General features: G+C 50.1%; 6 protein-coding genes and 3 non-coding genes across 11 annotated transcripts; 6 read left to right on the forward strand and 3 right to left on the reverse strand.

The window, feature by feature from the left end:
• Positions 1-20,315: 20,315 nt before the first annotated feature.
• SHFL (shiftless antiviral inhibitor of ribosomal frameshifting) lies at positions 20,316-24,822 on the forward strand. Its single transcript, XM_065932592.1, has 8 exons — positions 20,316-20,684; positions 21,147-21,270; positions 21,462-21,511; positions 22,884-22,922; positions 23,064-23,213; positions 23,655-23,758; positions 23,909-24,063; positions 24,596-24,822. Exons 1-8 carry the CDS (start codon positions 20,664-20,666, stop codon positions 24,820-24,822), a joined length of 870 nt encoding a protein of 289 aa, XP_065788664.1. The 5' UTR covers positions 20,316-20,663.
• A 17-nt stretch (positions 24,823-24,839) lies between these two features.
• On the reverse strand, positions 24,840-33,098 carry ANGPTL6 (angiopoietin like 6). Its single transcript, XM_065932579.1, has 6 exons — positions 33,021-33,098; positions 28,075-28,657; positions 26,882-27,059; positions 26,153-26,340; positions 25,809-26,079; positions 24,840-25,307 (listed from the first exon to the last, which is right to left on the reverse strand). The coding sequence occupies exons 2-6, from the start codon at positions 28,648-28,650 to the stop codon at positions 25,117-25,119; spliced, it is 1,404 nt and encodes a 467-aa protein (XP_065788651.1). The 5' UTR covers positions 28,651-28,657; positions 33,021-33,098; the 3' UTR covers positions 24,840-25,116.
• Positions 33,099-34,211: 1,113 nt separating this feature from the next.
• On the forward strand, positions 34,212-38,209 carry PPAN (peter pan homolog). 2 transcript variants are annotated; one of them, XM_065932604.1, is made up of 12 exons: positions 34,212-34,306; positions 34,395-34,565; positions 35,082-35,183; positions 35,388-35,438; positions 35,740-35,910; positions 36,490-36,566; positions 36,770-36,877; positions 36,990-37,113; positions 37,200-37,278; positions 37,382-37,511; positions 37,585-37,751; positions 37,841-38,209. In XM_065932604.1, exons 1-12 carry the CDS (start codon positions 34,289-34,291, stop codon positions 38,050-38,052), a joined length of 1,410 nt encoding a protein of 469 aa, XP_065788676.1. In that variant the 5' UTR covers positions 34,212-34,288; the 3' UTR covers positions 38,053-38,209. The 2 variants fall into 2 exon arrangements, with proteins under 2 accessions (XP_065788676.1, XP_065788683.1); XM_065932611.1 differs by lacking the exons at positions 34,212-34,306; positions 34,395-34,565; positions 35,082-35,183 and adding an exon at positions 35,228-35,284.
• LOC136156472 (small nucleolar RNA SNORD105) lies at positions 35,228-35,311 on the forward strand. Its single transcript, XR_010661020.1, has one exon. It is a non-coding gene; the product is annotated as a small nucleolar RNA SNORD105 (small nucleolar RNA).
• LOC136156490 (small nucleolar RNA U105B) lies at positions 36,614-36,693 on the forward strand. The gene has a single exon (XR_010661032.1). It is a non-coding gene; the product is annotated as a small nucleolar RNA U105B (small nucleolar RNA).
• Positions 38,210-38,497: 288 nt separating the features above from the next.
• P2RY11 (purinergic receptor P2Y11) lies at positions 38,498-40,902 on the forward strand. The gene is made up of 2 exons (XM_065932624.1): positions 38,498-38,604; positions 39,812-40,902. The coding sequence occupies exons 1-2, from the start codon at positions 38,577-38,579 to the stop codon at positions 40,900-40,902; spliced, it is 1,119 nt and encodes a 372-aa protein (XP_065788696.1). The 5' UTR covers positions 38,498-38,576.
• A 300-nt stretch (positions 40,903-41,202) lies between these two features.
• On the reverse strand, positions 41,203-46,082 carry EIF3G (eukaryotic translation initiation factor 3 subunit G). The gene is made up of 11 exons (XM_065932636.1): positions 45,983-46,082; positions 45,797-45,843; positions 45,142-45,225; positions 44,945-45,033; positions 44,748-44,807; positions 43,248-43,352; positions 42,956-43,145; positions 42,087-42,194; positions 41,833-41,969; positions 41,639-41,745; positions 41,203-41,326 (listed from the first exon to the last, which is right to left on the reverse strand). Exons 1-11 carry the CDS (start codon positions 46,000-46,002, stop codon positions 41,311-41,313), a joined length of 963 nt encoding a protein of 320 aa, XP_065788708.1. The 5' UTR covers positions 46,003-46,082; the 3' UTR covers positions 41,203-41,310.
• A 10,715-nt stretch (positions 46,083-56,797) lies between these two features.
• DNMT1 (DNA methyltransferase 1) lies at positions 56,798-99,688 on the reverse strand. Of its 2 annotated transcripts, none has more exons than XM_065917738.1 (40): positions 99,536-99,688; positions 91,486-91,522; positions 90,689-90,796; positions 90,275-90,494; positions 89,401-89,476; positions 88,038-88,113; positions 85,082-85,116; positions 84,605-84,686; positions 83,080-83,114; positions 82,050-82,137; positions 80,330-80,364; positions 79,792-79,873; positions 77,795-77,829; positions 77,449-77,494; positions 77,274-77,354; positions 77,091-77,200; positions 73,940-74,058; positions 73,517-73,609; positions 72,899-73,050; positions 72,425-72,612; positions 72,134-72,317; positions 70,682-70,779; positions 70,191-70,338; positions 69,126-69,241; positions 68,512-68,716; positions 68,299-68,432; positions 67,177-67,350; positions 65,296-65,517; positions 64,242-64,434; positions 63,256-63,340; positions 62,932-63,060; positions 62,511-62,793; positions 62,048-62,189; positions 60,555-60,721; positions 59,994-60,171; positions 59,103-59,298; positions 58,645-58,808; positions 58,406-58,522; positions 57,558-57,648; positions 56,798-57,156 (listed from the first exon to the last, which is right to left on the reverse strand). In XM_065917738.1, the coding sequence occupies exons 1-40, from the start codon at positions 99,613-99,615 to the stop codon at positions 57,125-57,127; spliced, it is 4,836 nt and encodes a 1,611-aa protein (XP_065773810.1). In that variant the 5' UTR covers positions 99,616-99,688; the 3' UTR covers positions 56,798-57,124. The 2 variants fall into 2 exon arrangements, with proteins under 2 accessions (XP_065773810.1, XP_065773811.1); XM_065917739.1 differs by lacking the exon at positions 99,536-99,688 and adding an exon at positions 98,978-99,090.
• Positions 71,601-71,707, forward strand: LOC136156673 (U6 spliceosomal RNA). The gene has a single exon (XR_010661162.1). It is a non-coding gene; the product is annotated as a U6 spliceosomal RNA (small nuclear RNA).
• Positions 99,689-116,526: the final 16,838 nt, after the last annotated feature.

Raw genomic sequence — 116,526 nt, forward strand, 5'->3', positions numbered from 1 at the left:
TATGAGGCACCTGTGGTCCCTGCTCTCAAGGAACTTACAGTCTAGAAAGAAACTAAGACAATAAATTTAATTCTACATACTGTTTGAAGCTTTCTGAACAGAGGGGAAGGAAATAAGTGTATAAAGGAAAAAATAACCTGGGCATGGTGGAAAAGGTAATCTCCATGACCTTACCTCATGGAGGAGGTGATACTTATCTTCAGTCACTCAGTTATAATTACTGGGCACTTACTGTGTGCCAGGCACTGTTCCAGGTTCTGGGAATATGGCCATAAATGAGACAGGACAAAAAATCCTTGTCCCTGTAGAATTTTATATTTTAGTGAGAACAGACAATAAGGAGATGTGAATAAGTAAGATATGTAATGTGTTAAATGATGACAAGTGCTACGGGAAAGAATGAAACAGGGAGAGAGGTAGGAACATCAAGCGGTTGTCATTTTAAGTAGATTGGGCAGGGAAGGTCTCACCAAGAAGGTTACACTTGAGCAAAGATCTTAAAGAAAGGAAGGTGTGATCCTTCTGGAGATCTAGGCAGAATAAACAGCAAGTGCAAAGGCCCTGAGGCCAGAGTGTTGTAAGAATAGCAGTGGAATTTAAGCAAGGGTGATGTGATTGGATGTGAATGTGTAAGATTTTGCTCAGGCCAATGAGGGAAGAATGTATGAGGGGAACAAGAATGGGTGCAGAGAAGCCAAAGAAAAGAGTCTTGGGTGGGGGGGCTTCACACATGGGAAACTTCAGAAACACTGCAAAGTTGATGGTGCAGACAGATCTACATTAGGACTGAGTCAGCAGTTGTAGTTGATCTGTGACAGTGTAGACACCACAAATGCTCAATCAAGAAGGAAAAGTCAAGCCATCTTCATGGAGAGGGACAGGAGAGTCACTAGGCCCCAAGTTAGGGAAATAATTGAGTCCCCAGTGCCCATGGACGCTTCCCTCTTCATCCTCATTGCATGTGAGCCATGTTTTGCTACTTCCTCTGCCCTCAAATCCTCCCTTTTCATTTCAGTTTTCTGCTGAGGAAGACCTACAGATCAAAGCCAGCGGCACTGGAAGAGGCACCATCTCGGTAGGTCTTGTGTTCCTTAGCTAGAGCCCAGGGCTCTCCCTGTTCATGGGAAGAAAGCCTAGCTATCATTTAGAGCACAAATATGGGAATCAAACTAAGGACATCTCAAAAAAACCCTGAGAAGTAGGTAAAAATATGGGCTCCATTTGACAGGTGAAGAAATAAGGTTTTCACTTGCAGTAAGTCAAGAGTTGGGGTAAAGGCCAGAGATACTCGGGGTTTTGGTTTGTTTTGTTTAGGCCACTCCATGCAGCATGTATGATCTTAGTTCCCCCACCAGGGATGGAACCCACATCCCCTGCAGTGGAAGCACAGAGTCCTAACCACTGGACCCCCAGTGCAGTCTCAAGGCCAAAGATTTTTGGATGACTTCTGCCCTTCCTATGTTGAGTCCTGAAAAGATATCTCTTTTCTTGCCCCCTAAAGGAAGATTCTCCCTCCTGGGTGCCTCCCAAGGCCCAGAGAATAACCATCCTTCCCCCAATATCTGGGGGCTCCATTATATCATCTGGCCCTATGCCCTGTGATCCAGGAGGACAGCCCTCTTGGTCACTGAATTCAAGGTAGCCCCCTATCATGTGTTAGGTACTGGAGTCACAGTTGAATCCCTGCCTTTATTGCGTGACCTCATGCAAATCACACTCTGCCTTCAATTTCAGTCAATTTTAAAGTAAATAAAATAAAAAATTCAGTTCCTCAGTGGAACTGGCCACATTTCAAGTGCTCGGTTAGCCACATGTGTGGACTTCTCTGGCAATGCAGTGGGTTAAGACTCTGCACTTCCACTGCAAAGGGCATGGGTTCAATCCCTGGTCAGGGAACTAAGATCCTATATGTCACAACTAAAAATAGCCACATGCGTCCAGTGGCTGCCACATGGAAAGCACAGATAGAGGCTATTTTGCCATCAATGCAGGAAGTTCTATTGCACAGACGTGGCGTAGACTCCATAGGCTGTTCTGGCCACTGAACCTACTAGATTGAGGAGGGAAGACCTCGCTGTGAATTCCCCATGGAGCAGAGAGCTGAGCAGGCAAGAATTGAAGCAAGGAGGAAAGGAGTAGGTGTGAATGAGCTCTGACCTCTCTCCTGCCCGACAGATCCTGACCATGTACCACAGGTCCCCAGAGTTCCTGGAGGACACCTGCAAGCAGTATCACCTGAGTGTGACTCTAAACGACAACGAGGAAGGTGAGCCTGGACCCAGAGATGCTCTTCTTTTTTTTAATATAATTGTATTTATGCATTTACTTTTGGTTGTGCTGGGTCTTCATTGCTGTGCTACAGGCTTGCTCTATTTGCAGCAAGCAGGTTGCGGTGCCCGGGCTGCTCATTGCAGTGGCTTCTCTTGTTGCAGAGCACAGGTTCTACAGCTCAGACTTCAGTAGTTGCAGGTCATGGGTTTAGTTGCTCTGCAACATGTGGAATCTTCCCAGACCAGCAATCGAACTTGTGTCCCCTGCATTGGCAGGCAAATTATTACCACTGTCATCACCAGGGAAGCCCCTAACTCTTCTTTTTTATTATTTTATTTTAGCTGCCATTCAGTAATCACATCTATTGCTTTATTCAGCCATTCAAACAAAGAATATGTGAGCATTTACCGTGTGTTTCACTCAGTTTCTTGGTCCTGGGAACATAGGCATGAACAAGAAAAATAGCCCTTCTCCTCTGGGAAATCACACTTTAGTAGAGGGACACAAGCAATATGATAAAAACAGTATGGCATATGTTTATTGTTATTTATTTATAACATAAGTGAATCTGCATTGTAAAATGTAATACGTAGCATAGTAGCAGGTGATGACTAAGTACCACATAAAATAAAGTAGAAAGAGGTGCTACAGAATTGAAGGATGTCCAGGGGAAGCTCTCCCCAGCCTGCTTTCTACTGAGATATGGAAGAAGTAAGAGAGTGAGCTGTGGAGGATCTGCGGGAAGAGCACTCCAGGCAGGCAAAACAGCAGGTGCAAAGGCCCTGAGGCAAGAATGAGGTCACCTGGCTTGAGTAACAGCAGGGAGGCCAGTGTGGCTGCAGAGGAGCAAAGGTGAAAGTTGCTCAGTTGTGTCTGACTCATTGCGACTCCACGGACTGTAGCCCGCCAGGCTCCTCTGTCCATGGGATTCTCCAGGCAAGAACACTGGAGTGGGTAGCTGTCCCCTTCTCCAGGGGATCTTCCTGACCCAGGAATCAACTCCAGCTCTCTTGCATTACAGGCAGATTCTTAACTGTCTGAACCACCAGAGAAGCCCCCAGAGAAGGAAGGGGTAGTTTTAGGAGGAAGAGCTGGAGAGATGATGAGGCGGGGACTTGCGGACCATGGTGAGGACTTTGGGTTTGGCTTGGAGGGAAGTAGGAACCAGAGAAGGTTCTGGACAGAGGAGGGACATGATATAGCACAGGCTTGCACAGGCTCCCTCTGGGGGAAACAGACTATAGAGGGCACAGGTGGGAGCTGGGAGGACAAGGAGGCAGCAACTGCGCTGTTCCTGCAGGAGATGATGGACTGGACCAGGGAAGGGGTGTTGGAGATGATCAGAAATGAACTTACCTGGTGGTCCAGTGGTTAAGACTCTGCACTTTCTTTTTTTTTTTTTTTTTTTTTTGACTCTGCACTTTCAATGCAGAGGATGTGGGTTCAATCCCTGGTCAGGGAACTAAGATCCCACATGTCACATGTCAAATTTTTTAAAAAGGAAGAAATGGACTCTAGAATTTCCAGTCCTGAGTACCAAGAAGGAAAAGCCAAGACTCTACCACTGGGAACTCACTGTCAGAGTAGTGGGGAAACAAGCCTCACCAGTCCCAAGACTTTTGGGGACTAAAAGTGACCAACAGGGGACTTCCCTGGTGGTCCAGTGGTTAAGATTCCATGCCCAAATGCACAGAACACTTGTTCAATCCCTGGTCAGGGGACTAAGATCCCACACACTGAGGAGTCAACAAATAAATACATGAAAATAAAAGTGACCAGGACTTTGGTTGGGGTCACATTTCTTAATAGTACTTTCTAACTGACCGTTAGAAAGCCCTGATCCAGCATTATATTAAATGCTTCACTTGTATTTACTCACTTAAAATTAACCAACTTGGTTGGGAATATCATGATCCCCTTTTCTAGATTAAGAAACCAAGGCACAGAGAGGTTAAACAACTTGCTCAAAGCCACACAGCAGAGCCAGGATTCGAACCCAGGAAACCAGCTCCAGAGACTGTGTTACCCAGCCTCTAAATCCCTGCTTTCTTTCTGCAGAGAATAAAAAGGGGGAAGCAACCTTTCGGCTCCGGATGGAAACAAGGTCAGGGCACAGGATCTTCACCTAGGCAGGAGGAAGGATGCACCTCCTGGGGTCCAGAGGCCCTTAGCAGCTCTCCCTGTGTACTGAGTGGAGGCTGGAAACCAGCCAAACCCACCGCTCCATACCTGCTCCATCATCGCTACCTCTCATCCTGCCCTCCCTGCTCGTCTACCATCCCATTGCCCCAGTCCTGTCCTCCATCCTGCCATGTCCCAGAAGGGCAGGCTCCTGAATGGTGGACACGCACCGTGACCCAGATGCTCAGAGCCTGCGGCAAGCCTGGTGGCTCTCCCCTGTCTTCATCTTCTCCAGACATTCCAGCTCCCACTCCAGTCTGGCTCTGTCTCCCACATACCCTTGCCCCGGTCTAGATAGCAAAACATGTAGTGAGTGCCTCCTGGGTGTCAGGCTCTGTTCTAGGAGCTACAGAGACAGTTGTGAGCAAGACAGCTCCTCCTTGCCTGGTGAAGCCCACAGCCTCTCAGGAGAGACAAACAATAACTGAATAATCACCCAGAATCAATGCAAAATGACCACTGTGATTCAATGTGGTGAAGGAGAGGTCCACAGAGCCACAGGAAGGCAAATTAGAGAATGATCGATTGTGAGGGTGGAGGAAGGCTTCTGGGTGGGGGGAGGCGGCTGGTGAAGGGAGGCATCAGGTGAGGCTGCAAAGATGAAAGGGTTTTTCAGGGCAAAGAGGGAGGAAGCAGAATTCTAGGCTGAGAGAGCAGCATGTGCCAAGGTCCAGTGGCAGGAGAGAGACCAACACTTCAGAGCAATCAATTGGAGGCTGGAGTGGGAGGAAGTGAACTGGAAGGATGAGACCAGGCGTTTTGTAAAGACAGGAGGGTAAACCAGGAGGCAATGTATCAGATTTCTGTTTGCTAAAGCTGTATTTGGCGGCAGGGAGTCACAGAAGGAGGCTACGGCCCTTGTCCAGGCTAGAGGTGACAGCAGTGGGAGTGCGGGGGAGGGGCGAGAGGACAGTGGGGACAGACTCGCGCTGTGAAATCCCCAGGTTCCAGGGTCGTCGAGACGCCACAATGACCATCATGGAGGTTTCCCTGCTCACTGGCTTCTACCCCAACCAGGATGACCTCAAACAGGTAATGAGCAGGGCGGGTATGCCCTGGAAACCTCCCACACTCCCCAAGTGAGTTCAGAGCGCCTGTCTGTGGGTCAAGTCCCCCAGGTTAATGCCCGTACAGTCCGTGCCCCAAGGTCAGTGGCCATGGCCAACTTTAGCTAAACCTTTGCCCTGATCGTGCCTCAGTTTCCCCAACACTGGAGCTGACTGGACAAAGGTTGGGAGCTCTAAGAGTGGAGCTCTCAGGGCTGGGTGCCTCTGTGGATCTCTGCCAACTGGCAGGTCTCACCTTCTGCCCCAGCTCACGAGCGAGGTGGAGAGGTATGCCTTTCAGTACGAGACCAAGATGAACTCCAGCGACAGCACTGTTGTCCTCTACCTGGAGAAGGTAAGGCAAGCCAGGCGTCCTCTGCCAGGGGTGTGCGGGCAGCAGGGCAGGCCGAGAAACCACGGTCAGCACCCTGGTCAGTGACACTGGAGAGTCACGTCCTCCAAGGTTGGTTCTTCAGTACTCAAGACCACGTGGTCAGTGGTCACGACCAAGGCCCTGTGGTCGGTAGCCCCGTGCTCAGTGGCCCTGCGCCTCAGACAGCACGCCCCTCCTCCAGCTCTCCCACAAAGAAGACACGGTGCTCGGCTTCCGGGTCCACAGGATGCTGAAGGCCGAGTTCCTGCAGGCTGCCCAGGTCACAGTCTACGACTACTACGAGCCTTGTGAGCAGAGGCCTGGGAATGGAGGGGATCCTCAGGGCGTACAAGGCCTGAGGAGGATGGAGCCAGAAAACAAAACAGAGGGGAGAGGCGCGCGGAGCCAAAAAGCGAAATGGGGCGTGGCAGAGAGGGTCTTCTTTGGCTCCGTGGGAGGGGTGGCCAGAAGGGTGCGGGAAGGGACTTAAGGGGCGTGGTGCCGAGGGGCATGTCCTTCCTTGGTAGTTAAAGTGGCGGGGAGGGAGGTGGGGCGGTAGGTTGCCCGGAAGTGTGGCCGAGCTGAGAAGGAACTGGGCGTGGCCTAGGGTCAGGGTGGGCAAAAAGCAGGCGGGGTCTTCAAAGAGCAGAGACTTGTTAGGGGGCTGGCTGGGCACCCAGGTGGCCGCTCGTGGTAAAGAGCCCTCCTGCCGCTCCAGGAGACGTTAAGAGACGCGGGTTCGACCCCTGGGTCGGGAAGATTCCCAACCCACCCCCGTATTGTCACCTGGAGAATCCCATGGACAGAGGAGACTTGTGGGCTGCAGTCCAAGGGGTCGCAAAAAGTCGGACACGGCTGAAGCGTGAAGAATGTTCAAAAGTTGGGCAGGGCCGGTGGGGAGGGGCCTTCTGGGGGCGGGGCCAGGCCGGCGCCCAGCCCTCCAGGAGCGGAGGCCCAAGCCAAGCCGGGTTACTCGCCCCGTCTCGCAGCCCGAAGGTGCACCTCCTTCTACAACCTGCCCACGGAGCACGCTTCCCTGCGGAAGATCTGCGACAAAGACGTGTGCAGATGCGCGGAGGGTGAGGCCATGGAGACGGAGGGCTGGGGTTGCCAGGCTAGGGATTCAAGAGCTTTTCATCACCTCCTGGGTGCCTTCTGGGTTGAGCTTAGACAGCGAGAGGGAGAGAGAGAGAGAAAGACAGAGAGACAGAGGAGGACAGAGCACGCTACAGACCAGAAAGGCCAGACCCGCCCCGCCCCCGGGGGTCGCGCCTGGGGCCGGACGGGGGTCAGAGTGGAGGGAGGCCCCACCCCGCACGCAGTCAGCGCATCCGCCCCTTCCCCCAACCTTCCAGAGCAGTGCCCATCCCCCAAGAAGGACAGTAGCTACCTGAGTCAGGAAGAGCTCCAGACAGCAGCCTGTGAGGCTGGAGTGGACTTCGGTGAGTGTGGGGCTTGGCGGGGGCGGGGGGGGGGGGGGGGCGGTTAGGGGGCAGGACACCTGCAGGCGACGCCAACACGACACACCCCTGGCCCCCTCCCCCAGTGTACAAGACCAGCCTGGAGTCCGTGGAGACCTCCGACTCCAACCCCTACATCTACTACAACATGAAGCTCCAAGCCATCATCAAGAGTGGTATGTCCGAGGTGGCAGAGGAGACGGTGTGGGCGCCGACCCCGGGGGCCCCCAAATGGAGGCAGGCCAGGCCCATGCAACTGAGCACACACCGGGTCTCCTCTCCTCCAGGCACGGACTCTGCCAGACCCCTCACCGTGAAGAAATTCGTCACTCACACCACCTGCCAAGACTCGCTGGGGCTGCAGGAACAGGAGACGTACCTCATAATGGGCCAGATTTCAGACCTGTGGAGAGTCAAATCTGAGTGCGTAGCTGGGGGCCTCCTGCTACCCTGGGGACTCAGGCCTGGGCCCCTTTCCCTACCCCAGGCCAGTCCTTGGTGTCAAAACTTCTACTGCACCTGTCAACAGCAGTCTTGGGTTTCAGGGCTGCCCTGAATGAAGGTGTAGGCTGTGTGCTGTGAACAGTGGGGACAGTGTTCATTAGGGGATGCAGTAGATATCGATGGTGGTTTTTCAACAGGGGGCAGAAAGGAAAAAGGGAGACTTTTTTAAGCCCCAGTAGTATGGGGCGGGTGGCGAGACGGCCTTGTGGAGGGCATTATAGGTTGTGGTTCTGGGGCTCCATCGAGCCAGGCAGAGGGGCAAGTCAGAAAGGTCTCCACACTTTCAAAGCAGCAGGCTCTCCTCACTGTCGTTACCACCTCTCATCCACAGATACATCCATGTCCTGGGCAAGGAGACGTTTCTCATGCACTGGCCAGCGAATGGGACAGTGGGCAAGAAGGAATTGCTGGACCAACTGGCAGGGTTTTCAGACTATATGCACACCCATGGCTGCGAGTCCTGAGACCCTAAGGGTTTCTGCTGCTCGCAGGAGGGTGTCTCCAAGAGCGCCTGAGCCCAGGGGCTTAACCTCAAATAAAGAGCAGAGAATACTATACCCAAACTCCAGACATGTTCCTAACCTGGAGAATTAAGCAGGGACGCTGCAGAACCCGCTCTGACATGGACCTGCCTCCTCTTTGTCATTCCTATTCCATTCCAGTCACACTGGCCTTCTTTGTGCCTTTCCAACACCCAAGTTGATTCCCACCACAGGGCCTTTGCACAGGGCCCTGTCCCCTCTGTCAGGGACACCCTTCCTCCAGATTTCCTTATGGGTTGAACACTTACCTTATTTGCAATCTGGGGGAGGAAGTTGTTCGCTTTGGTTGTTTAATTAGTTAAGTTATGGCCGTGCTGGGTCTTGGTTGCTTCATCCAGGCTTTCTCTAGTTGTAGACAGCAGGGGCTACTCATCGCTGTGGCTTCTCTTGTTGCAGAGCATGGGCTTGTGGGCTTCAATAGTTGTGACGCATGGGCTTAGTTGCTCTGCAGCATATGGGATCTTTCCGGACCAGGGAGTGAACCTGTGTCCCCTGCATTGACAGGCAGATTCTTAACCACTGGACCACCAGGAAAATCTCTGGACTCTTTTAATATCACTTCCTCAAAGATATATGCTTTAATAACATATCTAAAATAGACCTCCTCTCTTGAGACTTCCCTGGTGGTCCAATGGTTAAGAATCTGCCTTCCAATGCAGGAGATATAAGTTCAATCCCTGGTCAGGGAACTAAGATCCCACATGAGAGAGAGTGAGAGTGTTAGTCTCTAAGCTGTGTCTGACTCTTTGTGACCCCATGGACTGTAGCCCGCCAGGCTCCTTTGTGCATGAAATTCTCTAGGCAAGGATACTGCAGTGGGTTGCCATTTCCTCCTCCAGGGGATCTTCCTGACCCAGGGATCGAACTTAGGTCTCTTGCATTGCAGGCAGATTTCTTACTATCTGGGCCACCAGTGATCCCACATGCTGCAGAGCAACTAAGCCCACAAGCCACAAGAGACCCCCTGTGCCGTAACTAAGACCTGATGCAGCCAAAAATAAACAAATAAATATATTTTTAATAAGTAAAATAGGCCTCCTCCCATCACTCTCAATAACACTTAAAATACATAGTATGTGACATTTATTGATTTGATGGGTAGCTTATCAGGTATTTCTCTTGCCCCACAATATCAGCTCATTGAGACCATATGTCTGTCTGGTTCATTGTGGAATTCCCAGTTCCAGTAGCAGGGGCTGGTATACAGAAGGTGCTCAGGAAATGACTGTTGAATGAATGAATGAATTTAGTATACACTCTGCACCTGGTCTTGATGGAAGCTTTGACCAGGAATCCTAGGAAACTGGAGAACTGAGAAAAGGTGCAGGGTAGGATGACTGAGTTTCATCATTGTGGGCTGGAATGGGCTACAAGCCAAGGCAGTAGCCCATGGGGTCAAGGGACCCCACCCCCACCCCCAAGGAGTTCTGGAGGGATTGCAAGTCATCCAGGATGGGTTGAACTCAGAGTGCCAAGAAGGAGCTGAAAGTGAGGGAGAAAAAGAAAGATGGAGTTCTGAACACCACGCTAAAGGGCGTGGTCATTATGAAGGGCGGTGGGGAGCCATGGAAGGTGTTTGAGCAGGAAGAGGACTTGACCAGCTCTGAGGTGGAATGGCCCAGTTGACGGATGGGCAGAAACTGAGTTGATGGCAAGAAAGCTGAAGAGGAGGCTGGGGTTGTGGGCCCGCAGGATAGCATGGCTGCAGCCACCAGAATTCTGTCTAACTGCCTCACCTCTTCATGGCTGTGTGCGGCCTTAATCCAGTTATTCACCTCTTTGTGCCTTGGTTTCCTCATCTCTAACCTTATTCCCATCAGAGAGTTACTGTGAGTGTCCAATGTTCTAAGTATTCAATAAACCTTTATCGGCCTTATTATCAGTGAGCCAGATAAGAGGCCTTGGGAAGGGAGTAAAACTGCTGGAATTCACACAGTCAAAGAAAATCAGATCACAGCAATCCCTGCCCAACACCACCCCCCCAGGTGAGACTTCCCTGATGGTCCAATGGCTAAGACTCCACGCTCCCAATTCGGAGGGCCCAGGTTTGATCCCTGGTCAGGGAATTAGATACCAAATGCTGCAACTAAAAACTGGCACAGCCAAATAAGTAATTATTTTTTTTAATTTAATGGGACTTATCCTGGGACCAGGGCAATGAGGAGTTATTGCAAGAAGGAGTTACCCCTTCTTATATTCTTCTTCTTCTTCTTCCTCTTGTTATTTTTAATCATACATGAAGAACTTCTAGCAAAAAAATATTCCCCAAAAGGCAGATATAAAGGGAAAAAAAATGTGAGGCTCCCCTGTTCCCTCCACAAAGGAACCAGAACTGTCCATGGTTTGCCTGCATGCCCTGTCTTCTCTTTCCTGCTGTTTATGGACACTCTGATGACCACAGGTAAAACTGTAACTTAAGGTTTTGATTTCCTATGCATATAAAGACCTCCTCTTCCTAAATCAAACATTTCTTAATGTTTATCTGTTTTTTCTTTTTAAGAACAAACACATAATTCTTGCAATAAGGGGGAAAAAAAGGGGGCAGAGTCTTGTTTTTCTCAAGGGGGATTTCTACAGATTTGAAATTTCGAACTGTGACATAGAAAGAGATGAAGTCATCTGGCCACCCGAGCTCCCAGAGCTGAGTTACCTCACGCACTTTCCTGAAACTTTTCCTGTGAGCTTTCCGGAATGTGGGATCAATGATTAACTGTGAATGCTTCAGCTGCCAGGAGCAGACACAAGGCTACCAGGCCCAGGGCTGGAGCACGGAACTGTTTTCCCACAGTTCACACCGTCAGGAAAAGCGACAGAAGCCAAGGTGCTTGCATACTCAGTTGCTCAGTTCTGTCCTACTCTGCGACCCCATGGACTGTAGCCCGCCAGGCTCCTCTGTCCATGGGATTCTCCAGGCAAGAATGCTGGAGTGGGTTGCCATTTCCTCCTCTAGTGGATCTTCCTGACCCAGGGATCAAAGCTGTGCCTCCTGCATTGGCAGGTGCATTCTTTAACCGCTGAACCACCTGGGAAGCCCATAAACCAAGGTAGTATGATCATAAAAACAGCTACGTGGTCCTTGAAGGATTACTATGCTTTGTAGCCTCTAAATCAACACAATCGCATAAGAATATAAGGAAAGTCACACTTAATTCTTTGTAAGATTTTTAAAATTTTTTGGCTGCACTGGGTCTTCATTGCTGTTCACAGGCTTTCTCTAATTTTGGCGAGAGGGGGGCTACTCTTCGTTGCATTGCACAGGCTTCTCATTGGAGTGGCTTTTCTTATCACAGAGTACGGGCTCTAGGCTGTGGGCTTCAGTAGTTGTGGCACGCAGGCTTAGTTGCCCCTCCGCATGTGGGATCTTCCCTGGGCAGGGATCGAATCTGTGTCCCCTGCATTGGCAGGCAGATTCTTAACCGCTGGACCACCAGAGAAGTCCCCATACATATAATTTTAAATATTCTAGTCATCACATTAAAAAGACAAAACAAAACTAGTGAAATTAATTATAACAATTGTATTTAGCCCAATATATCTAAAATATTATCATTTCAAAATGTAATCAGTACAAAAAGTTTAAAATGTGTTATTTCACATAAATCTTCAAAATCCAACGTGCATTTGACACTGACAACACGTCTGAATAAGGAGCTACCATATTTCGAGGGCTCAAGTGCTACCTGTGACCAGCGGCTACCCTATCAGACAGCCCAGTCCTTAATGGTTTATCTATATTAACTCATGGAATCTTTACAAGAACTCTATTCCCATTTCATAGATGTGGAAATTTAGGCTCCGAAGTTTAGCAGAAGAAACTGCTCAGAGAGCCAGCAATGGACTCAAACCCAGACTGTCTGGTTCCAAGGTGTACCCCCTCGGCCTCTACACTCATCCTCAATTCCATCTGGAAATGAGCAATGCGCTCAGCTGTCCTGGGTTCAAGTCCTGACTGTGCCACTTACAAGCCAGGTCACTGCATGATTTGCTTAATTCCTCTGATATTTCATATTCTTCATCTGAAAAGGGAGCAGTCATACCTAAGCCAGAAGGTTGAGGGGTCACTTGCTAGCCTAAAGCCTGGAGGACACACCACAGAGAGTCTGGCACCCCGCTGACCCCTGGGTACACTCAGGCTATTTCTGCCACTGTGATTTCTCCATTCACTGAATTCATTTGGGCCACCCAACTTTGCGCATAACACATTCTTGAAAATGTGTTTGTAACCGATTCTGCACAACTCGAACAATAGATTGCTGTGCTGTCAAGGGCACTCCATTTACAAAGGACTACACAAATTATGAAATTCCAAATTACTTCTCACCTCTTAGGTGTCATTGTCAAAGACAGATTCCCAGGGTCTCGTACATGTTATTTTAAAAAGTAATTGGATTTGTCTTATTGTGTATTTTCTTGATTCTCATTACAAAAGTGATGGATGCTTGTTGTGAATAAAAAAAAATTTGATACTCTGAGAAATATGTCATGTTGAGAGTAAAGGTGGTGTGGGGGATCCACATGCAGAAATGCACACAGATGGGGTGTGTGTGCCAAGGGAGTGTTAGCGAGGCCCCAGCTGTCAAAGCATCAGAATACAGAGGTTGAAAGAGACAATTAAAATAACACACAATATTCTGAAATTTCATACATACATACACACACACACATAATGAACTATGTGGATGAAATCTTTTTCTGAGCCATAAATAATAAAAAACAAATACTGATCAACCATGCTAGGGAAAAAATAAATTATCTTTGTAGTCAATCTGAAGAAAATAATACAAATCATTGTCATATGAAGAGTCGGTTAAAGAGTTTGCTATTGTTTAGCCACTAAGTCATGACCGATTCTTTGTGACCCCATGGACTATAGCCTGCCAGGCTCCTCTGTCCATGAGATTTCCCAGGTAAGAATGCTAGCATGGGTAGCCATTTCATTCTCCAGGGGATCTTCCTGGCCCAGGGATCGAACCTGAGTTCCCTGAATTGCAGGCAGATTCTTTACCACTATGCCACCTGGGAAGCCTTGGTTAAAGAGTATATAGCCATAAAATGTGGGGGGAATGTTTGGAGAGGCATGCTTGACAGTTAATTAATAAAAACACTTTGTTATTAAAAAAAAAAAAATCATGCTTTAGTAGGTGTTGCAGAGTTGCTCTCTCCAACAGTTCTACCAAGGGACACCCTTTCCGACCAACAATATGGAGATTTTCCATACCCCAACATCTCCAGTTCTGGGCATTCCCAAATTTCTTCATTTGGTTAAACTGAGGGAGGGATTCAACCAGTGGTCCAGTAGTTAAGACTCTGCTTCCACTGCAGGGGGTACAGGTTCAACTCCTGGTCAGGGAACTAAGATGCTCCATGCTGCTCATCGTGGTCTAATTAATTAAGCTGAGGGAGAAATTGACTAGGTTGTGAAAAGCACACACATCTTCCAATCATGTCCATTTCCTCCCCAACTAAACATACTTTCACCCAGCATATGCCTCTGAAGGTCCAGCTGAAGGTCAAGATTTGGGCATGAGCTTCCCCTCCGTTCACTCTCCACCCTGCTCACTAAACCCCAGTCAAGGTGGCCTATAGAGTCCTGCAATATACCCAGCCCCCTCCCACCTCAGGACTTTTGCACATGCTGCTCTCTCTACCTGCACCTCGTCATCTTGTTGTTATTCAGTTGCTCAGTCGTGTCTGACTCCTTGTGACCCCATGGACAGCAGCACCCCAGGCCTCCCTGTTCTTCACCATCTCCCACAGTTTGCTCAAACTCCTGTCCATTGAGTCGGTGATGCCATCCAACCATCTCATCTCCTGTTGCCCCCTTCTCCTCCTGCCCTCAATCTTCCCCAACATCAGGGTCATTTCCAGTGAGTTGGCTTTTCACATCAGGTGGCCAAAGTATTGAAGCTTCAGCTTCAGCATCAGTCCTTCCAACGAGTATCCAGGGTTGATTTCCTTTAGGGTTGACTGGTTTGATCTCCTTGTTGCCTGAGGGACTCTCAAGAGTCTTCTCCAGCACTACAGTTTGAAAGCATCAATTCTTTAGCACTCAGCTTTCTTTATTGTCCAGCTCTCACATCCATACATGACTACTGGAAAAACCATAGCTTTGACTGGACAGACCTTTGTCGGCAAAGTGATATCTCTGCTTTCTCACAGCTTTTCTTCCAAAGAGCAAGTGTCTTTTAATTTCAAGGCTGCAGTCACCATCTGCAGTGATTTTGGAGCCCAAGAAATAAAGTTTGTCATTGTTTCCATTTATTCCCTGCTGCTGCTGCTGCTAAGTCGCTTCAATCATGTCCGACTCTGTGAGACCCCATAGACGGCAGCCCAACAGGCTCCCTCGTCCCTGGGATTCTCCAGGCAAGAACACTGGAGTGGGTTGCCATTTCCTTCTCCAATGCAGGAAAGTGAAAAGTGAAAGTGAAGTCGCTCAGTTGTGTCGCTCTTTGCGACCTCATGGACTGCAACCTACCAGGCTCCTACGTCCATGGGATTTTCCAGGCAAGAGTACTGGAGTGGGTTGCCATTGCCTTCTCCTCAGTTCAGTTCAGTTCACTCGCTCATTTGTGTCTGACTCTTTGCGACCCCATGAATCGCAGCACACCAGGCCTCCCTGTCCATCACCAACTCCCGGAGTTTACCCAAACTCATGCCCATCGAGTCAGTGATGCCATCTAGCCATCTCATCCTCTGTCGTCCCCTTCTCCTCCTGCCCCCAATCCCTCCCAGCATCAGGGTCTTTTCCAATGAGTCAACTCTTCGCATGAGGTGGCCAAAGTATTGGAGTTTCAGCTTCAGCATCAGTCCTTCCAATGAACACCCAGGACTGATCTCCCTTAGGATGGACTGGTTGGATCTCCTTGCAGTCCAAGGGACTCTCAAGAGTCTTCTCCAACACCACAGTTCAAAAGCATCAATTTTTCGGTGCTCAGCTTTCTTCACAGTCCAACTGTCACATCCATACATGACCACTGGAAAAACCACAGCTTTGACCAGACGGACCTTTGTTGGCAAAGTAATGTCTCTGTTTGTTAATATGCTATCTAGGTTGGTCATAACTTTCCTTCCAAGGAGTAAGTGTCTTTTAATTTCATGGTTGCAGTCACCATCTGCAGTGATTTTGAAGCTCCCCCCCCCCCAAAAAAAGTCTGACACTGTTTCCACTGTCTCCCCATCTATTTCCCATGAGGTGATGGGACCAGATGCCATGATCTTAGTTTTCTGAATGTTAAACTTTAAGCCAACTTTTTCACTCTCCTCTTTCAGTTTCAAGGGGCTTTTTAGTTCCTCTTCACTTTCTGCCATAAGGGTAGTGTCATCTGCATATCTGAGGTTATCGATATTTCTCCCGGCAATCTTGATTCCAGCTTGTGCTTCATCCAGCCCAGCATTTCTCATGATGTCCTCTGCATATAAGTTAAATAAGCAAGGTGACAATATACAGCCTTGACATGCTCCTTTTCCCCTTCTCCTAGGTAGTTTCTATTCATCCTTTGGAGAGACCCCCATCCTTGGGAGGTTCTTGTTTTCCCCTTTGTAGTAATATTACCCCCTTTATATGATTTCTACCTGGATCAAATGAGATATATAGTTCAAAACACTTAACACAGTGTTTCACAAAGTGTCAAGACTTCAGTTCAATGGGGCTTCCCTGGCCTCCAGTGGTTAGGACTCATAGCTTTCACTGTCATGGCCCCAGGTTCCATCCCTGTAAAGGAACTAAGATCCCGCAAGCCATAAAATGCGGCAAAAAAAATAAAAACTTCAGTTCGAGAGACACCTCATCCATGAAGCCCTCCCTGACTGCCCTACCCACGTCTGGTTCCCATCTGTTATCCTTTCTCATGGATCTCTCAATTTCTCTTTTTGGCACATACCATAAATATAATTAACTAATTACTTGTGCTATCATCTGCTTCTTGTTTCTCTTTCAGATTAAGACCATGACTCCAGAAGGGCAGAAATGGTGCCCAGCACCATGCCTGCCAGATAGGAGGTGTTTGATCCATGTCTGTCCAATTAATGAATGGATGGGTCAAATGGGCTCCATCTTTGATTCAATTACTAAAATGTCAGAGGTTACACTTCTTATCACTGTTATCACCACATCCATTTTCTCCCTTTTCACACCTTTCCATAAAGGCGAAGAATAAAATGCATTCATGTTCACATCATGGGACAACAAAGCTATCTATATCTGTCCAGACAGACGAAGATGGTTACAAAGTTCAAACTAAACTTTGAGGTAGGCAGCGCCTCCATGTGATCTCTAGGAATCTTTGTTTTTCTGTTCATCATGTTTAGTCGCTAAGTCGTATCAGAGACTTTTGCGACCCGATGGACAGTGGCCCGCTAGGCTCCTCTGTCCATGGGATTTCCCAGGCATGAATATTGGAGTAGGGTGCCATTTCCTTCTCCAGGGCATCTTCTCAGCTCAGGGATCAAACTGCACCTCCTGCATTGGCAGGCGGAAACTGCCAAGCCACCAGGGAAGCCCTCTGTTCATCTACAAGTACCAAAATTCAATAGTCACAGGCTGTATCTCTGTCCTTCCAGACTGACTCTCACCCTCTCCTCCTGCTCTGCGCCCTGACAGGCTGACTGCCTGACCAGCTCCCTTCCCTTCCTTGCCTTCTGGCGCTGCAAGCGAGAGACTCCAGTAGGAGATGGGGAGGGAGGAGGGCAGAGAGGGCAGCGTCTTTATCCTCCTCTTCCTAAACACCGGCTGGATCTGGCAACTCAATTTTATCACACTGGATGTGGCGGCTGAAGTGATGCTCTGGGACTTTCAATGCTAGGTCATGAAATGATACAAATGCCGCCTGGCTTTCCTTCTCTTGGGTTGCCTGCCCTGGAGAGGCCAGCTGCCGGGTTGTGCGTATCAAGCTCAAGTCAACCTAGGTAGGGAGGAACTGAGGCATCCGGCCAACAACCAGCACTCACCTGCGGGTCATGTGTGAGTGAGCCTCCTCGGAAGCGAGATCCTTCAGCCCCAGTCAAACCTTCAGAGGAATGCAGCCCCAGTCAACATGTCGACTACAACCTTATGGAGACCCTGAGCCAGAAAGCCTACTAAAGCTGTCCCTGGATTCCTGACCCACAAACATTGTGTGAGCTAATAAGTGTTTCTTGTTTTAAGTCACTACGTGTGTGCGTGTAAACTCACTTCAGTTGTGTCCAACTCTGTCACCCCGTGGACTGTAGCCCGCTAGGCTCCTCTGTCCATGAGGATTCTCCAGACAAGAATACTGGAGTGGGTTGCCATGCCCTCTTCTAGGTGATCTTCCTAACCCCTGGGATCAAACCCGCGTCTCCTGCATTGGCAGGCGGGTTCTTTTACCACTAGCGCCACCTGGGAAGCCCTTAAGCCATTACATTTGGGGAGATAATTTGTTTCATAGCAACACAGAACTACCACACCTGGTAACAGGAGTCCCCAGTTCCCATTCTTCCTGGAACCCTCTTCCTCTATATCCTTCAGGTCTCCGCTCAGATGTGACTTCGCACAGCCTTCCCTAAACTCTCTTTACCCATCCCCCTGTGGCAGTTTATTTTTCATCTTGGCATGTATTATCTCCTGAAAGTAGTAAGAGTGTTAGTCACTCAGTTGTGTCCGACTGCAACTCCATGGAGTGTAGCCCACCAGGCTCCTCTGTCCATGGGATTCTCCAGGCAAGAATACTGGTGTGGGTAGCCATTCCCTTCTCCAGGGGATCTTCCTGACCCAGGGATGGAACCCAGGTCTCTCGAACTGTGGGCAGATTCTTTACTGTCTGAACCACCAGGAAGCTGCATACCCATCACATATTTGTTTCTTCTATCTCCCCCACTAGAATGCCAGTTCTGCAGGGCAGGGATCTTTGTTTTCTGCGATGCTGTGTCCATGGTGGATGGAACAGTGCCTGGCACAGCGCATGCTCTCACTATGGTGATCATTAGGATGAGAATCGAACAGACTTGAGTTGGGGCTGGATCAGATTCCCACCTGTTTCCTGCCTGTTCTGTGCTCACCATGACCAGGGATGGGACATAGCTGTGACCTCCCCTTCCACTGGGTAAGCAGTAGTTGGGAACTGTAACAAGAGAGCCCCTCCATGCCTCCCCACTTCCCTGGGATAAAATCCCAGGTCCTCTCAGCAGTCCTCAGCCTCTTCTGCACCAGAGATCATTTTCCTGGAAGACAATTTTTCCACAGATGGGGTGGAGGGTGTGGGGATGGTTTTCGGGATGATTCAAGTGCATTACATTTAGTGTGCAATTTATTTCTATTATTATTGCATCAGCTCCACCTCAAATCATCAGGCATCAGATCCCAGAGATTGGGGACCACTGCTCTGTGACACCTACAGTCCCCCATTCCTACCTGAAACCCCACCACTCAGCCACAAAGAACCATGAACTGTTTACCTTTGCTAAAAGAGTAGGCTCCAGGGAGAAGTGCCTAGACCCCACAAACAAAACTTTGGAGTTCGAGCAGAAAACATTAGAACATTTATATTTTTAATCATTGGGGATCTTCCCCAGCCAGGAATTGAACCCGCATCTCTGGAGTCTCCTGCATTGGCAGGCAGATTCTTTACTACTAGCATGGATTCTTTGCCACTAGCGCCACCTGGGAAGGCCAAGGAATATCATGTAATAAATACATTATTATAAAATGATCTACAGAATCTGATCATTCTCTAGTAGCTCAGTTGGGCTTCCCTTGTAGCTCAGTTGGGAAAGACTCTGCCTGCAATGCAGGAGACCCAGGTTCGATTCCTGGGTCGGAAAGGTCCCATGGAGAAGAAAATGGCAACCCATTCCAGTATTCTTGCCTGGAAAATCTCATGGACAGAGGAACCTGGCAGTCCATGGGGTCGCAAGAGTCGGACACAGCGACTACACCACCACCACAGAATCTGAGTATAACTGTATTTGTATATAATTCATAAACAAACACTCTTCGGGGAATTGAGCTTCCACATTTTTACTGATGGAGGTGCACGTTAAATAATTTGAGGGGTGTCATTTATCCTAACAATTTTGCCACCCCCAGAGAACATTTGGCAACGTCTGGAGACATTTTCAGTTACCACGACTGGGGCAAGGGTGTCACGGGCATCTAGTGGGTTGAAGCCAGGGCTGCTGCTAAATATTCTACAATGCACAGGGCAGGCCCCCAGGATCACCCAGCCCTAAGTGCCAACAGTGTTGAGGTTGAGAAGCCCTGGCTTAAAGCGCTGGTCACTTTTTCTGGGGTTTCTGCACCCAAAGCTGTTCCATCCCGCACTCCGATCTTCTGACTGCTGAGACCTCGCTCTTCCAGACTCCTCCAAGAAGCCATTTCTTTTTTTTTTTTTTTTAAGAAACTATTTCTGATGCCGCTAGGCAGGGTTCATCCAGCCCCCTCGCCCAGCCCCCATGCTGGGTTAAAATTGTCCTGATCCCTCGGGGTTCTCAATCTTCCGTTTTCAGCGCAAATTCCCTGGAACCCCTAGACAGACCGATTCTGCAAGACTGCGAAGGACCAGGAATCCGTATTTTTAACAAGCACCTTCTCCCCACCACAACTGCGTGCTTCTTAATATCTTGCACTGGTAGCCCAGTGACTAGTTGGACGTCTACAGCATGCCAGGCGCTACGAAATATTCGACCTGGGGATCCCGAATCCTGGCACGTGCGCGCGCGCGCGCACACACACATATAAGCGCACGCGCGTACACAAACCCGCCCCCAGGACGTAGCCACTATCATCATCCCCATTTTACAGAGAAGTAAACTGAGGTTCAGAGAGGAGACATAGCCGGGTAAGACACTCAAAGCGAGACAGGGGTCCAGATCCTCATTAGCGCCTGATTCCCGGGGGAGGGAGGGGACCGAGCGGTGAACAGGGGAGCGCGAACAGGCGGGGGCACGGAGACTCGCCGCGGCCTTCAGATGCGGCCCCGCCCCCACGAGGGACGTGAAGACGCGGACCCCGCGCAGCGTGGGGACATGTGACCGACTGCAGAGGCCGCGCCGCTTCCCCCGCCCGAACTCTGCGCGCTCCGCCGCAGGGTGCAGATCCGGGGCGCCCGCCTGGGTTTGGGGCGCAAGAGCAGAGGCGGAGCCAGGGCGGAGCTAGCGCTCCCCTTCCACCCCCCCGTTCCCAAACGAAAGCGAAACGGAGCGCAGGAAAGGAAGGGCGGAGCCGGCCTGGAGGCCCCGCCCCCTGCCCTGCGCGGCCGGACCGACGGGCGCGCCCAGGTAGGGGGCCGCTGAGCGCGCAGTGCGGACCCTCGCGGGGACCTACGCCGCCACCATGTCTCAAGAAGGTGTGGAGGTAGGAGATGGCTACAACTGGGCCGGGGGCCCGCGAGAGATGCTGAGGAGGAGCTAGGGGTACGGAGCGGGCTTCGCAGTTGCTGGGGACTCCATCCAAGCCCAGACCTTCCCCCCAAGGCTGGCACTCGTCCACCTCGGAAAGGAGAGTGACCGCCACATGCCCCGAAGCAAAATGCGGCCTCCTCGAGGAAAAGCGGGGGCTGCTGGGTCAAGGGTCAGAGGCCAGGGGTCATCTGGCCGGCCTCATCCCTTAGCCTGGGACGCTCGCCCTAGTCCGCTCCCTCCCCCAGTGCCCTATGGGGACTTTGGCTTTTTCCAGGAAATGCAGTAGAGGGATGGGGGGGGGGGGGCGGGGTACGGAGGCCAAAACCCAGGGTCAAGTTCAGGCCGTGAAAAAAGGAAACCTAGGGATGGAGGAAGGGCAACTGCGCTCTCCTTCTCCCATCTGTCCCCACCCCAGCTGGAGAAAAGCGTCCGGCGCCTCCGGGAGAAGTTTCATGGAAAGGTATCCTCCAAGAAGGCGGGGACTCTGATGAGGAAATTTGGCAGCGACCACACTGGAGTGGGGCGCTCCATCGTGTATGGTGAGCAGGTGGGGGTCCTGCCTGGTGAGAGTTAAGCTGGGGAGCAGGGAGGGGGTGTGGTCTGTGCTGGGGGCTGGAAGAGGCGATGAGATCATCTCTTTGGGGGGCGGTCTGGATCGGGGTTCTGGGGGCCCTGAAATGACCACAAAACCTTTCAAGGGGCCTTCACTTACACTTACTCTCCCCACCAGGGGTAAAGCAGAAGGATGGACAGGAACTGAGTAATGATCTGGATACCCAGGTAAACTGCCCCCCTCCCCTCAAAACACGTGGTAAGGGGAGGAAGAATGGAAGGGTCAGGCTCATCCATGGCAGAGCTCCTTCTATGCACTGTCCATCCACAACTCATGGTCTAGCCTCATTCACTTACTCACCTCAGTCGTGGATCTGACCACGAAGGCTGCAAACTGTAGGTGCTCATTACATGCTGATTGTATGAAATGGAAGAGAGAGACAAGAAACTAGGCAGTGAAAAGAATCAGGATTATCATCATTACAGAGGAGCCAAAAAGGTCAGGGAAGGCTTCCTGGAGGAGGTGGTACCACATTCTTCAAGCCTAGGGAGGAGTGATCCCTGGGAAGGGGAGGGGTTGGAGATCTTCCTGGAAGAGAGGGTGACCTGAGCAGAGGAACTTGCAGACAGGCTGGGACAAGCGGGAGATGGGGGAGGAAAGAGGGGCAGGGAAGCCCAAGTGAATGAATGAATAAAACAATGAATGGATGAAAGGCTTTCTACGGCCACTTTGCCCCTTAGATGGCCTTGGTAGCTGGTGCACGGGTTTGCCTGTCTGAAAGGGCCCAGCACAGAGTTGTTAAAGAGTATAATAAAGTATGTTTTATACTTTAACATTTATATATTTACAGTTATACATATAATGAGTATAATAAAACTAGCAAAGAGTATCATTGATTGAGCACTTTCCCTGCAGTAGGACTCCAGGAATTCTACCTGTTGACTTATTGCCACAGGTCCTGTAAGACAAGTCCTATTATTTATCATATCCACTTGACAGATGAGGAAACTCAGACACAAGGTGATGAAGTCACTCACCAGGTTCATGCTGAATGCAGGTGGTAACTGGGATTTGAACCCAGGTCACCTAGAGTAAGAACCTGGACTCCTAGATGTCCTTCATTAGGGAGAGTGGCTTGGCCATGATCCTACAGCTGGAAGTGATGAGGCCAGGATTCCAACCTGTGGCTCTCTGAATCCAGAGCTCAAGCACTTAGCCTAAAGCAGCATAGCCTCAAAGAGGCGACCTGTCACAATGCCAGCAAGTGTGTGCCAGCATGAAGGGAGCACAGGGCCCAGGCCTGTTGCCCCACACTCACTCAGGTAATCTCAGGCAAGCCCTCTCAGGGCTCTGGGCCTCAGTTTCCCCATCTGAGCAATGGGGATCACAGGTGTGCCCACCTCTCAGGGTTGCTATGAGGACAACTGAGATCACACACCCTTGCCCTCAGGAAGTGGAGGCTGCTCAATTAACTCCTCTTGAATTGGGGACACCTTACTCATATGGGGCCAGAACCCTGCCTCCCCCTCCAGAAGCCCTGCCCCCAGAAAAGAGGCATGAGCCACCTCCCCAGTTTCTGCCCCTGGTGTTTCCGCCCAGGACCCCCCAGAGGACATGAAGCAGGACCGAGACATCCAGGTGAGTCCAGGGTGTGGGACAGGGAGGTAGAGCGGTGAGCACACCCCTGGGGGTGTCCATACGTGAGGAGGACGGACACTTTAGGGGCTGGAAGAGAAGAGGACTGACCACCCTCTTGGCCCCACCCACCCCATTCTGCAGGCGGTGGCGACATCCCTCCTGCCACTGACAGAAGACAACCTACGCATGTTCCAGCGTGCCCAGGAAGACCTCATCCCTGCCGTGGACCGGCAGTTTGCCTGCTCCTCCTGTGACCATGTCTGGTGGCGTCGCGTGCCTCAGCGGAAGGAGGTGATGACCCAACCCCTGCCCTTGGTTCTGTCCTGGCTCTGCTCCCAACCCCCACTCCCAGTGTCCAAACCAACTGACCCAAGAACATCGGCCTCTGAGAACCCAACCCCGGACACCTGCAGCCTCAGAGATCAACCCCAATCTCAGCCCCAACGCTGACCCAGAGCTGGACTTCCAACTTAACATTCAACTGGAGAAGCTCAACTTACCCCTGAACTCTGACTACGCAGTTTGACCGCTACCACAGAAATCAAACCTGAGCCCCAAATCTGGCTTCTGAACCCCCTGACCAGTGGCGTGCTTCTGGTAAATGCCTAATAACCAGCCCTTGTAGGAAGTGCCACCAGACTTACAGTGTTTGCCAGTTTCGATGCTGTAAACCCCACCGTGACCATCATCAGGCTATCAGCGCCCACCTGCTCCGCTCTTCTCTACCCCTAGGTGTCCAGATGCAGGAAATGCCGGAAGCGCTATGATCCGGTGCCCAGTGACAAGATGTGGGGCGTGGCTGAATTCCACTGCCCGAAATGTCGGCACAACTTCCGGTGAGGGCACAACTTCCCCGAGAGGGAGCTGACCCCACCCCCTCACCCTCGGCCCCGCCCCCGCCCCGCCCCGCCCCTCCCTACCCTGGCCCCGTCCTGGCGTCCTGGCCCGGCTGGCCCTTGGACCCTCACGGCCCTGCCCGCCCCCAGGGGCTGGGCACAGATGGGGTCCCGGTCCCCCTGCTACGGGTGCGGCTTCCCTGTGTATCCGACACGGATCCTCCCTCCGCGCTGGGATCGCGACCCGGATCGCCGCAGCACCCACACCCACTCCTGCTCCGCTGAGGACTGCTACAATCGGAGAGGTGAGCGCCTGGCGTGTCCCCGTGGCTTCCCCCTATTCCGGGCCGTCTATGTGGCCTGGACTCCTGGGACTTCCATCTCTGGGGCTTTAAGCACCAAGGTGTCTGCCTGCTTCTTCCACCTAACTCCTAAAGTCCTAGTTCTGGAGGCCATTTCACCTCTTACCCCATGGGCCCCTCCTTCCACATCTTCCACCGTCCTCCACCTCCTTGCCTGGAGGGGGTCCCTCCTCACACTCACCTCCCATGGCATCAGCCACTCTCCATGTTTTCACCCATAAGGCTTTGTGGTTTCACCCTGATGACCCACATCCCGGTGTCCTGTGGACTCAGCCCCTGTAGTCTCTCTGTGTTCTTGGCTCCTGTTTTGTCCTCTGTAGTCTCAGGTGATGCCCATGACCCTGGGTCTCCTGTGGCTTCAACGTCTGTGACTTCCACCTCTGCCCTAGAGCCTGTGGCCTCAGCCCCTCCCCTCCCCCAGAGCACCCCGTGGCCTCCAGCCCCAGGAGGGGGCTCAGAACCTCTCCCTCCCCAGAGCCCCACGTGCCTGGGACATCCTGTGCACACCCCAAGAGCCGAAAGCAGAACCACCTGCCCAAAGTCCTGCACCCCAGCAACCTCCACATCAGTAGTGGCTCCACGGTGGCCACCTGCCTGAGCCAGGGGGGCCTCCTGGAAGACCTGGACAACCTCATTCTGGAGGACCTGAAGGAGGAGGAGGAGGAAGAGGAGGAGGGGGAGGAGGGCGGGCACGGGGAGTGACCCCTGCCAGATGCAGATGCAAACCAGACACGGTCTGTGGATATTTTGTGTTGTTATAAAATATGAGCTCAGACTGAGATCTCAATGCCCTTGGGGAGCCGTCTGGGTCCAAGATATTGGCAGGGGGATTCCTGGGCACTGTCTGCAGAGCCCTGGGGAAGCCCTGCAGATCCACAACGGGAAAAGGTCTGCGGGGCGTGGTCTGCGTGGAGCCACGAAGGAGGGGTGACCAGGACAACTTGGGCTCCTGCTGACACACATCCCCTGGGACCTGAGGGACAGATGGACAGAGGGTCACAGCCTCAGGGGCCTGATCAGCATGGCAGCCTTCTTGAGAGAGTAAGCCCCACCACGAAACTCGGCCCAGTAGACCCCGTCCTGGTAGCGGCTACGGTAGTGGCCACCACGATGCCACACCCCATTGAGGTTGGAATGGGCACAGGCATGGTACCACCAGCCTCCCCGCTGGTACAGGGCACAGTTACCTGAGGGGAAAGGAAAAAAAAAAAGCCTTATTTTATTCTTCGCACCAGCATAAAAGCCTCTACCAGCAACTCACTAGCACAAGGCTTTTGCCAGGCATCCTCTGTCCCCCTACTTCAAAGTAATAGCCTTAGTTTCTTCCTTATCCCCTTACCAAAGTACAAGTCACATTTTTCTCCATCCTTTCTGCAAACTAGGAGCTTCACCTCTCATTCCTTTATCAGAAAAAACAACATTCTCTACTTTCTTTCTAAAATAATTAATAATTCCTAGCTCTCACAGCTCCCCCTTTCCCCCACCACCTTTCATAAAGGCAGGGATCGTGACTTATTGACTCATTAAAGAATGAATCTAGACTCCCTCACCAGAATAAGAGTCCTGTCCTCCATGCTCTTGTTTGCCCTGATCCCTACCAGAGGAAAGTCTTACCCCACCCTCTTTCATTTCCTCACCAAGAGTCTTCTATCCTGCCCCCACACACCACCAAAATAAGAGCCCTTTACCAGAATAGGAGTCTCGGTCTCTATCCACGGTGCTGAAAGGCTTGTCATTGTGCCAGGAAAGAGAGTCTCCAGCATCCCCATGGTACTGGCCAAGCCGCAGGCGGTAGTGGTCACTCTCAGGCTCCAGGGAAAAACCATCATAGTGGGCGCGTGCCCCACGGCCTCCCCAGTCTTCAAGGAGCACCAGTAGCTCATGGTCCCCACGGCTGGTGAGCTGATGCACAGGTTCAAGGCCCAGCCAGTATTCCCCATCAGGCTGCCCAAAGCCCACCTGGCAGGAAAGTCAGAAAGTCAGGAGCTGGTCCCCTTCCCCTGCCCAGCCCCGCCCACCCACCTGTGCCCACCTTGTAATGCTGCCAGGTAGTGAAGAAGTTGACCGAGCCATCTTGCCGCCTCTGAATCACCGTCCAGCCTCCTCCCTCCAGTTGTTGCTCACACCATGCTGACACCACATGCCGGCCCACTCGTAACTCATACACTCCACTCTGTCCATGGCCTGCCTGGCGGGCCTCTGCACAATCCCGCCATGGGCCTATGGGCACAGGGATATGGGAGAGGCACAAGTTGGACCAGTCAACCCCTTACTGGAGTAAGAATCTTGATTCTCACTGGTCCCCTCTCCAGAATAGCAGCACTGCTTCTCTTATTCCCTCTCCAGAATAAAAGCCCCAATACTCATTTTCTTACCTAAATAAGACTCTAAGTCACTCTTCTCTCAGTAGAACCAATGTGGAGCCTGGGATTCTTAAATCCTTCTATGGTTTCACCAGAAGAGAGGTCCTGAACATGGCCCTCTGAACTGCCTCCAATGCTCACCAAAGTAGCATTCTTAAATCTGCTGCCCACTCATCAAAATAAGAGTACCTCTCCTAGTTTCACACCATAGTAAGAATTTTGTTCCTTATCAGAGTCAGAGCCATATCTTGCTGTTCCATCAACAGAATAAAATGCGTCATTTCCCCCCAGCCCCCTCACCGTAAGAGGAATCTCGCATTAAGGTCCTGCCTCCTATTTCCCTCTGTTCACGCTGCACTGGGAACCTCACACCTACAACAGCCACGCCCTTGACTCACCTGCAGGCTTAGCAGGAACAGCAGGGTGCCCCGAGGGCAGAGGAGAGGCCAGGGGTCCTGGCTGTCTCAGGGTCTGATCTCTCTGAGGTTCTGTGGCTGAGTCTAGCCTCCTGCCGGTGTCGCCGGTGCCACCCACCAAGCTGACGGGGACCACAGGTACCAGCGGTGGGGGCAGGACCTGGGGTAACCAAGAAAGTCAGATACCTTAGCCCTGGAAGCTCTGGGCTCCTACATCTTCCAGCACCCAGATGGGAAGGCGATCAAGCAGGAGCGTGGCTTGATCCTCCCAAGCCTAACTCCAGCAGTCAAGAGACAAAGCCAGACTTCCCGGTGGTCCAGCAGTTGGGACTCTGCTTCTACTCCTAGGGGAGGGGTTCGGTCCCTGGTCGGGGAACTAAGATTCCCCCATGCCTCAAGGTGTGTCCACAGCTTAACCAATCTGTGCCTTTACTTTTCTGTAAAGCAGGGATAATATGAGGCAATCCAACACTGAGTATTAACTTACTGAAGCCTCCCAAAGCTGTAAGGTGGCTACTATCAGAGCAACAATCTCTTACTCAAAACCCAAGGCCAGACATAGTCTAGAACTCTGAATAATACAGCAAGAGTTAGAAACAGTAACTGCAGAAGGAAATGGCAACCCACTCTATGGGGTTGCAGCGAGTCAGACAGGACTTAGACTAAAGGACAACAAGAAACAGTAACACAGGGTCTACATATATTCCCTAGCATCCCCAATGAGGTCTTTGGTCTTCATGCACATATTAGTAATATACCTGATTACAGGAACCTGCCTGCAATGCAGGAGAGCTGGGTTCAATTCCTGGGTCGGAAAGAACCCCTGAAGAAGGAAATGGCAACCCACTCCAGTATTCTTGCCTGGAGAATCCCATGGACAGAGGAGCCTGGCAGGCTACAGTCCATGGGGTCGCAAGAGTTGGACACGACTTAGCGACTCAACCACCACCACTATGAGTATTCATATCAGGTAGATAAGTAAAGACTTTAAGTAGCTACCAGTAGCGTTTTGCCCCAAATGAGTTGTTGGAGGAGAGAGAGGGATCCGGTTTATGGGGCTTTTTGTACTTCAGAACCGCGGATAAGAGATCGTGGGGTTTCAGGAGGCCCCACCTTACTGACAGTGCCCACAAGAAGTGGCTGCGATTTGGGGAGGGTGATAGTTTCGGAGTTACCTGCTGCTGCCCGCCCGCACTCCCCGGGCACAAGCGCTCCAGGCGGGCGATGAGGCCACTCTGCTGGCTGACTAGCTGTGCCAGCTCGCGGAACTTGACGTCCAGCTGGTGGAAGCGGGCGGCAGCGCGCTGCGCCTCCGCCGAGGCGTTCAGCACGCGATCCCCGAGCAGCGCTAGCGCCGAGGCGGGCTCCGCCCCCGGGCTAGGCCCCGCCCCCGGGCCCGCCTCGTGCTGCAGCTGCGCGCGCAGCTGGCCCAGGCGCGCGCTCAAACCTCGGCTCTCCTTGCGCAGCGCACGCACTTCGCCGGCTACGGCGCCGTCCGCCGTTGCCAGCCGCTGAAGTTCGCGCAGCAATTCCTCGTGGCGGCTCACGCGCACGCGCAGCGCCGCCACCTCGCTGGCGTTCACGGCCTCCGGCGTCGGGCGCGCGGCCGCCGGCCCGCTCCAGCACACGGCGCCCGTGAACTTTTGCGGGGGCAGCACGAAGGTGTAGGTGCAACGCGGGGCGGCCGCGCGCGCCCACCACGCGCCCAGCAGGAGCAGCAGCTGCAACGTGAGCAGCCGGGGTGCCGACATGGCGGACCTGCGGGCAGAGAATGAACGGGAAGTAGGGGGGCTGGACCCCCGACTATGAAGTCGGACCAAACCCTGTCCGCTCCCACACGGGAACGCACATGTCTACACCTGCGTGTATCAGGGGCCGCACACAGCGGATACATCCCCTTCCCAGCCCCGAGGTTGGAGATGCTGCAGTAGATCCCGTCCCTGGCCTCACCACTGAGTTCCAGGCGCCCTACAGATCAATATGCTTCGTGCATTCACTCTGCAAGGCTTCACTGAGAGCTGACTGTTTGCTGGCCTCAGTTCTAGGCGCTTGGGAATACAGTCGGGGTAACACACACAAAAAATCCCTGCCCCGGTGAGCAAGGAACAAAATTAAGTTAGAATTAATAGAGTATTAGACGGCCCTAGTTTGTACTAAGGATAACAGTAAAAGACAGGAGAATACCCTGGCCGTCAGTAGTTTAACTGTGTGCTTTCGCTGCTCGGGACTTGGATTCCGTCCCTGGTCGGTCCAGGAGCTGAGATCCCGCAAGAGGCAAAAAAAAAAAAAAAAAAAAAAAAAACACCAGTAAAAAGACAGAGATACGGGGATTTGAGAGGAGGGAAGACCTGGAGGAGGTGACATTTTTATACAAAAACCTGAGGGAGGAAACCATGGGGGTTTCTAGGGGAGAAGAGGTTCCTGGCAGGGGGAACTGAAATTTTAAAAGCCCTGAGGGTGGATCATGCCTGATATATTAAAGTACCTGGAGGAGGCTGAAGCAGAAACCATGGGAAAATGGGGAGAGAGGGGATGAGGGAAAAGTCCCCCTAATTCAGTCTAGTAGCAGACACCACATTTCCTATATACCCAGACCCAAATCCCAGGGTTGTCCCTGTCTCTTTCTCCATGGCAGATGGAACCCATCAGCCAGGCCTGTCAGCTCTGGTGTTTAGACGCTGAATTCCTCCACATTCACCCGCCGCCACCACCATGCTAACCCTCTCCCATGATCCAAGCTCAAGACACCATCTGGCTTTCCTTAGAGTCCCTACCTCCCAGGTCTCCAGGCTTCTGTCCTCAGGCTCTGCTCTGTTTTTCCAACAGCAGCCAGAGAATGCCTGTGAACACCCAAGTCAGGTCATGTCCCCTCACTTAGAGGTAAAGCCCGAATCCTCCTGCAGTGCAGAAAGTTCTACAAGCTCTGTCCAGTCCCGTCCCTTCCTCACCTCCTCCTGTTCACTCCACTCACTCTGCTCCAGCCACCCTGGCCTCCTGGCTGTTCCTCAAACACACAAGGCATCCTTCAGCCTCAAGGCATTTGCACTTGCTGTTTTCTCAGTCTGGAATATTCTTCCCTCAATTTATCATGCCTCCCTCTCCTTATTCAGGTCTCAGCTGTCTCCTTAGAAGCCCTCCTTGACTACCCCATTTAGAATCGCCCCTCCTGGGCACACCCTATATGGATTTTTCTTTCTTTTTTTAAAAATATTTATTTATTTGGCTGCACCGGTCTTAGTTGCGGCATGTGGGTCTAGTTTCCTGACCAGGGATTTAACCCAGGCCCCCTGCATTGAGAGCGTAGAGTCAGCCAGTACACCACCTTCGAAGTCCCCATGGTCTTTGTCATTTTAGCATTTGTCATTCTGCATTTGCCTCATTGATTTGCCACTGTTTATGCTCTGAATTCCTCCACCAAAATATCAGCTCCCAGAGGCTGAGTCTGGGTTTTGTTCACTGCTCTGTCCCCACTCCTAAAACAGCGTTTGGTGCCACACACGCCCTGCAGCACCCACGTGCTCCCCCCAAGGTGTTCCCTGACTCCCATAGGTGTCTTCGCTCAAGGATGTATATTTGTGGCCACTAACCCCCCTGCAGGATCCACACCCAGGCCCCCACTGTCTTCATTCCTGGGGTTCACACACTTGCAGCCTCTCAGATGGGGAAACACATTCCTCCCATGTGCATTTGCCCACATTCAGAAAATGGTCCACATGTCAGCCCTGTCGGCACCAACATCCACTTTGTCCAAACCCACACATAACTGGTGGTCACACACATTACCTCGTTCACACACTCAACAAACATTCCTTGAGCACCTATTGTGTGCCAGGAGATGGGGACACAGCTGTGACCAACACAGACAAAACCCCTGCCCTCACAGAGCAGATTGGAAAAAAACACAGTAGATAGGTCTTAGAGTGATAAGTCTTAGGAGAAAAAATATGGAAGGATGTGAGAGACCTGGGCTAGGGGCACTTTAAATAAAGGAGTCAGAATTCGCTTTCATTGCCAGGGGCCTGGGTTCTATTCCCTGGTCAGGGAACTAAGATCCCACAAGCATGTGGCGAGGCAAAAAAAAAAATAAATGAATAAATAAGTAGAGGAGTCAGACCTCACTGAGAAAATGACACTTGAGTACAGACCTGAAGGAAGAGAGATAAAGGGAAGAGAGAAATGTGGAACCTAACTTGATATGCCCAGGGAATAGCAGGGAGGCCTGTGAGGCTGGAACGGAATGAAAGGGGGAGAGCCGGAGGCAGCGAGGACAAGGAGGTGATGGAGGCACAGTGTGCAGGGACCAGAGGAGGATCTGGAGTTTTACTCCAACTTCCGTGGGAGCAGTGGGAGGGTTCTGAGCTGCAGAAAGGCATATTCACAACGGTATTCAAACACCAAGCACTAACTCTCCAGAGCAGAGCAGGGTCCTCTCCTAGCCCCCAACCCTGGAAGACATCAGGCCCTACATAATAGGGATGGACCAAACCCCTTGGAGGCTTTCCCAGGTAAAGAATCTGACTGCTAACGCAGGAGACGCGGGTTCTATCCCAGGTCTGCAAGATCCCCTGGGGTAGGAAATGGCAACCCACGCCAGTATTCTTGCCTGGGAAATCCCACGGACAGAGGAGCCTGGCGGGCTACAGTCCATGGGGTCGCAAAATAGTTGGACAGCACTGAACATGCACACACACAAACCCCTTGGAACTAGAGTGTGTGTAACATCTGCTGCCTTTTGGGATCTCAGCCTGTGGTAAAGGGGAGGCCTGGGGAGTCCCCCAGCCAAACCCAGGCCCAGGTTTCCCAACAGACAGATTCAGCCTCCACCTACCCTCCCACCCTCCTGCGCTCTCACCTCTCACGACCAAGACCCTGAGTTCCACAAGGCCCACAGCAGACACAAGAAGTCCGAGAAGGAGCCGAGTGTCCAGCAGGACCTCTGGAGAAGGGGAGAGGCTAGTGGGAGAGCAAGGAGGAAGGAGGCGTGGTAACCACCCCCAGCCACCCAGAGCCTGAAACTAGAGCTGTGAAATGCTAAGCCGAGGAGCTGCAACTGTAAATATTTAGCATTTCCCACGTGAGGACAGAGGGGGAATTGCCAGACCCTCCTGCTCAGGCCACCAGAGCCTGATAACACAGTTCAGTGCCCTGAACGTTCCCCCAACAGCAGAGCTCAGAGCGTGGGAGGCTGCAGGCCCAGGAGGCTGGGGCAGATCACAGCCTCAGACATAGACACACAGACACACATCACAGAGAACCACAACGGCGAATATTAGCAGCACCTGCTGCCTGGCTGGGGTGACTCTAAACGGGACATTTTGTATCTCATTTAATCTTGGCCACCTGAGCTGGTTTCTGTAAGGAGCCACATTTTACAGCAGAGAACTGAGCCTCAGAGAGGGTGAGCAACTGGCCTGTGGCTCACAGCCTAAGAAAAGATCAGCAGTGGGATTCAGCCCAGGTAACATGGCTTCAGAACTCACACACATGACCATGACAGCCACATACTCCTGTGTAACAGTGCAGCACAAAGACATACAGATACCCCAAATAGACATGCAAACCATTGCACAAAGCAGCAAAGATCGATGGAATCTGTGTGTGTGTGTGTGTGTGTCCATGGATTTGCCTGGCACACCCAATTATAAAGACACAACTGGAGGGAATTCCCTAGTGGCCCAGTGGTAGGATTCTGTTCTTTCACTGCCGGGGGCCAGGTTCCATCCCTGATCAGGGAACTAGGATCCCACAAGCCTTGTGGTGTGGCAAAAAAAGAAAAAAAGACAGCTGGAAACAGCACAGATTTGGGCAGTGACTTTTCAAAGCGTGGTCACATACACACATACATCACGACAAAGGAAAATATCCCGTGGGCTGAGTGTGTCCATATCTGTGCATCAGGTACATGCACACCCAAGTACACTCAGTCACACACCGGCAAGGGCAGAGACACAAACCAACTGGAAAGTGCAGAAACAAGCCCCTGATACCCGCCTGCCACCCACTGCAAGTTTCCATTTATCTCCCACACACTCTCACATCCTCACACAGGTCAAGTCCTGCAAGGACGAAAACAGGCAGCAGTAACCACACACTCATCTCTCAGAGGTACAAAGCGACTCACGTAGAGCCCCCACCGGACCAGGGTCTCCTTGTAAGACGGCCTCCCCGACCAGCAGACACACTTTCCCAGTTGCTACTGTCCTGAGCTCGTAACCCGAGTGGCCTCCCGGGCTGAAGGAGGAAATGGTCGTCCCAGATATGAGAGATGCTGCCAGGCTGGGCTCTGGGCCTGGGCTGGGGCCCCTCCGCCCCCCACTGGTAGTCTCCTCCGGCTCCCCCTTTTGGCCGCAGAGAAAGAAACCTCAGAAGTCAAGGAGAGGGGCTAGTGGAAGAGAGTGTCCAGGAGACAGAGGAGAGACGTAGGGAAGACGGGGAGAAAGGTGGGCGATGAAGAGAGAGATGAGAAGAGAGAAATGGGAATAGGGGCAGAGAGAGGAGAAAGACGGAAACTTATAGATGATGAAGGAGACAATTGATGGCAGGAGCAAGGCTGGGGAGAGGGAGGCAGACAGGGAGAAGACAGAGATGGGGAGGGGGACACAGAAGTGGGGAGAGGAGAAAAAATTGGAGTGGGGAGACAGGAGAGGGGAAGCAAATGGTGAGAAGACAAATGGGGGAGGGGACTAAAGTGGGGAGGGGAGACAGGGGAAGGAAACAGATGGAACAGGGAGAGAGAAGTTGGGGGAAATCTCTTCCCCCACCCGAAGGTTCTGGGGAAGAAGCCAGAGGCCTGAGGCCAAGACTGGGGCTTTGAGCGGAAACTGGGAGGGGGGGAATTATTGACCAAGCGCCCGCCTTGCCCTGAATTTCCAGAAGATGATGTGGAGTTTCCATCCCCCAGCCAGTCCACAGACAGGGCCTCTGCGAGGGACAGCTGATCCTCAGGAGCTGGGGGCCAAGTCGAGTAATTGCCAAGGCACTACCCCCTTCTCAGGCTCCCAAGTGCCTGGCGCCAGGGTGCCAAGTATTGTGTACACATCATCTCTCTTAATTCGCGAGTCAGAGAGGAAATGATGATCATTGAGGATATTTTATGAGCCTCAGAGTGGAGAACTTGGCTCTCAAAATCGCATAGCTGGTGGAATTGGCCGAGGCGGGATTCGAACCAGAGGATCATTTCGAACCATGGCCCCGCCCTGGTTTCCGTAGAAACAGGCCCTTGGTGTTTCCATAGCAACCCCTCCGAGGACGTTTTCCCGCCACCTGGTGCGCATGCACTGTTGGTGACGTCATCGAGGCGCCTCACATAGTCGCCTCGCCGGAGCCGGAAGTGAGCGGAGCGGCGCCGGAAGCAGCCGGCAGACGAGGCCTCGTGGAAAGGACGGCGGCATGGGACAGTCGGGAAGGGTGAGTCGCAGCGGCCAGGAAAGCGGGCAGCGCGGGCGGGGTTCCGCCAGCGGTAGCGGGGCTCACCTCTTGCTTCTCGTCCCCGCAGTCCCGGCACCAGAAGCGCGCGCGCGCCCAGGCCCATCTCCGGAACCTCGAAGCCTATGCCGCGCAGCCGCACTCGTTCGTGTTCGCTCGGGGCCGCGTGGGTCGCAGCGTCCAGCAGCTCAGTATGGACTTGAGGCGGGTCATGGAGCCGCTCACCGCCACCCGCCTGCAGGTCTGCATCACCCAGCCCACCGCCACCCGCCCTGGGCCTCGTCTTCTCAGCTGCGAGGGTGGCTTCATCCTCGAAACCGCTGGAGGCCTCAGTTTACTAGGCTGGAGAAGGGGAACCTTATGGGGACCATCGTGCCTGCCTCTCAAGGATTTGAGGGGCAGCAGCGAGGGCGAGCAGATGAACGCACCCAGCCTGGAGCTTGGCTGAATGCCTAAGGTTGATGGTTAAGAGGGGACTCGAGTTAGCAAAGCTGGCTTCTCTCAAAGGCCCGAGCCAAGTTACTTAACCTCGCTGAGCCTCAGATGGGCCCTCTGAAAAATGTGGTGATGCAGTGTCAAGAGACAGAAGTTTCAGTTAAAGTCTGATTGGCTCTAGAAGCCAAGAGCATTCCATTCCCCTCTCCCCCTAGTTCTCTAAAGGGTTAAGTGCAAGAAATGGCATAACAGGTTAGGCTTAAAGGCTTTGCTTAATAAGAGGTTATCTGTGATCATCCATTTTTCTTTTTATCGTTTCCAGATAAGGAAGAAAAACTCTCTGAAAGATTGTGTAGCAGTGGCTGGGCCCCTTGGGGTCACACACTTCCTGATCGTGAGCAAAACAGAGACCAACGTCTACTTTGTGAGTGGGTGCTCTCACCCCCTCACTCCCCACACCCTCCTCCGCCACCAGCTCTCATGATGACCCTTGTGCCTCTGAGCTGCCATGATTCTGGCTTCAAAGTAAACGCTCTGAAGAGATGGGCGGTGATCTCCATTTCCCACCCCCGCCCAACCCCGCTCCTGAATTAGACACCTCAACCCTCACAGATCTTTTCTTCTGCAGAAACTGATGCGTCTCCCAGGAGGCCCTACCCTGACCTTCCGGATCAACAAGGTAAGGACTCAGAGTGACATGGGGCTCAGCTGGTAAAGAATCGGCCTGCAAACCCAGGAAACCTGGGTTTGATCCCGGGGTTGGGAAGATTCTCCTGGAGAAGGGAACCCGCTGCAATATTTTGGCCTGGAGAATTCCATGGACTATGTCTATGGGGTTGCAGAGTCAGACACGACTGAGCGACTTTCACAACAGCACAAGAGGTGACATGAGGCCTCCGAGGGGCAGGAGCTGGGTTTGGGGATTGCACCAGCTGCATGTGCTGGACAGGTGGTCACCCATTCCTCACCCTGCCCTGCAGTATACGTTGGTGCGTGATGTGGTCTCCTCGCTACGCCGGCACCGCATGCATGAGCAGCAGTTTGCCCACCCACCCCTCCTGGTGCTCAACAGCTTTGGCCCCCATGGCATGCACGTGAAGCTCATGGCCACCATGTTCCAGAACCTGTTCCCCTCCATCAACGTGCATAAGGTGAGCCAGGCCATGTGTGATGAAAGTGAGTGTAGGTGAAGCAGGCAGCAAGGACCACACTCAGCCTGTCTTCACCTCCCAGCCCTAAGGCTGAGAATTCTGGATCCTGAGTTCTAAACCCATTCATGCTCTCCCATCTGGCAGATGGGAAATAATGTCCATGGTATTTCATTTCCTAAGGGTGCATTCATTGAATGCTGATCTAAGCTAAGTAGTATGTTCCATTTTACAGAGAGGGAAACTGAGACTGACAGAGGTGAAGATACTAGTCTCAGGTTAGATATGAAGGACAAGAAGGTAGGACGGAATTCTTTAAATCTGTCTGGCTCCAGAGCCCCAGCTCCTGATCCCTGGCATCAGGGAGTCCAGTGTGGGTAACCTCAATGGGCCTCGCAAGCTGGATTTCTAGCCCCAGGTAGCCCATGGACACCAGTTGCAGCCCCATCCGTCCCTGCAGTGCTGGCAGCACCCAGACCGCCTTTCTGGAGTGTGGCCATAGCCAGGGCTCAGCAGGGGCTCCAGCACACAGCGGGGCCCATGGCCCACTCAGCAGGTGCCGTGCCCTCTTTTCTCTTCCAGGTGAACCTGAACACCATCAAGCGTTGCCTTCTCATCAACTACAACCCTGACTCCCAGGAGCTGGATTTCCGTCACTAGTGAGTTCTCAGTGGGGAGTGGGTGGGCGGGTGGGGGGTGCATGGCCCCATGTGCGACTGATGACAGCACAGCTGCTGAGACTCTGTGATTGCTCAGTCTCAAAGTAAACGCGCTGACGCACTGAAAAGGGTTGGCAGGGTAGGGCTGACCTGTGACCCCATGGCTCCTGACCCCCATCCTTGCCTCCCTCCCACCCCTGCAGCAGCATCAAGGTGGTCCCTGTGGGTGCCAGTCGTGGGATGAAGAAGCTTCTCCAGGAGAAGTTCCCCAACATGAGTCGCCTGCAGGACATCAGTGAACTGCTGGCCACGTGAGGAGAGCTTGGGCTGGCGGCAGGGAGGGGGGCACCACACTCCAGGGGACCCCAAAGCTGTCCTCAGAGCCAGGGAGCCCTTGCTGAGCCCCTCGTGTGCCCCATGCAGGGGTGCAGGGCTGTCGGAGAGCGAGGCAGAACCTGACGGCGAGCACAACATCACAGAGCTGCCACAGGCTGTGGCGGGGCGAGGCAACATGCGGGCCCAGCAGAGCGCCGTGCGGCTCACGGAGGTGAGGCTCAGTGCGGGGCAGGCCTGGTGCTCCCCCATCCCCGAGGAAGGACTGACACCCCATCCCATCTTCTGCTGTTCCTCCAGATTGGGCCTCGGATGACGCTGGAGCTCATCAAGATCCAAGAGGGGGTCGGAGAGGGCAACGTGCTGTTTCACAGGCTCGGTGAGGGCGGGGCCAGGGGCAGAGTGGGGCCCGAGGCCTGACCACAGTGGGCTCACCTGGGTCCTGGGGGTGGAGCACTAAGTGGCCTCCTCTTCCTGCTCAGTGCACAAAACCGAGGAGGAGCTGCAGGCCATCCTGGCTGCCAAGGAGGAGAAGCTCCGGCTCAAGGCCCAGAGACAGGACCAGCAGGCCCAGAACATTCGGCGCAAGCGGGAGCAGCGAGAGGCTCACAAGTGTGTGGTCACCAGGCAGTTGAGGCAGGGTCCCAGGTGCAGGCTGCCACGTTGACCAATGTCCCTTCTCCAGGAAGAAGAGCCTGGCGGGCATGAAGCGGGCGCGGGCAGAGGCCGATGGGGATAGCGATGCAGAGGACCCCGGGGCCCCGCCAGAGGCAGAGGGGACCAACCAGCAAGAGGAAGAAGAGGATGAGGCTGAGTATTTCCGCCAGGCTGTGGGCGAGGAGCCTGATGAAGGTGTGTGGCAGACAGGGCTCCGGGCACCTGGGTACCACTGGCCTGTCTGTCCCTGTGCCTGGTGGCCCTGACACCGCTTCTCCCTGCAGATATGTTTCCAAAGGCAGCCAAGAGGAGGCGGCCTGCTGGGCCCCCAGGCAAGAAGCATCGGCTGAAGGAACGGAAGCTGGACCGAGGCAGTGACCGGAGATCTCAAAAGGCCAAGGGCAGGGGCCCAGGGACCCAGGCCAAAGTGGGACCCAGGAGGCCTGCCAGGAACCATGGGCAAGGTCGACCTCGGCCACCCAAGAGAGCAACCTGAGGCCAAGCCTGGGTGGCAGATGAAATGCCCCAGATTGGGGCCTGAGAGCTGCTGTGCTGAACTCCCCTCCTGGGCCTCCAGGCGCAGCCCTCGGTTTCCTTTCATAAAGGAGAGCTGCTTTCCCACCTTCCCCTCTAATAAACTCATTTCTCATGAGGCTGAGTCTGCGTTTGAAATGGCGAGCTTGCTTTCTGCTCCACACCCAGGCCCCTGTCTGCACCTGGGCAGTGGACGTGCAAGACCTTATTTCATACGCCAGGGTGACACAGGTGTGACCCTCCTGTGGTGCCCTGGGGTCCTGGACCCCTCCCCAGCCTACCCAGTGCCCCCACAGCAGATGAACCAGCTCTGGAGGTTGGGTGCTGTCAGAAGGAGGGAAGCAGGAAGTGGAAGTGAGGCGTGTGCCCAGACCCGTTTCTCGAGCTGAAGGTGGTGCGGCCAGGAAGGGGAGGGGCCAGTGGCTTGTGTCTCAGAAGGGACCACGCTGCACGAGGCAAAGTGCGGCTGCAGACCCAGAGGCAGGCATGCGGGCCCTAGCCAGCAACATCTCAGGTGAGGAGCCAGCGCTACCGTGCTAGTGAAGCCAGGCACATCCAGGGCCTTGGGGGTGGAGGTGGCCAGCTCCTAGAGGGTGGTGGGGAGATGGGTAAGGAATCACTGCTGGGCTCGCTTCCTCCCAGACAAAAGGGATGGGATAGGAAAGCAGAAGTGAAAGTGGCGGAGCCGTCTGGGTCACGGAAGGGGTACGTGCACAGAGCTTATGGCCAGCCTGCTGGACCAGCCAGGAGTCCAGGCCATTCCTCAGCAAGCTGAGGCTGAGGGGGGTGTGTGAAGGACAGACTAGAGAACTCAGCTCCCCTATGCTGCTGTGTCCCAGGTGCTGGCATGGGGAGCCCAGGAGCACAGCACTTCTACCCTCGGGAGGGAAAGTTGTGGGGATTTTTCTTACAGTGGTCATATGGATGGGGATAGAGCTATGGAGGAAAAATAAGCAGGGTAGGGGGCCACGGGGAGCAGTCGCCAGGTTTGGGTCTTCTCAGGATCAGAGACCAGAAGGTGAGGGGGATTGCCTCCAGGGGTGCCTGGTGCATCAGTGAGTGCAAAGGCCCTGAGGTAGGTTTTGCCCTAAGAAACAGCCAGGACATCATGGTTGGTGGGAGCGGGAACGTGCGTGGGGTGGGAGCGGTAGCTTCCTCGGGGCATTGTGGGAAGGGATGAGCACTGGTTTTTCCAGTGAGCACCGATCTTTCTTCCAGGTAGGTAGGGAGTCTGGAAGTATATGGTTGTGACCTGACTCAGGTGCCCTTTGGAGGCTGAGAGAGAACAGATGGATGATGAGGGTGGGAGCAGGGACACCAAGGTGGACCAGACTACTGGCCCAGATAGATGGTGACACTTGGGGTGACAAACTGACATGTGGGACTTAGGAGTTGTAGAGGGTCTGGCGGGTGGGGGTCCTCCCCCTCCCTCGGGCTCATGCTTCTCCGCCCCAGGCCCTGAGGGTTCTGGTGGTCAATGCCAGGTCATGTGCATCCCCGGTTCTTGCCCCAGGACACAGAGCCTAATGGACTCTGGGCTTCTAATCTTCCTTGGCCTGAGTCCCTCTGTACACAGGTGCTGTAGCTGGCACTCCCCCTCCTGGGTGTGGAAAAGCACTCTGGAAACATGCCCACAAGGGGCTCCTGGCACACAATAGGCAAGGGTGCCAGAGCGGGAGCCACAGTGAGGGACCGGGCTGTGCCACACCCTCTGCTCACAGGTGCCATGCGGTGCCCAGTCAACTTCTCGGAGGCTGCGGATCGCATCCTCAGCGGCCTCCAGCAGGACTTTCTGTGGCCCATGCTGGCAGCCGAGTTCCTGGTGGCCTTGGCCGGCAATAGCCTGGCCCTGTACCGCTTCTGCAGCCGGGAGCAGCGCCCTTGGCCCCCAGCTGTGATCTTCTCGGCCCAGCTGGCGGTCAGCGACCTGCTCTACGCCCTGACGCTGCCCCCCCTGGCTGCCTACTTCTACCCGCCCAAGCACTGGCGCTACGGGGAGGTTGCCTGCCGCCTGGAGCGCTTCCTCTTCACCTGCAACATGCTGGGTAGCGTCATCTTCATCACCTGCATCAGCCTCAACCGCTACATGGGCATCGTCCACCCCTTCTTCACCCACAGCCAACTGCGGCCCAAGCACGCCTGGGCCGTCAGCGCTGCTGGCTGGACTCTGGCGGTCCTGCTTGCTGCCCCCACGCTCAGCTTCTCTCACCTGAGCCAGTCCCAGCAGAAAGGCCAGTGCTCTGTGGCCAGCCCGGGGGCCTGTACCAAGTGCCTGGGGACAGCGGATGAAAGCCAGCTCGAGGCCTACTGGGTCTACCACCTGCTGCTGGCGACCCTGGGCTGTGGCCTGCCGCTGTTGCTGACCCTGGCAGCCTACAGCGCCCTGGTGCGGGCCGTGCAGCACAGCCACGGCATGACGGCGGCCAGCAAGCTGCAGGTCACAGTGCTGGTGGCCAGCGGAGTGGTCCTCTACGCGAGTTCCTACGTGCCCTACTACGTCACAGCGGCGCTCAACATGTACGCCCGGCTGCGCTGGCGAGCCCTCTGCCCGGGTTTTGAGAGTGAGGCCGCGGCTGAGAAGGCCCTGGCCTGGAGAATGTACTTGGCCCACCAGGTGACACGGGGCCTGGTGCCCCTGGCCATCTGCATCCACCCGCTGCTCTATATGGCTGTGGTGCCCAGCCTGGACTGCTGCCGCCAATGCTGCCCAGGCTGCGGGCAGGGCCAGACCCCAGGCGATACTGCGTGCCAAGCCCTGCCCCTCAACGTCACAGCCATCCCCAAACCTCAGGGCTCCAGTCTCCCGAACTGAGCCCATGACCTGGCCCATCTTCAGCCCCCTCCTCATCACAAGATGCTGGAACCCAGCCCCGAGTCATCCCGACAGGCCAGGAGCCCCCACTTCCTCCCCACAGAAAGGCCTCTGGTGGGACCAGGGGGCCCCCACGCCAGAGCTGCAGGAGCTTCCACTCACAGCACTAAACCCGGGCAGGCCTCGGGGCAAACCCATGATTGGGGAGGGGAGGGGAGGGGGGGACGGGGCGGGGCGGGGCTGGCCCCACCCACAACAGTGTGATTGACATCAGGGAATAAATGGCTGGAACAGCACAAGGCGACTAGAGACTTTTTATTGCCCTTGAAGCCCCCTGCTCCAGGAGGCTGCCTTCTGTCACTGAAGGGTCCCGGGGCCAGGGGCTGGGCAGCAACAGCAGCAGCTGACTTAATTGGTTGATGGCCTAGAAAGGGAAACATGAGGTGAGTGAGGATGGCAAGTGGGGGGGCTCTAGACCCTTTAGGGAGTCCCAGGACTACCACCCATCTTACACAACACGAACTCATCGGGGGCAGGGTGGGGAGACGGGGCAGGAAAAGATGGGGCGGAGGCACAGAGTACACCAGGGGTCAGACAGGCCTTGGGGCGCGCGGCCCTCCACGAGAAGGCAGGACAGTCAGAGACCCAGGCCCCGGGGACAACCCTGGTAAGGCCCACAGTCATCCCAAGTATCAGTTCTGATGCCACAAGGGGCGGCGGGGGGCAGAGGTCTTACTTGGCCCACTCGACGTTGAGGATGAGGTGGTCGTAGCCAAAGCCGGACACCCCGGCAATGGCACGTGCAGCGTCCTCGCGGCGGTGGAAGCTGATGAAGGCAAAGCCCTGGGGGAGGGAGTGGGGGTCAGGGACAACGCTCAGTGCACAGCTGGGAGTCAGGACCCCACCCCACCCCCACGGCTGCTGGCCCACCTTGGACTGGCCGGTGGTCTTGTCCTTTGCCAGGTAGATGCGGGAGATGGAGCCAAAGGGCCGGAAGAGCTCCTGCAGGTCGGTCTCACGAGTGTCCTCAGACAGGTTGGTGACACGGATGGTGGCATTGTCATCAGCTGGGCAGGCAAGGAGAGGCATCAGTGAGGGGCTGGCCCCGCCCGTGGGATAATCATAGGGTACAGGAGGTGCCCGCCCACGCATCAGCCTGGCACTGGGTGCCCTCCCCGCCTCACCTCTGCGGTTGGGCTGCATGGACTCCCCACGGCGGCTGGCCCCGTCACGCAGGCTCGGAGGCACGTACTTCCCAGTCTTGTTTTGAGTGGCCTGCACAGGCTCCAGCTCTGGGGACCAAAAGCAAGGTTAGGTCAAGCCTCCCCTCGCAAAGGCCTGGCCCAGGACGCTAGCCGCTCCGGCCATGATCCAGCCCCAAGCACCCTCTCTCTCAAACCACAGGCATCTGGGGGATCTCTTCAAAGACTAAAGGTCTTAAAAGGACTTAAAGGTCACATCCAGGAAGCTGACCCACTTACATGCCGTGCCTGCTAGCAGCACAGGAAGAGCAAGAGAACCCACAGTGAGAAAATGCCCAGCCTCGTGCACACACACCAAGACAGGGCAGCGACAGCCCCCAGGTTCCTGACCCTGGGACACCTGGCAAGTGGCTGTGCACACGAGTCACAAGGATAGAACTCCAATGTGTGTGTGTGCACACACATGCGTGTGCAAACACACGCATGCAAACACAGCAAGCTCCAGTCAGGACAGACACACTGAGAGAACAGCTGTCTCCCCTCACTACTCGCAATGTCCTTACACCTGCAGCTGTGCTCACTAGAGGCTCTCACAAACCCCAACAGGGAGAGACAGGTGACGTCACCGGCAGAGCACCCACCTGCAGTTTCTCACACAAACCAACGTGCGCTGTGGCCACAGCCTTGCTGTTGTGTGGGAGGTGATAACCACTGACAGTGGTGGTCCTGTCCGGACCCCAGGTGAGGACCCACGACTTCCAGAGATGCACGCAATGCCTGTGCTCCACCCCAACTCCTGCCCCCAACCCCCAAGTCTGCCAGCCATATCCCATATCCCAGGGCCCTGGCACCTCCGGGGAGCTTCTCCTTCTCGCCAGTGGACAGGCCCAGCTGTTCGGCCAGCTCCTTCTGCATGGGCCCCAGCGTGTCCTTGTAGGGGCAGCGGGTGGTCCAGTGGTCGCCCTTGCAGATTCGGCAGGACACAATCTTCTGGCCCTTGAGCTTGTTCATTGGGTCCTCCTCTTCCTGGCAGTTCAGATCCTGGCAGGGCAGGTGGGGGGCAGTTCAGATGGGGCAGCCGCTCCCCCGCTGCCTCCACCAACACCCTGGCCACTGGCTCCCCCAGCCAGCCACCCCACTTACCTCTTTGCTGGTGATGAATGTCATGGATACATCATCGCTGACTGTGGTGGTGGCTACGTTGGGCCCCGGTGGGTCAAATTCTGAGTTCCCAAACTTCTTCCAGTTCTGAGCTCAAGGCAGGATGGGGGACAGGTCAGGGCAGGGACAAGTGGGACCCCCTCCATGTGCACCCTAGACTTAACAAGAGCCACTCTGAGGGTGGGTGGGCCTTGAACCCCATTCACTGCCCTCCTCAAATGCTCCTTGGAGAAGTGATGATGACAGTTTCTGTTCCCTGAGGGCATGCCAGGCCCCAGCTTCAGGCCAGCTCCAGGAGATCATAGGGGCAGCTCTCAGCCTCATGTTACAGATGAGAGAACTGAAGCTCAGGGGGTAAACAGGACCAAACCCATCAACCCCTGGCGGGGCTATGCAGGTAACAGACAGACCAGCTCCCACCGAGTGATACTCAGGGGTGTGCAGGGTCACCCAGATTTCCAGGGGTGGACTTCCCTGGTGGCTCAGAGGTTAAAGCGTCTGCCTGCAATACAGGAGACCTGGGTTCAATCCCTGGGTCGGGAAGATCCCCTGGAGAAGGAAATGGCAACCCACTCCAGTATCCTGCCTGGAAAATCCCATGGACGGAGGAGCCTGGGAGACTGCAGTCAATGGGGTCGCAAAGAGTCGGACACGACTGAGCGATTTCACTTCACTTGACCTCTTTAAACTACCTGCACCTTGGCATCCTTCCCTTTAAGGGACCACAATGCTCCCCACACCTCCCTGGAATGCTAGGGGGACTGAATGAGAAAATACTTCCCATGAAGCACCTGGGTCTAACAAAGAGTATGTAGGTAACCATGCAAAATGTATTTATTGCCATCACTTCTGCTGCTACAACCACCTCACAGGCGGTATTGGCTATTCCTCCCAGGCGACAAGCCAAGAGAAGTAAGAACCAACCCCTCCGCCCCTACTCCTGCACCTGCTGGACTTTTCAGGGCCCCCACGGACTGCTCACAGGCCTCAGTTCTGCTCCAACAAAACAGGTACACACAGGGGACTTCCCTGGTGGCCCAGTGGTTAAGACTCCGCACTCCCAATGCACGAGGCGTGGGTTCAAGCCTTGCTCGGGGAACTAAGATCCCACATGCTATGTGGTGCAACCAAAAAATTAGAAAAAAACAAAAAAGCATTAGTCGCTCAATCATGTCCAACTCTTTGGGACCCTATGGACTGTAGCCTGCCAGGCTCCTCTGTCCATGGAATTCTCCAGGCAAGAAAACTGGAGTGGGTAGTCATCCCCTTCTCCAGGGTATCATCCCAACCCAGGGATGAACCAGCATCTCCTGCATTGCAGGCAGATTCTTTACCACTGAGTCACCAGGGAAGCCCACAGTTAAACCCCACTTCTAAAAATTCATTTTTAGAATGAATGGGGCATTTTAGAAAGTGGCAATGGGGAAAAGAACTCCAATTTTTCCTCTGAGTCAGCCCTGGACAGGGGGAGAAGGGTCTTACCTTCCTCCTTGCCACAGCCTTTGAGGCCTTCCGGGTCTCAATTCTGAAGGTGCGGACAATCTGTGGACAGGAGGGGAAAGGTTTGGGCCTCCTGCTCAAGGTTGCTAGAGCCGGCAGGTCTTCCTCATCAAGACATCCAACACACCACTCTCTCCTAGTCCAAGTGTCCCTCAAGTGCGCCTCTTCCCCAGCCTCACCTTGAACTTCTTGCCATCCTCATCTATCTTATACTCGGTCACTGTCTTGATGTTTCCATTGATGACCTCCTTGGGAGGCGGCAGTGGAGCTGGGAGAGGGGAAGAAACAAAGGAACTGAGCCCTGGGTAACAGGGACCAGAAGGAAGGAGGTTGGGGAGACAGACGGCCTGGGGCTGGAGTGGAGTCCGGCACTCACCTCCCGGCAATAATTCAGGCTCTGGACTGGTATCCCCAGTGGCCAGGGGGATCCCCTTGAGGAGTTCGCTGGTGACACATTTGTCTGTGACAGGAAGTGGAAGGAGCAGGGGTCAGCTGGGGGTGGGGGTGGGGGGGGCAGGGACAGGAACTCCCAAGCTGAAATCAAGAGAACTTTGGGATAATGTCTGCACCAGGAGCTGAGAAAGGCCGGACCAAGGGCAGAGGACTGGCTAGGAAGTGTCTTGGGATGGACATCCAGGGACACGGAGCTGGCCAGTAGAAACTTCCAGCAATGAGAAGCATAGGGGATCCCTGGCCTGAGGGCAGGCGCGGGCCATAGGCAGCCGGGCGCTAGTATTAACAAAGGCAGGAATGTGGCTGTTACAATTTCCTCCCCGGAGTAGGGAAGCATCAGTGCTGGCATCAAGGACTTGGGCGGTGGCATGGCAGAAGATGGGCTGGCTGGTGAACATATGGAACTGGAGATAGGCTGGCCCAGATGAGAGTGGCGCGGGGCAGGGACTGGCCGTCAGGGGAGATGCAGGGCCTGACGGCGGTGCCAGGGTGGAGGACCAGAGCAGGCAGCAGTGACGGCCTGGGGGCGGCGGGGGAAGGCCGGGCTGTGGTGATCCGAGGCGACAAGGTAGACTCACCGTCCTCTCCTTCCTCTTCCACCTGGTCCGCCCAACTGGGCTTCGAACTGCGGGGATAAGTTTGTCAAAAGGAGGGATGAATGAGCCGAGGCCCGGCTCCCGCGGCCTCGACGCACCCAGGCTCCATATTAACTCCTAGGACCCTCCCGTCTGCCTCCCAAACCCGCTTCACGACCCCAGACTCACTCAAAATCTCCGGTCGGCATTGCAAAACCTTCTCCACGCAGCCCAAGCCTGGGCCAAAGACCGGAACTAAGAGGTGAAAGAGGCTTCCGGTTCCGCTGCCTAGAGAAGCCGTAGCACTCCACAGCGACCCCTACGGACGGAGGTAGAGGCGCCGGCTGTGTGAGAGGCTGGGCCCTGGTGTCTTACTATAAATAGCTGAATAGAGGCTCAGCTCATTTACCTTAAAATCTTATTTATTTATTTGTTTATTTGACTGCGCTGGGTCTTAGTTGCGGCATGTGGGATCTAGTTCCTGGACCAGAAACGCCTGCATTGGGATCACTGAGTCTTAACCACCGGACCACCAAGGAAGATCCTCTTTTACCTTTTTTAAAAAATTAAAAATAATGACAATAAAGCTCAATTATAGAGCTCTTACTGTTTGCAGGAACTGTGAGGAGGAAATTATAATTTCCATTTTTCAGCTAAAGAAACCAAAACTGGTCTTCCTTGTCCGGAAAGAACTTTCCTGATTCAATTGATCAAGATATCAAGTCACCCCCTAACCATTCTCCCTCCTTGAGTAACTTTTTCTTTTTTTTTTTTTTGCCCCCTCATGGTGAGGCTTACAGGATCTTAATTCCCTAACCAGGTATCAGTCAGACCTGGGTCCTGCGATGGAAGTGCAGAGTCTTAACCACTGGACCACCAGGGAATTCCCAGCATAGGCTCTTTATCCTGCAGGCTGTGGGGTGTGGGTGAGGCACTGACATGTTCTGAATGGTGACCCAATGTGACCAGATTTTCTTATGAAAAAGATTATTCTGGAAGCCTGTAGAGGATAGGGTGGAAAGGAATAAATTAGCAGCAGACCAGGAAGGAGGCTGGGAAAGTAAGTAAATAAAGAGGGTGGTTGGGAATTCCTGGTGGTCCAGAGGCCACCAGAGGATGAGATGGTTAGATAGCATCACTGACTCAGTAGACATGAATTTGAGCAAACTCTGAGAGATAGTGAAGGACAGAGATGTTTGGCATGCTGCAGTCCATGGGGTTACAAAGAGTCTGAGGAGACTTAGCAACTGAACAACAGTAACAATCAGTGGTTAGGACTTCAAACTTCTGTTGTAGGGGTCATGGGTTCAATTCATGGTCAGGAAACTAGGACTGCAAGCTGTGAGGCACCACCAAAAAAAAAAAAAGAAAGAAAGAGGGCAGTCTGACAACAGATGAAACTATTATAAAGTTTGTACAAAGGGTCAATAAACATTTGTGCAAACTCACTCGTTTACTTCAAGAAATGCAAAATCCAAACAATGAATGTTGCAGATGGGCAAAGCTGTAAAAATTTGATATTACTCAATGGTAGCAAAGATACAGAGAAAAAGACACTTCTGTACTTTGTTAGTGAGATTATGCAAACTCTTTAGATGGCATATTGATGATATCTACTAAAACTTAAATACACATATGTGTTTTCCTTTGAACCAGTTGACAATTCAACCTGTGAGAAAAACCTGGGAATGTATGTAAAGATGTGAGAACAAGCTATCCGAGGACTGTTGTTCATGATAGCAAAAACTGGAAATTCCTATCTGTCCATTAACAGTGGCTGGTTAAATAGATTAAGACGTGTTATGCTGCTGGGACTTTCCTGGTGGTCCAGTGGCTAAGACTCAGCTCCCGATGCAGGGTGCCTGGGTTTGATCCTTGGCCAGGGAAGATCTGGCAGGCTGCAACTAAAACCTGGTGCAGCCAAATAAGTAAATATTAAAAGAAAAAAAGACATGCTATGCTGTAATCAATCACATGCTATTCAGTCCTTAAGAATGTAGATCTACTTGAGGTCATGTTAAAAATACATCCAAGAAAAGGAGAGGAAGCAAGGTAGAAAATGGCATATGCTATAGGAACAAATTTTTGTACATCTTTAATAATAGTAGATAGATATGTAGATACATTCAAGCTATTTTAGGACAGAATTATCAAACTGTTCCTGAGGGAATGCTTTGAGAGGAAGCCATCAGGAAAGAGAAGCGTAATTTTAAACTTTTCTGTTTTACTGAAAATTTTTACCATCTGATTTTTTTTTGGTTTAAATATAAACATATACATCAACTATAAAATTGTATTTTTCATATTAATATATAGCACACATCCTATGTTATATATGTGAGATGTAATATATATATGTATTTTAATATGTTTTTTAAATCTCTTCTTTTTTTGTATTTACTTACTTGGCTGCACCGTGTCTTAGTTGCATGTGGGATCTTTAGTTGCAGCATGTGGGGTCTAGTTCCCTGACCAGGGATTGAACCGGGCCCCCTTTCCCACCCCTCGCATTGATAACTTGAAGTCTTAGCCACTGGGCCACCAGGGAAGTCCTTTTAACATGTTTTTCATATTCACAAATTTGCATGTCCTCTTCTAGAAGGGGCCTAAGGAAATATACATCCAAGTGCACTAAACTGGCTATAAGGTGTCCAGTGCAGTGTGGCTTAAAGGGTTGGAATTGAAAACAGCACAATTGCCATGATTAAGGGATTAGCTAAATATTGCCCAACGAGCTTCACCCCTGTTAGAGAAAACTGTGCCCATTTCTGGCTACCCCCAGACACTGATGTTTCTGGGTGTTTCGATTTGGCCTCATCTTTATAGGCATACTTTGTTTCATTGCACTTTATAGATTTCCTTCCAATTGGAGGTTTGTGGGAACCCTGAATGGTCAGATGATGTTTATTTAGCATTTTTAGCAGTAAAGCATTATTAAATTAAGTTTTTTTTCTAGACATAATACTATTGTGCACTTTAAATAGGCTACCTAGGGCTTCCCAGGTGGCGCTAGTGGTAAAGAATCCAACTGCCAGTGCAGGAGATGTAAGAGATGTGGGTTTGATCACTGGGTCGGGAAGATTCCCTGGAGAAGAAAATGGCAACCCACTCCAGTATTCCTGCCTGGTGAATGCCATGGGCAGAGGAGCCTAGCGGGCTACAGTCCACAGGGTCACAAAGAGTTGGACACCACTGAGCACACACACACATATACACATAGTGTAAACATGACTTTAAAAAAAATTATTTTATTTACTTTGGGCTGCGCTGGGTCTTCATTACTGTGAGGCCACTCTCCAGTTGCAGCCAAGGGGATTTCTCCTTGTGGTCGCCTCCCTTGTTGCACATCAGGGTCTTTAGATCACAGGCTCAGTAGTTGTGGCTCACAGGCTTAGTTGCCCCATGGCATGTGGAATCTTCCTGGGCCAGGGATTGAACCCTTCTTCTCTGCACTGGTGGTCTTCCTTTGTGGCTCAGCTGGTAAAGAATCCGTCTGCAATGCGGGAGACCTGGGTTCGATCCCTGGGTTGGGAAAATCCCCTGGAGAAGGGAAAGGCTACTCACTCCAGTATTCTGGCCTGCAGCATGTGCATCTTCCTGGATCAGGGAGTGAATCCGTGTCTCCTGCATTGGCAGGCAGATTCTTTACCACTGAGCCATCAAGGAAGCCCCCAAACATGACTTTTATATGCCCTAGAAAATTTAAAAAAATTTGTGACTCATGATATTTTCTTTATTGAATGATTTCAATATTTGCTTTACTGCAGTGGTTTACAACTAAACCTGCGACATCTCTGAGGTTTGCTTGTACTTCCATTTCAGTATTCTTTCTGTATGGAATACAATTTTCTTTTTAGTTCTTTATTTATTTATTTACTTATGTGGTGGCTGCACCACACATGTGAGACCTTAGTTCCCTGACTAAGACTTGAACCTGCACCCACTTCAGTGGAAGCACAGAGTTTTAACCACTGGACTGCCAGGGAAGTCCCTGGAAAACTTTTTCTTAAACACTGAATATGTATTTTTCTTTCAAATTAGGTATTTCTAAGGAATAATAAAAAGTGGGCAAGGGAAGCATAGGACAGTGGGGAGAAGCCTGAGTCCAAGGTTGGATGGAAAAGAAGTCTCTGAGCCATTCTTTTGGTCCTTTATCATCACACCAACATTCTTTCCATGTCCAGAGATTCCACAGGACAGCAGCCAAGATAAGAGCAGGCTTCCCTGGTGGTCCAGTGGGAAAGCATCTGCCTGCCAATGCAGGGGACAGGGGTTTGATCCCTGGTCTGGGAAGACCCCACATGCCGTGCAGCACTAGCCTCCCGTGCTGCTCCTGAGCAGCAACTAGTGAGCCCGCGTGCTGCACCTGCTGAAGCCGGCCCGTGCCTGGAACCCGTGCACCACTAGAGAAGCCGCCGCAGTGAGAAGCCCCCTGCTCCCCACAGCTAGAGAAAAGCCCGAATGCAGCAGCGAAGACCCAGTGCAGCCAAAAGCAAAGATAATTAATTAAAAAAAAAAAAAAAGACAAGAGCAGAAGGAACTCTACAAAGGGCGTGTGGACGCTCAGGGTGTGGCGCCGCTCGGAAACTTGGCAGCAGTTCCAAGGGACTCACTGGTGCCTACAGGTGGAATTCCACTTCTTGGTATTCTTCAAAAGCACCAGAAACACACATCCACAGAAGGTCACATATTCGGACATGCACATGAACTTTCATAGCAGATTTATTCACAATGGCCCAAATTGGGAACCATTTGAATTTCTTTCTGCCATAACAAAATACCACAGACTGAACAGCTTGTAAACAACGAAAATTTATTTTCTCACAGTTCTGGAGACTGGGAGTCTGAGATCAAAATGTCCTTTGAGTCCTATCTCCCTGGCTTGTGGATGGCTGTCTTCCCCCTGCGTCTTCACATGGTCCTTATAAGGACACCAGGCCTGTTGGCTTAGGGCCCACCCTAATGATCTCGTTTTATTTATCTTTTAAAAAAATTTTTAATTAAAAAAATTTTTAAAGATTCTATCCTGTGCTCAATTCGGCAGCACATATACTAAAGATTCTATCCTAAAATATATTCACATTCTGAGGTACTTGGGGTTATTCAACATATGAATTTTGTAGGAGACACAGTTCAGGACATAACAGAATTCAAAAATCCATCAGCAAAAAAAAAAACAAACAAACCCATCGGCAGAGGCATGGAGAAACTGTTCCATCTCTACAATGGAGTACCATGTAGCAATAAAGGGAAGCAAATGACTGATAGAGTGACATGGATGCATGTCTCAGACACAAATGAATAGACACCATATGATTCCACTGGTGTGACAATCTCTAACAGGCGAAACTAATCCATAGTAACAAATCATCTGTGATCATCTCTTAATGGACATGGAACCAGCTTGCAGTGCCAGACAGGTGAAGGGAATTTTCTTCATCTTGATCTGGGAAGTTGATGACATAGGCAAATACACAAGTAGAAAGTCCAGCTATCTTTTAAAAAAGAAAAAAAAAGAACCAGATCCTTAGAAAACAGTCCAGCTGCATATACAAGATGTGTGCATTTTAATAATAAAGTCTGAAGAGGAACAAAGTAAGATCAGAGTCAGAGTCAGAGTCAGACCATCCCAATTCATTGCTTTAAAAAAAAAAAAAATCATGTATTTGGCCAAGTGGAATTTTCTATCTTTGTTGTGGCATGTAGGATCTTGAGTTGCAGCATGCAAACTCTTAGTTGTAGCATGCAGGATCTAGTTCCGTTACCAGGGATCAAACCTGAGCCCCCTGCATTGGGAGCATGGAGTCTTAGCTACTGGACCACCAGAGAAATCCCCAAGTTCTCTGCTTTATTTTGATTGTAGTATTTCTTGCTTTTTAAAACCCCCTCATTCAAAAACAAGCAAACAAAAATCCCTCATTCTTTGTGGAGTTTGTCTGCCCGCTTTGTTCTTGAGACAGTGGGGATGATGTTGGTCTGTGTGATTGTTGCATGCATGCCCAGCACTGGAACCAGTGCTGAAATAGTCAGTGGTAGATCAGTGGTTGTGTGATTGTCAGTTTTCAGTTAGCAGTTGCAAACGATTGCATGTCAGTGTGGACACATTACATATGTGCGTGATCGTGGTCATTGTGGCGACGATGGGGTGTTAGAAAAGCTTCCTTGTGACACAAAAATGGGAAACAAGTACTGACCATTCGTTCTGACCATTGTGGGATTCAGTGTTGTCTTTTGTTCTATAACTTGCCTTTGTTTGAAAATTGCAAACGTGCGTGAGGGAGAAAAACAGGTTGCCGACAGATACGTGTAGTAGAATAGATGAACCTAACGTTTTTTTAAGATACAGAGACTGACGAGTTTAGGAACATGTGGTAATGGTGGAAAAACCTGGACAGGAAAGAAACACAGCGACACTTTCATCATGGTTGCATCTGAGGAAGTAGCAGCGGGGAAGACCACGTGCTTCACCTGTGCTTTGAATACTTATTTCATTAAAAACAAAACAAAACAATCTGGACTTCCCCAGCGGTCCAGTGGTTAAGACTCCATCTTTCAATGCAGGGGATGTGGGTTCAATCCCTGATCAGGGAATTAGGGTCCCACATGCCGTGGGGTGAAGCCAAAAAATAAAAAACAAAAACACAACTTGGCTCTTATGGAAAACAGTATGATGGGTCCTCAAAAATGTAGAAATAGAATGACTACAGAATAGAAATATGACCCAGCAATTCTACTTCTGGGTATATACAGAAAGGAATTGAAAGTATGGCCTTGAACAGATGTTTGTACATCCACATTCATAGCAGCATGATCCACACTAGCCTGAAGGTGGAAGCAACCCTAGTGTCCATCGATGGATGAATGAATGAACAAAATGTGGTCCATCCATACAGTGGAATATTATTCAGTCTTTTTTTTTTATTATTCAGTCTTAAAAGGGAAGGAACTTCTGGGAATTCCCTGGTGGTCCAGTGGTTAGGACTCTGGGCTCTCACTGCCAAGGGCCTAGTTTTATTCAGTCTGTGGTCAGGAAACTAAAATTCTGCAAGCTGTCATGGGCATATACCCAGAGAGAACCATAACTCAAAAAGATACATGTACCATAATGTTCAATGCAACACTATTTACAATAGCCAGGACATGGAAGAAACCTAAATGTCCATCAACAGAGGAATAAAGAAGATGTGGTACATATATCCAATGGAATATTACTCAGCCATAAAAAAGGAACGAAATAGTGCTATTTGCAGAGATATGGATGGACCTAGAGACTGTCATGCAGGGTGAAGTAAGTCAGAAAGAGAAAAATATTGTGGAATCTAGAAAAATGGTACAGATGAATTTTTTTGCCAAGCAGAAATAGAGATACAGATATAGAGAATAACTTACGGATATCAAGGGGAGAAGAGGGTGGGATGAAATGGGAGACTGAAATTGACATATATACACTACTATATATAATAGATAACTAATGAGAACCTACTATATAGCACAGGGAACTCTATCCAATGTTCTGTGGTGACCTAAGGGCCTCCCGGGTGGTGCTACTGGTAAACAGCCCGCCTGCCAATGCAGGAGATGTAAGAGACGGGGGTTTGATCCCTGGGTTGGGAAGATCTCCTGGAGAAGGGATAGGCTACCTACCCACTTGAGTTTTCATAGGCTGCTCTGGTGGCTCAGGCAATAAAGAATCTGCCTGCAATGCGGGAGACCTGGGTTCAATCCCTTGTTTGGGAAGATCCCATGGAGAAGGGAACCCACTCCACTATTCTAGCCCAGAGAATCCCATGGACAGAGGAGCCTGGCAGGCTAGAGTTCACGGGTTCGCAGAGTCGGACACGACTAAGCAATTTTCATTTTCATATACACCAATAAAAATTAAAATTTAAGAAAAGATTCTGCAAGCTGCAGGGCATGGCCAAAACAAAAAACCAAAACAAATAAAAGAAAAAAAAAAAAGAAAAAAAAAAAAAAAAACGGGGGACAAGTACTGCATGATTCCATGCAGTACTGATTCCATGACTCCAGCTCCAATGAGGTCCTTGGAGGAATACTGTATGATTCCAACTCCTATGAAGTCCCTAGAGGAGTCAAATCCATAGAGACAGAAAGTAGATGGTGGGGGCTTGGGGCTGAGGTTAGGGAGGGATGGGGGGGTTAGGGTTTTTTTCTTTTTTTTTAAGTGTAGTTGATTTACAGTATTAATTTCTGTTGTACAGCAAACTGAGTCAATTATACATGTATATATTCTTTTCATATTCTCTTCCACTGTGGTTAATCACAGGCTTTTGAATATAGTTCCCTGTGCTACACAGTAGGACCTTGTTTATCCATCCTATATACAATTTGCATCTGCTGACCCCAGACTCCCAATCTATCCTTCCGTCAGCCTTCAGAATTGGTGTTTAATGGGGACAGTTTCAGTTTCACAAGATGAAGAGAGCTCTAGAGATGGATGATACTGATGTAATTGCAGTGTGAAATTACTTAGTGCCATTGAACTGCACACTTAAAAATGGTTAAGATGGAAAATTACATCATATGTATTTCACAATTTAAAAAAATAAAAATGAACATGCACACACACACACACACCATAAACCTGAAACCAGTAAAAACCACAGCGAGACACTATTAGTATGGCTATTATGAAACAGAAAATAACAAGTGTGGGCAAAGATATAAAGAGAGTTGAACATCTGTGTGTTGCTAGCACAAACATAAAATGGTACAGTTGCTGTAAAGAAGTTCTGTTTTTTTTTTTGGCTGGTTCTTCAAAAAGTTAAACATAGAAGTACTGTGTGATCCAGCAATTTTGTTCCTAGGTATATACTCCAGAGACCTGAAAGCAGGAACTCAGAGAGATACTTGTACATTAGTGTTTACTCCAGCGTTATTCACAATAGCCAGAGGGTGGAAGCAAGGCAAATGTCCAGTGATAGATTGATGGACAAAATGTGTATACATACAAGGGAATATTATTCATCCTTAAAAAGGAAGTTCTAACCAGTGCTACAACATGGATGAGCCTAGAAAGTGTTCTGCTGAGTGAAAGAAGTCAGACACAGAAGGCTAACTATGGTCCCATTTATATGAGATGCCTAGAATGGGGAAACTCAGAAAGTACAGGGTAGAGGTTACCAGGGGCTGGGCGGGGGAAGATGGGGAGTGAGGGGTTATTATTTAGTGGCTATAAAGTTTCTGTTTGGGATGACAAAAATGTTCTGGAAATACATAGTGGTGATGGTTCTACAATAGAGTGATTGTATTGAATGTCATTGAACCGTACACAAACATACAAAAAAAGGCTTAAAAACCCCTCAAATCTCAGTCATGATTTTTGACAGAATAAATTAGATCATCATTCAGTCGTTAAGTCATTTCAGACTCTGCGACCCCATGGATTGCAGCACGCCAGGCCTCCCTGTCCATCACCAACTCCCGGAGTTTGCAAAAACTCATGTCCATTGAGTCAGGGATGCCATCCAACCATCTCATCCTCTGTCATCCCCTTTTCCTCCTGCCTTCAATCTTTCCCAGCCTCAAGGTCTTTTCTAATGAGTCGGGCTCTTCACATCAAGTGGCCAAAGTATTAGAGCTTTAGCTTCAGCATCAATCCTTCCCAATAAATATTCAGGGTTAATTTCCTTTAGGATTAACTGGTTTGATCTCCTTGCAGTCCTAGGGGCTACGTATTCTCCAGAGCGATGGTTCAAAAGCATCAATTCTTTGGCACTCAGCCTTCTTTTTGGTCCAATTCTCACAGCTATATGACTACTGGAAAAAACCATAGCTTTGACTAGACGGACCTTTGTGCCACAGTGGAAGAGTCCATACAAGGATGCTAAGCATGGTGCCGTTTACAACAGCAGGAAGATGAAACATTTAATTACTTACTATGTGGTGGATTAGTCGCTAAGTTGTGAAGTCGTGTCTGACTCTTGCAGCCCCATGGACTGTAGTCTACCAGGCTCTTCTGTCCATGGGGATTCTCCAGGCAAGAACTCCAGAGTAGGTTGCTATTTCCTTCTTGAGGGGATCTTTCTGACCCAAGGATCAAACGTGTCTCCTGCATTGGCAGGCAGATTCTTTACTGACTGAGCCACCAGGGAAGCCAGACTACTTATGAAGGAGCTGAATGATTTTTCATCTGAACGCTCTCTACTTCTTTAGTCTTATGATTAAGGCACCTGTGACTTACATGGCATGTTCCAGTAGAGGCGCCACCAAGTGCCCTCCTGAGTAGATAAGAGGTGAGGCAGGTGCTACCTGACATCCTAACAGTGGCCCTCTGGGGCGTGTGTGCTGGGGAGTGACACTTCTCTGTCTGTTTCTGCTTCATCGTCATTTTACAGCAGGTCTTTCCTAAAGATGAACCAAAGAAAAGGTTTGCTCCTCCTAGAATTCAGCAGCATTGAGTCAGGCTGAAAGTGTGGAAAGTCCACCTAACAGATTCTTAAGCAAATAAAGGGTCTGTCTGGGGGTGGCAGGCCAGGGGTCCAAGTGATGCTTCTCTTCTTGTGCCACCATCTGTTGTGTGGGGCTTCTGGCCTCGTGGTCACAAGACAGTTGCTGTACTACCAGGCATCACAGCCCACTCCAGACCAAAGAGATTCAAGGCCATGAGGAAGGCCAACAAAGACTTCCTGGGGACTTCCCTAGTGGTCCAGTGGTTAAGACTCCATGCTCCCAATGCAGATGGCATGGGTTTGATCCCTGGTTGGCAAACTAAGATCCTGCATATTTCACAGTGTAGCCAAAAAATAAATAAATAAAAGGCTTTCCTGGAAACAACACGAGCAAGTTCTACTTGCACGTCATTGGCCAGCACTGAGTCACAGTCTCTACCCCAAACACACATGGAATGATCTAACTTCAGACGAACACCTCTGTGGGGTCATACTCGGCACTAAGGACCCCACTCTCATCCGGCCTCAGTGGAGAGGCAGCCAGAAGTCCTCTGTTGTAAATTTTGAGTTGTAAATTGTGAGTCGCCACCCAGGGTGATTTATAGGAGAGATTTATTTGAAGAAATATTACAACATATAAAAACTACATAAAGTCTTAATTTCCACTTCATACAGTGGTAAATTTGATATAATGCGTAATAAAAAACTTTTAAAATCCAGAATGGACAAAGTACTGCACAGTTTGATCACTAAGTCAAATTAGCCGATAGGCAAATCTCACCGAAGAGCTTCGTGTCAGCCAAGGCCACAAACACCGCATACGACACACCTGAACTGACTGATTGACATGTGAAAAATACAACAATATCAGTGCACGTTGGGGATCTCTGGTGGCAGAAACATGGGTGATGGGAGGACAGAACTAGTCCTTGGCAGCCTCCTCCTTGATTTTAGCTGAAGGGAAATAAAAGGGAGAGTCACGGCAGGGAACGTATGCTAGAGTAAGCAACAGACAAGTACGACAGGCACATTCATCAGGAGCTACGCTAATGCCCAGGTGTCGATGTTAAAGGACAACCAGGTAAGAGCCTGCGGCAGCTCTGTATCAACATTCAGAGACTGAGCACTGCTCAGGTGTCCCCTAAAGGCTTCCAGACTGCCTGGTTAGCGTGCACGGTGGGCCCAGCCGAGCCAGACTCTGTCACAGGACAGAACCGGGCCCCGGCGCCTGTCCACTCACCCACTCGCCCGCCGGCTCAGTCTCTCAGCAACCCTGAGCAACGCGAGGCCCCGGGTGAGTCGCCCCAGTCCCAGAGCCTAACGCCACACCCTCGCTGGCTCCACCCGCACCATACCTGAGGCGCTCTCCCGCGCTTTGGCCAACATGCAGCACTTGATCTCCAAGCCGATGGCTTTGGCCAGTGGCGGCGGCACAGCGTTACCCACCTGCAGGAGGGAAGGAGGGCGACACCTGGTTTGGCACGGCCGGAGTCCGCACCAGCCTCCATTCAGGCCCGGGCACTGGGACCCTGGCTCAGGCTCACGGGGCCTCCAAAGCCCTTCCACTGGGATGGTGCACCCTCCTCCCACCCCAAACACTGATGGGTCAAGAATCAGCCAGGCTTTGAACAGCTTTAGAAAATCTTTAGAATCCAGATACAGAAGCCGCCAGGTCTCACTTCTGGCTGAAAGTTGATACTCCGGGAGAACAGGACGCTGGGGGGTGAGGGCGGTGTGAAATGGCAAGGTCCCACTGTAAGCCCAGCCACGCACCTGCATTACTTAGATGCACCTGACTTAAGAGCCAAACCCAGTGCTCTGAGAAACAGATGGAGACACTGGTTCATTTCAACGCTTGGTGACAAGACAGTGAGTCTGCACCACCACACACTTAGCCTGCTGTGTGTGACATGCTGGAAGTTTCCTTTGGGCTAAATCTGCTCCAGCTGTCAACAGCAACCACAGGCTTAGTGATTCCGCCTGACCCATGAGGACCCGAGGCCCCAGGGAGGGCGGGTTACCCCTTTCTTACCACCGCCCTCCTGGGAGCACTGAGGCCGGCCAGTCAACCAGCTGAGGGGGTTCAGCGTCCCCTCAGAAGTGACCCTGTGAGCCGAGCTCCCCACGGACCCAGCCCGCCCTCCTCTCGCGGGCCTGCTCCGTGGGAGCCGACGGCGGCCCGCCTCCGCGTCCATCCACTGACCTGCCGGTGCTTGTCCAGGATGTTGCCGAAGAGCCGGTAGGTGTCGGGGAAGCCCTGGGAGCGGGCGCACTCGCGGACGCTCACCACTCGGTGCTGCTCCGGGTGGAGCACGCGGCCCTGGGCGAGAAGCGTGGTGGGGGCGGGCGTGAGGGCACCGCCTACGACCGCGCCACAGGAGGCCACCTGGCCCTGGCCGGCGAGTCCGCCCCTACGCAGGCCCGAGGGGCCCGCAGACCTACCTGCTTGCCCATGGGCTCAGGGTTGGTGACGGTTGTGCTGAAGAAGCCGTCCCACTCGAGACGCCCGTAGAGGCCAGCCCAGTGGTTGTGCCTGTTCCCAGTGTGGGGCAGGCACCAGGGGATGAGGGTGTTGAACTGTCGGGCCGCAGGCTCACAGGGCTTGCCTGCAGGGAGAGAGGGCGGTGACGGGGCTGTGGGGTGGGGCGTGCGGATCGTGCCCCGAGGGGAGCCGCCCCATAAGCCCTGCTGTCAGCAGCCTTTATTTAGGGCAGGGACACCCAGGTTCAGTGGGTCTGCACCCATCTCAGGGCCGTTGGGCTCCTGCTGACAAAGCCTGAAACCGTGCCCCTCCGCTTGAGCCCCCCGCGTGGCTGCAGACCCTAAGGGGGCTGGAAGCTTTGCACCAAGCAGGAGGAAGCCCTACCCGCGGGCCAGGGCAGGGGGAGGGGGTGCCCCACCTTCCACACAGGAGCAGACCCCGCGGAGGGCGCCGGTGCTGCTGCAGCCATTCTTCTTGTCGTGGTAGTTGTACCGCAGCTTCCGGGCCAGGGTGCCGTCAGAGAGCCGCACCTCAATGTTGGGCAGGTCACGCCAGTCCGAGCCCGGGGCCAGGGGGATGTGCCGCATGCGGGCGGCCACCAAGGCGCTCATGTCCTGGAGAAGCACAGTAGGCCCGGCTGTCGCCCAGCTCGGGGAGCCGAGCAGGTGCCATGGGGGCTGGGCGCTGTCGTGGTGGGCACTGGGTGCATTGGCGGTGACTGGGAGCCCCCGGGGGTTGTATCCCACTGGGGGAGACTGACAGGAACCGCGGCACCTGGAGTCATACATGTGCCATGGCAGCTCCAGGGCGGGGACGTGGGGTAAGGGAGGACGGGTGAAGGGGTGGCTTCCGGCAAGTGCGGGGAGGGTTTGGAGGAGCGGACGTGGCACAGGTGGAGCCAGAGGCGGGGAGCCCTGGGGTCACCCAGAGAACAGGGGTGGTGAGAGACGTGGTGGGAAACAGTGGCCATTCCAGACCTACTCTAGGGAGAGTGTAAACTCTCCCTAGAGTATGAGGTCTTCCTAGACCTATTACTTCAGAGTGCAAGCTCTGATGAACACTTCCCACAACCAAGTACTGCGGTGGGGTAGGGTGGTGGTGGTGAGAGGGTGGGAAGTAAGAGGAGAAGCAGGAGCCAGTGAGGTGGTGACGCTGGGGGCGGCTGAGATAACGCTGGTCTAGGGGTGAGGGATCAAGAGCAGAAGGAGTGGAAGGGGAGGGGCGGACATCAGCTGCCCCCAGCCCAGGCTGGGCTCCACCCGCAGCTCTGTCCCCAAGAGGCAGCTGCAGGGAGGCCTGCTCTGGTCACCTTGCAAATGTGATCCCTGAGGATAGGCTGGTACTGCGAGCCCCGGAGCTGCCTCTGGAACCAGGACTGGGGCTCCCCGTTGTATGAGATCTCCAGTGCCGAGGCCCCGTTCCGGATCTCAGGTAGGTCGGACATGGTGTCCCGCACGGTGATGGTTCGGAAGGGACCCGAGCTCAACCTGCAGCAAAGCATGGAGGGTTGGCACCTCTGGGACACATAGCTGCTGTCACCTGAGTCACAGCTGCTATCCCTGATGAATGGCACCATCTTCTCCAGAAAAGGGGACCTTGACTTCGGGTCAAAGGGCCACCCGAGGTCACCGAGGCAGCACGCTCCTCAGACCCTGTGTAGAGCGTGGGCTCTGGCTGTGGCCCTGTACTCAGGGTGCTGGGCAGGACGAGCCCAGAGGGGCAGAGCGTTCTGGGGTCACGCTGGATCCCACACCACTGCTCCTCACTAACACTTTCTCTGGGCCCGGGCCTTGTCACCGAGGTCCCCCGGCTCCCCCCTGCTCCCCCGAGCCTCACCAGCACCACGACCACGGGCGGGCAAGGCTCCTACCTGGTGATGTTGCTGACAAACTTCTTGTCGTCCACCACGACGCTCAGCTGGCAGGCCCGGGGTGCAAACACGTGCAACGGCTCCGGGAACAGAGGAAGTGGCTCCCCAGGGGCTGCAGCCAGGATGATGGCTCGCCTCCGAGTCTGGGCCACGCCGTACTGACCAGCCTGTGCAGGGAGGGCCAGAGACCCACATAGTCAGCGGGCACCCTGACTCGCTGGTCCGAGGGCTGGGGCCCGTGGCACCTGACTTTGGGGAGCAGCTGACCGGTGTGAAGCTCACCCAGAGAGCCCCTACTTAACCCACAGTGCCAGTGCTGAGTTGCTTCAGTCGCATCCCAATCTGCGATCCCATGGACTGCAGCCTGCCAGACTCCCCTGTCCATGGGATCCCCCAGGCAGGAACACTGGAGTGGGTTGCTATGTCATTCTCCAGGAAGTTAACCCACAGGCTCACACCTGATCAGAGTGAGGCCAGAGGGAGGGACAAGTGACCCCAGGAGGCGGCCGGCAGCCCGCGGAGGAGGTGGGCGTGAACCCCGCAGATGCTCTCAGCCGGCTCTTTGGACACACAGAGGTACCGTGGGCTCAGCACTGGGGAGGAGAGCGGCCAGAGAAGACACCGGGGGCCGTGCCTCCCGCTGGCAGCCCGCAGTCACAGGGGCAGAGCACGGCCGCCAACGAGGCTCGTTCAGCGAGGCTGAGACACTGCGGACACCGGCTGCAAGGGCCTGGGGCCGAGGGCCACCCTCCCCTCCACACACACACTGTTTTCAGCCAGCTCTCCCTCCTGTTTCAGCACTCGTTTCAGGTTTAGTTATGTTGTCAGTTACTGAACAGGCACACACAGAGCAGCTGCTCTTCAGAAGAGGCCTCGTCCCCTCTGACCATCCCAAGGCCCTGTCACTGCAGACACAGCCACCGGGAGCCCCCCGGGGTGTCACCATCCACACCCTTCAGGTGTTCATAAGCACATCCGTTCACCCAGAGACTCGGCTGTTTAGTCTATAAAACAGTTTGGTCTATGTGTGGTTCCTGACCCACCTTATGTGGGAATCTAACTGCTACCTGGAGTTCCATAGCTGGGCACCCCTACACCCCATTAGGGGAAACGAGCTGGAAATGATGTGGTAAAGAGGTCTCTTGCACGGCCCCTCAGGACTTGCTGGGGTCCTGGCTCTGAGTTCCTCCAGAATCTGAATGCCAAAGGCTCCACAGTGCAGGTGCGGGCCCCAGTATCTATGCCTCCCCCACACTAAAGGTCATCACCCTAAAGACTGACCCTTTGAGGGATTTTGTTTTGTTTTTAATTTTTGGCTGCATTCAGCAGCATGTAGGGTCTTAGTTCCCCATCAGGGATCGAACCCATACCCCCTGCAGTGGAAGTGCTGGGGAAGCCCCTTTGGAGCTCTGCTTTCAGTTAGGGACCGTTTGTTGCAGCCCAGGGATGGCCGCCCGTCTCTGGCCTCTGCACCTGCCCCCAACCTGACGCACCTGCAGCACGCCGAAGGTGCACTGGTAGCCCATGCGGACCAGGCAGCGCAGCGTCAGCTTCAGGACCATGGAGCGCTTGAAGGAGACGAAGTTCCGAACGTTCTCCAGGAGGAAGTAGCGGGGCCGGTAGTAGTCACAGTAGCTATGGGGGACAGGAGTGACCGAGAGAGTCAGCCCCATGCCTGGACAGAGCAAAAAGGCCTCCTCGGCCAGAAGTCACTCCCAACTGCTTAGATGCTTGTCAAGATGCACCTGCCGGCTCTCAGGGTCTCTCCCTAGTGGAGAGGGAGCCGTGAACTCCCTGAAGGCTGAGACTGGTGCCTCACTCAGCAGCGGCCTTCTGCAGGAGTGAAGGCTAAAGCGGTGACTGCTTGGCCCTGGCATCAGGCGTTGCAGCGCAGGGGCAGGCCGTCTAGTTGCCCTTGGGTGGCACTGAACGCAGAGGGGCTTTCACTCTGTTTACCTGAGGAAGGAGACCACGAGGGAGTTCTTGAACTTGGAGTAGGTTCGAGAGTTGAAGCGGTTCATGCCACTGAAGCCCTGGCAGGGTGGCCCGCCACACAGCATCTCCACATCTCCCTTCTGAGGCAGCTTCTGGCCGCGGGAGTTGGTCACCTCCCCGGCCATGACCAACTTCAGCAGGACGTTGCAGTCCTCTGTGAACACCGTGGACCCAGGGTTGTTGAGCCGGAATGCCTGGGCCGCGGGGTCCCACATCTCGATGGCCCACAGTGTCTCCGAGATGCCTGGGTGGGAGATACAGGGACACAGACGTATCATGAACTCCCCAGAAAGAGACTCTCTAGTCAGAACTGTGACCAGGCCCACAGAGGTCCGATCCAGTTTTTAACAGGGTGTTTGGAGAGACCCCCCCAGGAGCGCACCTGCTTGGTGGAAGCCTTCCGACAGTCCCCCACAGCCAGAAAACACGTCCAGGGTCCGCAGCTTTGGCAGTTTGATTTCTGTCTCCAGTTCACTCGGCTCACATGTCTGAGATTTCGTCCTGTTTTTTCCTGCAGGAGATGGGCCCCAAGTCAGAGCAGCGTCCTGACCTGCTCTCCTCAAAGTCCCTGGGACTCAAGAGTCCACCTCGTTTTGAGGAAGGCAACATCAGAGGCTGCTCTTTCATACTGATTGACTCATGAGTATCCAAGTTAGAGAACACAGACTTGAAAAGGAGCCTAGGGGAATGACATACCACGACATACCTTTCCCCTTCCCCTTCCCTTTATTTCCAGTGCTCCGGGCATGGTTGGGAGGATCTTCAAAGCTTTTGCTCTTGGCGTTATAGGCCTGAGGGGGAAAGAACCACAGTGGTCCAGAAGAGAAACACCAGTTCCCTTCTCTAACAAATAGGATTTAAGTTAATTTGATAAGAATATACTTCATTTCTCCCTAAGTATGGCCAGAAGCCAAGAGGACTTTGATTCTATAATAAAGAGAAGGGGAAAATTCTATTAATAAAAATGTTTTATGTGGCTGACAAAAATCCCTGCTATTTTAAGTACCTGGACTACTCATTCTAAAAATAGGCAAATGTTGTGATCAGGCTGAACAGACCGGAACCTGGGGGAGAGACAGGTTATCTTAAGATCATACATACCTGTCACAAAAAAGCCATGCTCAAACAATTTAAAAGTGATTAGCTTAAATCAACAGACCCCTGGCTCTTCTCTCAATAACCAGGACACAAGCTCAGCTGTGAGACTGAAGGGACTAGGGGCAGGGCTTCACCTCCTGGGGCTAGAGGTCCATTTCCCTAACTCATAGACACTGGCCAGGCCAGCAGAGGCCACCTAACAGTCTACAAAAATTGTTATTGCATTGTGTGTGTGTGTGTGTTAGTCACTCAGTTGTGTCTGGCTCTTTGCAATGCCATGGGCTGTAGCCCCCCAGACTCCTCTGTCTGTGGAATTCTTCAGGCAGGAATACTGGAGTGGGTTGCCATTCCGTTCTTCAGGAACTCTTCCCAACCTAGAGATTGAACCCAGGCCTTCCGCATTCCAGGTGGATTCTTTACTGTCTGAGCCACCAGGGAAGTCTGAGTTATTGTATTAGAACATTAAAATATTTCGTTTTAAGTGTTAAATTCCAGAACAACCTGAGTGTCACAGACTTGTGCTCTGGGTAAGTAAACTTCTCGGGCACTGTGTCTGACCCGGAGGCCCTCCCTGCAGTGAGCCCAGGGCCCCACCTCGAGAAAGTAGAAGCGATCGGGGCCACCGGCGGAGAAGTCCTGGAGGCACTCAGGCAGATCCTCTCCATATTCCACGGTGCAGCGGCCCTGCACGGCCTTGAAGTCCACCACGGCCTCCTCATCGCTCCAGTAAAGCAGGTTGATGTCTGCGTGGTAACTGGCCGGGGTAGACTTGTGTGTGTTCTCCGGCCTGGGAGTGCAAGAGTCTTTGTTAGTTTGTCTGCAGCAGGTTGAAAATGGATTAAATGGCATATTCCTGGGGATGTGCTCATAGGATCAGTGGGTAAAGACGAGGCCCCACGCCTCACTAAGTCACCTTAATTACTAACCCCCTTAGTCGGCACTGAACACCGCAAACTAAGTGGGATTTCTTACCATGAACTCAACTAAGGGTTTGTTTGCTCTTTATGCCTCCAAGAAGACTGGGTGGGCCTGGGTTGAGACCAGTTGCTGACCTCCTATTGAGAAGCATGTCTAGAGCTGCCTTCTTCCCCCTATGCCCGCCAGACTCCTTGTTCTCTCAGTACCCCGTTATTTCAAAGACTTCAGGAAATCTTTCCTGTACATTAGCTAAGAAGTGGAGCAACTGGAGACCTATCTGTATGGATTAGCTTCAGATTAAGCTCCTAACTACTATTAGGATCCCAGAAACTCAGTGAAGCCAAGATCTTGGAACAGAGAGAAATCCCAGAAATGGGGAAGAGGGCCTGAAAAGGACAGGAGGACTGGCAGCAGGGAGGGGTGGAACACAAGGACAGTTTAAACAGATATCAGGGTTCTGATGGCACCTCAGACAGGGCCCAGGGTAGTTCACGCCTGCCTCGGTCGCACTTCGGACTTCCGCTCACTGATTTATTTTGGACAAAGCTCTGCAGCCTTAAGATAGGAATCCAGGGCCGTGCTCTACAGCTGCAGCGATTCTCAGCACCAGCAGTAATCAGGAACACCTGGGAGGACCACCTCCTCCTCCCCTTAGACCACCACTGTGTGTGCGATTCTCTACCTCCCAAGACTCAGGCAGAGGCCCCTGGGGGGCAGAGCCCTCACCGACCTGTAGAACTTGTTAACCCTGATCTTGATGTCTGTCTCATTGGGCCGGCCATTGCTCTTTTTGCTGCAGAAGATCTCCTTTATGCGGCCAATACGGTAGGGCTCGGGGGCATCCAGGTTGCTGCCCTTGATGTAGTCGGAGTACTTCCGGTAGTGTTCTGGATACAGAGCTTCATCCACAGGCTCCTTCCGGGGGCGTTTCACAGGACTGGACAGCTTGATGCTGCAGAGAAGCAACTGCTCTGAGTAACTGAACATGAAACGTTAGAAAGTGGGTCGGCATGACTGACCAGTGATAATCACTGTTTAAATTCCAGCGCCTGAACTAGCGCAGCTCAGTACCCTTAGCACAGATTTAGAGATTCAATCTCATCCAGGCATTCTCCATCTGTGCTCTGGGTCTCGCTGCTGAGGTTGTTCACATTCTCCCCACGCCCAGCCTCAGGGCAGGACTTCCTGGCAGGTGACGTGTTCAGCTCCACGGGTGCAAGCAGCTGTAATACACAAGCCCAGACCTGGCAGGAGAGCTGCCAGTGCGCTTCCCCTTGCCTCGGACAGGCCACTTCTGAGAAGGCAGAGGCACTGTCAACCCAGTCCCTGAGTGACACACAGTCTGATTCCCCGAACCACAGTGGACACACAGTCCAGGCAAGAGGTAAACTTGCGTGATCTGAGAGTTGCGGCCGTGGCATAACCTACATTCTGACACAGGCACTAACCTCAGGGCACTGCGGGAGAGGCCAGGGGAGAAGATGGGCAGTCTGGGCTAGCCGAACCTGGCCTGGCCATGTACTGGCGGAATCAGGCCATCACATCAGATGCCAAGCTGCCAGGACCACAGGGCCCCACTCTGAAGACAGGAAGTTGAGCAGTTCAGGAAGGCAGCTGCCATGTGTTCCTGCCAGGCCCCCCAAAGTCTGTCAGGCCCCAGAGGCCCTCTGAACACCTGTGCTCTCACTTCTGGCTGGGCCACGAGTACCTGGTCAACAGCCCTACAGGGCAGCCTCCCCTTCCAGGCCAAGAGCTGGTGCTTCAGGGCGCCATGTACACCCACTGCGCAGGGCTGGGAGGGCTGCAGCTCTGCAATTCAGTGCATGGGGTGATTGGGTTGAACCCATTCAGTTGAATGGGTTCCAATGAGGACTCAAGGAAAATAAGTCGGGAAACTGAGCTAAGCTTGCCAAAATGCTGGTTGTAAATCCAACCACATGCTAGTTATAAAAGCCAACGAGGAAGGAATCAAGTGTGGGAAATATCTGTGGCTTTGATTTTTCCCTGAAGAGCCTCAGTCCTTTGATGTGGAAGTCTTTTGATGCAATTCCCAGTTACCAAGCAGTAACTCACAGTCAGCCTTTACACTAAGCCAGGCGCTGTGCTAATTAGCACTTTTTTTTTTGTTTTAAAATTTTTTTTGCCATACCATGGGGCATGTGGGATCTTAGTTCCCTGACCAGGGATTGAACCTGTGCCCCCTGCACTGGAAGGGCAGAGTCTTAACCACTGGACCACAAGGGAAGTCCCTAATAAGCACTTCTAACTCACTTATCCCTTAGACATCTGCCAGGCAAGACAAGATACTCCTGTCCCCCTCTGATAACGGGAACTGGGGGCGGGGTCTGACGTGACCAGCTGGGCAGGAAGCCATCACTGACCCCAGCATCCTTCTTTACCAGCAGGCTCTGTCTGACTTTTCTCACAGACAGCTTCACTGCCACAGAGGGGCAGCAGCTCCACACAGGACCCCTGGATGGCGTCTGCTCACCACAGACGCCAGTGCGACGGCCGGCAGCAGCTGGTGGTGGGCGGAGGTGGGGGCACGTGGTGGAGCCGGCCTGCTGCGGGCCCGGAGCGCCTGGCCCCGCTGGCTCCAAGGGGCACTCACTTGAAGGTGAAGGCCTCGGGAGGGAGGTACACGCCGTCGCCCACCCGGTACTGGACGCCGTTCTTGGTGGCGAGGCTGTAGAGGACGCGGCCTTCCAGGTCCTGGAGCTGCTCCACCACCCTGGGGATTTCCTTCTGCCTCATTTCGGCCAGACGCGCACAGCTCGCGCAGAACCTGAAGGAGCGGTGGACAGAAACCAAAGGCCTTTGAGTGGCTGGTGGGGACTATAACCAGCTGCCGCTGGCATGTTTCCAGAGACTCTGGTGACCAAGAGGAAGTATGCACGGATGTTAGAGGGCACTGGCTCTCCTGCACTTTTATGTTCACTCTTTGACTGTGGACCAAAGCCCAGAGATATGCACAACAGGAAAACGACAAGTCGACCCCACTTTTGAGTAGCTGACATAAAACCCCAGAGACATTAGCAAATGACCTAGAATCTGGTTGAGAATCCACCATGAATGATAATGCAGACCGCGGTAAAGTCAGGAACTCAAACCATGTCAAACGAGGCTTACACTACTATCTCTAAAGGCTGAAGAGGGATTTGGTAAAATGCAACATTCCTGATCAATAAACCCTTCAGAGGAGAGTTAGAGTGCCTTAAAAACAGATCAAGCCCCAAAGCAGCCCCAGGCTGACTGGAGAAATACCAGAGGCAGCTCAGCGAGCCCTCCCAGCCTCACTCCCACACACTGCTCATGATGGAAGACTCCAGTCACCACCTTTAGTTAAAAAAAGTGAGGTATCAAGGTTAGAAAGGAAAACAGGAGCACTAAGCATTTAAGAAGCAAGCCTCTCTAAAAGCATTAGAGTTAAATGGAATCAAAGATCTCACCTATGAGCAAAGACACAGATTTGTGGGACAGACACAGTAAGACACATCCTACCCCTGAGTGGGACAGCTTCTCAGGGGGTGACCTCCACCCCCAACCAGACTGTCCACATGCTCACAGCCACTGCAACCGAGTCAGGCTGGCCTCTGGTTGGCGGGGACAGCAGAGGACGGGGGCACAGCAGACCCAGCAGAGAGAAGCACAGAACAAGCAGGGGGGTTCAGGCACTCACACAGCATCCTAGAGCACCGACAGGGCGGCCTGGGAGCCCTGGCCCCACACTCACTTGTACTTGTTGTCCTCCGTTGGCTGAGTTTTCGGAGGGGACTCAAATCTCGCGTAGTCTTGGTCATACCACAGCTGGTAGAAGTAGGTCTTCCCGTCATCCTCTGACATCAGGGCCTCGGGATCCACGCCTCCCTGGGGATGGGGCCACCGTCAGCCATGATGACCAAGTGCAGCAAGGGGTGGGGACACATGCAGGGGACCGGGCACTCACCTCCAAGGCCCAGTTCTCCGAGGGAGCCTTATAGACGACCTGCACCTTGCTGTGGATGTATGAGAGCTGCATGTCCTCACACTCATCGACCAGGAACAGCTCCAGGGGGTCCGAGGTGGCCCCAAGGACCGTGTCCGTCCCAGCACAGAACCAGTGGGCGTGGAACATCTGCCCATTGCTGCCATCCTCCCACAGCGCGGTGACCCTGGAGCCGGAAGACGGGGAGGGAAAAGGTTCTAACTCGACCAGTGGAGCTGGACTGAGGCTCCTCAGGAGTACAGTTAATTTTTTGGTGTCGCCAGTGTGTGTACTCAGTCATGTCTGACTCTTTGCGACCCTATGGACTGCAGTCCACCAGACTCCTCTGTTCACGGGATTTTCCATGCAAGAATACTGATGTGGGTTGCCATTTCCTTCTCCAGGGGATTTTCCCAACCTAGGGATCGAACCCAGGTCTCCTACATTGGCAGGCGAACTCTTTATCACTGAGTCACCAGGGAAGCATTTCTTGGTTTTAGTTTAGGGCAAAGAGCTGCTGCTATTTTTGCAAAACAGGCACCTCCTGCTTTTACTCAAAGTGTGGGCTGAAGTCAGGCGGAAGAAAGGATACAAACCTTGCTAGATACAGTGGTTTTGAAGAGTCGTCTGGAATAACAGAAACACAGTCCCCCACTTCCAGGGTTTCTGAGTCAATGCATACCTTCTTGTAGTAACTCTTTTTCCCATCAATCTGAAAACAAGAGCTTAGTTTCAGGAGAGGATGGATTTGAAGGTCTGTGAAAGGCTTGTCCTTCGAGTTCCTGCTGCTTTACAGCAAAGTATAGCTCATGACGATTTCTCTAAGAAGCCGCGAGCTCCAGCAGCCTGGCTATTGACTACAGAGAGCAGCCCCTCCCCTGGCTAGAAGCCTGCAGCCGAGGCACTCACAGTCCTGTCGCCAGCTCTGCCCTCCTGTCAGCAGCAAGTCAGATCCTAGCCTTCAATTAGAACAGCACCACATCCCACTCATCACACCCACCTCAGACACACGGACCCCCTTCCTTCTCTCCCACAAGGAAAGCTGGTTCCCACCACAGGGCCTCTGCCCTGGCTCCTCTCAAGGATTTTAAGTGGCCGGCTGCTCTCCAACCCTTCAGGATGTTGTTCCACCAAGAAGCCTCCATGGCCCCAGCTCCCTTCCCGTGCCCCACCCGCCTGACAGCACTTGTGTTGCCCAGACCTAGAGCAGCACCCAGCAGGGGTAGGCCTCAGGCTTGCTGAGGGAACTGGCCCATCTCCAGCTTATGGACACCTAAGGGACCAACACGGAGAACACATTTACTCTCCACCTGCGGTTTGCTAGTGCTCCCAAACGCCAACTCCTAGGCCCGAGGGGGCAGTGAGGGCTCTCCTCAAAACCAGTTTCACAGGGGAACCAGTCTCGCACACCAGGACTGTATCAAATGCCCACTTTGGAGGGCGAGGAAAATCGAGTCCTTTGGCAAACAAGTAAAAACACATTTTTGGTGCCTGACCACAGACCCAGCCTCTCAGCCGGCTCTGCTCCGCTCACGGTTGCGGGATGCATGAGTAGGTTCCTCGGCTCCAGGGCTTCGGCCGCTCTCAGAACGGCTGGCAGGAGACACCTGGCTGCTCAGCAGTGCAGCAGGAGGACAGCTGAGAGCCCACTCCTGGATTACCTTGACAGCATCTCCAACCCAAGAGATCCGATTTTTGTTCTGCTTCTTTTTCTTCCCCTGATGCATCTTTTTGGGTGATGGCATCTCTGGAATATTGTCATCCACTTCCTCGTCATCATCTGCCTCCTTCATGGCCATGTTGGGACACCTACAAAAATCACTTGTGATAAGCAAGGTCTTCTTTAAAAAAATAAGAACAACTGGGAATTCTTGTGGTCCAGGGGTTGGGACTCTGTGCTCTCACTGCCAAGGGCCCAGGTTCAATCCCTGGTCGGGGAACTAGGATCCCACAAGCCCCCACAGTGCAGCCAGAAAAAATAAGTAAAACCAACTGAAAGTGTTTCACTAAGAAAACAGGGACAGGTCTGGCGACGTTAGACAAACGGATCTTGCCCATTCTATACGTGTCAACCCAGCTGTCCCACACAAAGCCTATTTGCCATCAGCTGGCATTTCCCTCCATTCCAAAAACAATCATTGGCCAAACTTACCTCCTCTTTTGGCAAGCCTGCTTGCTCCGTCCACTACCACCAAATTTAACCATATCCTTACAGGCCTTACACTTTCCACACTCGGGCTGTTGACAAATCTAAAGCACATTAAAAAAAAAAATTAAACGGCCATTAGTCACAGCGGATAAGCAGTTTTTGGTGAATTTTAAAATATGTAAGTTTAACCTCATTAGAACTCAGGGAAGTGAGAGTTAGAAACAAGACGTGAGGTCTGTAAAGGTTAACCTGAGATATGGTGCTGGCACAGATATGGGGAAAGAAGAACTCAGGTGGCCCAGAGGTAAGCTGGTGACACCACTCTGGAAAACAGTGTTCAAGATCAAAGTCAAGTATGTAACCTACACCCCAGCAATTCTGCTTCTAAATAGTAAAGAATCACAGAAGACACATTAGAATATCACATTGCCCATCACCGAGGGATAGGCTGGGAGAGTCACAATGAAATACTATGGAATAAAGTGGTAACTATGTCTACCCGTATCAACACACAGTAGTTGTGAAAGATGCCAGTTTATGTATACTAAAAAAAAAAGAAAATTTAAAGCTTGGATACGCATGTGCTAGATGAAATAAAAACCAAAACAAGAATGGTGAGGACAGGGAATTCGCTGGTGGCCCAGTGGTTAGGTCTCCGTGTTTCCACTGCTTCGGGGACACGGGTTCAACACGCAAATTCCTATTGAGGGCAGTCACTGAAGACAGAGGAGACCCTCAGAATCCAGGGACTAGTGTGAAAGGAGGGCGGTTCTGAAGGCAGGTGCTGTATTTTCACTTTTAAGCTTTCATCCAAATTAAGTCAAACAGACACCAAAACAGATCTGATCTCTGGGCCAGTGAAAGAATTAGGGAGATTAATTCCTCCAGGGTGAAGTAAATATACATTATACTAAAAAATTCAGTGCTCGCTTCGGCAGCACATATACTAAAATTGGAACGATACAGAGAAGATTAGCATGGCCCCTGTGCAAGGATGACACACAAATTCGTGAAGTGTTCCATATTAAAAAAAAAAAAAAAAATTCAGAGCGAGGTCATCTCAGGCATCAAAGCTAAGCTGGACGAAGCCCCCACTTTCTGAGGGAAGTTACACCATGAGACAAGATAGGAACCTGGGAGGATGACTCCAATTGGAGGAAGCAGTGCTGGCCTCCGTGAGGCAGTCACCCCCCTCACCCTCACGCCGGGGCCTGAGGACACAATGGGACATGGCCAGACTCCTTGGTAGCAGCAGTGGCACTGATGGCAAAGTGCCTGAGCATGCCTCTTTTGACAGCTGTCTTGTTAGACATGCAAGTCTCCCAGATAACTCCTTCTCCGAGCTCTGTTTCTGGGGGGTCATGTCTATGCAGTAAGACGCTCAAGCCAAAAAGAGAAAACAGCGAGCTCCTCAGAGATCATGAGGGGCAGGAGAGCCAGCTTAGGCGAGGTTACCTCACAGACGCCACAGCGCCGGCGCTTGAAGGCATTCTCCTTGTCTTCTTTGTCATCTTTTTCAATTTGCTCCGCAAAGAAAGTGTCGAAGATCTGGTAGACCAGCTTGGTGGTGGTGGCCTTGGTGGGGCCCTTGTCCTTCTCCTTGGCAGGTTGCCGGATGGTCTGCCGCCTTTCGGCTCGCCTGGGAGAGAGATTCCATGGTGTTAGTGGCCCAGGAAGAGCTCCCGCAGTGCCCGGCCTTCCAGACTCCGTCTCGGGTCTTCAGGCTCACTCCTGCTGCACCCTCACCTTTTCCCCAGGGTGACCCCGGCCAGTTTGATGAGGTCTCTCATGCAGGGGCTCAGGAAGATGGGCTGCTCGTCACTGTCCCCTGCCCGATCATAACTCTCTACTTGCTCCACCACGAACTGGGCATGCCGCAGGAGAGAATCCTCTGTGAATCGATTCAAGTTGAGCATACAGGGAGGAACGGTGGTCTTTCGGGGAAAAAAACACAGAAGTTTCTCTTAGGCTTAAGCAAAACTGGTTTACGTCAAACAAACATGTAGTACATCTGTATCACATGTAAGTGGGACTTTCCATGTGGCTCAGTGGTAAAGAACCTGCCTGCCAGTATCCTTTCCCAGGAAACCCCATGGACAGAGGAGCCTGGAGGGCTGGAGCCCATGGGGTCACCAAGAGTTGGACCCAAATCAGTGAATGAACAACATCACATGTAAACAATCTGTGAATCCCAGATAATGAAGCACCTAAGCCTCTTACCTCAATCTTATTGATCAGGTCTTCATAGGTGGAGTCAGGGTTGCTCTGCAGGAACTCAACCACTATCTTACTTATGTAGATCTTCTCCTGCATCACACTGAATAGTGGTGCGTACTCTGGGCTGGGATCCATCAAGATATACTCGGCAAATGCTGGAGTGGACAGATGGATAAGAGCAGTGTGAACCTGATGGCAGCAGCAGTAGCCAAAGGGCAGGGATGAGGCTACAAGGCTCACGGAACAGGCAGAGAGTCATTTCACACTCAAATGTCAAAACCCATGAAGTATGGTCAGGATTAGCTCATTCAGAAGGGGCCTGTCTAAGCCAACCAGAGAACAGACTGGCCAGTGGCTTTCCTCTAGCTTGATTCTGGCTTTTGGAATTCGGTCTGGGTTTCAGCTGCAAGGTCAGTTCCAGGGTCAGTTGTAACTAGTACAAGAGGCCATCCCAATCAAGCCCGACATGCTTCCCACACAGTCACAAGAGTCTGAGACTTTCCAGAGCCCAACCAAGCCTGGTCATGGGAGCCTGAGACTTCCCAGAGCCCAACCAAGCCCCATGGAAGACAGAAGCATCTTTCAGATTCCAGAACAGTCCACAGTTGGCCACATACTTACAGGTGCTAAAGCCAAGAAGAGCCTTTTCACCTCCATCAAAACCAGCAATCCACCATTCGTTTATGGGGCCAAAATTTTTGCCATTAATACCACCTAAAAGAGGAGGAAAAGGTTTCTTGAAATGAAGTGGACTAAGAAATAGCAACTCACTCATCTTCTTGCCTGGAAAATCCCATGGACAGAGGAGCCTTGACAGGCTACAGTCCATGGGGTTGCAGAGTTGGACATGACTAAAAGAATATGCCTCAAAAACCCAAGCAGGTTAAGTGGCACTGAGTCCCCACCTGAGCCACACCTCTGATCAGGTGAGCCAGGCAGCCTTACTGCAGCCATCAGAGCGAGACTGCTTGTATCTGCTCACAGCCCAGACTCTGTTCAGTTTATAAACTGACCGTCCCAGACAATGTGGAACATTCCCCTTACCTTCAGGAGATGGGTCATCCTCATATATCGGCTTTGCTGAACCAGAAAAGAGGAGCTCAACATCTTTCTCAATGAGGCCGGTGTCGATCGGGCAAAGGTGACCGCGTTTACAGTACACACTAGACGGGTGACAGAGGCCATTTACCAGGAGACCAAAGGCAGGCAGAGGTACAGAGTCAAGCTCAGACACAGGGGGGACGAGGTGTGGTTCCTAGACTCCACTATCTCCCTGACTGCCAGAACACTGGGTCAGTACGGTGCTCTTTCACCCCACAGCTTCTGATCTGCCCCCCTGGGTACCAAGAGTAAGAGTATGAAAAGGGAACGTGGAGAGGTCAGCAAGACCAACAACGAGAAGCCTCACAGGGGAGCCCCTGGTGCGCCCTCCATTGGGGAGTGGCTTGTGCAGACGCACTGGCTGCTCCCATACATCCTACCCAGACTTGTGCCACCACCCTCTCTGGCTCCAAAACGTTCTTGTTGCTGAAAATGAAACCTCACAGCCACTGAGCTGTCACTCCTTTCCCCCTCCCCACACCACCCCGGCAAGTCCTGATCTGCTTTGTTTCTCTGGATTTACTGCTTCACACTATTTTATATGTTAGTTTTGCATTACGACTTTCACCTCAAAAAAAATAACGCATATTACACAACATTGTAAGAGGCGAGGTGCATTGAGGACACGAGAAGGAGGGACTTCCACCTCCTTCTGGGGGGTTAAGCCTCAAGTTCAAGAACATCCACCGCCTAGAGATGCTGTGTGACATCTGCAGAATGCGCATCATTGAGCAGGATCCTGAATTTGAGAAAACAGGATGGGACTGGGGTGGGTTCTGCTTACGGACCTGCCCGTGCGGGCCTCAAGGCCAGAGGTGCTGTACAGGTCTGAGAGTATCCCCTACCACATTCCCACCGCCTAGGCCCCTGGAAGCCAAGAAATTCTCATCTTGGAATCTTACCAAATTAAAACAAAATGAAAACATGAGTACTTTGAGTGGAGCTCTTGCACCAGGCATAGCAGAAAGACAAGGGTCACGGCCTTGCCATTAGGACCTGAAGACGGGGGAAAGATGGACACATACCCATGGAGGGCAGGATGCTGTGGACGCACAGAAGGGGAGGGTCCAGGGCCCAGCCTGACAGACTGTCCACGTGCTTCATCAGGAAAGGTGACATCAGGGAGAAATGCCGAGTCCCAGGCGGGGGCAGGGCCCACTAGTATGTAGAAGGGGCTACTTTCCACCTGCCACTTTCACCCCAAGGACCAGAGGTAAACAGAGTCCCCAGCTAACCCCGGTGGTCTGGCTTCAACGGCCAGATGCTCAAAGGCATGTCATTCCTGGGACATGTGTTCTTACTTCCCAACCCACAGGAAGGAGTCTGGGGCAGACCTGTTCTCGAGGAGCCACCCAGAGACCCCAAGCCCTGACACTCCTGATTGCAGTGGCTCCAGCCCTGGGTTCTCGCAAGCCTCTGCCCCAGCAGCGCCACAGGGAAGCATGAGGCCATGAACAGCATCCCAGTGCGGAACAGGCTCCTGCTCGTGGAGAGGGGGAGAAACACCCAACCATGACGATCATACAGAGTACTGCGGAAGAAACACACTGGGGTTTCCTAGAGCCCTCTAGCCCACTGTGGGGCAGGAACGTCAGGAAGACTATCTCAAGATGATTCCACCTGAGGCTTTATAAAAGGTGATCCAGCCGCCCCTACTATTCTCTTGTCCAGGGAGGGGAAAAGCACATGCCGAGGCCTGAAAGAAGACATGAGCTGGAGCCAAGATATTTCCCACAGAGAAGGAAAGGGAAGCACCTCCAGTGAGCAGGAGAGAGCAGAACGAAGGAGGCTGGAGAGGATGGGGACTCTGCTCAATCACAGGCTTGTCTGAGCCCCACAGTCCAAACTCCACGGACATCCACTAAGAAGACCCCAGCATCACTGCCTCGAAATGAAGAGCCCCGCAGGATCCAGCCCCCGCCCTGGGTCCCTGTTCCCCGACCGCATCCCCTACCACTCACCCCGCCGCCGGCCCCTCCACTCCAGCCACATAGCCTCTTACCTAGTCATCCACAGCCCACACGCCCCCCTCCCAGCCTCCACCTGCTGTTCCCTCCTCCTGGATGTCTTTCCCTCACTATCTCCTTGGCTTGTTCTAAAGCTGAGGTCTTTGCTCAAGTCCCTTCCCCTCCATTCTGAACAACTTTCTCCCACCCACTCTCTCTGCTCCCCATGCTTTTCACATCCATCACAATGTCACTACCCACAGGCACAGCTCGTTCTGCTTCCATGAAACCAGGGGCCTGAAGTGCTGAATCTATAATACCCACTGCACACAGCTGGCCCTCAGCGGAATGAATGAGCTTTAGGATATTTTCCTACTCAAGGGCCTTCCTTCCCTGGTAGTCCAGTGGCTAAGGCTCCATGCTCCCCAATGCAGGGGACCCAGGTTCAATTCTTCAGGTAACCAGATCCCACACAGCAGAACTAAAGATTTGCAAGCCACAACTAAGACTTGGCACAGCCAAATAAGTGATTTTTTTAAAAAGGATATTTACCCACTCAAGATCTAACAGGTATAGCTTTAACAACCAAAGACCTACCACTCGTCTACCAGCTTGGTGGCCCTGAAGTGTTAGCAGCTTAAGAAATGTTGCAAACTAGGTGTTGAAAACTTTACTAGGATATTAAGAACTAAGGTGTCTTTAGGAAAATGCCCTGTTATGATAAGAAGCATATTAGTTACCTGCGCTTCCTTGGTGACTTAGTGGTAAAGAATCCTCCTGCCAATGCAGGGGACACGGGTTCGATCCCTGGTCTGGGAAGACCCCACATGCCACAGAGCAACTGAGTCCGCGTACCACAACTACTGAGCCTGTGCTCTAGAGACCGTAAGCTGCAACTACTGAAGCCCCGCACCCTAGACCCTGCGCTCCCCGACAAGAGAAGTCACCGAAACGGGAAGCCTGCACACTGCAACTAAACAGTAGCCCCTGTTCGCCACAACCAGAGAAAAACACAGGGAGTAACAAAGAGCCAGCCCAGCCAAATAAATAAAAAAGACTCCAGCAGGATTTAAGGAAAAAAAGACTCCAGCAGGATTTAAGGAAAAAATAAATAAAACACACACACACACCCAAAACCTATCAGTTACCTGAAGCAGGTTAGTTTGTGTTGGGGCAAATCCTCGTAACTCTCAAAGCCAGATTCGTTGGCATCAAAGATGGACAACCTCTCGTTGGTCAGTATCTGTATCTCTTCCACCTGAGAGACATGGACCAGTGAGCAGAGATGCAGGAGACGGGACCACGCGGCCACAGACGGAGCGGGGACTCACCGCGTCGGGGGGATGCTGCTCGTATCTCAGCTCGGGGTCGTCCAGGTACTGCAAGCACTCGGTGCACTTGGGAGGGTCGGGCTGCGGGAACAAGAGCACAGACGGCGCTCAGAGTCCGCCCCGAACCTGCCCCTGAGCGCCACACAACGGCTTCTATTCCCAGGTGGACGTTTACCTTGGACACTACTGCTATTTTGGTTCGAGTCATTTTCTTCTCGGTTCTGGGAACAAAGCAGGTTTGTTTTAGTTATTACACGACACGTCAGACTCTGCCAGTTACACTGGATCCAGACAAAGATGAGCGCCAGCTGCTGCATAAGGGGTAAGTATGTCTTTACCATGCAGAGGGGACCTGCCTCACACAGCAGAACTGGCATGTCTCAGTCCTACGCTCACTATTCATCACACACAAAGCTAAGGCGGCTCCAGGAAGTCACTAAACGCCCCCTTTTCTTTCTTTCTCAGACAACTGTTTTAGTATTATGATCTGCTTGGTAGAAAGACAAAAAATAAGTTCTTACAGTTCTCTGTATGTAGTTCTGCGTCTCTTCTCCTCCTAAGTAGAGAAAACAGAAGAGTGAAGGGTAAAAAAGTCTTTTCCATCCAGACTATGTTGCAAAGTTAAAGAATTTTATGTACACGGTCATCACAAAACCTAGTCAGAGGCAGGAAGGCAGTCAGAAAACCAGTGAGACCCAAGCCACCTCCAGTGTCTAGTCTTAATAAACAAAATTCTTATAACCAGACTTCCTTAAAAGACTCATAAGAGATTAGTTTTTTAAAAAAAGACAGAAATTTTTGTTGTTCAGTCACCAAGTCGCATCTGACTCTTTGAAGACCCCATAGAACTGCAGCCCACCAGGTTCCTCTGTCCATGGGATTTCCCAGGCAAGAATACTGGAGTGGGTTGCCATTTCCTCCTCCAGGAGATCTTCCCCACCCAGGTATAGAACCCGCATTAGCAGGCAGATTCTTTATCCCTGAGCCACCAGAGAAGTCTGACAAAAATTAGCTCTCCTGAATTAAGTGGTACCTCAGTAAGTATATAATTGATATGGGGAGCTATGGACTGAGTTTTGTCCCTGCTCCCCAACCCAATTCTTATGTTGAAGCCCTAACCTCAAATGTGACCGTATTTAGAGATGAGGCTTTTAAGGAAGTGACTGTGGTTAAGTGAGGTCTTAAGTGGGAGAGACCGAATCCAACAGGACACCAGAGCGCTCTTCTTCTCCCTATGTGCTTGCACAGGGAAAGGTCATGTGAGGACCCAGAAAGAAGGCAGCCATCCACACGTCAGGAAGAAAGACTTCTCCAGAAACTAACCCTGCTGGTACTTTGATATGTGAACTGTATTCTCCAGAACTGTAAGAAAAATAAACGTCTGTTGGTTAAGTTACCCAGGCTGTCGTATTTGGTTATGGTACCATCCCAACCCCTGGTGACTAATAAGAGAAACTTATTTCTAGAATTATTCTGAGTAAATGAAGGAATGACAGAACTATCACTCTGCAACTCCCAGTGAAATAATGGATTTAAGCAATGATTGTTAAAAACAGGTGAAAAGGTGAAAAGCTGAGGGGAACTTTATAATGGATGAATCAGGCTGAGGGCACGTGGGTTCAGTGATTAGTCCTAAAGCCTTACAAAGATAACCATGCCTCTGGTGTGATGTAACAGGAAGCACACAGCTCCACCTTGGAAGTCCTCTGGGAAACAAGAGACACGCCTCTGGTCAAGCCTCTGGACCTAACGAGTGGTCTGCAGGGGACAGGGCTGTGGGTTCTCAGGACCCACAAATGCTATGGGTAAGCTGGCTACTTACACCAGCTGCAAGTAAGAGGATGGGGTGACACTGTGGATGGCACACTGAGGACAAATAGCAACCAAGTATTTCGTATAGACTCAGCTGGGGTCCTGGACCAGACAGTAAAACTCGCAATGCAGACCATCAGGGAAACCTGGACAGAGACTGGACTCTGACACTACGGTGTTAGGAAAATGGTATTGTGGTGGTGTTTATTTTAGTATTTTTTGATGTGGATCATTTTTACAGTCTTTATTGTACTGGTTACAATATTGCTTCTGTTCCATGTTTTGTTTTTTTCGGCTACAAGGCATGTGAGGTCTTAGCTCCCCAATCAGGAACTGAACCTGCACCCCCTGCATTGGAAGGTAAAGTTTTAACCACTGGATCCCAGGGAAGTTCCTGTGATGATCTTCAAGAGACTCTTTTCCTTTTTAGAAGCACTTCTGTTAATATTTTAGTAATATGTCTGGGATCTGTTTATCAGAGTGAGGGAGGGCAAGGAGAATAACTAAGGCTTGGGTAAAACATGCCTAGTCATGGGTTGATAACTGATGAAGGTTGATGAGAATATGGGGGCTTGCTACCCTTTTCTGCCTTCTCTGGGGTACATTTGAAAGTCACCATGAGGAAAACTGTTTAAAAATCACTTTAAGATATTCCAGCCAATGGGAGATTATGAAACAGAGTAGAATTGAAAAAACAAAAGCTTACCTTTTCATCTTCATCTTTCTCATCAGAAACTTGTGGTTTTACTCTTTCAGGTTCTTTCTCTTCTGGTCTCCGTTTGCTAGCTCTATTGGATAAATAAATAAGCCGAATGTCAGCTTAAAACCTATATTGCCAATTCACATAAAAAATGACAAACTAATGCCTCCCTATAGAAAAGCAAAATATTCAGAACAGATCTGGTGAACAGACACTTTCTTCCCATCCAAAAGAAAGTCCCCTTGTCACAGTGGCTCCAGAGGTGCATCACAACACGTGACCCTGAAAAGAGGCCCGCGGACGCCCCGTGTGACCCTCAGACTCGGGGCCTGATGAGATACTGGAGACTAAGACACGTGGCAGTGTGCTGATAGGAGCGCTACCCACGTGGCAGAGGGCGACAGGGTCGATGGGCCCACAGGCTGATTTCTCCTCCAGCCCCACCCAAACCGATCCAGTCTTCCATACAGACCTCCAACAGATATTCTGGTAATTTAAACCACAGAAAGCACAGCACAAAAGCACAAGCATTTTAGCCACTTACAGATCTTTGGGTTGACTTCTGTGCCTCTTTTCATCCTGAGAGGGGAAACGTGTGGGTAGAGAAATAAAGGGGGGAAAATTAATTTGAGCAAGAGTGAGACAAAACCCCAAAGTATTAGTTAATGATTGCAGCACCGTGGGATGAAAGAATTGGAAAATCTGGGCAGGTCTACAGGCTAGAGATGAGGCTTCAAAAATTTTAAGTCATTTCCCTAACGCCTACAAACAAGAGTTGGCAGATTTCCTGTAAAGGGCCAAAAAATAGACATTTTCAGGTTTCCAAGCCACAGACTTGCGTCACAGCTCCTCAACTGCGCCACTGCAGCACAAGAACAGCCAGAAACAATACATAAGTGAAATGGCATGGCTGTGTTGCAATAAAACTTTATGAAAACAGGCAGAGGGCCAACTTTGGCCTGGGGACCACAATTTACATACCCCTGTCCTGGGATAGCTCAAACCAAAAGGGACTATTAGAGCCATTTTGCTTATGTTGGCCCAAATGTCTATAGCTCCATCTGTCATTTGGTCAGGGGTGAAGATGTCATATAAATAGGCACTGGGACAGGAGTGGGGAAAGAGGGTGACAAAACTAAACTTTGGAATCCAGTATGGGAAAGAAACAGAAGTAGGAATTCCCAACTTGGTCACAAACTCATTAAAGACAGCTGAGCCCACATACAAAAACTATCTTTCTGATAGGCTGCTGATTTTTATAAAGAAGTATACACAGATTAAGTCAATAATTAAAAAAAAAAACTAGACAAAAAGTCAAACTTTTGGTCCTTTCGTCCTTTTCTGCCATGAGACAAGAGCGCTGGCTGTGGGGTCTGAAGCTCCTACCAGCTGCTGTCTGAGGAAAACGGATGGTCTGACACCATCGCTGAGATCTCTCTAGGCCTGAAGGGATCCCAGGCAAGTGCCGACGATTAAGATCACGAGTAATCAGAAAAGATGAGACAGTAAGAGGTTAGAACAAGCTGGAGGTGATACACCGAAAGGATCACGTGCCACAGAACAAGCAGGGTGCCCACTGGAGTGACAACACTCAGGACCAGCACGTCCGACCTCAGGCTCTGCTCCCTGGGTCTCACAGAAAACCAGAGACGGTCTTGAGACCATCCTGGTTTGGCTTTTCTCAGAGCAAATTGCTAAGGAGCCTAATGAGATCCCTGTGCTGCAGCCCCCAGCAGATGTAGCCCCCTTCCCTGGAGTTTACAGCCGTGGATAACCTCACCATCTGAGGCTTTTATACAGGCCCACCCCTGGGTCAGTGTAGAATATTTCAGGGTTTAACTATGCTCACTAAGCTGAACTGTGGGAGCTGGCGGGGATGCGAGGAGCTAGACTCAGAACTCAGGAGACTGGCTGGTTGATAAAGCAGGACAAGCATGATGACACGTCTACCTGGGGTGACACGTCAAGACTTCTCAGGCCAGAGGCTATGAAGAGAAGCTGGTTCCACAAACATCTTGGTCCAGGCACACATAGGCCCTTGCCACCATTACCATAAGTAGGCAACTGCACGCTCACTACGTATCAGGCACTAACATGCAGCGACAGCTGCCAACCCCCACAAGGAGGGGCAGGTCACCTGCCCAAAACCACCCCAGGGCAAGTAGGGCTGGATTTCAATGCACAGCCCCAACCCATGACATTTCTCCCAACCAACTGGGAACACAAGGGTCGGTTAGAGATAAGCAATACGAGTCAGTCTTTACTTTGTCTTCTCCTTCACTCATTTCAGCCTGAGCTCCTCCAGGCCTCGCATCTCTGTCTGGCTCCTCCTGAGCTTTCTGTTTAGGTGTCCTGTCACAGGAGGAAACACACAGTCAGCTCAGGGAGCCCACCTCCCTTTCAAGAAGCCCCAGTGAGGGTGTACACGGTTCCCTCCTCCAAGTTAGAGCATGAATGATTTTTCTCATCTGAAGGGTAAGTTTTCATTGCAAGAAACCCAAGAGGCATTTGGTACTTCAGAACTTACGATCTCAGAAGGGCCACCAACACTTCCTGTGTTGCTGAGACATGCCGCAGTTTAAAAACAAGGGACAAAAAGGTTCCCCTGATCCCTGATAACCTGACGGGAACCCTGCCTGTGCTGGACTCCTGTGCAGGATTGCTAGCTGGCCTGAGGTGACATCTGACAAGTCTTCCCCTCCTTCCACCAGGGCCCGGGCACTCGGTTCAGGAGTTCTGCCCACCCCAGACTCAGGCCCGGTCAACACTTGCTTCAGCCCATTGCATGTCAGAGGCTGCTCTCCACTGCCGCCCTCACACACTGCCACTGCTGAGTGCGCACGCTCCAGCTGGCCTAGGCCGAGGGCTGAAGCGGCTCTGCCCAGCAGTCAATGGCCACTGAGCCACAAACATGTAAGCTCAAAAAGTGCCTACTGTCCTAAGCCGCTGAGCTTTGGGGCGGTTTGTCATAGTCTTCACAGCTGTGGGCGAGAGGCAGAGCTGCTCAATGCTCCTTAAACACCACCTGACACCACCTGACAAACTGCTTCCTATGTGAACACCAGTTAAGGACAGACCACTAAGGACAGGCCAGCGGTCAAGGTCAGGTAAATCTCAGTTGACCTCAGCCTACCCTATGGTTGCCTGACCTTCCAAGAACAGAAGTTACCCACACATTACATGTATGACCTTAATCCTCTGTCCAATCCATAATTTTTACGAGAACACTTACTTCTGGAAGTAAATTTGGAAGTAAATTTCACAAAGTACAAAAGGCATGTTAACTGTACTTACGATTCTTTGGTTTGATTTCTGAGTCTCTTTTCTTCCTAATTGGATGGGACAGGGAGGCAAAAAAAAAAAAAAAAAGACTAGTTAATTTTCCCCCGTTTGATTCTAATCTTTCTATTAAAGAACTTTATGGAAATAAAATACCTAAACTGATCCTATAGTCTAGCTAGTGAGAAGAAGGATTCTCTTCTTTTCAGATAGCACATTTTTTTTTGGTGGGGTAGGTAGGCAGGAAGTTAAAGAACTCTTAGACAGATTCTGCTGTTTAAGATGGATTTGTGGGCAAAATTACTGTCACTTGTCAGGATTAAGTGCTGACAATCTCCTTGATAACTTAATCAAACAAGAATCTATATAAAGGAATGAAGTAGCATGACCCAATTGGAACAAGAGCTCCATCTCAAACATGGACAACAAATCATTTGGAGTCTGAATTTAGAGAGCTAAACACATGTCTCCAGAATTCAGCCTCAGGAACCCCTCCCACTCTGTGAGGAGATCAAAGGTTGATGATGTAAACAGAAAAAACACATGGCAGACCCTGCTACTGCAAGAGGAGATCCCAAGAGTCTGGTCATAGATGAGGGATTTCAATCACGCCCTAAATCCTTCTTCGGAGGGTGGTGTCTGAGCCAGCTACTAGAACCTCTTGTTCTCAAACGATTTAACATGTGTCCCAACTGTAACCGCTGCTAACTTTAACTAGGATCAGAGTAGGGAAGTGATCAATTAAAGACTAGCTTCAAGTACCCAATGGTTCAAGAATTATCATGCATCTTGGTTGATTCCCCATTAGGACAAAATAACAGATACCCATTCTTCAACAGGCTCTCAAGGGCACACACCACCCATGGGAGTTTCTGAGGAAATTCTAACCAGTGTGGTCATAAAACTTTTGGGGATCTGAGCTTGTTCCACCACCTGTGACTAACCAATGTCAGCCTTTTATCATATGAGGCAGTCCTGTCTCATGGTAAAGCTCACACTTTAGATCCCCAATTACTTCTTCTATCCCCTCCCAAGCTCCTGAGGTGGGATTCAGTGGTACATCTGTATTTCACAGAACCTTAAGCCCACCCCGATTTTTACAAAGGAGCCACAAGTCTGGGGAAAAAACTGGCCTGATCTCAGTAATGAATGCAGCTTTAACCCTGCACAATGCTAGAGCACTTGAGAACCTTGTGTGTCTGAAAGTGAGGTCTCCACCAAGACCTCGTGAGCAACCGAGATGTGCAGGCGAGGGGAGAGGCTGAAGCTGTGTGATTAACTGATCAAGAACAGAGGTCCAGATGACTTCTAGGCCTATCAGTGGTTTACTGTCACCAGAACCACATAAACACACCTTCCACATAGAGAAGCAGCAGAAAGAGGAGTTTGAAGAGCATTTTTGCTAAGTCAAGGTCATTGTGATCATTAGTGAAAGTCATTCTGTTCCTACATGCTCTCCACGCCCTGATCCCTCTTCCTAGAACAAATGGGGACTCTGATTCAGGTGGAAGTGACAAACACGGAGGTGACCAGGCTTTACTTTATCATCTCTTCCTTCTTCTTCCATGTGTGTTCCTGGTCTTACTCTTCCTGGTTCTTCTGCAGGGAGCAGCCCAGCAACTCTGTCAAGCAAGATAATACACTCTAAGGATGACTTTCAGAGACTCCTCCCCTGGAAGCAGTTTTCAAAAGGGCTTCCTTGCTCCCCCCGACCACCAAAAGCTAATCCTTATCTCAATACTCCTGAAAAGTACATATTACTTTAACATTTAACATTCAATACAACCTTTAGATCTACTTCTGATAACTGCCAGTTGCCCCCCACCCCAATTCACTCTTTGCAAGAGAATTTGACCTGAATCACAAGGTTTAATTATCTGGTTGCAAACTCAGCATCCTTAAGCTACCTAAGATCACTCTGGCAACTCGCTAGTTCTTCCTTTTAAAACATTTCAGAAAAGTAATTTCAGTAGTCAAGATTACAAATTACACAGAACAAAAAGGTATAAACTCTTACCGTTCTCTGGATGTAACTCGACGTCTCTTTTCCTCCTATGTGAAGAGAAGGGACGAGAAGAATATTTATTTCAAAAGAAGATCAAAACCAAAGCACGAGTCAAAGCGTGAAGTAAATACATTTGATATGGTTAAATACAGGCTTCCCAGGTGGCGCTAGTAGTGAAGAACTTGCCTGCCAATGCAGGACACAAGAGATACAGGTTCGATCCCTGGGTCAGGAAAATCTCCTGCAGGAGGTCATGGCAACCTACTCCAGTATTCTTGCCTGGAGAATCCCATGGACAGAGAAGCCTGGAGGGCTACGGTCCAGAGAGTCACAAAGAGTCGGACACAACTGAAGCAACTTAGCATGCATGCATGCACTGTTATAAACAGGGGTTGGGGGTAATCTGAGTTTGGGAAAGATGTGGGCAACTGTCACTCTGGTGTTGATGTCCCACCAGCCTCAAAACAAAGGAGAGGCCCAGGCGTTGACCCAGCACACGTCTGCACAACTAGAGGTTGTCTAGTGATGCTATGTGAAGTCAAAGATCCACCTCATGTCAGGGATTTGTTAATGTTAGCAAAAGAATCAAGCCAGTACTTTGGGATTCCCATCAGGAAGTGCTGATGACAACCTACACTGGCTACCAGCTCTCCTCCAATGAACAGACAGGATACTGCTTTCCTAGGTTCACAAGATTTGCCATTTCTAGGATATCTGTATGTATGTATTTAAACAGGATAAAAATATTGTGGTGATGAAGCAGATATCTTGTTTGAGGTGGAGATTACAAGAATTCACACACACATACATCTGACTATGCATGCAGAGTGAACAAAGTTTGTAGATTATACCAATGTCCATTCCTTGGCTTTACTGGTGTATTACAGTTGAGATGTTACCATTGGAGAAAGCTGGTTAAATTACACAGAGTCCCTCCATAATATATTATATGGAATTAGTCTATGTGTGTGTGTATTATATACAAAATTCTGACTCCAGATTGCTTTCAGACTTGAGCTACAACATCAACACTTCCCTGCATCTGCAGCCTACTGGCTTGTCCTGCATATTTTGGACCTGCCAGTCTGACATTGTGTGAATCAGCTGCTTAAAATCAATCTTATATATACAGATATCACTGACTCTATTTCTCTGGAGAACCCTAATACAGATTATATACTAATATAATACAGTACTATGTATAGACATACAATCCGAAACAATGTATTAGAAACTGATAAATGCTCGCCTCTAGAAGGACAGACAGGAAGGAGGGACGGGAGAAGGATGGACAGAAGGGTGGGAGTACCACCCCTTTGTACCCAATAGCTGTTTGTACTGTTTTACCAAATATAGGTAATACTTGTTTTAAAAAAAAAAAAAACATAGTAAGGTCGCAAAACTTTAAATTGGGGGACTTCCCTGGTGGTCCAGCAGTAAAGAATCTGCCTTTTAATGCAGGGTTCAAACCTTGGTCGGGGAACTAAGATCCCACACACCGTGGAGCAACTAAGCCCGCGGGCCACAACTAAGACCCAATGCAGCCAAATAAACACAAAAATAAATATTTTTTTTAAAAAGATACTTTAAACTGGCTAAAGTATAAGGTTACCTCCGTATTACTACTTATTTGCCCAATACCATCTGATATCACTGGTTTGGTGCACTAGGACTCTAGCATGCTGGAATAAACCCTGTTCCTACAGGGGTTCAACCTCGAAGTCCCCAAGGCCTCACACACACCACCAGTGAAACAGCTTCCTACTTGGGAAAGAATGCCCTGGTTAATTTCTTTAAAAGCGAAAAGAAAAGGCTATGTAAGCCCTCCAAGACGTCAGAAGAGGGGAAAATAACAACTCAAACTGGTACATGTGCTTTTGTTTTTTTAAAAGACTTATCAATATTGTAAGAGCCAGCTTTCCCATGACATGTTCTCCTGGGAGGCAAGGGACTTGGCCACATGGCTTAGACAAGACGTTTCCCCTTGTCTCGGTTTCCCACTGTGAGTGGGTACTCTGACTAAACCTAACTGCTGCTGCTGCTGCTAAGTCTACAGACGCCTGAATAAGGGTCATGAACGATCGCATATAATTTCCAAGAATAAGACAGGAGAATGAGCATGTCTTATCAAGTCTATCTCAGTGATACCGGGCTCAGTGCTTCTTACTTAGGGCAGTTTTGCCCCTCTGAGACATCTGGGAAAGACTGAAAGTGATTTTGGTTGTCACAACTGGGAGACAGAAGGAATGCTACCAGCATCTAGTGAGTAGGGGTGGGGACCTTGCTAAACACTCTACGGTGTACAGGACTGACCCCTACAGCAAAGGTTTATTTGCCCCCAAAAGTCAAGGCCTCGGTTGAGACACCCAGCCTTAGAACAAACCATGGATAGTCATCTTTAGCAGGTAACAAGGCATTTACTACCCACCCAAAAGCCTACAGACTTCCCGAATTACACAGCTAATCCTGTGGCAGAACTGAAATAGACAGCATGTGGCCAGCTGATATTACCTAGATTTGCCCTTAAGCCACATGGGACAGCACCAGAGACATTGTCTTTACCCGAGGCCTTTGGCAAATCATCAGTTTTCCAACCTAAAAAGTCTAAGCAGCATTATTACAATGCACATAATAACATAACAATTCTACTCTTATAGAAAAATTAGATGTGGGAAAGGAGCGTATCTGATGTCAGAAGCAAATGCTTTACACACATCACATCTGCTGGTTTATCTAATCTTGACAGGTGGACAGGAAGGAAACTAGACAGGAGAGAATAGACTAAAGTTATGGGCATGCTAAGCCCTCGGGTCTAATCATGATACACTTTGTACTGCCCTGGGTCCAGGGATATGTTCTAACACCTTCTCAGTCACTTCTGGTTCATAGACAGACCAAGCATAAATTCACAATTACAGAAAATGTACCAAAATAATGCAGAGTTAAGAAACTTAAACGCAAGCCCTACCTGGTCTTTTTCTTCATCAACAGAATCATCTGACTTCACTTTTTCAGGTTCTTCCTCGGGTTTTCGTTTGGCAGGGCTGTCACACAGAGTAAAGCCAACTGTTAGCTCAGCCCAACCCTAGACCTCCAGTAGGCAAGAAGCAACTTACTGATACATTCCTCCCTCTGCTTGGGAAGATTCGGGGCATGGACTCCCCCTTCCCTCCAAGAAGCCCTCATTGTCAGAATGTTAAAGTTTAATGTTTCTTCAAATGACAGGTTTAGAATACCACCATTTTGCAAACCTTATGAAATCATGGATCTAGATTTTGATCAACAGCTGCTAACATCACCAAAGAGACGTGACATGCCTCTGATGGACAGCCCCAGTTGATCAATGAAGTTTCAGAAAATAAAGCTGGAATCTGAACAAGCCTCTAGACCTAGCTACCAGTTCATAGAAAACCAGAGACAAATGAACACATTAACCACCATTAATGATGAGGTCTCAGCCAGATCCAGAAGCTAAATCAAGACCTAGTTTCTTTAAATAGATGGCAAGAAAATAAGGACTCTTAAAAGGACTAAGGAAGAAATCAACCAAACTCTGTTAACACAAGCAGAAGTGTGAGCACTGCTGTATCCCTGGGAGTCAGGAGCTATTACACTTTGTGAGGCGTGAAATTACAGTTCTGTTTTGTCTTCTTAGAAAGATTGTTTGCTAAATGTTAGCAACTATAGCAAAATATGAATTAAAACTTGTCAGAGGAAGACCCTGTCATCTAGAATACAGTATTTATGGATAAGATGACATGTCTGACTTGTTTCAAACTAACCTAATTGGGGGGATGTGGTATGTATGGAGTTGTAATTCGTTTGGAATAATTCAGTTGGAGCACATGGGGCTGCAGATGAAATGATCACCAGGAGCTGTTAACTGCTGTCACTGGGCCACATACACAGGGGTTCATTTTACTACTCTTGGTGATTTTGTGTATAGATATTTGAAGCTTCCTAGAAAGACTGAGGGCAGGAGTAGAAGGGGGCGAGAGAATGAGATGGTTGGAGGGCATCACCAACTCGATTGTCATGAGTTTGAACAAACTCTGGGCGATAGTGAAGAACAGGGAAGCCTGCTGTGTAGCACTCCATGGGGTCACAAAGAGGCAGACAGGACTTAGCAACTGAATAACAACATTAACAGTAAAAACAGATGAGGTCATCAGAAATGCTGTTCATGAGTATATAATAACAAAACACCAAAGTGAAAACCCAGGCAATGTGGAAGTCAGAATTACTAAATTATATCCTACTAATTCTACACGTGTTTTACCAAAAACAGTTGGACCCTAAAAGAGGGGCTTGTCTATTCATTATATACTGACCCCCGTGTGAAATGAGATGTGATGGTGGTCTGCCTGGTAGCCTGCCTTGTAATCCTGGGGCTAGACGAGACTTCAGCTGTTTAAAGAAAAAGAAACAATAAAAATCATTAAGAAATAAAAAAGTTAACAGAAAAGGTACAGTTCTTCAGAATTACCAGGCTGCTACAGAGACCAGCTTCTGAGGATTAAGAATCCTCCTCTTCTTATTCTCAGCAACCACCATCTTGATTAGAGTCACCAAATTAGCACCTGCCAGTTTACTGAACCATTTTAACACAATCTCTTATATGACGGGCCCAACCCTGACACACACAAGGAAACAGAAAACAGAACCTCTGCTTACGTCTTCAGAAGGTGAAGTGGTCAAGAGCTTGACCTGAGCTCAAGTTCCATGCTTTTATTCTTTTAAAAATTTCAGAAGAGTGACTCTGACTACAAACGGGGAAGGAGTCTAAGAATAAATGTTTAGCTTAAACAGGCATATAACTTAGAAGTTCTAAGTATCAATAGATCCTGTTATTTTATACCTCAAATTCAACCACGTTTGGAGATCTAATGCTCTCAAACTTGGTCAAAGACAAAAATTTCTAGTCTACATCTAAGCTAGTTAGAAGTATACACAAGGGGGAATTCCCTGGCGGTCCAGTGGCTAAGACGGGGCACTTTCACTGCCATGGGCCCAGGTATGATCCCTGATCAGGGAACTAAGATCCCACAAGCCAGAGTAGTGCAGCCAAAAATATATACACAAATGGATACACAAGAAGTAAGTGTTGCCCAGGGGAAGGGTGGGATGAACCTATGGCGCTGAGTCTAACTGTCCTCCCCTTTGGTGATACCACACTCCAAGGTCAAACGAGTCGAATGCTCTTACACTTTGCTTCTCCATCAGACTTGCTTCTCCTGGGCATGTAAAGTCTGGAGACAGGTTTGGAGGGCTTGCCTTTCTCTGCCATTACCACTCTGCAATTCTCACCGCTTGTCTGGCTCCCGTTCTCTAGACATCCATTCGCTTCCCGACTGAAAGCATGACCTCCGTTCTCCAAGGACAAATCTTTATTTAAAAGGGATTTGACTTTAGCCAGGTAGCCCTCCTACAGCAGGAAAGGATAATTTGAGTAGCAGTGAATGTAAACAAGTGGCAATGAGAGAATAATAAGGCAGCACATGTGCTCCCTTTACATTACTACCAGGTGACATGGGGAGTTGGGATTATTCAGCCTCCCTGGTCACAGACCAGTTACTCGGGAGGCCAAGTCTTCTGGACGCCAGGACCCCGAAGACTTACCTCAGATAATTCTTCTTTATGTAATTTAGTTTCCAAATCACATAACTGATTCTTTATTTCTGTCTGCAGAAATTCGTGCAAGAGATTCAGTTTCTCCTTCACACATTCCTAAGGGAAGGATATATGTTTAGAAGTCCCCATACTCCAAAACTATGAACTAATGGACTAAGGCACAGTTACATTGCCTAGCCACATAACAATGACTGAATGGCAGGCAACGCTGAGTCGGCTAAAAAGATAACTAGACAGTCACAAGACATGTTTGTGATATTTTCATTAAGATCATATTACTTTTTTTTTTTTAAGAGGGACTTTCCTAGTGGTCCAGGGGCTACAACTCCACACTCCCAAAGCAGGGGACCCAGGTTCGATCCCTAGCAAGGGAACTAGATTTCATGTGCAACAACTAAGATCTGGTGCAGCCAAATAAATATTTTTTTAAAAAAAAGATTATATCACACCATCTACAGGGTGGTGAAAAATGGGACGATTAGGAAGTGAAACAAGACACATAATGGTATATTAGAACAAAACCGATTCTGAAAAAAACAGTGTGACCAGGGCAAGTTATAATCTAGACTTGACGATAGGGAACCTAGATTGGGAAACTTGATGAGTTACCAAAAGCTAACTGATAACAGCCTATTAATATAGCACATTAGACAAAAGCATCCAAGTTATCCTCATGACTTGAAGGAAAAGAGAGCCAATTCCACTTGTTTTCTTTTTATGAGTTACACAGTCTATCAGATAGTCACATCTGATAATAGATTTTGCTAAGGTGGAGATGACCTTACCTTTTCTGTCAAACTATCTCTTTCCAAATCTTTGAGCCTGGGGAAAGAAAAAAGGGAAGAAAGAAAACACTTGTTAAGCAACACTGTTCATCTATAATACCACAGTTTAAAGAACTTTGGAAATAACTTCAACACGGATATTAGAAAATACAACGGTTTTCTTCCCCCCTCCCCCAATGTGTAGAATCCCCCCACTGCAGTGCCTACATACACATTAAGAAGTCATCTGCAATCTAAATGAGGTTCCCCTTTTGGGGGGTGTTTTTCTGAGAGTGAAAGGGATGATAGAGGCACTCTATAACAATGTTATTTTAAAGACACTGGCGGTCCAGTGGTTAAGAGTCTGCACTCCCAATGCAGGGGGCACAGGTTTGATCCCTGGTTGGGGAACTAAGATCCCGCACATTGAACAGTGCAGTCAAAACTTAAGATTTAAAAAAAAAAAGACACTGGGAAAGGGGAAGCATAGTTGGGGTCCTTCCCAAGTTAAGTGAACAACAGGTGGTCTTCCTCCAGTTGGACCTGACCAAGAGTCCATAGAAGGACATATAGGGGTTAGAAAGAGGGGACCAGGGCAACAGGAGGCTGCAGGAACAGTCAGCTAACATCCCCAAAGGCCAGGATGGGGAGAGCGGGAGTGGCAGCACCCTGATGAGTAGGAAATGGAGTCGGGCTCACCTGGGGCAGCACAGAGTGCCCCACACACAAGCGAGAGACAGGAAGTCAGAGAAGCTGGCTGGCGCCTCACCCAAGAGCTCATCCTTGTGAACACCTGTGCCTAGTCATTCAGGTGTGCAGAACTGGCATGAGTTTCGCTGGAAAAATCATGGTCTGACATGATTACTGAAGATGACTGTCTTGCCTCTTTTGGGGGGAAGGGCGCAAAGAGAATAAGGGAACAAGAAGCAAGACACAGAGGAAATGGACAGCCTGTTGTTCCTGGCTCGGGCAGTGTTCCTGCGGGCAGCGGGGTGAGAACAGGTCCAACCAGCTAAGCCAGCATCTGTCAGCAGAGGGGGGTTGCCATGGGCAGGGAAGGACTGAGCCGCCACCATGCGTGGGTCCTCCCTTTGGGCACCCAGGCAAGGTACTCAGTTATCACCAACCTAAAGGGCAGGAATAGAGCTCTCCCAGACGGACCTTCCCAGAGGGAGGGCAGATGTAAGCAGCACAGACAGGAATGTGAGTGACAGGCTCTGCTGGACTAGACACAGACAGTGGCTACTCCGAGTGGGTGGGGGTCCTGCTTCCAGCTGCAAACATCATCTGTGGGTGCCTCCTCTACACCAGACCCTGTTTCCGGCAACGAGCTGAGTGCTGAGATACAGCTACTGCCAGGCAGGGGCCTCCTGACTGGCGCTGGATGGTCAGCAGAGGTCTGGCTATAGAAAGACTGAGCAGGGGCTTCCTGGTGGACCAGTGGTTAAGACAATCACGCTTCCACTGCAGGGGGCGTGGATTTGATCCCTGGTCAGGGAACTGAGAACCCACACTGCCATGGAGCACAGCCAGAAAAAAAAAGACAGCAGCGACCGACAGAGTAGTTAATATACTGTGTATCACATGCATTGTGTAATTTGGACTCAAGATTCAGAGTCAGGCTTTCCAGAGGCATGTGGAGTCCCTTCCAGGCAAAAGTCATTCTACCCCCAAAGCAACTCAGGTCCTGGGAGAGCCTTAGTTGAGGACGACTGCAGAACAGGTTACTCAGAGCCAGAGGCACACACACTGCCAGAGCACCACAGCTACACACCTTCTTCAGTCACTGTGCTCACAAAACCCTGGCAGGACGCAGCTCCTACCTCGACCGGGTCACCTCGGGTGTCAAGGACAACGCTCAGGTGGAAGCCCATCAACGGGCCCTTTGCCCAACACTGACAACGCCTACATCTGGGCAGGAGACAGATCTGGGGGTCGGAATTTTTTTTAATCTTTCATATTGAAGTGGGATATTTAGCTTGGCAGGGAGAAACAGACGTTGGGGGTATCTCAAAAGTCTCACCCTGTGAAGACTAGATTTAACCTGCTCAGCCCTGGAGGGGGAGGCTGGAGCCCAGGGCAGGCACCGAGGAGCCAGAGGTGGGGCAGGAGGAAGGCCGGTCAGTGTGCCTCCCCTGACGCCCAGGCTTTCACCGGAGTGTTTATCCCCATCCCAGTAAAACTGGTGACACTACCTCCCATCTAGGTTCACAGCCAGGAGGATGAGAAGCAACTATGAAGAACCAAGTAGTCATAGAGGATGGCAACGTTATATATATATAAAACCTTAGCTCCCTTCTGGTCCAAGATCCCATGATTCATTCCTAGCTGCTTCCATCAGAGCAGTTCTCGAAAGGCAAAAGACATACGTCAACAACTGTGAAGGCCAACAGAGTTTCAGTCTGAGGCTTCTGAAGAAGAAGGGTATAAATGGCATCAGGAAGGAGGGGCACAGGGAAGCTGATAGCTCAGTGGGAACTGGGCAGAGCAGCTGCCATAGCAGGGGCAAGAAACCCACACAAGTCGGGCCAGGGGAAGAAAGGTCAATCCTGAGAGGAGCTGGCTGCCTGTCTCAAGGAGGTCAGCAATGTCAGCCTGAAAAATCACAGATTTTCTCCATAGTTAACAAACCATTGGAAGAGTCATGGGGGAGATAGAACCCAAGAATCAGTCATATTTTAGTTGGGGAAAAACAAAGTCAAGGTGCCCGAAATATACAATATGTATTAGTTAAAAAGAGATAAGGTGTTAAATCACTCTAACATCCTCAATTGGGCTTCCCTGGTGGCTGGATGGTAGAGAATCTCCCTGCCAATGCAGGAGACCAGGGTTCAATCCCTGGTCAGGAAGATCCTCTTAGGAGGGAATGACTAGCCACTCTAGTATTGTTGCCTGGAAAATCCGATGGACAGAGGAGCCTGGAGGGCTACAGTGCATGGGATCGCAGAGTCAGACATGACTGAGCGGCTAACTCTTGACATCCTCAATCAGAAACGCTGATCGGTAATATGGTTTCACAGCAGGAGCTGAGAACATCCTGGAGAAGTTACAAAGCTCTGTTAATTGTACCTTCTGTAACTGGCTGCATGGTGGGTGGTACAGGGTGGCCGGAGACAGTATTTGTGGAGGGAAGGATAACGGACCCTCTCCCCCAATTCCCCAGAACCTGTGAATATGTTACTTTACGTGGCAAAAGGGACTTTGCAGATGTGATTAAGGGTACAGCCCTTGAGATGGAGAGGGTATTTTGGATGACTCACGTGGGCCCCATCAAATTATTTAAATCCTAGGAGCAGAGAAAGTTCCCAGCTGCATTTCAAGTAATGTGACTACAGAATGGTCAAAAAGATGTGACATGAGAACTGACTTTGAAGGCTTAAAAGGTGGAGGAAGGGGGCCACGAGTCAACAGATGCTGTCGCCTCTGGCGCTGGGAACAGCTCTCACCCTACAGCCAGCAAAAGAAGAGGGACCTCAGTTCGACAACCACAAGGAACTGAATTCTGCTGACAACCTGAGAGAGTAAGAAATGGGTTCTTCCCTAGAGCCTCCAGGAAGGAAGATAGCCTGCTGATGCTTTGATTTTAATCCTGAGACCCACACCACATTTCTGACCTACAGAATCAGAGGATAACAAATGTGTTTTATTTAAGCTACTAAGACTGCAGTAGTTTGTTATGACAGCAGTTAAAAACTAATACAACACCAGAAATTCAGAACTTTTTGGTAGGGAGGAAGGGAGCAGACCATGAATTTTAGGAGTGAAAGACATTTCAGTGAATCTACATGGCTATTTAACAGCCAGAAATTAGAACTGGCTCTCCAAAGAGGCATCTCTGGCTGGTACTGTTCAACTGCCGAAAGCAGAAATCCTAAGACTGGAAGAAAATAAGGGTCCGAGAATTGAAAAGAAATATGGGGGAGATCAGGGAAGAAGCTCCCAGATAGTAAACAGCATCACAAAAGTCAAGAATACAAAAAATTAAAAAAAAAAAAAAATAATACAAAGAATTAAGGATAGGAAACTGAGGAATGGATGGACACCTGGCACAAAAGCTAAGCTAAGGTGGCAGCAAAAAGAACAGGTCCAGATGATTATACAAGAAGCCAGGCAAATAGGAAGGTTGGCATGATAAGCAGGCATGGGCTGCTCTATTAGTTATCAGGTTTGCAAGTTGGTAATTGATTAATAAGGTATGTCCCCCACCCCACCCCCACCACCAGTAACGGAAGTAAAACACACAGCTGCCACGGGATAAGTAGGGAAGCAGGCTTCTGTGCGGGTGCTGCTCTGCCCCATTTACCTCTTCCAGCTGTCTTCACAGTCCTGGTGTGGCGGGCAACCTCTGTCTCATTTTATAGATAAAGCACCAGGTTAGACTACTTGGTCAAATAGCTGGCAGGGTGGGCTTTGAACCCCAGGAGTCTGCACGTCTAGAATCCTACTTCGGGGGAGAACTAGAAAAGTCAGTTATGCCTTCCGTACCTACTCAGGAGTCACAGACTAGTTAAGAACTTGAAGACCCAGTCTAATCTAATCAGAGTGGTTAGCAGATAGGAAAGCTGTCATAATTACAAAGGCTGAGTCACATTTGAGTGAGGAGGTATCTAGTATTAGTATGTCAATTCAGGCTTCACTGAAGGTGAAAGTCTAGCAAGCAAGAATCTGAGTCTACTGGATTCTAAGCTGCAGATGCAACCAATGAGGCAAATATGCTTGGACGACAAGTGATCATCAACTCCAGACTACAGAGGCAGCATGAGGGGTACATGGACAGAATTTAATCTCTTCTCATCGCAGGGAAAAGGGGACTGTCTTTCTGAGCAGTCTTGGGAATGAATGGACAGTAGCCACCATGGGGAAGGGGTTAGGTAGAGCCCAGCCTCACAATGGTGGCTCTGCATGGTCTCAGGCCCTAAGAACCTAAAAGATAACCTGAATGGCTTGTAAGGAAAGGAAGGGCACAGGATGAATCAGGCAAGTGGACGGCAGTCCTGGACTTCAAGTTATCACATGGTGTATGGGGCAGGAAAACCTCCGGCTCCAACTTATATCCTAAGAGGATAAGTTTCCACTTAGAGAAAACAGACCTAAGTGGCAACAGAAAGATAAGTGGGAAGACTACTGCATTTTCTATACAAAAGATGATGGCTTGGAGAGTAAGAAAAATCAAGTGGAAAAATGTGGCTTGTCCTGAAAGGCCTGATTTTTAGAAGACTTAGGACACGTGTGTGCTAAGTCGCTTCAGTCGTGTCCGACTCTTTATGATCCCATGGACTGTAGCCCGCCAGGCTTCTCTGTCCATGGGATTCTCCAGGCAGGAACAATGGAGTGGGTTGCCATTTCCTTCTCCAGGGGATCATCCCAATCCAGGGATTGAGTCCACGTCTCTTATGTTTCCTGCATTAGCAGGCAGATTCTTTACCACGAGCACCACCTGGGAAGCCCTAAACTTACTTTTACACTTAGTTACACTTTAAAAACTCAAACACTGGACTTGCCTGGTGGCACAGTGGATAAGAATCTGCCTGCCAATGCAGGGACATAGGCTCCATCCTTGGTCTGGGAAGATTCTACATGCCGCAGGGCAACTAAGCCCGTGCGCCACCACCACTAAACCTGTGCTGTAGAGCCTGAGTGCTGCAACTACTGAAGCCCACACACCTAGAGCTGGTGCTTCGAAAGAAAAGCCACAATGAGAAGCCTGCGCATTGCAACAAAGAGTTGCCCCTGCTTGCTGCAACTGGGGAAAGCCCACGCAAAGCAACAAAGATCCAGTGCAGCCATAAGTAAATTTACGAATACCTAAATATTAAGAACACTTTCTAGCATCATTATATAGCTAATGTAACGGTATGAGTCTCAAAAGAAGCTGCCATATAAACACAAGTTAGCATAAGTGACAAGAATTCCTCAGTGAGGACTAGGCCTAAATTTTGTTCCTATTCTACTAGATTTAGTATAATCCATAATATGAGGTACCTAGTTTGCATGAATCAAAAAATTATATCTTCATTTACAAGGTGGCATAAGGGAACATTTTAAAGGGAGTACTGAATGCCAAGTTTACGTCTGTATTTTAGAAGCTAAAATTCAAAACTTAAGAAAAGTCTACTGAGAGGGTCACACAAGGTAACAATGTCAGAGGTCTGAGGAAGAAACCTAAGTCTATACCGGACTTCCCTGGTGGTCCAGGGGTTAAGATTCCATGTTCCCAAAGCAGGGGGGCATGGGTTCGATCCCTGGTCAGGGATGGATCCCACATGCTGTGAGGTGTAGTCAAAAAATAACCCAAAATGAAAAGAAAAAAAAAAACTAAAACCAGACTCTATACCTAACAGTACACAGTTCTAGTTCAAGGTAATATGGAACCCAGGGTGAATGATGGATTGATGGACTGTAACACTCACCTAAGAACATTCAAATTCAGCTAAACAAAACACTTGCTCTGGCCCAATAAAAGCCCTCACAGAAGGGAAAGGTTTTGCCAAGAAGCAGATCTTAGCAGAAATCTTTGCTTCCTTACAGTTAATTCCTGAGGCAACCACTCTTGAGACCAGTTGAGGATTAAGTGAGATCATGTAAAGTGTTCTATACAATTAGCAGAACTGAAAAAAAGCAAGTTAGATTAGTCAAGAATGCTAACATGGGGGCCTTTATGTGCCAGGCATATTCTCATTTAATCCAATACCAGTTTAAAGCCCATGTTAACTGTCCAAGTCCACAGATGCGACTTGTTTATGAAACCTGCCCAAGGTCATAGATGTCTCAGTGGAGGCAGCACTCTCACCGTCAAGGTAAAGAAGGCTGGGCCCAATATCCCTGTGCTGGGTCTAAAATGAGGCAAGGCACTTTCATAAATCCATTTCCACTTCAAGTCATGTTTTATCTTGGGGGAGATGTATAGGGATTCTTTAGCAAGGCACATCACCCTCTGACTGTGGCTAAGAAGTGGTGTGACATCTGGGAGGAAGATCCAAATACCTCCTATCACCTACTCTCCACCCCTCAAAAGCCCAAATCAGAACTTGTCTGGCACCACTACAGGAAACAAGCAAAGGGAAATAGGGAAATGGCAAAATCAGGTTCACAAATCTGGTTGGAAGCATTCAGGGCTGGTTTCCATGACTATTGTTGCAAGTGAGGTCTGCGAGTTTCCAAGAATGAAACATGCCCTTCACCAGCAAGAAGCCTAGGGTGCACAATGGTCTTGCCTGAAGATCCATGTATACAGATCAGCTGTAGCTGAGTCCCCAATATTAGCTGCTGCCCCCCTCACTCCCCTCCCCACACATGAACATACATACGCACACATACACAAGGAAACCAGCCAGTACTCCCTAGCAAGGCTTCCTTGATGCCCGCGGCTCAGATTTACTAGAAGAAACCACTCAGTTTTCACGCTGCCCAGCCCTAGCCCTCACTGAAGGATAAGGGGTCCTTCCAGAATGCGACTACCCTAGCCGTATGAGCTGATGGAGGGAGCCCCCCAAGGAAGACAGGGCTCGCAAACCTGAGCCGGCCGCGCCTGGGCCCCGACCGGCGGCGGCATCTGTCTCTGGAGGCTGCCATCGGGATGCTTGGCGTGGGACGCCGAGAGAATCCCCCCAAATACCCCCAGGGACCAGGCCAGCCCAACCCCCTCGAGTGGACCGGGCACCGGAAGTGGAGGCCGAAGTGCCCGGGCCGAGGGGTATCCCGAGGCGGCAGGCTGCCCACTTCCTGCACGACCAGGCTGGCGGCAGGAGCTGGGCCCGAGGCTGCTCCGGGAAGGGGCTCTCCAAGGAAAACCCAAAGCTTGCTCTACCCTGAGGTCAGAAGAGACCCCAAGCTTCTAGTCACCAGGGAACTGGGGTGGGGGGGGGCATTGGCCCATTTTGGCGCCAAACGGCCAGGGGCGCGCGCGACCGGAAGTGCCACCCTGCCCGCGCCAACCGCAGCAGCGCGCCGCGCCATCCCACGCATGCGCGCCCGTCTGTCAGCGGCGGCCACGGGCTACCCCGAGGGGAAATGACCCCCACCCCCACCGCCGTGCCACCCACCCAGGTTCCCGGTTCCCCGCGGCACCTACCGCCTGCGGACATCGTCAGGCAGTGAGAAGGCCCGGGAGGCCAGCGCAGGCACCCGCGCCGGGGCGGTACGGGCAGGCATCTTGGAAGGTGCAGCAGAGGCGGCAGCAGCACAGGCAACCCTGGCTTTTCGCGCGGAAACCGACGGGGAGGGGCCGCGAGCGGAGGCGGCGCGTACCATCCCGGCCCAGGCGTGGGGGAAGTCGGGCCGTACCACACGGAGAGAGGCTGTACCATGAGGGGGCGGAGGCAGTGGAACTGGCTGTGCACAGGGGGTCGCGCATGCGCGACGGAGGAGAGCACCCCTGCGCGGAGCAGTGGGTTTGTCCAAGCTCCTCCATTTGCTGCGAGCCTTGCCTGAGACATTCATTCATTCATTCATTCTTTACCCGCTTGCTGGGGTTAGAACGAGGAACATCCCCAGGGCATTCCACCCTGTGGGCTCTAAAGTTCAAGTACTCATTTCCAATCCCACCTACACTATATTTGCTCACTATAACGACCGTGGGCAGGTCACTTGGACCCAGCCTCAGTTTCCTTATCGGTGAAAAGGAGCTAACAGAACTTACTCCAGAAAGTGTTGAGGATGCAGGAAGGATCTCACAGCGTAGGGAGACCTGGGCCACTTCCACAGCCTATGTGCTTAAAGAAGCATCAAAACTCGGGCAAGGATAGTCTCTTCTACACATGGTGCTGAGAAACCATGTTATCTACTTGCCAAAGATACTCAGAATGTGAATATCTACCTGCGAAAGGATGAAATTGGACCCTTACCTTACACTACATATAAAAGTTAACTCAAAAGATGGATTAAAGACCTAAACCTAGACCTAAAACTGTGGCACTTCTAAAAGAAAGTGTGTTTGGTGGGGGAGGGGGCAGCTTCACAACATTGGGCTTGGTAATAATATCTTGAAAATTACACCAAAACCATAGGTCACAAAAACTAAGATAGACAAATGGAACTGTGTTAAAGTGAACTCATGAAAATTAAAGTGAACTCATGAACAGCAAAGGAATCAAAGTGAAAAAGCAACCAATAGAATGAGAGAAAAATGTAGGCAACCCGTGTATCTGATAAGGGCTTAATATCTAGAATATATAAAGAATTCCTACAACTCGAAGACAATTAGAAAATAGGGGACTTGAATAGAAAGTTCCATAAAGTAGATACAGATGGACAAAAAGCATATGAAAAGAGGTTCAATATGACCAATCAGGGAAATGCAAATGAAAACCACAATGAGATCACCTCACATGCTTTAGGATGGCCAGTATCAAAACAAAAAATATTGGTGAGAACATGGAAATTAGAACCCCCTTGCACTGTCAGTGGGGATTTAGAATACTGCAGCTGCTAAAGAAAAGTGTGAGGCTCCTGAAAAAAAAAAAAAAAACTAAAAATAGAATTATATGAACAGCACTCCCATTTCTAGATAAATATTCAAAAGAATAGGAAATACGATCTCAGAGTTATTTGCACACCCATCTTCTTAGTGGCAATATTCACAATAGCCGAGAGGTGGAGGCAACCCAAAGGACAGGACAGATGAATGGATAAAGAAAAAGTGGCATATACATTATGGATGTATTAAATGGATTATTCAGCCTTAAAAAAAAAGCAGTCCTGCCCTTTTGCAACAGCCTGGGTGAAACTTGAGGTCATTATGCTAAGTGAAATAAACTAGTCACAAAAAGACACACTGTGTGATTCCACTTAGAGGTATCTGACTTGGTCACCTCATAAAGAAAGAACAATGGTGGTTGCCAGGGGCTGGGAGGAAGAGGAAGAGGAAAGTTGTTCAATAGGAATAGAGTTTCAGTTTCACAAGATGAAAGTTTGAGATCTGCTGCAGAACAATGTGCATACTGTTAGTAATGTACTATATACTTAAAAACGATTAAGATGATAAATGCTATGTTTTTTTATCCCAATAAAGAAATAAATCATCAATAGGATAGGACTACATTTTTTTTTAAAGTACTTTATCTGCCACAATGTAAGCATCAGAATGGAGTTCCAGGTTACAGTATACATTTACATTTTTGTATTATGCAATTTACAAGTGAACGTGTTTGTAAACATGCACATTAACTAAGTTCCCCCAGCAACTGGTGGAGAGCTTCCAGAAGTGGACCTCAGACCCTCTGGTCGCCATGGGTTACCCACTGCAGGGCAGGATCCAGGAGAACTGAAATATTAGGAATAAAACTAATAGCTATTAATTGAATATTTAATCAGCACTTACATACTTACTGTACCGGGATCTTTAGGAGTTATTTAGTCCTGAACAGGCTTCCCTGGTGGCTTAGATGGTAAAGAATCCACCTGTAATGCAGGAGACCTGGGTTCGATCCCTGGATCAGGAAGATCCCCTGGAGAAGGGAATGGCTACCCATTCCAGTATTCTTGCCTGGAGAATCCCATGGACAGACGAGCCTGGTGGGCTAGAGTCCATGGGGTCTCAACGAGTCAGACACAACTGAGCAACTAACACACACTCAGTCCTTAATCACCATAAAGGGAGGTTTCGAGATCCCCCCATTTCCCATGGCCTAGGAGATTCATCACAAAGGAGATTCATCTTACTCAAGATCACAGGTTCAGTAAGCAGGAAGAACTATCAATCCAGGTGTCTTTAACTCCAAAGCCTGAATGTGTTGACCTGTCAAAAGCCAACACCTGGGTCCCTAACCAGCTTAGGAAAGGGGGCGCTCATGGACGGGGAAGGGAGGGGAGAGCGATAGATGAGCAGTCCTGCTCTTCAAGAGCCTCAGCTCACAGGAGAGCAGCTGCACTTACTGGAAACTCCCTCTCAGGTAGATTCTCTTTGTAATCCTCTTGCCAAGGGATAATTCGACCCATTCTACAGATGGGACAAGGGCTCAGGGATTGGCCAAGGCTCCTGGTGGTTCAGATGGTAAAAAAATCTGCCTGCAAGGCAAGAGACCCGGGTTCAATCCCTGGGTTGGGAAGAGCCTCTGGAGAAGGAAATGGCAACCCACTACAGTATTCTTGCCTGGAAATCCTGTGGACAAAGGAACCTGGTGGGCTGCAGTCCATGGGTTGCAAAGAGCTGGACACAACTGAGCGACTAACACTTTCACTTTAACCCAGCAAGTTGGTGTCAAAGCTGCACCTTCAGCTCAGCTGATCTGCTCATGTTGCTCAGAAGCAACCAGCCAGGCACCATCTCTTAATTTCTCTCCTCCCCTCACCTGCTGGAGGTGAGAAATCTGTTGCTCCTTTCTCTGAAATACACACAAGACTTTCTGTGTATCCACTGCACTGCCACCCCAACCCAGACTGCCATCATCTCTCACATCTACTATAATAATAGCAGCCCCTTCCCCAGTCTCTCAGCCCACTGCATCCAGAGGGCATGTTTAAAAACTTTTAATGCCCTTTTCTTTTCCACTAGAACCTTACAGAACTTTCTACTGCCCTTGAAATAAAATGTAACATGCATGTAACTACCTTTACAAGGCCCAAGGAAATGGCAACCCACTCCAGTATTCTTGCCTGGGAAATCCCATGGACAGAGGAGCCTGGCGGGCTACAATCCATGGGGCCACAAGAGTCAGACAGGACTTAATGACTAAACCACCACTACCACCACAAAGTCCTGCCATGATGCAACTCATTTCCACTCCCCTCAATGAGCCCCAGCTTCCTTGACCCACTTTCAGTCTTTCAAGCCCTCAAGTGCCCCAGAGCCTTTGCTTTCAATGTCAATTCCGCCCAGGCTACTCTCCTAGAAGATTTACAGCTCAAAGGTTGCTGACACCCACAGGATCCCCCAACCCGTCCACTCATCTGGAAACAACCCCTCACCCCCCGCCTCTCTGTTCTGTCTTCCTGTGGCATCATGGCACTTACCACTGTCACTGACTCTTATTTCTGTCTGTCATAGTCTTTCTGTTCCACTAGAGCAGAGCAGAGGCTGACCGCTTTACTATGAAGAATCAGATAGTATTTTAGGTTCTGTGGGCCGTATGTTCAGTCACAACTACTCAATGCTGCCTTTCTAGCATAGAAATAGCCATAGACAATACACAAATGAATAGCTATGGCTGTAGTCCAATAAAATTTCATTTACATTAAAAAAAAAAAACAACTTAATCTCCAAAAATTTGCTGAGCCAGATTTAGCCCATGGGCTTTAGCAAGCCAACCCCTGCAAAAATTATGAGCTCCAAGACTTCCCTTGTGGTCCAGTGGTTAAGAATTCACCTGCCAATGCAGGGGACACCATTTTGATCCCTGGTCTGGGAAGATTCCAGTGCTGTGGGAAAACTAAGCCAGTGCTCCACAACTACTGAAGGCTACATGCCCTAGAGCGTATGCTCTACAACAAGAGAATCCACTCCAAGGAGAAGCCCGAGCACTGCAACTAGAGAGTACCCCTGGTTTGCTGCAGCTAGAGAAGGCCAACATGCAGCAATGAAGACCCAGAACAGCCAAAAATAAATTGAATCAATTTTTTTTTTCTTTAAGAAAAGACTGGTCTCCAGAGGGCAAGGATTTGGTGGTCTGTCTCATTCACAGCTGAGTCTCCAAGGGCTCACTCAGTTGGAATCCAAATATCCTTTGAATATATAGGACATGGGAGATACCACGTGGGCGGTGCCTGATGCAAATGTTGGTAGGAATAGAGTGGTTTTCTCCCCCACCCTCCGCCACAACACTATGATTTCCATTTCACAAACTTGGAAACTGTAGTTCAAATCAGATCAGTTGCAAACCCAGGTTCTGTCTACAGTCCCTGAAGCACCTGCTTCGCTCGACTCACCTGATCAGTGAAATGTCGGCCAAGGTCAGGGGAAAGGGCTACAGATGGCTTCCAGAGTGACTGGCTGGGCCACCAGACTCCTTCCCTGCAGAAGATTTTCCCCAGCAGTGGATAGGAATCTGCCTACCAATGCAGGGGACACGGGTTCAATCCCTGCTCCGGGAAGATTCACATGCCTCAGAGCAACCAAGCCCATGTGCCACAACTACTGAGCCTGTGTGTTGCAACCACTGAAGCCCATGTGCCTAGAGCCCCTGCTCTGCAGCAAGAGAAACCACCGCAATGAGAAGCCTGCACAGGGTGATGAAGAGCAGTCCCCGCTCTCCACACTTGAGAAAGCCCACATGTACAAAGACCCAGTGTAACCAAAAAAATTTTAAAAAGATTTGCCCCACCTCCCCGGTTCCTGGGCCACATTCCTGCCTCCAGCTGGAGGGCCACACTCCAGAGGCCAGGAGAGTCCTGGGGGTCAGCCCAACTGAGGTCTCGGCAGCCCAGAGCACAGGGCTGGTGGAGGGATGGCTACATGTCCTGAGCCATGGTCAGTTAGAAGGCCGAAGCTGAGTCACGCCACATGCTGGGGAATTAGTCACAGCCACTGAGCTCTTACTTGATGCCAGCGCAGCAGAGGCCCTGGGAGACAACAGCAGCACCCAAGGCTTGCACAGGGACACTTCACCACTCTCAGCCCCAGGCAGGTGGCTCGGCATGAAGACCACCAGGACAGAGCCTCGCAAACTCTCTCTCTAGGCTCAAGTGACCGGAAATCAGATCTTGGGAAACCAATGGTGAAATAGTGCTGGGCAGACCCGTCTGCTCCTCTGCAGGGCCTTTGAGCAGACTGAGGGCTTTCTGTTTAGGCTTGCCACCAAGCCTGGCCAGGTTTTCCTTCAAACAGCCCTTGAGTCAGTTAGCTGATCTGCCCCTCCAGGGCCAGTGCCCCAGCTCAAGTCATTCTTCCCCGCTCTCCTGGACACCTGCCTGGTCTCCTTTCTGGGCTGCCCTTCAGCCCTTCTACCACCTACTCTCCACAAGGAAGTGTGAAGTTCCTAGATCTGAGGGGCTTCCCTGGTGGCTCAGTGGTGAGGAACCTGCCTGCCAATGCAGGAGACACGGGTTCGATCCCTGGTCCAGGAAGATCTCACATGCCAAGGAGCAACTAAGCCCATGTGCCTGGGCTCTAGAGCCCAGGAACCACAACTATTGCGCCCATGACTCAGAATTACTGAAACCTTCATGTCCTAGAGCTCATACTCCACAACAAGAGAAGCCACCACAATGGGAACTCGATGCATCCCAACTAGAATAGCCCCCCAGTCGCCACAACAAGAGAAAAGCCCACACAGTAATGAAGACCCAGCACAGCCAAAAATAAATAAAGTTATTTTAAAAAAATCTAGATCCAATCTTATCACTTCCTCTCTACCCTACTGAATACACCTGAATGGCTTCTCAGGGCTCGTAGGATAAAGCCAACCCCTACAGGCCTAGCTCCAACCACATCAGCTTTGGCCACTCATCCCTTGGTTCACCCAGCTGAGCTACATCCTAGAGACTCCCCACTCCTTCCTGTCTAAGAGCTGTGGAAGCCCACCTCCTACAGGGCCCTCCAACATTCCTTGCCTTGCAGTACTCACGCCCTTGTGGAATCCTCTCCAAGAATGAACCGGGGCTAGTCTCTACGGCCAAGAGAGTATGGTGGAAGTGAAGGTGCAGGACTTCTGAGTTCTTGTTGTTCAGTCACTCAGTCGTGTCCAGCGCTTTGTGGCCCCATGCGCTGCAGCACACCAGACTTCCCTGTCCTTCGCTGTCCCTGAGTTTGCCCAAGTTCATGTCCATTGAGTCAGGGATGCCATCCAACCATCTCATCCTCTGCTTCCCCTTTCTCCTTTTGCCCTTAATCTTTCCAAGCATCAGGGTCTTTTCCAATGAGTCGGCTCTTCACATCAGGTGGCCAAAATATTGGAGCTTCAGCTTCAGGATCAGTCCTTGCAATGAGTATTCAGGATTGATTTCCTTTAGGATTGACTGGCTTTATCTCCTTGCAGTCCAAGGAACTCTCAAGAGTCTTCTCCAGCACCACAGTTCAAAAGCATCACTTCTTCAGCTCTCAGGCTTCTATATGGTCCAGCTTTCACATCTGTACTTGACTACTGAAAGGAACATAGCTTTGACTATAGGCAAGAACTCCATGAACAGTATAGAAAGACTTCTGAGTCTAGACCACAAAAGCCATCACAGTACCACTTTGTTCTCTTGGGGGAAGCCAGCCATCATGTCATGAGGATGCTCACGCAGCTTTGTGGGGAGGCCATGGGAAGAGGAACCGGTTTGTCAACCAAGTGAGTGAGCCACTTTGAAAGTGGTCCCTCCAACCTCAGTCAAGCCTTCAGATGATTGTAACCCCAGCCAATATCTGACTGTATTCTCTGAGACACCTCAAGCTGGAACCGTTCACTTTGCTGCTTTCTGATCCCCAGCCAGTTGAAACCACTGAGTGATAATACATGGCTGGTAGTGTTCTAAGCCACTTGACTGTGGGCCTTTTTGTTATCCAGCCATAAAAAAATATTGTAAGGTTTCAGATCTTGCTGTTGTTCTAGCCTGCTGCTCCATGTCCTTACTTCTCCTGCTTAGAGAATCATTCATCATTCTTCCTATCTTGGCTCACCCGTCACTTCCTTCAAGGAGCCTTTCATGACCTCCCCCAACACTATCAGGTGTCTTGATAGGCTCTCCTTTTTTTAAGTTTCTTTTCTTTTCTTAAGTCTTTCTTGAATTTGTTACAATACTGCTTCTGTTTTATGTTTTGCTTTTATGGCCACAAGTCATGTGGGCTCTTAGTTCCCCAACCAGGGATCGAAACTGCACCCCCCCTTACATTGAAAGGCAAAGTCTTAATCACTGGACCACCAGGGAAGTCCCAATAGACTTTTTAAAAAATAAATTTATATTGGAGGATAATTCTTTTCCGATATTGTATTGCTTTCTGCCACACATCAACATGAATCAGTCATAGGTATATATATGATCTTTCCTCCTGAACCTCCCTCCCACCTCCCACGCCATCCCAACCATCTAGGTTGTCACAGAGTACTGTGTTTGAGCTCCCTGAGACATACGGCAAATTCCCACTGGCTATCTAATTTTACATATGGTAATGTAATGTTTCAATGCTACTCTCTCAATGCATACCCCCTCTCCTTTCCCACACTGTGTCCACAAGTCTGTTCTTTATGTCTGTGTCTCCTTTGCTGCCCTGCAAATAGATTCATCAGTACCATCTTTCTAGATTAGAGCACTAGGCAGAACTCACATCATGTTAACACCCGCCACAGGCCTTCGAGTTGATAGGCTCTTTCTTTCACAGCCTATGCCTCAGCTGGTGATCACACATTTTGGGGTGATAACTTTTTGCCATCATCTAACAAAGTGCTCACGATGTAGTTGGCACAGAACAAAGACTCAAAGAGCCCTGCATGAGTAAGGGCATGGTGGCTCTTCCTCTATATTAAATGCTCAGTCTGCAAACTTTCATCGGAACAAAGACAGACACCCTTTTATTCAGCTATTCTACTTCCAGGAATTTCTCCTAAAATGTACTCATAAACATGTGCAAAATGAGAAGTGGGGAATTTGCTGGCAGCCAGTTGTTAGGACTTGGCCCTCTCAGTGCCAGGGTCCCAGGTTTGAGCTCTGATCAGGGAACTATGATCTCAAAAACCTTGAGGTGCAGCAAAAAAAAAAAAAAAAAGAGAGAGAGAGAGAAGTGGATGCAGCCCCCCCACTGAGTCTTGTCTGTAGCAATATACTGGGAAGAAACTAATCCCCACCAATGGGGATTAGTTTAAAAGTATGGCTTCCCATTCATACAGTGACAAACTCTACATTAACAACAAAAAAAAAAGAGGATATTTTTCTACATAATATCCTAAAGACTGTTTCTTATCTGTAACTGGAGAGAAAAAAAAAAGAAGAGATGGAGGACAGAATCCTTAGTGTGCTACTGTTTATGTTAAAAAGGAAGGAAGGAATTATGTATATTTACTGATTTACATGTAAAATCTTGGGAAAGAAACAAGATATGGATAAATTTCTTGAGATAAGGGATGCTATCTCTGGAGATAAGGAATGTTAATTAGTAGAGTGGAAGCTACTGGCAGAGGAATTTTTTCTGAATCTTTAGGCCCTTTTGGAGTGCTGGACCATTACCTATATTATTTATGTCAAACAAAAACAACTGGCAGAGCATTGGTGAAAGGATGGTTTTTTTAGTAACTGGTGCTGGAATCACTGGATGACCCTATGGAAGAAAATGAACCTTGATCCCTACCACACACCATATACAAAACTCAGTTCCAGATGTCATACAGATCTCAGTGTTAGTTGCTTAGTCATGTCTGACTCTTTGCAACGCCATGGACTGTAGCCTGCCAGGCTCCTCTGTCCATGGAATTCTCCAGGCAAGAATACAGAATGGGTTGTCATTCCCTTTTCCAGGGGATGTTTCAGACCCAGGGATTAAACCTGGGTCTCCCACACTGCAGTAGATTCTTTACCACCTGAGCCTCCAGGGAAACTCAAATGGGAAAGCAATGTCAAGAAAGATACAGAACATCTTTGTGACTTTGGAGTAGGCAAGTATTTCTTTAACATGACATAAATCATTTTAATCATAAAGGAAAATATGCTAGGCTGTATTAAGATGACTTTGTTAATCAAATTGTTGTTGTTTAGTTGCTAAGTCATGTCCAATGCTTTTGTGACCCCGTGGGCTATAGCCCACCAGGCTCCTCTGTCCATGTAACTTTGCAGGAAAGAATACTGGAGTGGGTTGCCATTTCCTTCTCTAAGGGATCTTCCCAACCCAGGGATGGAACCCGCATCTCCTGCTTGGCCGGCAGACTCTTTACCACTAAGCCAAACTAAAAGACAAAGCCACAGACATATGTCTGCTAATCAAGGACTTGTGTCTAAAATACAGACTTCAATAATGAAGAGATTGCTTGTCTTCTTAAGTAAACAGAAGAGTTGAACAGGCATTTCACAAAAGAGGATATCCAAATAGCCAGAATGGGAAGCTACTCAGTTTCATTAGTCATCAGGAAAATGCAAAATGAAACCTCAGTCTGACATCAGCTCCCACATACACCCAGGCATGCTAGGGTGGCTAAAATGGAAAAAGAAAAGCTTTTGAGTTTTAGCAAGACCAGATCTCTCCTGTGTTGCTGGGAGAGCCCCAAAGAGAACAGTCACTTTGGAAAATGATTTGGTGATATCTACTAAGGCTAAGCATATTCCTGCCCTCTGACCTAAGTAATTCCACTCCTAGAATGAGTGCTTTGATCCAGGGTATATCTTTCCAGTTCTGTCACCCACTTTAAGCTTGGGCCTTCATCCTTTCTTCCTTCCAAGATACATAGGGTCCCATCTTGCCTCTCTCAGCCCACCCCAGCACTCTTCAACTGCTCTGGGTGCCACGGCCATCTCTCATCTGCAGCCACCAGTCCCTAAAGAAAAACAATGGTCAGACCTCTGGGCATCACTCACCTTCTGGTGCACGAGTGAAAACACACCACATCTGCCCCTGAGCTCCAAAGAAAATCATCCTCACCACACTGAGCAGAGATAAGTATGGAGCCTGCCCTGGCCATTAAATCACATGAAGGCCCTCCTTCCTGGAAATGGTCACTAATTAGCCACAACTGCCTCTCCAAAGGCAATCACCAAGTTATTATAAATACCTGGCAAAGTGAGGCATTTCCCCACTCTCCCAGGTGAACCAGGCTGACCAGGTAGTAGGCACCCTTCCTCCACCTAGGTACCACTGACAGTTAGAGCTGAATAAGCCTTTATGATGGTAGACCGTCCTGTGCATTGCAGTATGACTAACGACATCCCTGACCTCCACCCCTGGGTGGGACAACCAAAAAAGTCTCAGACATTGCCAAAGGTCCTGTGGGGGAATTACCCCCACAGGGTGTGGAATCACCCTGGATGAGAAGGACCAATTTAGCCCCATGGAAGTGACAAAGCAATGGTCTTGTCCTGGCCATATTTCCTCTGGGCAATATCTTGGTGCCAAAAACCAGCCCCAAATCAGCATTTTGAAAACTGTAAGTCAAGAATGGGTCACATTAGGAGGGTTCCAGACTGAAAATGCTGAGACCTGGGCCCTGGAGTTAGATCCTGCAGGCGCTGGTAGGGACCAGGTAACTGTACTTTTTTCACATCCTCCCTACTTGAGAAGTTTAAGAAGAACTGCATGCATGTGTGTGTGTGCTGAGTCGCTTCAGTCGTGTCTGACTCTTTTTGACCCTGTGGACTATAGCCTGCCAGGCTCCTCTGTCTATGGGATTCTCCAGGCAAGAATTCTGGGGTGGGTTTCCATGCCCTCTGCCAGGATATCTTCCCAACCAAGGGATTGAACCTGCATCTCCTGCATTGGCAGCCAGATTCTTTACCACTAGCACCACCTGGGAAGCCCTTAAGAAGCATTTCCCTAGTTTTATTAAAGTATAATTGACAAATAAAAATTGCATATATTTAAGGTGTACAATGCAATGATTTGATATATGTATCCTTTATGAAATGATTACCACAATCAGGCTATTAATGCATTCATCACCTCACTTAGTTACCTTATTTATTTATTTACTCTTTGGTTATACTGCATAGCATGTGGGATCTTAGTTCCTCAACCAGGGAGCCAACCCACACCCCATGCACCAGAAGCTCAGCGTCTCATCCACTGGCCTGCCAAGGACTACCCTAGTTGCCATTTTTTGTGTGTGTGCTGAGAACACTACTGTCCGACCACAGGATACGGTATCATTAACTATAATTACCACTGTCCATTAGATCCTCAGAACTTACTCATCTAATAACTGAAAGTTTGACTCCTTTGACCAGCATTTCCTCATTATCCTCCAGCCCTCAGTAACCACCGTCCTACTCTCTACTCTGTGAGTCTGAGTTTTTTAGATTTCACATGTAAATGAAATCATACAATATTTGTCTTTCTGTGTTCGGCTTATTTCACTTTGCATACTGTCCTACAGGCTCGTCCATGTTGTTGCAAATGGCAGGATTTCCTTCTTTGTGGCTGTGTATATATATATGTATGTGTGTGCGATGTTTTCTTTTTTCATTTCTTTCTTTCTTTTTGGCTACACTGTGTGGCCTGTGGGATCTTACTTCCCTGACCAGGGATTGAACCCATGCCCCTTGCAGTGGAAACATGAACTCCCAGCCACTGGATCACCAAGGAAATCCATTTATCACGTTTTCTTTATTCATTCATCCATTGATGAATAATTGGGTTGTTTCCATATCTCTGCTACTCTGAGCAGTGCTGCAGTGAGCATGTTGGAGCAGGTATTTCTTCAAGATACTGATTTCACTTCCTTTGGATATATACCCAGAAGTGAGGTTACCGGATCATATGATAGTTCTATTTTTAATCCTTTGAGGAACTTCCATACTGTTTTCCATAAAGGAAACTTCCTAAATTGTATTATATATTTGCATTTATGGCCTCTCTCCCCTACTAGCATGTAAGATCTCTGAGTATACGTGTGCTCAGTCGTGTTCGACTTTTTACGACTTCAAGGACTGTAGCCCACCTAGCTCCTCTATCCATGGAATTTTCCTGGCAAGAATACTGGAGTGGGTTGCCATTTCCTACTCCAGGGGATTTTCACAACCCAGGGAGCAAACCTCCGTCTCCTTCATCTCCTGCATTGGCAGGTGGATTCTTTACCATTGCACCACCTGGGAAGTCCTAAGATCACTGAGGGTAGGAATAAAACAGAGGGTTCAATGTGTATTTGAGACTTGGGAATTCTTTTTGAATAAGCTTATTGAAGTAAAATTTATAAGCCACAAAATTTTCACCCATTTTAAGTATAGGAATCACTGTTTCCTTAGTAAATTTGCCAAGTTGTGCAGTTATCATCACAATCCAGTTTTAGAATATTTCCATCACTCCAAGTAGAAGCTTCACACCTGGTTCCAGTTAATCCCCACTCCTGCCTTCAGCCCCATGGAACCCCCAATCTACTTTTTGTCTCCACAGATTTGCCTCTTATGGACATTTCGTATAATGGGCCATGTGCTTGGTTGCTCAGTCCCATCCGACTCTTTCTGACACCATGGACTGTACCCACCAGGCTCCTCTGTCCATGGGAGTTTTCAACCAAGAATACTGGAGTGAGTGCTATCTTCTCAAGGGGATCTTCCCGACCCAGGAATTGAATCTGAGTCTCTTGCATCTCCTGCATTGCAGGAGAGTTCTTTACCACTGAGCCAGGAGGGAAGCCCATAATGGACCATATAATTTATGATATTTTGTGTCTGACTTCTTTCACTAAGCATGATTATTTTGAGTGCCATTGTATTATTGTGTCAGTATTTTGTTCCTTTTTATGGTTGAGTTATACTCTATCATATGGATGAACCACATTGTGTTGATCCATTCATCAGCTGATGGACATTTGAGTTGTTTCCACTTTGGAACTATTATGAAAAATGCTGCTGTATGTATGCACAGACAAGTCTCTGTGGACACACCTGTTCATTCTCTTGGGTAGATACCTGGAGTGAAATTTCTAGGCTGCATGGTAAGTTTGAAAGTGAAAGTGAAAGTTGCTCAGCCGTGTCCAACTCTTTGTGACCCCACGGACTATACAGTCCATGGAATTCTCCAGGCCAGAATATTGGAGTGGGTAGCCTTTCCCTTCTCCAGGGGATCTTCCGAACCCAGGGATTGAACACAGGTCTCAAGCGTTGCAGGTGGATTCTTTACCAGCTGAGCCACAAGGGAAGACCATAGTAAGTTTAGGTTTGCCTTTCTAAGAAACTGCCAAACTGTTTTCCAAAGTGGCAGGGCCATCTTGGATTGGAGGTTAGGATTATGAACTACAATTTTACAGACAATGAAACCAGCTAAGACTTGTCAGGTGATTTGCTGAAAGTCTACTTGGGTTGTCAAGTGTTGGAGTTGAGATTCAAATCTGGTTTTTCTTTTTTTTTTTTTTTTCACGTTAGATAGAGTATGCACTTTTAAAACTAACACCCAAAATGCCGCCGACAATGAGTCACACCTACCCAACTTCATTTCCCTCTCATACAAATTTCACTATTCTCGGACAAGGCACTTAGGGAAAAGTGGTACATGTCAGATGGCTGAATCTGGGGGAGTACATTTGCTTTATAGACAAATGAAAAAGATAGCCAGAATGTGAGAATAAGGAGATGGCTAATGAAATGACAGGTCCAAGCAACAGTTCACAGATTATCAAACCAGTAGGGGACAGTCAAAGGAAAATTTACAAAGGCAGGATCAGGATCAGGCTGATGGCATGTGAACCCCTGATAGTCCTCAGCAACGAAGACAGCCAGACTTTATATCCCCCTGGTGAGAGTTTCCAGCACCACTTAGAAAGAATTGAATATCTTTCCACTTTTGAATTTGACTGGGGACAAAGACAAATGTTAAATGACATAATAAAGAGATGCCATCAGCCAATACCAAACTAGGGGAAACTGTAGAGCAAACAGCCTGGTTCTTTTCCCCACCTCGAAGCACGTGCGGTCTTAGATCTCTCATCAGGGATCAAACTCGTGCCAGTTGCGGTGAAAATATGGAAACCCAAGTCCCAACAACTGGACCACCAGGGAATTCCCAACCTAACTTCTTATGCAAACGAATTACCAAAAAAAAAAAAAAAAAGAGAGAGAGAGAGAGAAAGAGGGAAAGGAAATCTTGTAAAACAAGGTTACATAGGTTTAACCTGGTTTAAACCTATTGTTTCACCAGGTTAGACAAACTTGCTAAGCAATATTTCAGAGATTCATTAACAAAATGCCGTGTGAGGATCTCGTTTAGATTCTGACTCAAACACATCAAAGAAAGAAAGAAAAAAAAAACAGAACAACTGACATCTGAAACTGATGCAACATTGTAACTCAACTATACTTCAATTGAAAAACACGTGATGGGGGAATTTTTACAGACTGATACTTCCGATAAACATGTAAGTATGATCACAATATTGTGGTTAAGTTTTTTTTTTAAGTGTTGCTCTTTTTTTAAAAAAAAAAAAAAAAGATAAAAAGGAGAGTACTTACAAATGAAATGGTGTGATATCATCTGATTTTTCTTAAAAATACCCAGTGAGTATTAATTCATTCAGACAAGAAAGGATGCTAAATGAGTGAGTTTGATGAGTAACAGAATTATTTGCAGTCTCAAAGGACCTCCCCACAAGATACTTAACTTCAAAGGAGGAAATAGTTACTTTAAAGAGGAGAAACTTTGCCCCTATCTCCCAGTGATCAGCTAACATTGTTAGTGATGGAACTAATTGAGAAAGATCTATCAATTCTTTGATATTTCTGCCAAAAAAAAAATAATAATCCATAACCTGAATCTAATCATGAGAAAACATCAAACTTCTGCTGAACGACATGCTTCCAAGTGACTGAAGTATATTTTTCCAAAATGTCAGGGTTACAAAAGACAAATAAAGCTTCAGAAACTGTTCTGATTGAAGGTAACTAAAAAGACAAGTGAATACAACAAGCTGGGGTTTTCTTCTGCTATCAAAGTCAGCAATGGGACAATTGGTGAAATCTGATTAAAGTTTGTAGATTTGCTGATTTTGACCATTCTACTGGGTTTTGTAGGAGAATACCTTGTCCTTAGGAAAAGTGAAATATTTAGGTAGATGTATGTATGAATAGATAGATAGATAGACAGGAGCCTGGACTGAAGTGTAAGTGATCCTTCTTAACCAGGATCAGTTTCCCCTGAAATTCTTGTACATGAGTGAGAAATCAGTTTCTCATAGTTATTAATGAATTTCCCTGGTGGCTCAGTGGTAAAGAATCTGCTTGCCAATGCAGGAGATGTGGGTTCGATCCCTGGGCTGGGAAAATCCCCTGGAGCAGGAAATAGCAACCCACTCCAGTATCCTTGACTGGAAAATCCCATGTACAGAGAAGACTGGCAGGCTAACGTCCATGAGGTCTCAAGAGTGCAGCATGACCTAGCGACCGACTAAGACAGATATATATTACTCTGCCAGCTGATACACAGGTGAGGGACTAGATAAAGGAAGAAGGTGGTCAGAGCAGGCTTCTCTGAGGAGGTGCATTTGGAAGTATGTAGGTATTTGGGGGAAATTTACTGACTCTGGCCTGGTCTGTGTCTCTTCCTCCTCCCAATCCCAACAACCTCCTCCCAACCTCCAAACAGGTTGTCTCTGAACTGCTGGAGAAAGGAGAATTCCGATGGGGGTGGGTGTGTGCGTGCGCACGCGGGTCTCCGTCTCTAGCCACCATCCGCTCCACTCCTCTCTTCCACTGGCTGCCCTAGCTCTGTGTAGGTGTTGCTGGGCAGAGCTTCGGTTTTAGGGCCGGGTTCCCCATCAAAGCTGTAGATCTATTTTCAAAGGATCCGCTGGGCCCTGTGCCTGTGGACAAAGAAGGGTGTGTCATCCTGGAGCCCAGTACAGAGCCTTTTCAGCTGCATCCCAGCTGGGCATCTCCTGGATCTGCAGGGGGTGCTCGGGGGACTGGTGGGGCCTGGCTGCCCACACTCCCCACTCCTTCCATGGCAAAGAGGGGATTGAGGATCCTTTCTCTGGCCCACTGGTGGAACTGGTATGATCTGGAGTCAGCCCGCCTGAGTTCAAATCCAGACAGGAACATTTATGATTACTGAAAAAAAAAAATCCAGCCAGGCACTGTCCCAACCAGCTGTGTGAACCCTAAGCTGCCATTTAAATTCTCTGAATCCTCATCTCCATAAAAGGAGTTTATCAGTAACTCCTGCCTCCCGAGGATTCTGTCTTCCTGTCTGGAAAGTGCTTGCTGGGGACTTCCCTGGTGGTCCAGTGGCTAAGACTCCATGCTCCCAATGCAGGAGACCCAGGGTTCTATCCCTGGTCGGGGAACTAGATCTCACATGCTGCAACTAAGAGTTCACATGCTGCAACTAAAAATCTTGCATGCCACAACTAATACCCGGCATAGCCAAATAAATAATTAAGGGGGAAAAAAGAAAGTGCATGATGAGGTTGGCCATTCGCTTGTGGAACACCGGGCTTTAGAGGGGTATCTGAATCTGTGTCTCCCAAGACCATCTCTCCAGCTGCCTGGGAGGAATGTACACTTGGGATGAAGAAAGGGGTTCCC

Source organism: Muntiacus reevesi, chromosome 1, assembly GCF_963930625.1.
Source record: "Muntiacus reevesi chromosome 1, mMunRee1.1, whole genome shotgun sequence".
Classification (NCBI taxonomy): Eukaryota; Metazoa; Chordata; class Mammalia; order Artiodactyla; family Cervidae; genus Muntiacus; species Muntiacus reevesi.

Bases quoted from the DNA above. Each gene is read 5' to 3' on its own strand.
- SHFL (XM_065932592.1), top strand. From the start codon at position 20,664: ATGTCTCAAGAAGGTGTGGAG. The intron at 21,271-21,461 runs GTGAGCAGGTGG...TCTCCCCACCAG, and splicing joins GGGGCGCTCCATCGTGTATG to GGGTAAAGCAGAAGGATGGA. The intron at 23,759-23,908 runs GTGAGGGCACAA...GCCCGCCCCCAG, and splicing joins AAATGTCGGCACAACTTCCG to GGGCTGGGCACAGATGGGGT.
- ANGPTL6 (XM_065932579.1), bottom strand. From the start codon at position 28,650: ATGTCGGCACCCCGGCTGCTCACGTTGCAGCTGCTGCTCCTGCTGGGC. The intron at 26,080-26,152 runs GTGGGCACAGGT...CTTTCCTGCCAG, and splicing joins CTACCTGGCAGCATTACAAG to GTGGGCTTTGGGCAGCCTGA. The intron at 25,308-25,808 runs GTAAAGGGCTCT...CTTTCCCCTCAG, and splicing joins AGACCGAGACTCCTATTCTG to GTAACTGTGCCCTGTACCAG.
- PPAN (XM_065932604.1), top strand. The intron at 35,911-36,489 runs GTGAGCCAGGCC...TTTCTCTTCCAG, and splicing joins CCTCCATCAACGTGCATAAG to GTGAACCTGAACACCATCAA. The intron at 37,752-37,840 runs GTGTGTGGCAGA...TTCTCCCTGCAG, and splicing joins GGGCGAGGAGCCTGATGAAG to ATATGTTTCCAAAGGCAGCC.
- P2RY11 (XM_065932624.1), top strand. From the start codon at position 38,577: ATGCGGGCCCTAGCCAGCAACATCTCAG. The intron at 38,605-39,811 runs GTGAGGAGCCAG...CTCTGCTCACAG, and splicing joins CCTAGCCAGCAACATCTCAG to GTGCCATGCGGTGCCCAGTC.
- EIF3G (XM_065932636.1), bottom strand. From the start codon at position 46,002: ATGCCGACCGGAGATTTTGA. The intron at 44,808-44,944 runs GTGAGGCTGGGG...TCCTGTCCACAG, and splicing joins AGGATGGCAAGAAGTTCAAG to ATTGTCCGCACCTTCAGAAT. The intron at 42,195-42,955 runs GTGCCAGGGCCC...TTTGGTCCCCAG, and splicing joins GAAGGAGAAGCTCCCCGGAG to AGCTGGAGCCTGTGCAGGCC.
- DNMT1 (XM_065917738.1), bottom strand. From the start codon at position 99,615: ATGCCTGCCCGTACCGCCCCGGCGCGGGTGCCTGCGCTGGCCTCCCGG. The intron at 72,613-72,898 runs GTAAGAGGCTTA...TTTCCCCGAAAG, and splicing joins ACCTGATCAATAAGATTGAG to ACCACCGTTCCTCCCTGTAT. The intron at 60,172-60,554 runs GTAGGAGCCTTG...GCTTTGCTGCAG, and splicing joins TTTGTCAGCAACATCACCAG to GTTGAGCTCGGGTCCCTTCC.